The sequence below is a fragment of the Phyllostomus discolor genome, chromosome 3, assembly GCF_004126475.2.
Source record: "Phyllostomus discolor isolate MPI-MPIP mPhyDis1 chromosome 3, mPhyDis1.pri.v3, whole genome shotgun sequence".
In the NCBI taxonomy this organism is placed as follows: Eukaryota; Metazoa; Chordata; class Mammalia; order Chiroptera; family Phyllostomidae; genus Phyllostomus; species Phyllostomus discolor.
Genome location: NC_040905.2, coordinates 117,167,250 through 117,310,625, shown reverse-complemented (window position 1 = coordinate 117,310,625; position 143,376 = coordinate 117,167,250). Strand labels below are relative to the sequence as shown.

Sequence of the window (143,376 nt, the reverse complement as noted above, 5' to 3'; positions counted from 1 at the left end):
CTTGCTGTGTTGTGAGTCCTCTTCGTCCCTGCTGCCCATCTCCACCCCTCCTACCAATCTGGATGAATGTTTCTTCTTTAACTCCTTGGTTATTGGACTTCTGTACAGTTTGATTTTCTGGCAATTCTGTTTGTTTTTAAATTTGTTGTCCTTCTTTTGGTTGTATAAGGAGACAAAGTGTATGTACCTATGCCTTCATCTTGGCCAGTCAATGCTTCTAGTGAATCCCTTCAGAACATTTTCTCTGCACATTGACCTCATGTGTGTTTGAATACCTGTTTATTTCTTACAGATACAGCACGTGCACTGCATTGTTCTGTATCTTGCTATTTTTCACTCAACAATATCTTGGAGATTGTTCCACTTAAGTACATACCAATCTGCTTAATTTTTTTATAGGTTGCTTTTATATGCTATTACTGGATGCCTAGCATTGTAATGTATTTAACTACTCCCTGACTGATGGGAAATTTGGTTGTTTCCAGGCTTCTCCAGTTACAGATGATGATGTAATAGCATTATGTCACTGCAATACTGTGTAGAGTTAAGGGCACAGACCTGGACACACAATGCCTGGGATTATAAGCCCAGGGCCACTGCTAAGGCCAGTTTTTTCATCTTCGTGTGCATCAGTTTCTGCAGCTATAAAATGGAGATAAAAATAATAGTTAATGCTGAAGGTGGTTGGGTGGAATGTGTTCAAAAGATATTGAGCACCTACTATGTGCCAGGATTCAGTAATGAACAAAACATAAAAATTCCTGCTCTTGTGGAGCTCATATTGTGGTGGTGGGAGACAGATAGTAAACACGATAGAGTAATAAAATGACCTCACTGATAAAGTGACGCAGCCCTGAAGGAAATAAGTGGTGAGATACACTGTTACTTGAAGGGAAAGCATTCCAGGCAAAGGATCAAGGATGGGCAACTTACTACCTACACAGACAACTTCTGGCAATGGGAAGGGCCCCCATGCCTTCTCCTGCAGGTTCTACATCTGTCCGTGGGGACCCATACAAAAGAAGTAGGATCTTTCCCCGGTGAGCAGCAGCCCTTCCATCGGATAAGAGAGCTACAGTGCCACAGGATGCTGTCTTGTGATGGAACCACCCAAACAACTACGGTGGCACCACCACCACTGAAGAAACCTGGTTTCCTCAGTGCAAGGGGGCTGGATTCCCAGCCCAGCGGGATCAGTCCCTGGCACCAGGGGCCTCTGCCTCCAGGCCTAGGTCCTCCCTTCTAGTGGTGTAAGGTGGGGAGGGAGAACTGGAGCATGAGGGGTGGAGAATGCTGTCCCTGGGCCGATGCACCTGGGTGGGCAGCTTTGCAAAGAGAAATTTCATGGGTGGGTGAGCTATGTGCGGATGTCAGCCAGGCAGGTGCTGGATCTGGGAGGGCAGCCCCTTGGGTCTCATGATCTCTCTTTCTGAACCCAGGTAAGGTCAGCTCCAGAATTTCTCTGTAGGTACATTTGGGACAGCAACCTGACTGCAAGAGGAAGAGGAGTTTTCTTTGAGGCAGTGATGGAGATCAAGGGTACGCTTGTTTGGATGACTCTGGTGGGGGCTGATGAACTCCTGGTAGGGCTTAAGCCCCTCAGGGCACCCCTTAGCATCACCATAGCCCCAGGGTCCCAGGAGCATGTGTGTCTTTCTTACTCCTCCAGCCTCCAAGTCCACCTCTAGCTTCACCAATGGGCAGACTTGACCACCAGCACCAACCCAGCGGAAAGGTGTTTTTCAGAGCCCCCCTCTCCGCATTACAAAGTGGGGACAGGAGGGGTAGGTTTGAGCTTAATACCTGGCACCTGGGCATTTCAAATTCATGAGAAAAAGATGGGTAACTCGATAGTCTTTGAAAAATATAAATCTGGATTGTTACTCACTGGTTAAAGTATAAGAAGCAACAGATGGATCAAAGATTTCAAAGTTTAAAAAAGCTATAGAAGAATTAGAAGAAAATATGAATAAATAATTTAAAATCTCAAAGGGAGAGTGTTTCCCAGGTGAGAAATGAAGGTCAGAAATCATAACTTTACACAAAATTAAAAATGTTCTATACAGCAAAACTAACACAAACAAACCAATCCCCCCATAAAGGCCAACTATTTTTAAAGTGTGTAATACACGTGAAGGTAAAGGATAGTGTCCTTAACAGCAAATCAGCTCTTACAAATCATAAAGAAAAGACCACAAACCCAGCAGGACAAAGAGCAAAGACTGTGAATTGGCAGTTCCAAAATAAAGAAATAAAAACCACCAGTAAGTATGTGGGGCAAGATTTTCAACGTGTCTCGTTCCCGGAGGGTCTTTGTACTTCCTGTCCTTTGTCTGGCACACCCAGCTAGCGATACAGCTTGCCACCTAGTTCTTTCAGTTCTGTGTTACTCAAGTGGCACCACATAGTTCTGGGGCTACCAATGACAAGGAGCTTGAATGACAAACCGTCACAGGTGGAAAGACCCCTACAAGGTCATCTGGGCAGGGACCCCTCCGCCACAGTGTGATAACGCGGGTGGGGACCTGACCCTGCCTGCGCCGTAAGGGGTTTGATTTGACCTTCAGAGCAAGCAGAGGCCAGTGACAGCAGGACAGGGACGTGATCAGATGTGTGATGTGAAAAGCTCCCTCTGGGTGCTTGGGGCGAGGTGGTGGGGGGAGCCAGTGCAGAAGACAGTGCAGTCGTCCAAGATAAATGTGAGGGTGGCGGGGAGCAGGCTGGTGACCGTGGGAAAGAGAGAAGTTAATGAACTAGAGAGATGTTTTTGTTTTTTTTTAAATCCTCACCCAAGGAAATGTTTGATTGATTTGAGAGAGAGAGAGAGAGAGAGAGAGGGAGAGAGAGAGAGAGAGAGAGAGAGAGAGAGAGAGAGAGAGAGAGAGAGAGAGAGAGGGAGAGGGAGAGGGAGAGAAACATCAATGTGAGAGAGAAACATCAATTAGCTGCCACCCTCCCTGACTGGGGATTGATGGCAACCTAGCTACGTGCCCTGACCAGGACTCAAATCCACAGTGTTGGTGTACCAGACGACTTTCCAGTCAAATGAGCCACCTGGCCAGGACTAGAATGAGGTTTTGAGAGTACACCGCAGGCCATGGTGAGGCCTGAGGACCAGGGAGGTGCCGAGGGTGACTCCCAGCTCTGGCTGCACGTCTGGACTGGTGGTTCGCCAGTCACTGGGGCAGGGAACGCTGCAAGGGCTGGCACAGAGGGTCGTGGGGGCAAGCTCGGCCTGGAAGCCCCGGGAGCCTCGGAAACATCGGAGTGGCATCGTAGAGCTGGAAGCTGGGTGTACAGGACTGGAGCTCCAAGGTGAGGCTTGTGCAGACAGCGATTAAAGTCAAGGGGGTGGGTGATGTTATCTAGGGTTAGTGTGCAGTGAGAGGAAAAGAGGGTCTAGGACCCCACTTGGAGGAACCTACACGTTTAATTGCCACCTAGAGGGGAATGAGCCAGTGACGGGAATAGAGAAAAAAGGAAGCCAATGTCCCAGAAGTCAGCTTTTCAAGAAGGGTTGATCGTGCTGAATGCTGCTGATGAGGGGCCAAGATGGGCGAAGGAGAAGTCCACCGGGCTTACTGTTGATGTCAGAGGCAGCCTTAATGCACTGTCGACATTTGGGCCGGACAATTCCGTGCCGTGGGGCCGTCCTGTGTTGTGAAGGGTGTTCAGCAGCATCCCTGGCCTCTACTCACCAAAGGCTAGCAGCACACCCCCACCCCGGCTGTGATGACCGAAATGGTTGGCGGACGTTGTCTGCCGTCCCCTGGGGGACAGCACCGCCCTGGCTGAGGACCCCGCCTCAGCGGAGTGCTGTGAGTAGGTGTGCGAGTGGAGTCAAGTTTGTTCACGGAGGAGAGAAGAGGCACGAGGTGGGACCTGGAAAGGGCAAGGGAGAGTTACTCTGTCATTTTTCTAGGAGGGGAGAACTTTGAGGTGGTGGAAATAATGACACAGTGTCAAACATTTGAATTTTTTTTTTTTGCCGTTCTTTGATAGGTGAAAAATAGCCACTCAGTATGGTTTTGATGTGCATTTCTCTTATTATGAGTGAACCTGACATTTTTTCAGAGGTCTAGGAGAAAGTTGTCTTTAAAAACTATCTTTTTAATTTTTTAACCCATTTTTCAATTGATTCGCTGGTCTTTTATTGATTTTTAAAATAATATTATTTTTATTTTATTTGTTTAAAGTATATATTGTTGATTATCCTATTACAGTTATCCCAATTTTTCCCCCTTTGTCCCTCTCCACCTGGTTCCCCCCCTTCCATCCAGCAATACCCACCTTAGTTCATGTCTATGGGGGGTACATGTAAGTTCTTTGGCTTCTTCATTGCCTATACTGCTGTTTTTAAAAAGATTTTATTTCTTTATTTTTAGAGAAAGTGGAAGGGAGGGAGAAAGAGTGGGAGAGAACATCGATGTGTGGTTGCTCTCACACACACCCCTACTGGGGACCTGGCCTGCAACCCAGGCGTGTGCCCTGACTGGGAACTGAAGCAGTGACCCTTTGGTTTGCAGGCTGGCACTCAGTCCACTGAGTCACACCAGCCAGGGCTTTTTCTCATTCGTTTTATGAATTCTATGTATCATGCAGAAACACCCTTCTTTTACAATATGAGTTATAGATATTTTCCCTAGTTCGTCATTTTCTTTTCATTCTTGTGAGGCAAAAGAGACATAGGCCTTGTGTACATTTCAGATGGGTTATGCAAATCTGTATAATTCTTGTGAGTGACAATTTGTCATCCTCTATCAAAATTACAAATGCGTTTATTTTTTTGCTCACTTCTGGGAATTCATGCTGCAGAAGTGTTTGGCATGAATAAGAATGAGTGTATGCATGCACATGTGCATGTGTGTGTTGGTTATGGCTGCTGTTGGCTTTTTCTCACAAGGCTGGGAATAGCCCAAGAGGCCATCAATAGGAGACTGATTAAATAAACCACCGTGAATGCATAAAATGGAATATTTTGCTGCTATGAAAAATGAAAAAAGTTCCTAGTTACTATAATAGAAACATTGCTAGGGTATACTGTTAATGGGGAAAAAAGCAGGAGGAAGAATTATATATTCAATGTTCCATCTTTTGTGTAAGACATGGGGAAATGGGAAATATGAAAATGTATTTGCATTTACATTAAAAACCCTGGGGAAAAAGTAAAAAGTGGTTACCACAAAGAGGGTGGAGCACAGGGAGATTGGGGAACAGGAATGACAAATGTGAATTTATTTTTGTTTTTAGTTTTTTTTAACTGGTGAATTATTTGCTCTCTAAAAAGTTAGTGGGGTGGATTCCAGCTGAGAGAAAATATAGCAGAGAGAAGTTCTCAAGGAGGTGGGAGGGGTAAAATTCAAGGCCCAGGTTTAAGTGTAGTGCTTTGCCTCAGTTTCTCCAGCAGTTAAATGAGGGTTCTTGAGCTAGCCGTGGAAAGCACACCTAGCACTGACTTGTCCGGTGTGACCGTCAACCCTTCTAGGAGGCCCAGGGCAGGCTGGGTGAGGACGCCGGCCTGGGGAACGTACCTCATCCACCACTCTTATTTACAACTCCTCCAAGTGCACCCTGGGAGGACAGTCAGTGGTCGGTGGAGGCCTGAGCCAGCCTGGGGCGGCTCGGGAGAGGAGGCTACAGTCCCACAGCCAGCAGTTTGTAAGTCCACCCACACCCTTCTCCAGCTCCACCATGTCCTTCATGGGTATAGATTGGCCCTAAATTTAGGTGAAAAGCAGCCCCAGAGGGAGCTTTGAGAAGCCAAATGCACAACAGCAGCCACCAGCACATTAAGCCCCTTGCTTCACAAAAGGTAAAACTGAAGTTCAGAGAGGGCAGGGGGATATTTATCCACTGATGCTCTGCAAGGTAGTCCTGGCTCCCACTTAGCAAGCGTATGTCAGGAGTGCTGTCACCTCCCCAAGTCATACCCTCAGCATGCCATTGTACTTAAACATGGTGTCCTTTTGTTTTGTTTTTTTTTTAAATGACCTTTTATTATCTTCAACGACAGAGAAAAGTCAAGCCTGAAGCCTGTGGGAACTAAGCAGCCTCACTATGGAGGGTGACAAGACCTGAGGGGGCGTCCTCAGAGACTCTCAGTCCGACCACCTGACATTTCAAGGAAGCATAAGCCACAGTGATTGACAAGGAGGAGGACATGGAAAGGAGCTTCCTGCCTAAAATCAACCCTGTCCAGAGCTACCACCTTGAAGGCACAGCACACTCCCACATGCTGAGATCTCCACGGAAGGTGGGTGGGGATTCACTCGGGACCCTGAGTACCCCACTTCTTGGTGTCGCTCTCTCCGCCAGACCAGAGATGGTGCCTTCAAATATTCAATTCAGGTGAGATGAGTCATGAGGGCGAGCTTAGTCCAATAAGACTGGCGTCCTTATAAGAATAGGAGATCAGGACACAGAGATGTACAGAGGGAAGACCACGCGAGGACCGGGAGAAGACAACCATTTGTAAGCCAATGAGAGAGGCCTGTTGACGCCTTGTTCTCAGGCTTCTAGCCTCTAGAATTGTGAGAAAATACATTTTGTTGTTTAAGCCACCCAACCTGTGGCACGCTGTAATGGTACCCCAAGGAGACTGATAAAGGCACCCCAAGTAGTGCATTTCCCTTTCATGTCAAATAAGTCCGGAGTCAGGCCACCCAAGCTGATACGGCCACATCATGGAGACTGAGGCTCTGGTTTCTCTCCCACCTTCTGTTTCCAAGGTCACCTCTTGGACCAAGATGGCTGCTGGAGCTGTCTGGTTCCTGGCAGCAGCAAAGAAGAGGGGACAAACATGGGTTCTTCCCTTTTAAGAAAAGTTCCTGCAAGTCTCACAGAGCAGTTTAGCTGACATCTTATTGGCTACTGCTTAGTCACATGATTACACCTCGCTCAAGGGAGTCTGGGCAATTTGCTTAGGGAAAAGCAAAGGTTTGTTCCTAAAGAACAAGGGGAGAGTAGATGCTGGACAAGGCAACCAGCCATCTCTGCCACAGACCCCGACCTCAGTCCACACCCTGAAGGTGCAGCAATAACTATCTTTATTTACATTTTTCATAGCTCAGCATAATTTCTATTGCAAAGCAGATGCCCCCCACCTCCCCCTTTACTGTGTGTGTATCTAATTCCTGAATGGCTTTTGAAGTACCCAGCTATGGTGGGCAATGTCTGTCCTGAAGTCCTCTGCCCATGTAGGTGTGCCCAGGACATCAGCACTCAGCCACCTGCCCCTGACCTGCGGTGCCTTGTTTGTGTCTGTGCAGCTCTTGGGCCTCTTCTGGACCATCCTCAAGGCTCGGGGATTGATTTGTTGCTCCTGTGAGTGCTGGGGGCCAGGCAGTCTGCGAACAAGTCTTTCCATCTGCTCTTGGGCTCCTCAATCTCTCTCTAGTCTTGCTATAACATCCCCCGACAAGAAGTAGGGGTTCAGGGCCTTGCCTTCAGAGACTCCCCAAAGTCTTTCATTTTTCATTATCTTTCCTCTGCTTCTCTCTCTCAGCCTGTACCTCAGGAGAATATTACTATCTGAAGGGGACAAGCCCTATTTTTGGTCTTTGTATTTCTCCACTCAGGACGTAAGCTACTGGGACACAAAAGTCAGACTCATGGCTTTTTTCTGCTTTCCACCCTCTCATGTTCCTTTCTTGAGATGATGAGCACAGGTTTTGGCTTGACAGCAGGGAATCAAAAAGAAAATATCAGAAAATTGAAATAAGTTAATGTCTGAAAAATGTTATCCTGCTTTATTTATAATACACTTTCCTGTGGTTGACATTATTTGGCATTCCTTACCTACTTCTCTCTTGCTTCTGTCACTACCTAGTCTAGAAAAGCTACATATTTTCTTTCACACCCTCTCTTGCAGCTTAGGGAAGCTGTATTTCTCAGCTCTGGTCAATAAGATGGGAGCAGAAATCTGCTCAAGGTTTACAGGAAGACTTCCTTTTATCTTAAAAAGGAGCAAGGTGTAGCTGGCATTACTTTTTCCCTCCACTTCTTACTAAGAATGTGAACTCAATGCCTGGAGCTGCAGCAGCTCTTTTGCCACCATGAAGGCAATGCTACAAGACTCCTAGAGATGCCATGGCACCATTGAGCAGCTGCGTCTACACAGCATCATGTAGTTGCTATTAAGCAAGAAAAATGAATCCTCATTTTTTAAGTCTTAGTTACTTGCTTCTGAAAGCACTCCTAAACAAACATACACTTTATTTAGATTAGCAGAAGTGGGTTTCTCTTTATTATCACAAACTGTGCCCAAAGACTGTCTTGAATTCTGGATCATGTGTATGCGAGACATTTCCTAACCACCTCCATCCTGCTCAGCCCAGGCCCAACCACCAGTTCTGTCCTGGTGGTTCCCATGCCAGATTTCAGTTTTTATTTTTTAAATGTATTTTTTGTGTGTTTTTCCTTAAAAAAAAAGATTTTATTTATTTGTCTTTAGAGAGAGGGGAAAGGAGAGAGAAAGAGAGGGAGAGAAACATCAATGTGTGGTTGCCTCTTGAGCACCCCCTTCTGGGGACCTGGCCTGCAACTCAGGCATGTGCCCTGACTGAGAACTGGTGACCCTTTGGTTCACAGGCCAGAACTCAATCCACTGAGCCACACCAGTCAGGGACAGACTTTAGTTTTTAAAGTGAGTCACATGAATGAGATAATGCTGCTCAAGGGTACTCAGCAGAAAATCTTGGTCCCCAGCAGGCTGGAGGGTAGAGATAGTCTACCAACTATTGTCGACCTGGGGACCTACCATATTTTTTTGGCTCCCTTTCTGGGCAGCAGAGGCATCCATTCACTGAGTGTTTGAGAGAAGTCCAGACCTATCTATTAGAAGTCTTCTTTTTAAAAATTTTATTTTATTTTATTCTTTTTATTTTTAAGTATATTTCATTGATTATGCTGTTACAATTGTCCCATTTTCCCCCTCTATCCCCCTCCCCCCTCACACCAGCATTCTCCCACCTTAGCTCATGTCCATGGGTCGTACATGTAAGTTCTTTGGCTTCTCCATTTCTTATACTATTCTTAACCTCCCCCTGTCTATTTTGTGTCTACGAATTATGCTTCTTATTCCCTGTACCTTTTCCCCCATTCTCCCTCCTCCCCCTGTCCGCTCATAACCCTCCATGTGATCTTCATCTCTGTGAAACTTTCTGTTCTAGTTGTATGCTTAGGGCTTTTTTGTTTGTTTGTTTGTTTAGTTGTTGATAGTTGTGGGTTTGTTGTCATTTTACTGTTCATAGTTTTGATCTTCTTTTTCTTAGATAAGTCCCTTTAACATTTCATATAACAAGGGCTTGGTGAGGATGAACTCCTTGAAACTTGACCTTATCTGGGAAGCACTTTATCTGCCCTCCCATTCTAAATGAAAGCTTTGCTGGATAGAGCAATATTGGGTGTAGGTCCTTGCTTTTCATGACTTTGAATACTTCTTTCCAGCCCTTTCTTGCTTGAAGGTTTCATTTGAGAAATCAGTTGTTAGTCTTATGGGAACTCCTTTGTAGGTAACTGTCTCCTTGTCTCTTGCTGCTTTTAAGATTCTCTCCTTCTCTTTAGTCTTGGCTAATGTAATTATGATGTGCCTTTGTGTGTACTTCCTTGGTTCCAACTTCTTTGGGACTGTCTGGGCTTCCTGGACTTCCTGGGAGTCTATTTCCTTTGCCAGAATAGGGACGTTTTCCTTCATTATTTTTTCAATTAAGTTTTCAATTCTTACTCTTCCTCTTTTCCTTCTGGCATCTCTATGATTTGGATGTTGGAACATTTAAAATTGTCCCAGAGGCTCCTAAGCCTCTCCTCATATTTTTGAATTCTTGTTTCTTCTTTCTGTTTTGAGTGAATGTTTATTTCTTCCTTTTGTTCAAAATTATTGATTTGAGTCCTGGTTTCCTTCCCTTCACTGTTGGTTCCCTGTATATTTTTCTTTATTTCACTTTGCATAGTCTTCAGTTCTTCCTCTATTTTGCATCTGTGCTCAATCATTTCTGTGAGTATGCTGATTACCAGTGTTTTGAACTCAGCATCTGATAGTTTGGTTATCTCCTTATTGCTTAGTTCTTTTTCTGAGATTTTGATCTGTTCTTTCATTTGGGCCATTTTTTTTTTTTGGTCTCAGTGCACCTGTTACATTGTAACATTGTAAAGCGTGGAGCCTTAGGTATTCGCTGGGGTGGAGCAACTCCTTTCACTGCTTTGTGGCACTGTATGTGGAGGAGAGGTCAGAGAGGGAACAATGCTTCTTCCTCAGCTCTCACCCCACTTACAGTCACTTCTCCAGCTACCCACAAGCAAATTGGGCCCCTGATTCTTGGGTGGGAGCGTTTGTGTACATTCTAGGACCCTGCGGGCCTCTCCAACAAGCTCTCCTATGAGGCTGGGAGCTCCTCCTGTCACTGCAACCCCCACAGATTTTTACAGCCAGAAGTTTTCGGGCTTTAGTTTCCTGTGCTGGAACACTGGGTTGTGGGGTCTGTCTCTCTCTCCAGTTGTTTCTTCTGGCTTATCTGAATGCAAAGGTGGGACTGCCCAGTCTGCCAGCTACTGCCTCACCTGCCCATCCACCACTTTGCTGTGTGTCCTCTCTGCCCTGGCCACCCATCTCTGCTTCTCCTATCAGTCTGGATGAATGTTTCTTATTCATCTCCTTGGTTGTCAGACTTCCATACAGTTTGATTTTCTTGCAGTTCTGGTTGTTTTTTTATTTTTAAATTTGTTGTTCCTCTTCTTTTGCTTGTGCAAGGAAGCAAAGTATATATACCTATGTCTCTATCTTGGCCAGAAGTCCCTAAAGGTCTTCTATAGGATGTGTCATGATACATTGGGCAGGTTCCTGACTGCTCCAAGGGGAGGTGCCAGCCTGAGGTCTCCCTTTTTTTGAGAAGTCCCTCCCTTCTGCATCCTCCTTCACCTGACATGACCACAGCCTGGAAGTGGTGGGGGAAGAGGCAGGGCACAGTTACAGAGCACAGATATGGGTGGTGTGTGGAACACATACACCATCCAGATCTTCAAATCAGATTCCATCCAGCTCAAAACTGATTAAGCCATTCTGGTTGTAGAATAAATCCTAGCACTATTTATAGATAATTTATAAAGAAAACCTTTCTTTTTCCCTTTAGAGTTATTCTAGAGAGAATGATAGTCTGCAAAAGCCAGGGTCCACCACTAGGGGAGAGTTTGGCTAAGAGCAAAACAAAAACTAAGTCAGAGAGACTAAGTCTTAAGGATATGGTAGGAGTCCCTGGATCATGCTATACCTGAAGGCCTCCTACACCTACGTTTTTAATCTATGTGAATCAGAACACATCCTTGTTTTTTTAAAAGCCAATTTGAATTGCTTTTTCATCACACAAATGAAAACAGTCCCAAGAAGTTTAGCCCACGGCAAATAGTAGGCGGCTAGACTGAGACCTGAGGCCCAAATGGCCTGTTGTCTGATCCAATGCAATACACTGATTGACCAGAGCCTGAATCCAAAGTGTCCCTGGGAGAACTTGTGTACACATAGCTTCCCTGGATATTTGAGCTCTTCCTGGTCTCCGAGGATTTCCCAGACCATTGGGTTCAGACCAAAGTGCATCTCTCTGCTCTCCACGTTTGTCTGTGCAGGGCAGTTGGCACAAGGATGTGCCATCTCATTTGTTGTTGTCCTGAACTGCCCTTTAAGTCTTGGCAAACTTGGTCTGCTCTTCAGCTTTTTCCCTTTGATATGAACTCCAGGGAGGGCCTGGCTCTTATTGATTCATTTTTCCACACAGCTCAGGGCTGAGCACACAGATGGAATTCTGGGTGGCAGCATGGGACAATGGAAGGAGCACTGGCTTTGAATTTCGTCTCTGCCACTTACTAGCTGGATGACTTTCAGAAAGTTACTTAACTATTCTGAGCCTTGTGTGGGTTATTATGAAGACACTCTGTGTCAGGCCTGGGGCTAGGGGCTGACAAGACAGTGGTGAGTGTATTGGTCAAGATATATTTTCGATGGTGGCAAGCAATAGAGCCCAACCCTGTTTATTTTTCACTTTGGCACACAGTGAGACTGTATTTCTTAGTCTCCCTTGCAGTTGGGTGGGGCCATATGGCTAAGTTCTGGTCTATGGGATTTGGTAGAAGTGATATATGACACTTCCAGGCCTTTCTCCCAAAATGCCTCCTGCAGAATGCTTCTTTCTCTCTCTCTTACCTCTTTGCCACTGGAGGGAGGGACCTGACGACCTCAGAGACCTATAGGAAGGGTGTGTCACAAGAGGAAAAAGGCTGGGAACCTGAGTGACTTTGTGGAACGAGTTCCCTGCTGATCCCCTGCGACTGTGACATGAGTAAGAAATAAACTTCTAATGTGTTAAGCTGCTAAGATTTTAAGTAGTTTGTTATAGCAGCATAGCCTACCCTGAGGTCAACTGTGACCAAATAAAGCAAGAGTGAATTCCTTGGAAGGAAATGGGCTACTCATGGCATTAACAGGAGTCTTGAAGGTGGGCAGCCCTAGAGGCTAGGGAGGGGGACTTGCCGCGGAGGGTTACATTTATGCATTTGGCATATAGCCCAACGATTTTAATCCTCTTGTCTCAATATTCAAATTCCTGGCCCTGGCCAGTGTGGCTCAGTTGGCCGGACATTGTTCTGCAAACCAATAGGTCATGGGTTTGATTCCAGATCAGGTCACATGCCTGGGCGGCAGTTTCAGTCCCCAACTGGGATGCGTGCAAGAGGCAACTGATAGATGTTTCTCTCACACATCAATGTTTTTCTCTCTCTCTTCCACCCTTCCCCTCTCTGTAATCAATAAAATAAAATAAAATAAAATAAAATAAAATAAAATAAAATAAATTCAAATTCCTGGTGGCGGGTCCATCTGGTCTAGCTTTGGTCATATGCCCCTCCCCCTGGCTAGAGAAGAGAAAACTTTTGATTTTAGTTCCTACTTACTATACTTAAAGAAAGGAGGAAAATCTCAAAATGGAATCGAGGGGGAAATGGCTGTTGGGCAGGCTGAAAACAAGCGTTCCTCCAAATGAGCGCATCTCCTTCCCCTGTTGGAGCTCCAGGCTGGGGGAGGCCCGGACTAACCCCATTCTCCCACCATGCAGTCAAATGGTCTGGCTGACCTCTGTGGTGGGGAAGTACAGGCAAACAGCTTGGGCCGGGAAGTTGAGGAGAGCTTCCTAGAGGAAGTGGCATTTAATCGCAGGCTTGAAGAGTGATGGGGATCTACGGTAGTCAGTCCCCTCTTATCCATGGTTTTGCTTTCCAAGTTTTCAGTTATCCACAGTCGAACAGGGTCTGAAAATCTTAAGTGAAAAATTTCAGAAATAAACAATTCATAAGTTTTATTGCCCTGGCCTAATAGCTCATTTGGTTGGAGCATTTTCCCAATACGCCAAGGCTGTGGGTTTGATCCCTGGTCAGGGCACATAAAAGAAGCAACCAGTGAATGCATAACTAAGTGGAACAACAAAACGATGTTTCTATATCATCGTTATAATCAATCGTGAAAAATTTTTTTTAAAATTTTAAATTGCTCGCTATTCTGAGCAATGTGTTGAAATCTCCCACTGTCCTGCTGTGCCCTGCCCAGGTTGTGAGCTGTCCCTTTGTGCAGTGTGTCCACACTGCCGGTGCTCCATGCCCAGCAGTCGGTTAGTGGCCAGCTGTCAGGGTATCACAGCACTTGTGTTCCAGTCACCCTTATTTTGCTTACTGATGGCCCCAAAGTGCAAGTGCAGTGAGGCTGGCAATTCAGATATGCCAAAGACAAGCCACAATGTGCTTCCTTTATGTGGAAAAGTAGAAGTTTTCGACTTCATACAGGAAGAAAAATGTTGCATTCTGAGGTTACTAAGATCTACAATAAGAAGAAATGTTCTGTCTGTGAAATCGCCCAGCCTACAGGTTAAACTCTATAATGGGAGAGTGTGTATGAAACAAACATAGTATAGACAGGGTTCCTAGCACATGTGCCGAAGCTGCCTGCAGTTTCAGGCACCCACCAGGGGCCGTGGAATGTGTGCCCCACGCAGGAGGGGCTACTGTGCTCTGTTTGTAAAGGAAGGGGTGGCAGCAAAGGAAGGGGCATTGGTCCAGGCCATGAGGCCCTACAGCGGTTGCAAATTCCTCTCCTCTCCCTCCTCAGTGAACACACATGGCTAGAAATCAGGGGGAATGCCCTCCTTGATTTTCAGTCGCCTTTAGAAAATGGGAAAAGGGAGGTAAGATTAACATGATTTGCAGATAAAACAGTTTTATATCTGGAAAATCCAAGCGAATGTGTTGAAAAACAAATAATACAAACATTCAGCTGGTTGTCTGGGTCCAAAATTAAACTAAGGAAATCAATAGCTTCTTTATTTATACCAACAACCACTTAGAAGGTATAATGGAAGTGGTGACCCCATTTGCAGTAAAAACAAAAGATAAACAACCTAAGAATAGACTTAATAAGAAATGCATAAAATCTATATGAAGGAAAGTTCAAAATGCTGCTGAATGATGCAAACGAAGACTGAACTCCTGGAGTGGCAGGCTTATTCTCAAAAGAAAAGTCAACAGCATAAAGATGATCTATATAATTAATGTCATTGCAATAAAAATTAGCTCCATCTGTTAATAGCTCACTAATCCCTTAAAGCTCAGCTCAAATGCCATTACTTCCCACACAAAGCCCTCCTGCACTCAGAATTTATTGTTCAGTGTTTCTGACCTTTATCCTGCGACTCTCCCTCAAGAGTGAGAACTTGAGGACAAGGACTCCCTCCCACCTGTCACTCTGTGTCAGATGACTAGGGTTCAGGGTATGATGACCTTGAGTCCTCAGAGGCCTGGAGCCACAGGGTTTCCCAGAGATCAGGCCTTTGTCTGGATCAAGGAAGCAGCTTCGTAGGCCCTTCTGGTCTCCCTGCCCCTCCGCTGGCTGGAACTTTGGGCCTGCTATCAGGTTCCTCTTCGTGCCATCACTGCACCGTGACATGGCGCGACTTTAGCTGTCTTGAGTCTAAACTTGGCCAGTTCTGGGCACTCCTTTTGTTCCATGCATGAGGTGCTTGCCACAGGCCTGGCCTCTTCCTGGGAACTAAGTTGCCTTGGACTGTGCCTGGTTTGGGTTTGGTCCCTCCTATCTCAAACAATGGCTTGGATTTACATTTATTTATTGGATTTGAGAGAACAATCTCTGGCTATAATAAACCAGAAATATAGGATTCCACTGAAATTGGAACAGTTGACAGAACCTGGTCAAACTTAGAAACTTTCAAGGGAAATAAGACGTCAGACAAAGCCAATGCCCAAGATTAGTTTGGGATGAACATAAGAATTACATTCAGCATGGGTATCTTCTGACCCCCTCTCCAGCAGGTATCTGCCATAGTTCTCTCATCCTTTCCGAAGCAACTGCTTAACCAGATGGCTTTTCCCTCTCTATTGCAGGTATATGCCAACCCAGCAGCTCCCCCTCAGACATGATGCCAAGTCAAGAGGAAAATTTATAAACTTTATTCCAGGTTAGAAAGTACACACACACCCACACCAGCACAAGTGATGTGGTGTCAGCGCACATAGTAGCAACTTGAATCAAATCAGAGCTGCTACCATGTATATAACCTGTTAAGTGACCATGTAGCTAGGTTGATGTTTCTAATTTACCATGTTAAAATACCAACATGGCAGAATGCATTTTTGAACTCCAGATCTTCAAAAATTTCTAGGAGGCTATTAAAGTGATGTAGAACAGAACTGTATCTCAGAAACCTAGGAATTAGGGAGGAGCACTGATGGATTCTTTCCGGGACTCTTTCAGGGGATCCAGAGACGAACGGAGGGCATGTTAGAATGCGAGAGCATGTATGACAGGTGCGGGGGTCAGAGGTGGAAGGACAGCTGACGTATTCATGTTCCAAGAGAAGTCTGGGAGAGGGGAAATAAAACCCAAAACAGCAAAACAAAACCCAACCCAAGTAGGAAGGAAAAAAGGGTTTTATACAATACAATATCAAAACAGTAAAAGGAATGCACTAAAATGCACAGGCTGGTGGCAGATAAACCCATGGCCTATTGTGATAGACCCTCCCAGCCACAATCAGGTAGTTGTCTTCTCATCTGTTTGCTCAAGGTTATTTGTAGGTGCGATGCCTTCAACAAGAGTCTCCTGTATGAGGGCGGGCAGGCTTCAATCACGGGTTTCGAGATCTGTCTGTGCCACGCAGACACACAGCTTGGCATCCAGGTATCCTTTTGTTTTTGACGTGTACACATCCAAATTGGTTGTCCAGCTGCGCTTGGTCAGTACAGGGTGAGCAAGGGCACCTCTCTGTTGTCCATGGCCTCAGCCTCTCCCTCCAAAGCCCCCCCTTCCCCGACCTATCATACCTGACCTCTACCACCAATTCAGCCACGACCCACAGCTCCATGACCTAGGCTTCCTCTACCAGGACCTCCACAGGCTTGAATACCGCCTCTTTCTAAGCCTATTCAGGGAGCTACGGCTCATCCACCTTGGAGCAGGTTTTGACCCTAGAGCAATATCCCACCCATAAGTACAGTTCTTATGGCCCATCCCTCACGTAGTGCTCCTCTGGGCAAGCCTCTCTGGGTTATAGGCAGGCCTTGCCCCCTGACTGCTCCCCTGGCCAGGGCCCCTGTGGGCCAGCCTAACTGTGCCTGGATATTATCTTACCCAGGTGCTGCTTTAAACTTTGCTTAAGTTTTAATGCTGCCTGGACAGAGGATCTGTTCACCTGCTGGGCGAGCCTTCTGTTTCTGGCACTGGCTAGCTGCTGTCATTGCTGCATCGAAGCCCGAATACTCACTGGCATCAGCAGTTTGTTCTTCAGCATATGAGTAAAGCACTCCTTTAGAGACATCTTGGTGGTGCTTTTTAGCACAACTTTTTGGTGCTGACTGTGCAGCCACCTTCCAATCTGGAGGATGGAGGACTGAAGGAAAAGGATGCTAGTGCTCCTCTCGAGGCTGCCACGAAGCCTGTGGGATGCAGGTTCACTGGAACCTGCGCTGATGGTGGAGTGGCTTGGGTTCACTTGTTTGGCGGTGGGCTAGCTGTGTGAGCAATAGACTGCCAGGTGAGTGCGTTGTTGCTGGCTGGCCCTGGTCAGCCGGTCCACCTGCTCACCTCGCCCGCCCTTTCCTGCCTTTCGTCTGCGCCACCGTGGCTGCTGCCGCCAGCTCCTGCTCATTGTCCAAACAAAACGCCACTACCAAGAGCTTGATCAATACCTCACACTGTACACCAAAATAAACTCCAACTAGATCAAAGATATACTTGTTTTTTTTTCTTAAAAAAAAGTACTTGAAGAGAGCACAGGTAAATCCCTTTGAACGTTTGCACAGGAGTATCCTTCCTAAGTATGACTCAAAATCCAGAAACTGTAAAAGATGGACCCATTCAGCTCTAAAAACATAAATTAATAACTTATTCACAGAAAGTAAAATTATTGCAAAATTAAAAGGCAAACAGCAATTTGGGGAAATATAAGTTACCTTCAAACTACATGAAGAACTAGAAATGTAGACAAAGGAGCCCAACAACTCAGTGCCAGCGAGGGGCAACTGGATGAACAGGCAGTTCCCAAAAGCAGTGATGGCCCTGAGACACTGCCTCACACGTCTCAGATTGGCAAACATACAACAGAAGTTTGGTACTACACCCAGGGGGCCAGTCCATGTGGAAATAGATATTCTCTGTGTAGTTGGTAGGAATGTTTAGCTCCTTTGAGGGTGATTTGGCACAAAACATCAAAACCACAAAGACATCTACCCTCTGACCCAGCAATTCTACTTTTGTGAATTTATCTTACAGATACACGTGCATGCTTATGGATGTATGTGCATAAGATTATTTTTTACAGCATTGGTTTTGTTAGTAAAAGAACAGAAACCGTATTGTTTTGGGTCATATGCTTACTCAAAGTTTCAAGAACTGAGTGTGGAGGAGAGGTGGCCCTTCAGAGCAAGACTGGGGTTATCAGAAGAAGGGATGAGAAAAAAAGCCAGATGTCCCTGGCAATAGCAGTGCTCTCCCTGTGTAACAACGTGCAGACGACTTCGTCAGCAGAATGCCCCAGACCGAATACAGGCGATCGCACACTGGGGGTGAGATTTTAAGGTGTGTCCAGGCACCGGGAGGTGGTGACTAAACCGCGTCCGAGGACAGTGGGGTCTGTTAACGTGAAGGCCCCTCAGTCTGCTGGGCACACGTGACGACACGGCTGCGCGCACTTGGTGCAGCGTCTGGGGCAGCACTGAGTTCCCTCTGTATGTGACAGTGGGGGGAGAAGCTTGAGATTTGGAATGAAATTTCGGAGGGAGGAGAGATGAACTGGACAGTCAGGCATTCTGAGAGATGGGGGCCACAGAAAAGATGGTGTAGTAGCAGTCCTGCTGATGAGGGCTTCTAGAAAAACGCAGGGAGTGCAGATGACAGTTTCAGGTTGTTTGCCCTGGAATGTGAGACATCCTTATAAAACCTTCGGTAATGATGGGTCCCTGTTGCTCTGATGCGGGGTTTCTCTGTTGAGGGTGGTGCAGCCTCCAGCGGCACTGGAGGCACGTGGGCTGGTTTTACCTGCCAGAGTCTGCTCGGGGGTAGGGCAGTACCAAGTGGCATTACTGACTTGGTGGCCAAAATTGTGACAACAGGTGGATGTCTGTTGCACAAGGCCAGTGGCACTCCCGTTGGAAACACTGCTTTTGTGTGGCTGGATTGTTTTGTGAAACTTAAAGATGTTCCGGTTTTGCATCCAGGTCGATATTGGGCAACGAAATAAAGCATACAGGAGCCACGGGACAAAGGAACAGCTGACACCTGGGCTGCTCCTGTGTTTAAGGCTTGCATTGTAGCTACATCGCCTAATGAGTCTTCTTCTAGTTCCCTTTGTTAACAGCCCTCGGTTTATTTCCTCTTTGTCATCTGCTTCATAATAAATTGTCACTTAACATTCTGCATTTCACATTTCTGTTTTATTTTGTTCTAATCTGCATGTAAAGTAGAGGTACTTTGCACTTCATTTGTCTCATTTGTCCACTGACCAGGGCTCTTCTCTTTCGCTAGCACCATATTTTGGGATCTATTTGTGATCATTTATTCTTTCCCATTTTTATTTACTATTAAAAGCATAATTATTGTTGAATAGCACACTGGATTTCCTAAACTTAGATGTTGTTTGGGAAATAATTTAGCTAAACATAACTATTATGTACACTGTTCAGAATTGAGGCAATGAGGTTTCTATGGCATTTTTCTATTAATAATACACATGATCATTTCATAACCTCTCCCAAAGTTTGCCATTCCAACGGAAGTCCATCTCAGCAACTGGCTAACAGTGGTGGTGGGGACTTGGGCTCAGGCTGCAGGGTTTCTAATCTGAATGTTGCCTGGGGCTGCTGAAACTGGGAGGCCTGGCTGTGTCTCGGGTTGGATGGGGGCGGGGTGGTCTCTCAGTGTGAGTCACCGGCACTTCCTGTCTTTTAAGGGCACAGGCAACAGACATGGGCCAGATCTCAGGTCATGCGGTTGCGCGGGGGTTGACTGGGGTTGTGGACAACTTGTTTTCCATTGTCGTACGAGAAAGGAACAGTGATGGCTTCTTATTAGTTTCCTTCAGGGCAGACCTTTACTACAATGTTCTTATTATGCGTTGTTGCATGACAAACCACCCAAAATGTAATGACTTAAAACAACAACTTATTATTACCTCTTACAGTTCTGCAGCTTGACTGGGCGTAGCTGGGTGGCTCTCACTTGGGGTCGGTCCTGTGGTTGCAGTCACACAGTCACAGATGTGCAGGGGCTGGAGTCTTCGAAAATCACGACTGGCTCAGCCGTCCAAGGTGTTGTCTTCACTCACATGGCTGGCGTCTCTGCTGGGCTGTGGCGGGCAGAAGCTGGTCCGGCAACACTCTTTTCTTCATTTAGTCCTCCCATGTGGCCAGGCAGGGCTTCCTCGCAGCGTGGCATTCTCAGGCAGGCAGACTTCTCACACAGTGGCTGGCTTGCCCCAGAGGGAATATTCCAAGAAACCCATGCAAAAACTGTGAAGGTTTTTTAAGATGTAGCTTTGGGAGTCATGCTCCATTCCATCCCATTTCACTGGTCAGAAGTGAATTCACAGGGTCAGCCCCGACTTAAGGGCAGGGACCACATGAGGCCGTGAACGCTAACAGACCTGAGTCATGGGGCCCATGTTTGCAGACCAGCTACCACATGGGGTCATGTGTATCAGTCAGAAAAGGCCAGGTTATGCTGCAGGAAGACACTGTCTCCACATCTCAGTGCCTCAAAACAGAAAAGGTTATTTGTTGCTTGTTCTGCTGACTAGGTGGGGGTCATGCAGGGGTGCTGCCCCATGTAGTCAATCCATCTCACGATGCCACAACCTCAACATGACAGCTCGGGGTTCGCTGAGGCAGGGATGGCAGAGTCAGAGGGATTTGCACAGGTAAGGAAATACTCTGGCCCAGAAATGACATGAGTCACTTCCACCCAGTCAGCATGTCCTGCCGAAACGCCAGAAGCAGGGAGGTGTGATCCTCCCTTGTACTTGGAAGAGAGCAGAGGCAGAAGTGGCCAAACAGTGGAGGCCTCTCCCCCACTAGGCTGCCACCCATGGGTGACTCCTGCTGGACGTCACCATTAAGTGAGTTTTGGGCAAAATTTCTCCATTAATAACACTGACAGATGTTCATACACAGTCATTTATTCCACACAAGGGGGTTACTCAGTAAGACACATTTGATTTGGGCCTTTGGAATGAGTAGGAATTTGAAAGAAGGGAAAGAGGTGAGGAAAAGAACATTCCAGATGAAACAGCATAAGCATAGGCTCAGAGACATGAAGAGCCTGCCGTTTCCCTGGGGACACGAGGAGTCTAGCTTGGTGGGCTTGGAGAGGCGGAAGAGACAGGAAGGTGGGCTGGAGCTAGGGTGGAAAGAATAATTAATAGCTAAAATTTATTGAAAATCTTTTAACATGCCAGGCACAGTTCTACACACCCCACGTGCTTTACCACAGCCGTGACGCTCTGCCGGGTCTCTTCCATTCTCACCCGGCAGTGCCGTTCCCCCTTCTCTACCCAGCCCCGTGCCCAGGAGGTTGGCCTCTATGCACTACATCACCAGGCTCCCTTGCTCTCCGGCTTCCAGTCGGGTTTGTCCAGTCGGGAGTCCCAGTAGGAGACAGCAGGAGAGAAGACAGTACAGTCAGGATATTTATCCCATTGGCTCCCTCCCTGCTGGATGGCCTTAGCTGGCTGCGTCCCACAGCTGCTCTCACACGATTCCCCCTTCCCAGATCCTGGCAACTGTTCTTTCTCCTGCCCCTTCAAGTCTAGGGATACAAACTGTCTTCTAACTAGACCTGGGGTGTCCTGTTATCCTTTGTAGGGTTTAATGACACAATGCCCCTTTAAAATAGCCCCCTTGTCAATTCTTCAAATTCTAATTAGATTTTCCTGACAGAACCTGACTGATACAGGTACTTACCTGACCAGGCAGGTATCAGTATTGTTTCCATTTTAGGGGTGAGGAAATGAGAGTTTAGGTGATGTGCTCAAGGCCACACAGCTACATAAGAGGCAAAGACTCAGTCTAGGGAATCTGCTAACAGAGTTTCAAAGACCTTAAAAGACTGAATGCCAGGTTAAACAGAGTGTTTCCATCACCTATAGAGGGTGCCAAACACCCTTCTTTCACTAATTCATTTTTTTTTTTAAAGATTTTATTTATTTATTTTTAGAGAGGGAATGGAGGGAGAAAGAGAGAGAGAAACATCAATGTGCAGTTGCTGGGGGCTGTGGCCTGCAACTCAGGCATGTGCCCTGACTGGGAATCGAACCTGCGATGCTTTGGTTCGCAGCCCACGCTCAACCCACTGAGCTATGCCAGCCAGGGCACTAATCCATTTTTTAAAAAATATTTTACATATTTAGTTTTAGAAAATGGAGAAGGGAAGGAGAAAGAGGGAGAAATATCGATGTGCCAGAGAAACATCAATCAGTTGCCTCTTGCACGCCCAGACAGGGAACCTGACCCACAACCCAGACATGTGTCCCGACCGGGAATTAAACCAGTTACCTTTTGGTTTGTGGGATGATGCTCAACCCACTGAGACACACCAATCAGGGCTCATTAAATCCATTTTGAGTGACACTTATTTCTATGCTTGTTGAGGCATTAACGAGATTCCTCATCTGCAAAATGAGAGCCTTGCAGAATTGTGGTGGGACTTAGAGAGATGTTGGACACTTCAAGATCTAACTGGAGCTGGGGGTGGAGCATGTGACCAAGGTCCAGCCAACCAGAGCATTCTATTTCCCTTGGTTGCAGTGATTGGTTCAGGAGTGATCCAATCAAAGCCAATGGGATTATTTTCCTGGAATAGTTGTAGGACAGGCACTCCCTTCTCTACCAAGTTTTGACTGGGAGAAGCTGAAGCCTGGACATGCTAGGGGCCACCATGTGGATAAAGGACCCCCCAGTCAAGGAAGCAGAACCAAGAAATGGAGAGAAAGTGAGTTCCAGGATATCACTTGATCTCAGCAGTATCTTAAATCCACGGAATCCTTTGGATGATTTTCTTATCTGAGGCAATATAGTCCCTTTTTCCCTTATGATAGAGTCCCAACTGTGTCACGTGCAGTGGAAATGGTCCTGCCACAGTGGAAGAAGGCAGCTTGGAGTGGGAAGAGGAGTAGGGGTGGCAGCAGTCAGGTGAACTTCTATTCTTCCAGCAAGATCCACCTGAAATGTTACCACCGTCTTTGTTCAGCCTTGCAACTGCTTTCCCTGCCGTAGTTAGTTGCTCCCTCCACCCCCCTGTGCGCTTAGGTTTGTATACACTTCTGTATTTTTTAAACCACACTCAAGGATACGTTTTATCAATTTTAGAAAGAAAGGAAGGGAGGGAAGGGAGAGAGAGAATGCAAGAAAGAGAGAGAAAAACACTGATGTGAGAGAGAAACATCAATCAGTTGCCTCCCACAGGTGCTCTGACTGGGGATTGAACCCAAAACCTAGGTATGTGTACAGGACCACTCTCTAACCAACTGAGCCACCTGGCCAGGGATACAGACCTATATATTTTATTTATTTATTTATTTATTTATTTATTTTCAGAGAGGGATGGGAGGGGGGGAGAGAGAGAGAGAGAGAGAGAAACATCAATGTGTGGTTGCTGGGGGTCATGGCCTGCAACCCAGGGATGTACCCTGACTGGGAATCACAGACCTATATTATAGCACCACTTACATGTTTGGGCGGCTGTTATGAGGCAGTGCACAATTTGCCTGAATCTTATTCATTTGGAACTCTTAGTTTTTTTTTAAAGACTTTAATTATTTATTTTTAGAGAGAGGGGCAAGAGGAAGAAAAAGGAGAGAGAGGGAGAGAAATATCAATCAGTTGCCTCTCACAGGCCCCCACTCTGGGGCTGAGCCATGCCAGCTAGGGCTGGAACTCTTCGTTTTTGAAAAGTCATGGCCCAAAATTGATAGTAACTCACTGAAACTTTTTTGTACAAATAACTAAATGAATGAGACCAGGCAGTAGCAGCAGGAATGGGCAGGAGGAGATGGATGGGGGCCATCCCTGTGGCGCCAACAAAAAGTAATAGCCACCTTAAATCTTTTTTGGAATAGTTAGTTTCAAGATTAATATTAATAACAAAATGTTATTCAGTTGACTTGGACAAAATCCCTGAAGCAAAATTAATAATAGCAGTGATTTGTTGTATGACTCAATGTGCCACGTGTTTTGTATACATCAGACTTAATCTTCACTCCAGCCTGGCGACGGAAGGGTGGTGGCATGTTGTGGCTCCACTAAATCCACTTTACTTTGGGGAATTGAACTGACTCCAGGGAAGACTTTTTTTAAGCCAATCATAGCAATTCCATCCTCCTCCACAGTAGCTAGTTCAGGAATGGGCACTGGGTTAATTAGAACCAGCAGGATAAAGCTTATTGCTATGAGAAAGGATGTGAGGAAAAGCACTTTCTCTGTGCCCTAGCCTGGTGGCTAACTTTGTCGGAGGTCACCCTGTATACATACCTAGGTTATGAGTTTGATGCCCTGACTTGGTGGGTATAGGAGGTGACCAATATGATGTTTCTCACATTGATGTCTCTTTACCTTTCCCCCTTCCTCTCTCTCTAAAATCAACAAACGTATTCTCGGGTGAGGATTAAAAACAAAAAAGAATGAGGAAGTTTGTGACCTTGGTTGTTCTTGGCAGCCATCTTGAGGACAAGGAGGACAGCAGAGCGAAGAAGATCCTAGAGGAATGGATCCAGGGCTCTCATCATGTCCAGCTTGAAGCTGACCTATGGGAGTCACATGAGCCAAAGGCATACCTCTCAGTCTGAGCTGAGTTTCTGTTATTTCATCCAATTACACGGTGAGGAAACCAAGACTACAGTAACGTGCACAACAGACTTCAGCTTGTGCTAAGAGCTGGGACTCCAATCCCAGTCGTCGCTTCTGGAAGCCTTTGCTTATCCCACTGAACTGAGCCAAGAAAGGGCAAGTTACTTGGCCTCAGTCCTGATTTATCTGCTTACCTTTTGAGATGGCTTCTCTTGTACATGCAGTTTCTACTGTCTAGAATATTCTATGCCTCCTCTCTTTGACTAGCAAATTATAACATTTCTTTCAGGTTATAGCTTAGAAAAATGTCACTTCCTGATCACCTCCCCACTCCAACCCTGGAGATTAGCTTAGATCCCTATTAACTCTCATGGTGGTTTGTATTTTTCTTTCATCCTGTTATCACAATTATAACTGATTACTTATTGTATAATACTTTTAAAACCATTTCTCTGTCTGTTCCATAAGGGCACAAGTGTGTCTGCTTTGCTCAGCACTGAATCCTTGGAATAGTTGTTGTTACTTAGTGGGCAACAATAACTATTTGATGAAAGAGTAAGTGAAAGCTTTCTGGGGTCATGAGTTATATCAGTGGTTCTCCAAGCGTGGGCCTTGGACTTGCACCATGAGTATCACCTGGGAACTTGTTAGGACTGTAAATTATTAGGCTCTATCCCAGACCTACTGAATTAGAGATTCTGGGAGTGGGACTCAGATGGCAATTTGTTTTTTCAAAAGCATTTTAAAAACAATTTTATTTATTTCTTCGTAGAGAGAGGGGAAAGGAAGAAGAAATGGAGGGGAACATCAATATGGGAGGGAAGCATTAATGATGGGTTGTATCTCAGCCCTGACCATAATTGAACTATGACCTTTTGCTTTGCAGGACGATGCCCAACTGAATGAGCTCCACCAGGTCAGGACGGCAATGTTTTAACAGGCCTGCCAGATGACTCTGATTCACACTGGAGTTTGAAAGGCATTGAGTTATACAGATTTGTTCCAGGCTATGCAGTAGGCACATCTAGCAGCATCTCTGCTGCTACGGATTGTTTCCTGCTTCTATTTCTTAAAATCGACACTTTTACAAGTAACGTGGGTTGGAGAACAGAACAGGAACCAACACCTTCTTTGCTATTCCAGAACCCAGGATCTCTGCTGTTCTTTATGCTTGGGTCACGATTCCCACTACTGACTTTATTCTTCAGGTCTCAGTTTAAATTTCCTACTCTTCCCTTCCATTTTCTCTCAGCCCACTGCGTCTGTTGCGTTCACTTTCCTCACAGCGTTCCTCGTTCTTACAATCAAATCATTCATTTGCTCTTCACTTGTTGCTAATCCGCCTCCTGAGGGCAGGGTCTACAGCAGCCTCGCTTATTGCACTAGCCCTCGCACCTACAGAAGCTCCTGGGCCATAGCAGGGCTAACGTGTACGTGGGCTGACTGGATGTAAGCTGTACGAGGACAGAGGCTGCGTGTTGCTGACTTCTAGGCTGGTGCTTGGCATGCAAAAGATCTGCTCCCCAAAGATCTGAGGAATGAATGAGCGCATGAAGCGAAAGAGGAAGCAGCTCTTTAACGACATGGCCGCCGGCTCGCGAGGACTGGCGTCAGGCGCGGGGCGGGGCTGAGGGCGTGACCAGAGGGAACCGTCAGGTACGGCCCCGCCCTGCGTTCCCCTCCCCCTGCCCTCCGCCTGATTCCGGATTGGTCCGGTTCCAGCGCCGCAGCCCAGCGGCCGCGCCGTAGGGCCACGCCGGCCTCTCGCCACTTCCGGCGCGTTCGGGCTGTTAGTCGGGGGCGGCAGCACTGCACTAGCGGGCGGCACAGGAGTGGACTTGTGCAGGGATGCTTCCGAGGTCGGCGGTGGCTGCGGTAGGGGCTGAGGCGGCGAGGACAGCGCGGGCCCCCGGGCCTCTCCTCTAAGCCAGCCTCTCTCTAGACCGGCCCCTCCGACTGTGCTGCCGAGGCCCTTTCAGCCTCCGTCCCTTCAGCCTCTAGGCCGGGCCCGCCGCTGCTTCTGAACGCGGAGGCCGGGGAGCCCCTGCCTGGGCCCGGAACCTCCCCTCGGGGGTCGGGCCCGGGCGGGGGCCCCCGAGCTGCTGCCCTCCTTGCCAGCCTCCGATCCCCATTTCCTGCTTTTTTAGTTAACTTGGAGAGGAGAGGGTGGGTCTTGATGAATTGTTCTGGGAGTCCCCGATGAGGCGGGCCGGGGGGCTGCACTCTTTTTAGAGGGTCTCCGCGGGGGCCCGGGTGGGAAGCGGTTCTCTTTGCATGGGCGGGGGACTTCCCGAGTCTGCGGGATCATGACCTGAACTGTGAGAGCGGGACGAATCTGAAGCCCAGCTCACCTGAGCCGCCTCTTCCCCCGGCCAGCATGGTAAGTGGGGTCCTAGCCCTTTCTCTCTCTGGGTGCCCAGCCTGAGGGGTGCGACCGGGACCCCGGTACTGCTGAGCCATCGCTTCTCCCTGGGGAGGGGAGAGGCGCGTGCGGATCTGGGCAGTGACACTGGCGTGCAGGGTTTGCAGCCCCGGCTCTGTGCTCCCATCCCCCCATGGATGTCTCTTGGACTGGGAGGGAACTGGAAGCTCAGCAGGCACAATGCTTGCACTGATGTTTGCTTCTCTCACAGTGTAGCTCATGACAGCTACAGTCATTTTTTGAGGGCTTACTGTGGGCCGGCCTTGTGCTAAGTGATTGACATGTGTTGTCTAATTAGGACACCAGCCTTTTGAAGTGGGGAGACCGAGGCACAGAATCAGCTCAAGGTCACTGTTAAGTACCAGTGGCACGGTTTGGACCCAGGTGGTCTGCCTTCAGAGCTTCCGGTTAGATGCAACACACACAACTTGCTGGGGTCTTGTTGTAGGTTTGTATGTGGGGAAACGGGATTTGTGATTTGCAGAGGTCACTTACGTAGATAATAGCAAAGCAAAGTCAGGAAGATGCTTTCTTTTGAAACCCAGTCTGCTGTTCTTTCTGCTACATGTTCCAGCTTTTTCATTGGTGGTGCCTGGAAAACTCTTCATCTTTCCAGATCCAGCTCAGAGGTTGCCTCTGCTGAAGATACTTTCTACATTTTCCAGACCCATAGCCACTTTCACTACTCCCTGAGATTTGTTAAGTGTTTATCTTTTGTTGTTTAATTGTTCCTGATCCTCATCTGTCTACTGCCAAAGACTCAGCTTCCTCAAAGATGAAATCTGAACCTTTCTGTGTCCCAACTCTTGGCATGAAGTAAGCCATGGGGAGTGGGTGATGGCCCAGCCTGTGTTTGAGCACCTCCAGTGGCAACAGTGTTCTCAATGCTGCCTTGTTGACCCCTGCCAAGCTAGTGGTTTGGTTGAAAAAGGGATACAGTGACATCCTCTGAGATACAGATGTTCAGGCCACAGGGATTTTCAGAGCATTCAGGGAGGCTGTGGGTGGTGTGTTCAGGTTCTAGCAAAGAGGAGACCTAAGGCATGAAGATAAGACTCTTATCTTCATGGGGCCTACAGCCAGTCAGATACAATACACCATTAATGCCGGGCAGCACTGTATAGTAGATACCACATGTAGTACAGTGGTAGATCAGTTAAGCCGTCTGTCCCACTTTCTTCATCTACAAAATGTGGAGATTGGAATTCTCTAGTGAATAATCCAAAGGTACGAGAACATGTAGTCAGTGATGAAAGTAGTGCTGAGTATTTTTTGAGAAGATTCTGTTTATTTACTTTTAGAGAGAGGGGAAAGGAGTGAGAAAGAGACGGAGAGAAACATGTGAGAGATACATCAGTAGGTTGCCTCTCATGCGCCCGCACTGGGGGGACCTGGCCCATAGCCCAGGCACGTGCCCTGCCTGGGAATCGAACTTTTCTGTTCACAGGCTGGTGCTCAATCCACTGAGCTACACCAGCTAGGGAAGAATATTTATTTATTCATTCAGTGAGTTTGTAAACTAAAAACATAATATGAAATTTACCATTTTAACCATTTTAAGTACATTCACATTGTTGTGTATTCACCCCCAGAACTTTTCTCATCTTGCAAAATTGAAACTATACTCATTAAATACTAACTTCCATTTCCCTTTCCTCGGCCCCTGGTGACCACTATTCTGCTTTCTGTCTCTGTAAATTTGACTACTCTAGGTACCTCATATAAGGGGAGTTATACACTGTTTGTCTTTTTGTGACAGGCTTATTTCACTTAGCACGATGTCCTTGAGGTTCATCCATGTTGTAGCGTGTGTCAGAATTTCCTCCCTTTTTAAGTCTCAGTAATACTCCATTGTGTGGATATATACCACATTTTGTTTATATGTTCATCTTGTTGATTTCTTCCACCATTTTGCTATTGTAGGTAATACCACTGAGGACGTGGGTATACAAATCTTTCAAGGAATTTTAAATAGCCACTGTATGCCAGGCCCTAGGGAATGTCAGATGAACCAAGACAGACCAAGGAAGACACATTCCTCCCCTCAGGGAGCTTTGGGAGCAGGATTGGTTATTGACTAAGCTAGCAGAGCAATCTTGTATTCAGGTTTCGTTTTAATTGACAATCAGGAGAGCATTGTGAAATGACCACCTGTAAGTAATTAATTGGTAAAGTAGTTTATAGTCTGGTCTGAACTCATAATTCATGATTACCATGTGCATTTTTTCCTAAAGTAAGTTTTGAGTCACATATTTATTAAGCACAGGAGGGAGTGGCCCAGTGGACGTGAGGTGAACAGGACTCTTTGATTACTTCCTTTCTGCATCACTGACACCAGGAGTTCATCTGAGGCGTACCAGGGTCAAGGGTGTAGGTAAAGCAGGCCTTGTCCCCAAAATGCAAGGAAGCCGTTGCCTGGTTTGTGTACTATAGGAGGAGGGTCTTTTCCCTGGGGTCATAGCTCTTGATTTATTCCAGGAACTTTTTCCTCTCCATTTCCTACTGACAACATTTTTACTTTTAAGAGTATTGTCATATGTTTGAGCTTTTGTAAACTTCAGCTCTAATTAAGGTGAAAATGGTATATTTATATAGTATCTGCTCTAAGTTATTTTTTATTATTTTTTAAGATTTTATTTATTCATTTTTAGAAAGAGGGGAAGAGAAGGAGAAAGGGAGAGAAACATCAATGTGTGGTTGCCTCCTGCTCATCCTTTACTGGAGACCTGGCCCGCAACCCAGGCATATGCCCTGACTGAGAATCGAATCAGTGACCCTGTGGTTAGCAGCCTGCACTCGGTCCACTGAGCTACACCAGTCAGGCTAAGTTAGTTATTTTTCATGTATTCATTTTCTAAAAGTCATTCAGTATCGGTTAACCACACCCACCTGGCTAGGTTACATTATTGCCATTCCTACCAGAGGGGAAGGAGCAGACCTGCTCTCGGGGCACCTAACGAACATGTGGGCCCAAGGCGATCTGACTCCAGAGCCTGGGCTCTTCACAGTACGTGTGCCACCTCACGTGGAAGGGTGATTAGGAATGTCATCCAACTTTATTTTCTTTGGTTTTGAGATGGTAATGATTGGGGCGAGGGAGTATGGGATTTCCTTTAAACTAAGTGTTCCTCTAGGAGGAGGCATTTTGACATGCATATTTAGAGTTATTTTAAAAAGATTTGTAATTGCAGTACAAAATTACTAGCATAGCTATACTGCAGCTACATTTGATTAAATCATCCCTTTAGGTTGAATACTCATGAGTTCTTAAGTGATGTATTATAATCATAGAGGTTCCTGCTACTCTGCAGAGTTGTTAATTAGTATTAAATGCTTACTATGAAAATTTTGAGCAGAGTTGAATCCTTGCTTACATTTTTCAGTTTTCTTAAAAAATTGCTTTGGTTTCAAACACTTCTTGTCTTGGAATGTCACCTGTGAGTAGTCCCTGTAATGGAGGCAAAATCAGACCTTAAATTTGGCTACTCAAAGTTTTTACTAATAAATAGAGATGGACCATGTGCTGATACAATAAGGGATTTGGCTCTGTCTGTAGATAGGTGGGCAGATGCTGCTGTGGGTGAAGGTAACTGGCCTTGGTCATGAGAAGGAGCGCTGCGATCTTAGGTAGTTGGATTGTGGACATGTCTAGTCCAAGTCAAGGAACATGGGACAGCACAGCCTACCGTGAAGAGGGAGGGAATTCCTGAACATGTAGCCTCTGCTTTTTCAAACCTGTTCCCTTTCCCTGCCAAGGTTCGATCTAGTACCATTGCAGACCTACTATGTTTCAAGATCACTTACGACCTCTTTGTGCTGAATCCAATGTGAATAGTCTCTTTTCAGTCCTTCTGTCATCTGACTTTTCCTTTTGACCTTTAACAGCCACTGATTTCCTTTTTTTTTTTTTTTTTTTTCCTGAAACACTTTTTTTTCCTTGGCTTCCATGATGTTATTCTCATGGTTCAGTCTCCCTTGATTTTCTTTCTCATGGCTTTGGCTCTGACCTAGGTACTAATGAGAGCTCAGCCTTTCTCTCAAGCCTTGGATATCCACCTGAGTGTCCTGTAGACATTTTAATCAAACATCTAAACCAAACCCATCATCTTCCTCTCAGGTAGCACCTTCTCCCCTACATTCTAGTTTTCTTAATGATGTTGTTCACCCAACACTCAAATGATAAACCTGAGTCATTTTTAACTTCCCCTTCACTTTTAGTCCCCCCCCCCCCCCCCCCCCCCCGACTTTTAGTCCTCACCCTGTAGACCTGTTGATGCAGCTGCTAACTTTTTAGTGTGTTTACCCTGACCTTTCCTTCAATTCCCTCCACTTCAGTCAGGCTGTCATTGTCTCTTGCTTTCACTGTGTTGTCTTGACAGCTTCCAGGTTCTTTTTCTCCAAGCCTATCTTTTGTATTCCTGCCAGAGCTGCCTCATGGAACTCAGATGTGATCATGCACTTGACCCCCAAATCATTTAGAACAGAGAGTCCTCACTGTTGTCATCAGAGACCAAGTTTCTATATAGTGGGAAGCACATGAGTCCTGGATTTTCACAATTTCACTTACTTTTAGTCTTTTCAGTAAGGGGGAAGTGACTTACTAAGTGCTTAAAGTGATTTATTTGGAATATCTTCTAGACTTCCCAAATTGTATCCTGTTCTATAGCCACAACAAACCACTTTTCATTCCTAGAACACTGATGATGCTTTCATACTTCTCTGCTTTGGTCAGTTCTGTTCCCTCAGCTTGAATGTTCTTTTCTTCATTTTTGCAGGTGAGACCTCACCCACCATTTCCAGGTCACCATAAATACAACCCGTTTGAGGCTTTTCAGCCTCATTACTTTTACATTTATCATCTTCAATTATGGCTAGGTCTTTTTATTCAATTTTATTATTTTAGTTTGTTTTTATTATGTGTCAAACAATTCAGAAGTTTGGAGAGCAAAAATGTGAAAGGCTTCCATTCTTTCCCTCTCTCCCTTCCCCTCATTCCCACTGCAAGCCTGGGAGTGGGATTAGTTCTCTCTCTTTAAGAGTCCCCATCAGGATGAGTCTTAATGCCTCTTTGCATCTCCAGTGCCCAGTAAGCATTCAAGAGATATTTAGGTAATTGGGAGACAGGTGTGAAAATAAATCCAAGAGGGTCAAGGTGGACCCTTGAGGTTAGTAAATGATAGTAGCGGTATTTAAAGAGAGAGGTAAGATTGAAGTAGAGTATGAATATAGTTAAACACCCTGTTTTTCCAAAACCTATAGCAGCCAGCAAGCTCAGGTATTTTTCCTCTGGGTAGGTGGGAGTGGGGAGCATGTGAGCACAGGGAGTTGTTAGAACAAATGGCTGTGTATGTAGACAGTGTGCTTACTGGGATGCTCCAAAAGCTAATTGCTTCTGGAAAAAGTGCTGGGTAACAATTAGGAGTGGGGGCTGAGGGATGTGAGGGAGTTGTGGATACTGACTGAGGAAACCCACAAGGCACACAGGCGTGAGGGAGGTGAAAGGCTAATGGGAAGGGAAGAAAGCTGGGGTTTAGAGGGAGAAAAAAGGTCCGTGTGTGTTTCATCATTTCACTCTGTGCTGGCACTTGTCTGGGGGCCCTGGTATACCGCATACAGTATCTCAGTATCTTACGGTGATTCTGCAAGGTAGCTATTATCTGTCCCCATTTTATAGCTAAGAAAGATGAGGACACCAAGGCTCAGGGAGGATAATGTTAGTATCCTGTCCAAAATTACATAAGTTGATGGAGGTGAGGTCAGACCCAGAATTCTTACTCCACGGCCTATGTTTTCTTCTGTTACTAGGTTTCTTCTTAAGCTTGTGCACATTTACATAGGCATTTTTACTTGAAAGGTAGCATACTTGAAATGTTATTTCAGGAAAAACAGTATATCAAATCATCTAACCTTAAAACTTACAAAATTTACTTCATAATTAAAAGGGCAAGATGGTCAAAGTTTGTTGATAGCAAAAGAGAAAACATAATTTCTGCATATCCTCTAAAGTCTCTAATGTGATAGAGTAGAAAAAATATGACTATTGTGGGCATAGTGGTAGTTGGACCACCTTGCAGGTTATCAACAGAAAGCAAGTTTTCTTAATTTCTTATTTTCATCATAAAGAACTAGTCTTTTATTGATTTAAAATTTTCAGTCTGCCATGGGCCAGAACTTTGTGGAAGATAGATAAAAATGAATTACTAACAAAATGAAATGAAAAACATTCTTCAAAGTACAATCCCAGTGTTAGTGGATTTTTAAAAAAACTTTTATTATTTATTTTTAGAGAAAGGGGAAGGGAGGGCGAAAGACGGGGAGAGAGACATCAATCAGTTGCCTCCTGAGTGCACCCAACCAAGGACTGAATTGGCAACCCTGACACGTGTCCTGATTGGTAATTGAACCAGTGACCTTTTGCTTTGTTGGATGATGTCCAACTAACTGAGCCATACCAGTCAGGGCTGTTACTGAATTTGAGAGACATAAAGTTGGATGTTGTGACAATGCCAAATTGATACAGAAGTTTCTAAATGCTTTCAATTAATACATTTCCTTTGCCATGGACCAGGAATAGTGTGCAGACCACTTCTTGAGTAGCATTAGTTGACACCATCTTAGTTTTGATTTCTTCTGAAGTGGTGACGCCTCCTTTCTCCTCACCCTGATTTTGTGTATTCCTTACAGTGTAGTCCTGGGCTTTTTCTTCCTCATTTGCCCCTACTAAAAATTCATCCCTCCCGTAAACTCTTGAAGCAGCTACCACAGGCAGGTTACAGTGCTAGGGATACAAGGCCAATTATGATGTAGTACTTGCCTTAGACCAGGGTATAGTCTAGTGGAGGAGCTCAAGGGAGATACACAGATAACTCCATGAGGTGGCATTTTCATCAAAATAATACCCAGTGTTATGACTTCACCTTTTTACCTCACTCCTGGCCTTTTATCAGGTACTCGTCCAATATCTCCACTTGTAATAGTTATCTTCTCTGGGATGCCCCACTCTCACTTCACCTTCACTTTCTAAAACTGATAACCAGATGTTTGATTTCTTTCTGCACTTTGGTTCAGCCCATTGGGCTTAGCATATGCAGTAGTTCATTTACAATAGAGCAGCCTGCTGCGGTTTTATATGAAGGTTATAATGACAAGGAGCTCTGGTCTCAGATTCCCTGGAATGGTATAAAGGTATTTTATGAGCTAAATGAGGCTGAGAAAATTTTTTTTTCTAAATTAGCTAATAATCAGACCTGGGAAGATTTTCTTGTTTTAGAGTAACAACTGGATAAGTTTAATAAAAATGACTTGTGCTCATTAAAAAAATCAACCTGTATCAAAAGATACAAAGAACATGGCAAAAGAGAAATCATCCCAAATCCTGCTACCTTAGACTATGGTTAGCATTATCTAAATAGTCTCTATCTGTTCTTATCTTTCTATTTATTCACAGATAAGGGCAATGGATACCTAATCTAAGTAATTTTATTAAAAATTTGTGAAGATTTTTTGGGGGGTCATGCTAGTTTAGAAAAAAGATAAATTTACTATCACTTGCATTTAAAAAAAACCCCTACTTTTTGAGATATATAGACACAGGAAGTTGCACAATGAGTACAGGTCCTGTGTACCCTTACTGGGAATTGAACTGGTAACCTTTAGCTTTGCAGGATGATGCTCAACCAACTGAGCCACACTGGTCAGGGTCCACTGGAACTGTGTAGTCTTTTCATATCTGAATTTTTTGATTCCTCTCCCTGTTGGTTAGATTTTATTGTCCATTTCTAAAAAGGGTGCCTTATTTGGTGAATTAAGAAAGTCTACCTGCCTGCCTTACACTTGAAGGACATCCTGGCTAGGTGTCAAATTCTTGGGTTGCACTCTTTCCCTCAGAGCTTGTAGATATTGTTCCTCCATCTGAGGTTGAGTGTTCTGTTGACCCTTTTAATGCATTTAACGTTCATTAGCTGATCATTTTTTTTTCCAAAAGAGTTCATGGTTGCTGTATTCCTTGAATAATTTCATGTTTCAAAATGTCTGTCTGTTGTCCTTATTCATACATGAGAACCAGGCTGCCTGTAATACTCATGGTATACAGTCTTCCTAAGAAGTTTGTAGCTGTTTCTTACTGTTTTCTGTCTTTGAATGATGTTGTGTGGAAGAACTTGATTAGTCTAATTTATATAATGATCTCCCTTTACCTGAGAGATAACTTGGCTTTTTTGTATGGTTGCTAAAAGAAATCTATTTTGCTAAAGTTCAGTCACTTAGTTAAGATATCTCTTAGTATATGTCATTCTTTTATCATTTTGTCCCGGAACATGATATGCCTCTGCCTTAATGTATTTATCTAGTGCCTTTCTTTCTTTCTTTTTTCTTTAAGGTTTATTTATTTTTTAGAGAGGGGAAGGGAGAGGGAGAGAGAGACAGATCAATGTGTGGCTGCCTCTCATGTGGCCCCCACTGGGGACCTGGCCTACAACCCAGGCAAGTGCCATGACTGGGAATCGAACCTGTGACCCTTTGGTTCACAGCCCGTGCTCAATCAACTGAGCTACGCCAGCCAGGGCTATTTACCTAGTTTCTTAATGTTGTTTATTTCAGATTTCCAGTGTTTGCTGCTAATACCATTAATTATACAACAAACACATTGAATATGTATATGTTCACTTTATGAGATTGTAGTTATTGATAAAGTACTAAAAGTGGAATTTTGGGGTAAATGGTACATGCATTTCAAAATTCTTTTAGGTCACCCTGGCTGGTGTGGCTTAGTGGATTGGGTGCCGGCCTGTGAACCAAGGGGTTGTTGGTTGGGTTCTTGGCCAGGGCACATGCCTGGGTTGCAGGTCTGGTTCCCAGTTGGGGGTGTGTGAAAGGCAACCCATTGATGTTTCTCTCCTGTTTCTCTCTCCCTTCCTCCTCTCTAAAAATAGATAAATAAAATCTAAAAAAATAAAATAAAAATTCTGATAGGTAGTGCCATTTCTACAAAAGTATCTTATCAGTTTATACTGTCACTAATGGGATAGTTGCTGTTAACCTACCTTCTGGCAAACATCACTAAAATTTTTTAATGTGAGAGGTGAAATGGCACTTCAGGAATTACATGTATGGTCCTTTAGTTATGAGTGAAGTGAAATATGAGTTATTGCCACATGTATTTTTTCCTACATCAGCTGACCGTTCCTCCCATTCAGGCTTCCAAGATTGGACAAGATTGGACGTGTTCAGGGTGGTATGGCTGTAGACTAGGTGACCATTCCTGATCTCCTGATCTTTGTACATTTTTCTGTTGGGTCATACAACATTTTTTTAAATGTAATTTGTTTAAATAATGTTAGAATGTCAATTCAGGGAGGTTTGGAATAGCTTGCACATTTATTTGATGAATCTTATGCTGCTGATTTTAGTTGGAATAAGAACACTAACATTTCGTGTGTACTAACAGTGTCTGCTTGAATAAAATGATAGTCTCGGTGACAGAACTAAATAATCTGATAGTTTTCTAAATCATCATACATTTAATCACCTTCTGTGTGATGATCCTTGTGGTTAAGAAGTATGTTCCTCCCCATTTGCCTTCATATTTATTAGTCATAACATAATATAAGAACAGGTTTAACCATAGCAAAGCAATTACATTGTCAGAAAGTTATGGGGCTCACTTTGGTGAAATAATTTTTCTGGTAATCATTTGTTGCTGGGTCTGTTAGTTGGGTTTATGCACTAGAGTATGAATTTAGAATGTTAAAGGATGTATGAAGTAGCTTCATCGAGTTTACCGGTCATGCATAGGATTTCTCTAATTTTCCACTGAAATTCTCCCAGTGACAGACAGAGCTTACTACACCTGGTTAAAGGAAGGCAACTGTCCTGAGTCTGTAGGTCAGAGCAGCTATCTGTAAACCTGAGATTTCTTGAAAATTTTGCGTTGTACCTTAAACACTTATTGTTTAAAAATCAACACATAGCCCTGGCTGGGTGGCTTAGTTAGTTGGAACATTGTCCCATATGCTAAGATGTTATGGGTTTGATTCCTGGTAGGTGCATATACCTACGTTGAGGGTTTGATCCTTGGTTGGGGTGAGTATGGAAGGCAACTGATGGGTGTTTCTAGGCAACCAATCCATGTTTCTCCCTCTCTGTCTTCCTCTCTAAAATCAGTAAACATCCTTAGGTAAGGATTAAAAAATTAAATAAAAACATATTTTTTCCCTTCTTCCCTCTTCCATTCCTTCTCTTCATAGTTAATTAAAGATCCAGGCACATTGTGTTATCTTTGAGGAACACGATGGGGCCTTCATCTCATTTTACTGTGGAAGTGTCTGGTCCATGCCTCTTGAGCTCAGTGGAAAGGCATACTTTACTGAGAAGCATACTGTACTGAGAAATCACATACTGGTATAGATATAAAGAAGATTTTTTTTAAAAACACGTGAATATTTTAAAATATTTATTTATTTTTTTTAGACAAGAAGGGAGGGAGAAAGGGAGAGAAACATCAGTTGGTTGCCTCTTGTACGCTCCCTGACCAGGGACTGAACTCAAAACCTAGGCATGTGCCCTGACTAGGAATCAAACTGGTGACCTTTTGCTTTGAGGGATGACGTCCAAACAGTTGACTGACACCAGTCAGGGCTGGAGACTTCTTAAAAAAAGAAAAAAACTTGAAGGCTTTTGAAAAGATCTTGAAATATAAGAGAACTCTTGAGAAAAAGAAGCCCCCTTTATACCTCAGTAGTGAATAGATCAAAAATGAAAGAGAACTGTGACTGGCATATTCTGTAGACCCTTGGTACTGAACACTTGTGTTTTTGATTGTCAGTAAATGTCAGAGCCTTCAATAAATCATTTGCTGTTTTTAAGAGGTGTGACTTGCAGTCCCTTCAGATGTCTGGAGCAAGTCACTTAGCTGGCTAACGCGTAGGCCCAGCTGACCTCTGAGCTCAGTGCAGCCTGGAGGTTCTTTCCTCTTCAAGCTATGACTTGGGAGTTTTAAAAATCTTCATTACTTTGTGGAAGATAATCTCCCCAAAAATTCAACCAAGTGGTGATGCTCATGAAAAGATATGTGGCAGTTAAAGCTCTTAGTAGATAGAAGTTATGGATAAATTAGAAGAATGTTAACATTTAGTGTCTCGGATGTACTTACTTGAGGTGTAGGAAAGCAATTCCTAATATTGGGTGAGTGCTGTGCCATTGCAAACATTGCTCATTATTTGGAGAAAGTGGAAAACACACTTAACTCCTGGCGTGATTGCACCAGGAGTTAGAAGGGAGCATTGTGTGTGCATTTGGGGTTTACTTGGAACAGAGTTGCAAAATAATTGGGCGTTCTTCTGGCTTATAGCTATTGAATGTAAGCCTGGAAAAGAGTGAATAGAAGTTACAAACGTTTATAACTTTTGAAAGTTTCTAACCCTGTGTGAGAAGATGTGTGTCAGCAAATGAGTATAATGCTGGGGGAGTAAGTACAGAAATAAAACTTGTAGAGGTCCAACTGCACTTAGGAAAAGAAAAGCCTGGCCAGGTTGGGGATGAGAGGGCTGCATCAGGGACGGCTTTCCAAAGGAGGTGACAACTGACTTGGGGCTTGAAAGAGAAATTGGAAGTTACTAAAAGAGAGTTTGGGGCCGAGGTGAGGAAATAGAAGGGCCGTTTGTGGCAGATGGATAATACACGGAAAAGTGAGAAGCTCAGAAGCTCGTAGTGTTTAGGTCATTTCCTGGAGGTGATAGCTTTGAAATGTTGAAGACCAAGGCCTCTGCTGGGCAGCAGAGGTGGTTTCTGTGAAGGTGACTATTCCAGGAAAGACTCTGATGTAATCTGTGAGGAAAGGACCCAGGTCCTTTATTACTGCCTAGGAAACTGTTTATCTACATTCTGTTTTTAGTGAAAGATAAATTAAGTGACCTAGCAAGGATTTACTTATTTATTTAATTTAAATGTTTTATTTTGAGATAATTTTAGAATGTCAGAAGTACAGCACAGATAGTACAGGGAGCTTTTGTATACTCTTCTCCCATAGGAATTTATTTAAAAACAATAGGCAAACACAAACATTTACAACAAAAACAACAAACCACTGCAGTAGCCAAGTTTCCCAGGGTTTGCTGCCAGAAATTTAGTTCAGTTTCTGCACCTGCTTTGTTCTTGTACTGTTTGACCATTAAAGCGTAGGTAGTGATGCTATCAGAAAGTCTTCTCTGCCACCTCTTGATTTTGCTTGGTTATTATTTTCCTAATGTATAAAATATTTTGGACTCTGTGGAGTGAGTATAAGAAGACAATAATTACCACCATCTGATTCAACCTTTAATAACATTTTGGTTGTTTTCTTCTAGTCTTTATTTACTATTTAAATATGATTGATCACACTGTAAATGTAGTTTTCTTCTTCTGCCTTTTCCACTTAACATTATGGTATAAGTGATTTTCCAAATCATTAAATATTTTATACATATTTATAATGGCTGTGTAATACTGCATTGCATGGATTCTTGGGCATAGATTGTTCCATTTTTCTTTGCCACTGTAAATAATGTGATTAATGTTTTTGCAAAAAACTTTTTCTGTCGTTCAGAAAATTGCCTTAGGCTAGACTCCCAGAAGGACCCAAAGGTATGAAGATTTAAAAAAAAATGAACCTTTTATATTAAAATAGTTTTAGGTTTAGTATGAACACTTTTAAGGTACATCTTCAGATATTTTTCAGAAAGGTTCTGTGCCAGTTTATTCTTCCCACCAACTGGAGATAAATCTCCTCATCAGCACTGGGTGGTCTTAGGAAGAACATTGCAAATGTGATGGGTTACAAAATGGCTCACATTGTTGCTCAATATCTTTTTTTTTAGTAGGAAAAGTTAACAAAGTAGGTTTTATTTTTGTCTGTTTATAGGAGATAGATCCCTTATGCTTACTTTATTGCCATTAAAGTGTCCTTTATACTTTAATGTATTAGAAATGGTGGCATAACATTTATTTTCAGTCTTATGTTAGTTATTTTTTAAAAAATTGTAGTTTATAATACACATAGCATAAAGTTCACCATTTTAAAATGTACAGACCAGTGACATTCAAGTACATTCACCGTGATGTACAATCATTGCCATTCTCTATCTAGTTCTAGAGCTTTTTATCACTCCAGAGTAAACCTGTACCCAAAAAACCCATTTCCCCCTTCCTACCCCTGGCAACCACATATCTGCTTTCTTCCTGTCTCTGTGGATGTGCTTATTCTGGATATTTCATATAAATGGAAGCATACATAGTCTCTCAGTATCTTTTAAAGCAAAAAGAAAAGGTGAATTAGATTATATTAAGTTTGAATCAAATCTATGTATTATAGTTTGAAAATTAATAATCCAGCTGTGGCAACACTTTCGAATTTAGCATATTTAGTTGGTTCAGAAGCCCCATTCCTAGTTTATGGTTGTCAGTGGATAGAGGGCTACAGACCTTGGAGTAGGCTGGAACCTAAAACAGGGACCAGGATAGGAAAAGTCTCGTGATACTGGGGGAGTGAATGCCAGTTAAAGGACAGCACATTTCAAGGCTGGAAACACACGGGGAATTCCTAGAAGTTAACCTTTATAGCAGTGTGATTTGGAGAACTTTGAGGTAAGATGCTTCCCTGTGTTATGAAAAGAATAGCAACAACAGCAAATAGCAGCCTAAAAACTAATGAATAAGTTTTGTGAGAGTGTCTAATACATAATACCTGAGGAAAAGCCTGAAATTTTGCTTAAGAGTGGTATTGGGGACCAGAAGAAGGACAAGAAAGGGTCCAGGGGCGTCTCTTTCTTAGTGTTTGTGGTCTTCGCTGGCAGTTCTGGGCGGTGGGGAATTGTTGTGTTTCTGAGTAAGTGGTTTTCATTTTTCAGGTAGAATTTTTTCTTCAAAATTCCCATCGGTTAGACTAGGTAGCCACTGAGATGGAATGCTTGGTATAGATACAGGATTATACCAAGCATTTATTGAACCAAACATAGCTTCCATGGTAAATTCACAGGTGAGCAGGTCAGTGTCTTATTTTGATTAGTCTGTGGATCATTTTCCTAGAGCCTGATCCCCTTGGGGGTGGGCTGGGGTGGGATGAGGGTGCATGCGGATCAGAAAGCCAGGATCACAGCTTCCTCTGGGATTCCTCAGTCCCCACGTAGATGGTGGCCTAACTTACTTTATTTGAGCTGTTTCTATGATTAAGGAGTAAAAAGACAGATGATTTTTGTAGCAAGTGTTCAGTAAGGAGTGTACTTCAGGGTTCAGTGATTTCAATTCATTTCTAGGTATGTGAAAAATAGTATAACCTCACATTTAAGAGCAGGGGCTTGGCGTCAGTGTTTGAATCCTGGCTCTGCCACTTTCCCAGGTGTGTGACCCATGACAAGTTACTTAATCTCTCTGGGCCTCAGTTTCCTCATCTTGCTGCAATGGGATTGTTATAAGGATTAAAGGATTAATGATGTCAAGTACTTAGGATAGTGCCAGGTGTTACTAAGTGCTAAGTTAATGTTAACTTTTTAAGTTATCACCATTGAATAACTAGTTTATAGCCTCACAATATAAGGGAAAGAATTAAAGTAATTCCTGCAGCAAACATTTATTAAGTGCCTACTGTGCACTAGACCCTGACCATAGAGATGAATTGGAAGTAGCGTCTGCCTGATATACACTCCCAGGCTACTAGGAAAACTGGTGCTTTAGCAGGTAGGTTTTTTTCCTCTAGTTCTCTCTCATGGTTTTTTTCTTAAGCAAATGAATAGTGTACAAAATTTAAATGGTACAAGAGAGTGTACAGAGTATAAGCCTCTTTCTTTTCCCCTATCCCCAGAACTTCATTCTCTTCCCTAGAGGCAACTACCATTACCAATTTGGAAAAAAAAAAGTATGTCTATATGTGTGTATATGTAGTTTATATATATTCCTCACTCTGCATCAATAGGCAGCATACTATGCACACTGCCACACTGTTTTTGTACCTTTTAAGAACATTTAATTTATATTGGATGTAGTTTCCTCTCTGTGTGTGTGTGTCTGTGTGTGTATATTATTAGTGTTTTTCAGAGTCGCATAGTGTTCTGTGGTTTGGATGCACCTTCTTTAACCAGTCTTACTTTGCTGGAAATTTAGGTGATTTCCACTCTTTTGTTTTACAAACTGTGTTGACATGAAGATCCTTTTATACATAAACTTTTGAAGGAAAAAGTCATTAAAAGTGCACTTGCTAGGTGAAGTTGTCTGTGCATTATTTATTTTTCAGGTTTATTTTATTTTCATTTGACAGAGGGGGGTAGGAGAGAGAAACAGATGTGAAAGAGAAACATCGATCAGTTGCTTTCTGCATGCACCCCGACTAGGGATTGAACCCACAATCTAGGCATGTGCCGTGACTAGGAATTGAATCAGTGACCTTTCAGTTATGAGATGATGCTCCAACCAACAAGCCACACTGGCCAGGGCTGTCTGTGCATTTAAAATTTTAATTGATTCCCTCTCACACACCCCCAACTGGGGACCTGCCTGTAATCCAACCATGTGGCCTGACTGGGAATCGAACTGAAGACCTCTCGGTTTGCCAGATGACAGTCAACCCACTGAACCATGCTAGTCAGGGCTGCATTTAAAATTTTGATAGATATTGCTAATACACCTTCCATTGAGGTAACACTAGCTTATGCACTTGCCAACAGTGTTTGAGTGTGAAAGAGGTAAATTCAATTCACTATATGCAGTGAATTGACTGCAGTTAGGAAGCCCAGAAAGAGTGACCAGCCCTGCTAGGGGGGATAACAGTAAGCTTCACAGAGGTAGTGACACCTTCAAGGAGTCTTCCAGGTAGAGAAGAGCATTCTAGATAGAGGAAATGATTTGTGTGAAGACAAGGAAAAGTTCCGTAGAAGGAAAGTGACTAGTTGGGTCTGTCTGACTTCACAGGATGGGTGAGGAGACCAGGTGAGGGAATATAGGGACAGTGAAGTTCAAGGGCTAGGCTATGGCCAGACAGTGATTTGATCATCCTAGTGGTCAGGTGGCAAAGGCCCTGGGTAGTAGTGAGGGCCTTGCAGTTGAAAGATACTTGAGAGAATTTATAGGCCGTTTTTCAGCCACCGTTTGTTACCTGAAGAGAACTTTCTAGGCTTGGTAGAAAGTTCTCTTCAGGTAATAAACCTGGTAGAACCTGGATCATAAAGCTGCCAGAGGTATCACCACGCAGGGTTTTCTGTTCTCTGTAGGCCCGTAGGGTTTGGGGATAGGAATCATGGATCTAATTGTGTCGTATCGTTTTTGTATTCTTGGCAGTGCTGGTAGGTGATGTGAATAAAAATGAAAATCCTATTCTTGGGATTTTTTTTTTGTTTATTTGGTTTCTTTTTATTTTTTAAACATGTTGACTCACCAGTGAAATATATAGTAAAATGGTTTTGCTCACTTACGTTAAGGGTACCACGGTATTTACATATATTATGTGTACTTCTCACAATTATCTGGTGAGGAGAAGTGTTGTTTAAGTTTATTCTGCAAGTGAAAAACCTTGGGGCTCAGAGTTTAGAATAATTTGCTCAAGATCTTGAAAATCCTAAATGGTGAAGTCAGACATTAGATGCAGATGTGGGGCTGACTCTAGAGCTCACACCCTTCACACTTACACTGGGCAGATGGATAGGGAGTAGCCAGCCCTCTGTGCAGTGGAAGGGTGCAGGTGGAATGTGTGGAATTTCTAGTCCTTGGCTGTGGGCTGCTGCCCATTCCAAAAGAGCAGAGCTGGGTTTTGGAGTGAATCAAAACAGCGTTTGATTGCTCTCCCAGTCCTTTTCCCTGTGGTCGATCAGTGTCGGTTGAGGACAGCGGGAAGGGTGACATGTGCTCCCCTCCCAAGCTTGTTGTATGGGGGTTGGAGGCCAGTGGAAATCTCCATCTGGAGTCTCCCCTTCATTATGCAGGTCTGTGAGCAAGGCCAAGGTTCCTGGTTGGGCTGGGTAATTAGATGGGAGCCAGGTACCCAAATATTTCTTTTCTCCTGTGCACCTTCTCCCACAAACAAACTGCTGCCGTTTTGCCTTTGTAACCCAGTGAATCTCCAGTGAGGTGGAGTAAGGGACTCATGTATAGTTTCAGTAATATAATATAGTGTCTGTATTGTAGAAGTCAAAGCTTTTTAAAAGATCATATTTTTGATGACCAGGCATATTATTGAAAGTAAAACTTAAAACTGGATTGACTAGAAGTGCTGTGTAATTATAAAGCTTTTCTTTTTATGAGAGTATTTTAGTTTGTTGAGTGTATCAGACATACAGAAAAGATTTAATTTTTCTTTATATTTTAGAGACACCTATCTTAGAAACAAAGATACCTTTTTACAATAGCTGTGTATAATGTTTACTTATTAAATACCATCTTTCAGATCACAGAAATTCATTACAAAAATAAAATTATGATTTTTAATGTGCTCACCTTGGCTGGTGTGGCTGAATTCATTGCAGTATCCTCCTGTAGACCAAAAGGTGTGGCTTCCATTCGTCAGGGCACATACCCAGGTTGTGGGTTTGATCCCCGGTCAGGGCATATATGAGAAGGCAACCAATCGATGTTTCTCTCTCACATCAATGTCTGTTTGTCTCTCTCCCTCCTCTCCCATTCCTCTCTCCATAAAAGCAATGAAAAAATGTCCTCGGGTGAGGATTAAAAACAAAAAACGTGCTATGCAGACACAGAACACAGGAGAGGCCCTGTTGCAGGGTGTGGGGTGTTTTCCTCTGTTTGTGGCTGGTAGTCCTCTATGGTGGTGGGAGGGGCATTTAGAACCCCCTCAGCCAGGAAGAGTCACTTCCTACTAACCCAGATCTCTGCTTATGTGGCACCGGCGCACATTTTGCATAGTGTAACACCATTAAAGGTCCCCTGGCAGCTGCTCTCTCAGTTGTCATTGTTTATGTTGTATGGGATATGTAAGCACCCCTTGGCAGTTGGTACCGACACTCTGAGAGACTTCCAATAATGTGACTGATCGAAATGACAAAGTATTAAGGTGGTGCTGGGTGTATTGACAGGGACGTGATGGTGACAACTTAGGGGACTTTGCCTTTATAAAGGCACATCCAAACATGTAGTTTGGATATGAGAAACTCATAGTGTGCAAAGTATGACCAGAATAGTTGACATTTGCGTAGTGCTTTGTAGTAAACACGCAGTATACACACCTTATTGCATGTAATACCAGGGATGCTCTGTGGGCTTGCATGCTTTGCCTGGAGTCACAGGCTGTCCTCAGCGGAGCCAGGACTGGCTCTAAACTGCTTTTTTCTCTGCCTGCCATGCTGTGACCAAGTGCCTCTCAGTGGCAGCACTGATTCTCATGAAGCCTGTTGGTTTCTCATTGCTTGTACCAAGGGGGCCCTTTTTCTGGGCCCTCATTCCTGCCTTGGTGGGCATTCAGGGGGTTGCTGTCTGTGTCGCAGGTGGGAGCAGTATTGGAACACACTTTTCTGGGCTTTATCTTCCCTTCTCTCATTTTTTTCCTTCCCATGAGAGTGATTTGTCTCTGTTTTATTTGTGATGGGTACCGTGTGGGGAGCCTAACACCATTGGCAAACACTGTTGGCCCGGAGCAGCCAGGTAGGAGGTGGTGCACCAGATCACTGTCTGCCTTTGTGCTCCCACTCTGTCACCTGCTTACCCTCAGGAGAACTCGTTTTCCTCTGAGTTCTGTCTTCCTATTGTTGCTAGGCCTGGGGGGCAGTAAGGTCAGTTCAGTGTGGGAAGGAGGAGGCATTGCAGCTTTGTCAATCATGAAGAGGACATTAGACTTTGATCTGCACGTGGTTTCTGGACACTATGGCAGCTGGATAGGAAGGAAATGATTATTTCCTTTCCCCCCAGTCCCAGCAGCCTGTAATATAGTCTGGAGATTCTTGCAAAAATTAATGTTATTTTAATTTATTTAAAATTCCAGTTCTGTCGAAATAATTCAGGATGAAGGTGGTATGGCTTTTGCTCTTAAAGTTGCAGTTGGTAACAGCAGCTGACATGAAATGATTTACATATGAGCTGTAGGTAATTGTGATTTTAGATTTCCAACATGTGTTTACAGTGGTCCATCAGTTTCACATTCATTGATTACCTGATTTTTTTCCATTGCAAGGTAATCTTTGTCCTTACAACCTTTGAAGCAAAACTCCTCCAAACTGCTCTAAGAGGCAGAGGAGCTGTTGTGGGAAAGGGCACTGGAGGTCCTGCTCAGTGACTTTTGTTGACTGGTCCACTTTGGGCAAGATGTTCTCTCTGACCTTCATTTTCCTCATCTGTAAGATGAGGTTGGACTTCCTGTTATCCGGGGTTTGTTTATTTTGCTCTAAAGTTTCTATGATCCTATTTTAGGAATTCTTGGTTGCATACCTTGCGTTAATGTGCTCAGTTAAGTATTGGGTTGGCCAAAAAGTCTGCGTGTTTTTTCCCTATCTACCTGACCGTGGAACATTGTCCAGTGAGAAATCTCCAGCATGAAACTTTGTAAACCATGTTTGATGTTCTGTTAGTCACAGCATCTTCTCCATACACTACACAAATCTTTTTTTGCCTTTCAGTTGTGTTTTTAGCTTTCTTGAAATAATAAAGCATAATATGCTGAAAATGTTATGTACTTTCTTTCATCTTCAGTATTAAAATAGCTACATAAAAATTCACCAATTTTGCTGTTTTTTTTTTAATGCACACTGATATAACAGCTGTCACAATTCAATCTAACAGAATTGTTTTGAGTGAAGTTAAAGACAGCTAAGCGCTTCTGAAAGCCCCATCTTGCCGAAACAAACAAACTTTTTGCCTAACCCAGTATCTTTTCAGTCAACTGACTAGGCATGCAGATAAAAATGTTTCATCCCCTTGGGACATGTACCTGGGAAATAGAGCTAGGTGGGGTTGTGAAGAGAGGGCCTATTCTTAGCTAGAATACTCATTTATTTCAGACAGTTTCTTGGAGAAGAACTATTTTTCTCATTTGCTTTTTTTTTTTTTTTTTGCTGTATAATTAAAGCCTTCAGACTGGCATAGTGATAAATAAGTATGTAAATTAATATGTATTTTAGTTCCTAGTAGTATGTAGTTGATGCCCAACCAACAGATGCAAAATTTTTAATGTCTAGACTATTTAATATAATTTTTCAGAAACAAAGTGTGATGTTAAGCCTGAAGTCTGAAAGAAAAAGTAATCTTGTTCTACCCTACCTTCACTTTCTCTTTTCCGTTTGCCCAGCTGGTTTAGACAGTGAGGAGTGTGGCGGAGGGTACCAATCCAACAGATGACACTTTGAAACACTTTTTATTTGGAAATAATTTCAAGTTGATGGAAGGCTTGCAAGGAATGAGTAATACAAAGAACAGTCTTACACCCTTTAGCCAAACTTACCTGTTAACATTTTCCCATTTGCTTTGTTTGCGCTTTCTCTATGTATTTACCGTTGACCCTTGAACAATGTGGGTGTTACTGGTGCTGACCCCTATGCAGCTGAAAACGTGCATTTAACTTTTGATCTCTAAAGAGTCCCATTGTACTGGTAGGGTACTGGGGTCCTGGACCAGTTCCCTGCAGATACCAAAACCCACTGATGCCCAAGCCCTATGTATAAAACAGTGTAAGACAATGAACACAGCCAGCCCTCTGTAGCTTCGGTTGGTTGAAGTTACATATGTGAAACCTGGGGATATGGTGGGTTGACTGAAGAAAATCTGTGTGTAGGAGGACCTGCACAGTTTAAATCCCTGTTGTTGAGTCAACCGTATGTACACATGTATACATACATATGGTGATTGTTTTTAATCCTCATTCGAGGGTATATCCATCGATTCCTAACAGAATCGTTAAATTTTTAAAATCATTAAAAAATCCTAACGGATTTTTTAAATTTTATTTTAATCATTGTTCAAATACAGTTTTCTCCTTTTTACTCCCAATCCAGCCCTCCCTCCCATCCCTCCCCACTAGAGAGAAATATTGATGTGAGAGAAACATCTATCGGTTACCTCCTGAACACGCCCCAATAGGGGACCAAACCCACAACCTAGGCGAGTGCCCTGACTGGGAATACCTTTTAGTTTATGGGACAATGCTTCAGTCAACTGTGCCACACCAGCCAGAGCATACATACCATTTTTTTCTGAACTATTTGAAAGTAAGTTGCCTACATCATGGGCTGTTACTCCTATGTAGTGTGTTTCCTAATAGGGATATTCTCTTACATAATCACAGTGCAGTTTTTCAACTGCGGTTAATTGAATGGTTCAGATTTGGTGCTTTTATCTGATATACAATCTGTATTCTAATTTTGTCAGTTGGCCCAATTATGTTTTTTTTAAGCATTTTCCCCCTTTAGTACAGAATCTAGGCGAGAATCAGGTATAACATTAACTTGTTATGACTTCTTAGTCTTTTAATTTATGGTTTAAAATTTTTGAAACCAGTACACCTGTCCATCGGAAGCTAATTGGTGTTTTCTTGTTTTTATGTGCTCTCCAGTGGCGCATGGATAGGTTTTCCCAGCATAAAACACACTGTCCTCTGTGTGCTAGATACTGTCTCTAGTTGGTCCCCGTAGAGACAGAATATGCTGCTGCCACTTTATCACCAACACAGTGGGACCAGTTGGGTTTTCTGAGCCAGACTCCTGGCAGTCATCCTGCTTGTAACTCATGGTCATCAGCAGTAAACAGACCCTTTTGTTGATGGAAGAGACAGAAAATCGGAGTGGGCCCAGCCCCCACCTTGTTCAGGGGTCTACTGTACTATGTGTATCCCCGTCTCCTCTATGTTTACCTGCTTCCACCTCTTACAGACAGGCTGAGGGATGTCTTAACATGCGTGTGGATGGAACTGAGGTCAGGAGAGCTACCTCACCACCTACTAGCTGGGCACTTTGGAGTGAGCGTTCAGTGCCCTAGGGTTTCAGCGACTGCATTTCTGAGTGTTGGATTTCGGAAATTCAGCTGGTTTTACCAGTGTGCTTTTGGGAAATAAAGTGAGGTATTTGCTTCATCATAATGTGTTTAGGTATTTTTTTAAAAGACAGTATCTGTAGTCTGAGATACGAGTAGTGACAAGAAAGATGGAAAGACTTGTTCTGAGTGTCATTCTTCTGACTGGGGCTTCCATGGTGAGCTTTCCTGCTTTCTAGTGTTTTGAGTTCACTTGAGGAGGGGATGGGTAGATGTCACATTGACTCCCAGTGTGCAGTACTTTAGACTTAGTATTTCATCCATACTTCATATGCAGACCAAAGGCTGAAGAGATTCCGCCCCCCCTCATCTGTTTTCTTTGTGGTGGTGAAGAGTAGGGAAGAATGAGAATGTTCTTTTGTGAGTTTACACATCCGCGATAATCCTGTTAGCTTCCAGAGAAAATGACACAAGATGGAATTTCTTAGCTAGTGGCACCTGTTGTCACACAGGAGGTGTGTTTGGAATGCTATTATGGGATCACTTTTCTCAGGAACCATTATGTACAAGCAGATAGAGTAATAAAGTTCAGATATGCTGCAAGAATATTTGAATGGGACTCTGGGATGTTATCTTCATATTTTTTTAGGTTTTGTATCAAGGAGGCCATGAACCTGAATACAGGAGGCCATGTGATTCACCTCCTTGTAGGATATACAAAATATGCCTCTTAGAAAAGTTTAATTTAAAAAAGTTTAATTCCAAAAAGTTTAATTTAAAGCTTCTTCTAAGAAGAATCATTCCCCCTGCAATACCAGTTTTGTAAAAGGTTATTCTTTAGAGAGGAGTGTTGTAGAGACAATTAGGTAAAAATATTACACATTCAATCAGGGTCTGACAAAACTGTCATCCAGGTATCTTATTTTAAGGAATAAAGTGCTGTACTATCCACCTGCTGTCTCAGTATTGTTTTTAGATAAATTACTATTAGCAGCCTCCTGTTTTTCAGAACATGTTCATTGAGTGCTTCTGAGCAAAGGTCATTATGATAAGAGTCTTTACGGGGGAAATTTAAAAAGACTCATGTACCGGCATGCCTGAGAAACTAAAAGTGGTACTAATAGTCTTCTTGTTCCTTTTACTCTTGAATTTGGTCTGAAGTATTTGAGCACAAGTTCATAATGGATGGTGTAGAAAATGCAGAGATAAAAGCAGTCTTTTTGCAGACAGTTTATGTTCTAGTATCAATGAAATATTAACAGTTGCAGGTAGGACTTTTAGCTCCTACTTTCTGGCATTTTTTACTATGCACTTTACATCAATTATTTTATTTAATCATCAGAACAATCCCATGTGTTAGGTTCTTTTATTATTCCCCATTGTGCACAGGAGGGAAAAGTGCCAGCCAGGCCAAGGTTGAGGTACATTCTGATTTGAACCCAAGAAAGTGATCACCAGAGCTTGTGCTCTTTTAATTGTACCATTCTGAGATGAGCAGAGATCAGTGTCACGGGCAGAATTCTGTAGTACTGGTCAGAGGACAAAGACAAAAGATGAAAACAGGAGGGAGCCTTAGTAAGATATTGCATCAAGGTTGAACTATGCATTGCACACCCAGGAACAAATGCATGATGAGAATTTGCTTATGAGACCTGCTGTGAATGTTCAGACTGAGTGATGGCTTCCTGTGGTGAGTAATGGTGAATCAGACATGCTTTTCTTCTTCCATCCTCCTAGTGAACTTCTCTGCATTCTTCAAAATCCAAAATAAATTATCACCTCTTGATGTTTTGCTGTTTCCCTCAGAGTTAGTTCTTCTTGGGCTCCTTATATGTATGTCACCACTGCAGGGTGTACAGCCTCAGTTCTACTTTCCTAGGCCTGGGTCTGCCTTCTCCCTCCGACACCTGCAGTTCTTTGACAGTATCAGTTACTCAGTGAGTGTTGAGTTTATTTGTGAATGAATAGCTCACCTCAGTCTTAGAGATTTTAAGGCTCTTTAAAGCTAGGTATAAAATAATTGTGGCAAAAAATGTATATTTATGAGAATTTATGTGGTGGGGAAATACATATTGGATTAGAACTGGGGAAGCTGACATCAAGGTGACCAGGTTAAAAAGAAAATTATAGTCATCTAGGCAGGAGGTGGTTAGGGCCTGGTAGAAGTAGTAGTAAGGGAAAGCTGCAAATTTAAGAGATAGTGCCAAACAAGCAGTCAGACCTGATGACATTGTGGGCATAGAGGGTTTGGAAAGTGTCAAAGAAGATTTCAAATTATGTGACTCTGTCCTTCTTTCAAATTTTTCTCCTAATTACATGATTATGGGTCTTGGTTGACTTAGTAATTTCATAATAAATGAGTCAGTAGTATAGTTTCATAATAAACTGAGCCATGAACAGTGCAATAAAAGGAGCGGATAAATTAAGGCAGGCACAGTTGAGACCTCCACTTTGCAGATTTTAACTCTTTCTGGAACAGAAAAATTTGGTTATTTTAGGTATTTCATGGCTCTCCAAGAGTATATTCTGAGCCAAGTTTAACTCATCATCCTGCCCAAAGATTTTAATTTACTATTGAGGTAAGCCAGGTAACTCTTGCGGAAGCAGAGGCTGATGGGATTGTAATAATTTGTATTGCTACCCTGGCATCTCTGAAGAAGAACAGGTGATGGTCCCTCGGAATCCAGGAGTTTCATGTTTAGACTTCACCTGCAGGCTAGCCGCAGGCACCCAGATTGTTCTTAGTAGTTGTGCTAATACAGGAAAAACACAATTTCTAAGTTCACTAACTCAGCTATTAAAAATAGGAATACTGTTAAATTTTTTTTTTTAGATTTTATTTATTTATTTTTTAGGGAGGGAAGGAAGGGGGTGGAGAGAGAGAGAGAGAGAGAGAGAGAGAGGGAGAGAGAGGGAGAGGGAGAAACAGAAACATCCATGTGCGGTTGCTGGGGGTTATGGCCTACAACCCAGGCATGTACCCTGGCTGGGAATTGAACCTGGGACACTTTGGTTCCCAGCCCATGCTCAATCCACTGAGCTACACCAGCCAGGGCTGGAATACTGTTAAATTTTGAAAAATTGTGTATATATACTTACAGAAGAGGACACAAATCATAATGTAAAGTGATCATTCTTGTGTAACTAACACTAAGATATTCAGCATCTCAGAATCCGTCCTTCTCAAAGGTAACTACTATTCTGATTATACCACCATAGATTCGTTTTGCTTGTTTTTGAAGATTATTAAAGGAATAATGATGTTTTGTCTTTTTTTCACTCAACATTGTGTTTGAGAGATTCATTCATTTGCATGTAGCAGTATTTATATTCATTCTCGTTTTACAGTATTCTGATGAATAAGCCACAATTTATCCATTTCACTGGTCACTGTTCACGGACATTTAGGTTCTTTTGACTTTTTTGGATATTATGAATAATGGTGCCTGCTGTGAGTATTTGTGTACTTTTTTCCCCTTTTTTTTCTGGGGTGGGGGTGCGGTGTACAAATTTCTTTTGGATGTATTAACAAGGAGTAGAATTGCAGGATCATAAAGCACTTATGGGCTCAGCTGCAAAGTGGTTTTCCAGAGTGGTTACACACGTGTGCACTCCCGCCAGCAGCAGTGTGTATGCACATTCCAGTTGCTTCCCGTCCTCACTAATACTTATGACCGTCTTTTGAATTTTAGCCATTTTGGTGGATGTGTACACTGTCTTGTTTTTAATTTGCATTTACTGATGACTAGTGAGGTTGAGCACTTATTTTATGTATTGGCCTTTTGAATACCCTCTTATTATTTGCCTGTCAAAAGTATTGTTTGTCTTTTCCTTACTGATTTGAAGTCCTCACTTGACCTCCACAGGCTCTGTGACTTCAAGCGAAACAATGTATATATAAAGAAACCAATTTTACCACAGGCTAATTGATAACAAGAGTAAACTACTACATCATCTCATCAATGGTGAACAAAACCATGTTACTCCTAGACCTGCTGTACTCTGATGCGAGTTCTCTGTTGTCTATATTAAAAATATCTTCTCCCGTTTTGTGGCTTTCTCTTTATACTCTTCATTGTTCCAGCTATCGAATATTTTGATTTATCAATCTTTTCCTTTATGTTTTGTGCTAGTGCTTTTATGTGTCCTGTCCAAGAAATTTTACTATCCCAAGATCATGAAGATGTCCTATATTCTCTTCTGGAAGCTTTGTTGTTTTACCTCTCACGTTTTCTATGTATAAGTCAACTGGAATTTTTTGGTCTCACTTGGTTTGAAGTTTATCTTACCTGCTCCTAGTTCTTCAAGTTCTGGGCCTTAAATCCCAAGCCTAACGTGGGAAGCAGTTGGGTGTACCTGACTCCTCAGTGTTTCTCATAAGTTAGGGCAGTGTTTGAGTAGCCTGTGGGAGTTAAAGCCTCTTCTTCTTCCTCCTATATCATGACTCTTGTTCTTTGTTTTATGTTCTTTGTCCCCTTATTACTTTAAAGTGTAGTCTGTCGGGAATATTACCACATCTTTTACTTACCATTAATTCTTGAACCCACTGAATGTGGATTTTCGCTTCACCACCGGCATGAAACAGCCTTGTTGCCAAATGGGGGGCATTTTCTAGTACCCTTTAACCAGTTGTAGGTCTTGAACATGTTTTTTTGTCTTTGCATCTCTATTGTGATTGTTGACCTTGACAAAGTCTCAGTCTCCTTTCCTTACATAGTTTCATTTTGAAATCCTGTTGGAAAGCTCTTCAGCCTGAGGGTATGAATCTCTAGTTTTGAAGTAGGTCTGACCCCTTCTGTTGTTTTGTTGTGGTCTGTGTTCATTTGGTATCTAAGATACCAGATGATACCAAATAAAAATGATAGCAGCAATAACTAGGGATTAGATAATTTAGAGCTTTCATAGGTCATTTCATTTGATCCTCATAAGGCCCTAGTGAGGTAGGTATTAGTATTACAATTATAGAAATGATTGAAATGCAAACAGCACATTATAATTTGTTTTACGTGAAAAACACCAGATTTGGTTATAGAGTTTCTTTTTTCATGAACCATCATTTGGTGGAAGCATCCATCCTGTGACCCTTGTGGATTCCCTTTTCTTTCCACTTTCTGTTGGAGTGTTAGCTTTTGGGGGTGGAGCAGGGAGGCAGGGTGAATGGGACTGAGAGTGGAGATACAGTTGGATTCTTTGGGGAGATCGTTGGGAGCTTGCCCCAACAGCCTTTAATGCAGGGCCAGTGGTTGTCAGGGTCACAAACTTCTGCCCTAAGAACCAACATGAAGTAACTCTTGGTGGTTGACTGCCTGAATGTGGGGAGCTCAGGTTTTTTCCCAGGATCTACTCTAAAGTGATTTACGACAAGAAGAGAGCACGTGCCGCTTGGAGATACGTCCTTCGTTTTCAGGACTCCCTTTTGGCTCCAGGAGAACTATTGATTTATTTTAACCAAATAACTGACTTGAGTTCAACAAATACCTGTTACATTTATTTTTATTTTTTGTCAGTAAGTTGTTTTACCATGTGAGATTTACCTTTGATTCTTTTAAATCTTCCTATAAACGTTTTTTAAACAGCAAATTCTTTTTTTTCAAATGAAATGATATACCAATCAATTCATGAAATAGACCAAAACATTCTTTTTTAATATAAATTTATTTTAGAAATTTGAATTTATAGCATTTACTTTGAAAGTCAACGAATGAGAACAGTGAGGCTGGTTTGAGCAACGCAGAAACCTGAAATGGGTTGAAAAGATTTCAGTCTTACTTTAGTCTCACATTCTAGTTATTTCTACATTTGAAAAAATTGTATAGTTTTAAATTAAACAGTTTAACTTGCAATCCAAGGATATTTTTCAGTTGAAATGATGTATTGGTTTGAAAAGGATGTAGAGGGCTAATTTTTATCATAAATTCAAAATTTGGTTAAGAAAATTCCTCATATTCACAAGTGTTAAGACTGTTGTTGTTTATCACCCAGCGTATCAGAGTTCAGTTGTCATTGCACAGCCATCAGACTGTGACCATGGCAGGGGAGGGACAGCGTGCTGACAGTGCTTGGGCACCGCGGCCCTGGTGTGCTGAGCAGTGTGCCGGCCTGCGCTAGTTGGTGTGTTTATGGATGGCTGATGCGGGCCTGACTTAGCTTCAGTAGTTGGCAGTCGTGCTGGGTTTATCCACAGAGATGGCCCCTCTTCAGTTTTTTTAAAAGTCATTTACCAAGTGGAGGCCTCCAGTAATATTCTTGTTTGTTACATAACACATTTGAATAGGGACTTGCTGCTTTAAAACAGTTTTTTATAAGTTAACTCTCCCTCCAGGGGCGATGGAGAGGATGGGTGGGAAGATGGGAATTAAGAGGTAATTAAGCAGCCAACTGCTGTTGGCTCTTAATTATCTCTGGGTAGATTAATGCCAATGAGGAATCAGAAATGGTCTAGGAATGCTCACTTTTTGCAGGTGGGTTGTGTGAAGGAGTGTTGACTGAAACTCTGCTGCAACTGATGGTCCCATACTTCAATGAGAGAAGAGGAAGTGGGTTTGGGGCTCCATATGAAAGAGAGGCGGGTGGCGAGCACTGGGGTCTTGGGCCCCTCTCCTCTCATTCTCCACCTGAGCTGTTCTGCTGAGAGTCCGGCTGCCCCTGTGGGTCTGTGATTGGAGGTGCTGTCTGATTTTGAGTTCCTGCTCAGTGTGGCTCTTAGCTGCACCTTAAGCTCTGCTGACTGCTCATGTGAATCAATCACATTGAGAGTCGACTGGACAGATGACTGGTGAAGCACCTGGAAAAACCCCAGGAATCCATGCAGCAGTTTAACTACAGTTGCTCTGAATCAAAATTATTCAGACATGTGGCAAATGTATTGTTGACAGACAGTCAATAGGGAACCCTAATCTTTTCCCTGAATGTCTTCATGCTGCCTATTCAGTCAGGGTTATGGGCTGTTAGTTTGCTTTCAGTGTTTCCAGAATTAAATTTTGAATTGTTTGCTCCTTTTTTTAAAGCCTAAATAATTGAAAATCAATTGCACAGTAGCATGAATATATAGAGTATACTAAGACTTTGGGTTTTGAACCAGTTGGAAAATGCCCTTCAATTTTTATGGCTTATATCATGTATTTGAAGAATGTTGAACCAGGGTGTTTTCAGGAAGTAAATTACTATTGCTGTTGACCAACGTGGAAGGAACTGGGGAACAGTAGAACTAAAGATACAATTTATTGATTTTTTTTTTCTCAAATTTCTTTGTTAGGCATCTGAAGAAGCCTCCCTAAGGGCATTGGAAAGTCTGATGACAGAGTTTTTTCATGACTGTACAACCAATGAAAGAAAACGTGAGATAGGTAAGTGAAGTGTTGAGTTGTAAAGAGTCATTTATGATGGGAAGGACCCCGTGGGCAGGAAGGAGTTGGTAGCCTTGGCTGGGCAAGCCTGCATGTTTCTCTTTGAGTTCTTGCTCTCTCTGCTCTGGTCCTGCTGGGTGGTGGCTGGTGAGGTCTGCAAATCTAGCTACAAGGGTGATAGTGTGGTCCATAGAGCCCCCTGTGATCTGTAGTGGTGGATTTTCTTTCTTTCGGTGAAGTGTGGGAAACCCTTCCTGCTGCTTTGGTCTTAACTCAGCACTGTTGAACTTTATAAGAAGTCTGTGACTATTAATTTTAAAAAGCTCATTAAAGTATCAAACGGGTATGTTTTTGTTGTGTAGATATCTAACCTGAACCTCATCTAGCACTCAGAAATCCTTTAACTGGTATTGCCTTTGGGGGCTTCTTGCTTCTTTTTCCTTACCATTTCCTTATCTTGGATTTTTTACCCATTCTGCAAGTTTTGATAAATGAAGACTTCAAACAACAGAGAGATGTAGGTGTATTTACTTCAGGTCTTCTGGGAACCTCAGCACCTTTTAGAACTTCTTTGAATTTTATAGTCATTGACATGAACAATATTCTTTAAAGTATACTTTAAACTAGGAAGTATATTCAGGTTACCAAATATCTGCCGGAGGGACATGTTGCACTCTGGTCCCAGAATAACCCTTTATCCTCCCAGTCCTCATTTAACCCCTGAACTTGAAAATGAAACATTTTTCTCTATTCAGACCTAAAGGTTTTTCCCTTAGATGTCTGTATCAACCTTACATTCATTGCTTTTGGCCGTCTCCTTGGCCGTCTTTTTCTATGTGGAAATCTGTGGAGGCCTGTTTCTCTGTCCCACTTGGCTTCTCTACCACTTGACAAGTTAGGTGTTATAGTTGACTTCTGCCCTTGGTCCAAAGCTTGATTAGGCTTTGCATTTTTAGGTGGCCAGTATGCCTTTGACTACAGTCCATTTTCCCTTGCATCCTTTGAGGAGCACATCAGCTCCTGCTTGATGCCTACTTCTTATTTATTCTAATTTTATGCCTGGTAGTCTCTTGTGGGCTTGCCCTGTACATGCCTTTCTTTTCTGAGGGGGTTCCCTGTGGAGAACCAGAGCATTTATAAACAAGGGGTACTGACAGCTGAGCCTAGTAGGTGAACGGGCATTTGGCTTAGAGGATTTTCTCTGCTTCCCTAGACCTTCTCTTAATACATAGCCCAATCCTTCTCTTGCTCCCAGGGTGATCCCTGTTAATTTTATGCTACCCAAGTACTTTATTGTGAAAACATCACTGGTGATTTTTACCAAAGAAGCTAAAGGGTCTTTCCCTTACATCAGTTCTACTATGGTTGAACACTTAATTTCTCTGAAGTCCTGTTTTTCACTTATACTTGAATGGTTTTTGGTTTTTATCTTAAGTTTTTGTTTACAAAGCAAATATTGTTCACCTTCAGCATTTACAAATTAAAAGTGGAACATTCTGAACATGTTTGTATTCATCTGATTTAAAAATATCTTTAATCAGATGCTACAAATGTCTAATTTAAATGAAGGCTAAGGGGAAGCTGGGATTTGGTTCTATGTAGGGGGCATGTCTTAGTTCACCTTTATTCCAGTGTGTGGGCTGGAACCACTTCTTGTTTCATTTTTGATGTCATAGGATAAACTAAGGCCATCCTAGCTAGGCGGGAGAAGGGAGAGAGGCTCCATGTGTTCTCCACCAAAGATGTGTTATTACTGCTCTAGAGGTAAGAGCTGTTAGCAGGAAACCTCAAGAGACAACCTAGTCGTTTTAACAATGTTCTGAGGAAGCTGAAGCATCGACGAAGAGCAGTGATTTGCTTGGGATCAGGCTCAGTGAATTGGTGGCAAGGTCTAGAACAGGACCCCGAGTTCCTCATTTCCAGCCAGAGCTCATTCTCTCTGGTTTGACGTCACCTCTGGGATTTCTAGAAACTCTTACTTAATTATAAGAGTAGACCATCAGCTTCCTTTTATGGAATATATATATTTTTAATCCTCACCCAAGGACATTTTTTTCCATTGTTTTTTTCTTTTTTTAAGATTTCATTTATTTAGTTTTAGAGAGAGGGGAAGGAAGGGAGAAAAAGAGGGAGAGAAACGTTAATATGTGGTTGCCTCTCACCCACTCTGAGCTGGGTACCTGGCCTGCAACCCAGGCATGTGCCCTGACTGGGAAATCAAACCAGCGACCCCTTGGTTCACAGGCTGGCACTCAATCCATCGAGTCACACGATTCAGGGCTTTTTTTTTTTTTCCATTGCTTTTAGAGAGAGGAAGGGAGACAGAGAAAAACATTGATGCGAGAGAGAAGCATCGATTGGTTGACTCCTGTATCTGCCAAGGCTGGGGATCTTTTGTGTACAGAGATGGGGGTCTTGTGTGTCTGCACCCGGCCTGGGGAGTGGCCCTGACTGGCCATTGTCTTTCGGTTATGGGATGACGCTCCACCCAACTGAGCCACACCAGCTAGGGCCTTCTATGGAATTTTTAGTGAGGCTATCTTGGTGCCTTTAGCTTAAGTTATAGGGTCAGAGCAGTGACTTTAGGATTAGAGTGGGCTGCTACACTTCCTGCTTTTCCAAGGGCTTTCTAGAATCTCTGAGGTTTGTTGCTTTTGTATTTTTACCCCTTTTCTGTTACATTTCATGGCCAGTACAGCAGGTTAAGATGGCAAAGGGCAGCATGTCCAGACTCTTAATGCTTACTTTCTTTGGTTCTGGCTGAGGTTACCAGCAGCCTAAAGAGGAGGAAAACCATTTCTAACTGATTTGATGTGGACAGGGTTGTGCCTGGCATCTCCCATAATTGCTATTCTTATTTACTTTTTTTGGGTGGTAGTTAAAAATAAAACTGAACCAAATGAAGAGAATTAGCTATGTTGAATTCACTTGCATTTTTGTCTGTTCTTCATTTACAAGGTTAGTTTTAATCTTTTCCTGCTTCTCTAGCCGTCACTGTGCATGCTTGCACAGTGTGAGTGAATTGGGGGAGAGATGTGTACAGGGTCCCGCAGAGTGCCTGCTTCAGTGCAGTTGGTAGGGTAATAATATGGGTGCAATAACTTACAGTTTTATTTTGAACATTTCACCTAAAATCTCATATGGTGTGCCTGAGTGTGATATTGTTATGTTACAGAATTACATGCTTATGATTTTGAAATAAAATATTTTGTAATAAAAAAGTGGTGTTATTTGTGCCAGACTCTGTATATCTCCTACCCCAGAGGAAACAAGTTAACAATAACCATCATTTATAAGGTGAAATGATAATCTTAAAACTGTTTATCCACACCTAAGGTTAAGTAAGAACTTTAACAATGAAAGTTTCCCTGCCTAAAAAACGTGTACATTAGCAAACGCACTGACTTTAAAATGGTTGAGCACACCGTCGGTGCTCATGGTCACCCCAGAGTTGGAAAAATATTGTTTGGCCTGTCATTTCTATGTTTAAAAATCAGCTGGATTTTATAGTTGGTTTTGACAGCATTAACAGTATGGAGGGAAGCACGTTTAAAAAATTATAAGACAGCCCAGACTTATATTAATTTCATGTATTTTCAAAGCCTTCTTTTGTTGCTATTTTAACTTTTCCAGAGGCGCTTCTTAATAACTTTGCCCAGCAAATAGGAGCCTGGAGATTCTGCCTATATTTTCTCTCCAGCACCAGGAATGACTATGTAATGATGTATAGTTTGACAGTATTTGAGGTAAGTTGTCAGATAATTTTACCCTGTTCTGAAAAGTATTTTGTAGTCATGTCACCATGTCACTGGCACTAGGTTTTAGCTTTGACGTACACATGGCAGGAAAACAGTAGTAATTCAGCTCAGGGCTTCTCCACATGCTGCCTTTATCCAGGTGTCTGGGGTTCCTGGGCACTTTTTCATCTTCAACTCAAAGGTAAAGTGGGGTTAGGTAGGTAGGTCATTTGTGGTAGCATGTAATTTTCCCTCCACATTGTCATTTTAAAAAGAAAGATAAAAGTTTGGGAGGAGGGATGGTATCTAGAATACTCTCATTCTAACCACAAAAATTTTCACTTTTATTGCTCCTCTTCCTATTTTTGTACACACTTTTAAAATTATTTGTTTGTTTTTAATGCTAACCTGAGGATATGTTTATGATTTGTTTTTTAGAGAGAGAAGAAGGGGCGGGGAGAGAGAGAAAGAGGGAGGGAAAGAGAAACATAAACATTGATGTGAGAGAGAAACATCACTTGGTTGCACCCTGTATTCGCCCTTATGGGGGATTGAGCTTGCAACCTTTTGATGTATGAGATGATGCTCCAACCAGCTGAGCCACCCAGCCAGGGTCTATGCACACTTTTAAAAGACCTAATTATAATAATCATATTGCTCATGCCATTTTGTATTCTGCTTCCCCCCACTTTATATTATATTTCTGTAAGTGGTTATATCATTATTCACCAAGCCATTCTCCTATTTTTGAACATTAACATTTCTGTCATTATTTTTTGATGGCTGTTAGAGACAGTGACATAATGGAAAATTTTTACATATACAGTTTTTTGTTTCCATTAAATTATTTAGCAGCTCTTTCTAGAAATGGGATCATTGTATTACAGATCTGAATATTTTTATTACTCTTGTTACCAAATTGCCCCAAACTTTTGTTTAAAATCAGGGTTTCTTAATTGAGGTGCTATAGCTAACCATTGAATGTAAACCAGTTATTTTTATGTATAGATTGCTAACTTTAAGATGTATGTTTGTTTTTCAGAATCTGATCAATAAAATGTGGCTTGGAGTCCCATCTCAGGATAAGATGGAAATCCGTAGCTGCCTACCCAAACTCCTTTTGGCTCACCACAAAACCTTACCTTACTTTATCCGGAACAAGCTCTGCAAAGTTATTGTTGACATTGGCCGTCAAGATTGGCCCATGTTCTACCATGACTTTTTTACTAACATTTTACAGGTAAGGCTATACCTGAGGAAACTTTATCTTGTACATAGCTTGTTTGTAGAAGTGATTATTTCCTTTTCTTGAGGAAGAGTTTTAAGATCAGCATTTTGTATCTGCAGTAGTGAGGTCAGTGTAGGACAGATTCACTTAATTTTGTATTCTTGAGACATGTACATACCTTTGAGCAGTGGGGAAAGGGCAGGGGAAACCCAGTTGCTTTGTTCACTCTTGTGAAATTTTGTTCAGCAAATATTTGAAAGTCTGTTAGGTACTGTGTCAGGTGTCGGAGTAAGAGGATGAGGCCTTCAGTAGTCATAATGTGGCCGTAGTGGAAGCATGTGCAGAGTGCGGTGGTGGCATAGCAGTTAGGCTCAAGGAGCTGAGGGAGTTTCTGTGTGGTGGGTGACGAGATGAGGTGTGGTGCAGAGGTGCAGAGTAAGAGGCTAGATTGATGGGCAGGGGCCAGACGGGATGGTCCTGGCTCAGTGGCAAGTTTGGATAAGGGAGAAAACATGTCACATCTTTGTGTTGGAATGACAACGTTAGCAGTAGTGTGGAGTCAGGGTTGCAGAGGGGCGAAGCTGGAGTGAGGGCAATCAGTATGGCTGCTGTTGGCAAAGCTGAGTGAGACAAGGAGGACCCGAGCCCAGCAGAGGCCTGCCTGCTGGGTGGCGGTGAGGCACTCAGGGACTGAGTCAAGAGGCTTTGGTCGGTGGATGGTCAGGGTCAAGGAAGGGAGGAATCGAGGATGTTTTCCAGGTTTTTGGCTTAGACAGCAGATTGTCTAGGCCAGAGGTAAAGAAAGAAGGAATGAATTTTGATAGACGGTGAATTCAGTTTGACAGAAAATGTATTTAAAATTGTGCGTTTCTTCTGTATGTATCTAGTGAGACATTAGGAAATGTGGATCTGGAATTCAGGAAAGAGGTCTGACTACATACAGGTCAGGCTTGGAAGTCATCAGGGAATAAGTAGGTGGGACCTAAGAGGGAGATGGTGTTCCTTCAAATCATGTGATACAACTGGAAACATTTTTGTATTATTGAGACAGTCTTTTAGTGTGCATGAAATGTGTATTAATGTACAGTTTATAAAAATAAATTTTCCACAAAATTGATTATAATCTCAGTGATTCAGGATTTTCTAGAACAGTACCATTTTCTAACATTTTGCCTGTTCTTACAATCCATTTGAATGATGCAGCAATTAAAAAAAATTCAACATCAGTATTGCTTTTTTCAAATTGCATGTCAAAATGTCACACAAATTCTTCATTCAATTTTGTTTTGTTTGTTTGCTAATTTAGAGTTCTGCTGAATTGATAGTGTACATTGATGCATTTACCATATTTTGCCGTGTATGGTGAGCTCCTATGTATAATGCGCACCCACGGTTTTGGCTCAAACTTTCTTTTTTTTAAATATATTTTATTGATTATGCTATTACAGTTGTCCCATTCCCCAACCCCCGTATTCCCCTCCACCCTGCACACCCTCTCCCACCCACATTCCCCGCCTTTAGTTCATGTCCATGTGTCATAAGTTCTTTAGCTTCTACATTTCCCATTCTATTCTTGCCCTCCCCCGTCTATTATCTACCTACCATCTATGCTACTTATTCTCCATACGTTTTCCCCCTCCCACTCCCCTGTTGCTAACCCTCCGTGTGATCTCCCTTCCTGTGGTTCTGTTCCTGTTCTAGTTGTTTGCTAAGTTTCTTTTGGTTTTGCCTTAGGTAGGGTTGTTAATTGTGAGTTTGCTGTCCTTTTACTATACATGTTTTTTTATCTTCTTTTTCTTAGATAAGTCCCTTTAACATTTCATATAATAAGGGCTTGGTGATGATGAACTCCTTTAACTTGACCTTATCTGAGAAGCACTTTATCTGCCCTTCCATTCTAAATGAAAGCTTTGCTGGATAGAACAATCTTGGATGTAGGTCCTTGCCTTTCATGACTTGGAATACTTCTTTCCAGCCCCTTCTTGCCTGGAAGGTCTTTTTTGAGAAATCATCTGACAGTCTGATGGGAACTCCTTTGTAGGTTACTGTCTCCTTATCCCTTGCTGCTTTTAAGATTCTCTGCTTCATTTTTACCTTGGCTAATGTAATTATGATGTGCCTTGGTGTATTCCTTCTTGGGTTCAACTTCTTTGGGACTCTCTGAAATTCTTGGACTTCCTGGAAGTCTATTTCCTTTGCCAGATTAGGGAAGTTCTCCTTTATTATTTGTTCAAATAAATTTTCCACTTGTTGCTCTTCCTCTTCTCTTTCTGGTACCCCTATAATTCAGATGTTGGAATATTTAAAGCTGTCCTGGAGGTTCCTAAGCCTCTCCTCATTTTTTCGAATTCTTATTTCTTCATTCTTTTCTGATTGTATGTTTTTTTCTTCCTTCTGGTCCACTCCATTGATGTGAGACCCAGTTTTCATTCCATCACTGTTGGTTCCCTGTGCATTTTTCTTCATTTCACTTAGTGTAGCCTTCAGTTTTTCATCTAATTTGCGACCAAAATCAACCAATTCTGTGAGCATCCTGATCCACCAGTGCTTTGAACTGTGCATATGATAGGTTGGCTATCTCTTGGTCGCTTAAAAGAACTGGTTGCAGGGCTTTCAAATTCTGTTTGAGCCATCTTTTTTTTTTCCACTTTTGGCTTGGTTGCGCCTGTTACGTATGAGGGGCAGAGCCTTAGGTGTTCACCAGGGCAGGTCACCCTAGTTGCTGGGTTGTGATGTTGTATGTGGGGGCGGGGTCCGAGAGGAAACAATGGTGCTTGCTTCGTTCTCCTGGACCTCAGTCCCTTCCACTGCTTCCCTGGAGCAAACTGGGCCCCTTCGGTGCCAGTTCCTTTGTGGGTGGGCTTGTGCACCTTGTGGGACTTTCCAAGGACCTCTCCTGTGAGGCTGGGAGTCTCTCCCTGCACCTCAACCCCCAGAGGTGTTTTCAATCAGTGCCCCAAGGCTCTATTTCCTGGCACTGTGATCCTGGGTTTCACGCACTGCCTTGCTTCACAATCACTGCCTTGCTGGGTCTGCTGGTTGCCACCCCTTGGCCGGGGTCTGCCAGCTGCCGCTCGCACGCTCAGGGTCCAATGGTCTTGTGTGCCCCAGATGCCTTACGCACCCGGTCCCAATGCTCTCTGCTCTCTGTGCCGTGACCTGTGCCCGGCTGCCCGATTCCGCCCCTTCTACTGGTCTGGATGAACAGGTCTATTTTAACTTTTTTGGTTGTCTGACTTCCATTCCAATCAATTTTCTGTCAGTTCTGGTTGTTATTCTGTTTCTAAATTGTTGTTGTTCTTATCTTGATTGTGGAGGAGGCACAGTGTGTCTACCTATGCCTCCATCTTGGCTGGAAGTCCCCATTTCAAACTTTCAGGAAAAAAAATCTTTCAAGTTTTTAATCCAACTATTTATTTATTTATTTATTTATATTTAGACTTGTTTTTGTATTACAAAGGAATTTTAGCATTTGTTTTTGAATATACTATGGTACAAGAAATTTTATGTAACAAATAATTACAAAACACAAGAATAGATACAAAGTATTTTAGGTACTACCCTTGTATAATGCTCACCCTTATTTTTCCCCTCAAAAATTTGGGCAAAGTGTGTGCATTGTATATGGCAAAATACGGTGTTCACAACTATTTGTTGTATCCTAGGCATGTGCTAAGTATATGGTAAGGACAAATAACTAAGTATATGGTAAGGACAAATAACTATTTCCTTTTTTTTCTACTATATTTTATTGATTATGCTATTAGAGTTGTCCCATTTTTTTCTCCCTTTATTTCCCTCCTCCCTTAACCCCCCTCCCACCAGCATCCCCCCCCCATTAGTTCATGTCCATGGGTCATACATGTAAGTGCTTTGGCTTTTCCATTTCTCATACTATTCTTCACCTCCCTCTATTTTGTACCTACCATTTATGCTTCTTATTCCCTGTGCCTTTTCCCCTATTCCCCCTCCCCCACCCATAACCCTCTGTGTGATCTCCATTTCTGTGAATCTGTTCCTGTTCTAGTTGTTTGCTTAGTTTGTTTTTGTTTTTGTTTTTTTAGGTTCGGTGGTTGATAGTTGTGAGTTTGTTGTCATTTTACTGTTCATAGTTTTGATCTTCTTTTTCTTAGATATGTTCCTTTAACATTTCATATAGTAAGGGCTTGGTGAGGATGAACTCCTTTAAACTTTACCTTATCTGGGAAGCACTTTACCTGCCCTTCCATTCTAAATGATAGTTTTGCTGGATAGAGCAATCTTGGATGTAAGTCCTTGCCTTTCATGACTTGGAATACTTCTTTTCCAGCCCCTTCTTGCCTGCAAGGTTTCTGTTGAGAAATCAGCTGATAGTCTTACGGGAACTCCTTTGTACGTAACTCTTCTTTCCTCTTACTGCTTTTAAGATTCTCTCCTTATCTTGGGTGATGTAATTATGATGTGCCTTGGTGTGTGCTTCCTTGGGTCCAACTTCTTTGGGCCTCTCTGAGCTTCCTGGACTTCCTGGAAGTCTGTTTCCTTTGCCAGATTGGGGAAGTTCTCCTGCATTATGTTTTCAAATAAGTTTTCCATTTCTTGTTCCTCTTCTTCTCCTTCTGGCACCTCTATGATTTGGATGTTGGAACATTTGAAGTTGTCCTGGAGGTTCCTAAGCCTCTCCTCACTTTTTTGAATTCTTGTTTCTTCATTCAGTTCTCAATGAATGTTTATTTCTTCCTTCTTGTCTAAACCATTGATTTGAGTCCCAGTTTCCTTCACTTCACTGTTGGTTCCCTGTACATCTTCCTTTATTTCACTTTTCATAGCCTTCACTTTTTCCTTTATTTTACAACAATACTCAACCATTTCTGTGAGCATGCTGATTACGAGTTTTTTGAACTCAGCATCTGATAGATTGGCTATCTCTTCATCACTCACTTGTATTTTTTCTGGAGCTTTGATCTGTTCTTTCATTTGGGTCATATTTTTTGTCTCTCTACACCTGTTACATAGTAAGGGGTAGAGCCTTAGGTGTTCACCAGGGAGGGGCCACCCACGCTGCTATGTTGTGGCCCTGTCTGTGGGGGAGGGGTCCAAGAGGGAACAGTGCCGCTTGCTCTGCTCTCTGCTGGTTTTTAGTTACTTCCCCCGCTACCCACAAACAAATTGGGCCCTTCTGGTGCTGATTCCCAGGTGGGTGGGTAGGTGGGTGGGTGGGTTTGTATATGGTATAGGACCCTGTGGGTCTATTCCATGAACTCTCCTGTGAGGCTGGGAGTTTCTCTTTCTGCCTCAACCCCCACCGGTATTTTCAACGAGAGGCTTTGAGGCTTTATTTCCCCATGCTGGAACCCTGGGCTGCACAGTCTGTCTCGCTCCTCAGTTTTTCCTCCTGGTTTTTCTGCACACAAATGTGGGACTGCCTGGTCCTCCAGCTCCTGCCTTGAGGCGAGTCCTCACAGCCCCGGCTGACAGTCCCCTCCTATGAATTTGAATGAATGTTTCTTCTTTAACTCCTTGGTTGTTGGACTTCCATACAGTTTGATTTTCTGGCAGTCGTGTTTATTTTTTGTTTTTAAATTTGTTATCCTTCTTTTGGTTGTGTGAGGAGGCAACGTGTGTCTAAGTACACCTCCATCTTACATATCCTGTCTTTAGGGGGCTTATAAATCTCGGGGGAGGCATCAGTAGATGATAAGCAAATCAGTACTTTTAGGTAATTAAAGAATTATGATGAAAATTAAATTCAGGGTAAGGAGAAGGGGAATATCAGGGCATGTTATTTAGATGGAATGATCATGTAAGGCTTTTCTGACAAACAGATATTTTGAGCAGAAACCTGAGTGGAAGTGATGGAGTGGCACATGGGTATCCAAGGGAACATCGTGTTAGTCAGAGGGAACAGCAGGGCACAGAACCTGGGGAATGGCACAGAAGCTGAGGTGCCTGGAGCAGTAGGATATGAGGTGAGAGGCCTTGCTGGCTCTCTCTGATTCACTTGCCTTCGCTCCAAGTTGAGGGCAGTGTGGGAGCTCTCCATGGCTCTCTGAGGTTGCTGGGAAGTCCATTGTAGATGGAAAAGACCAAGAAGGCTGGCGTTCATCCTTGGGTGGGTTACTGGCATGTGCGGTGAGAAGGAGCAGTGGAGTGTGAGTCAGCCACAACCCTGCCGGTAGCAGGTCAGGAAGGTCCATGTTTTCACCCAGCTGGGACCGGTTCCTGTGATGAAGAGTAGACATTTCCTGTCCATCCTTGAAGTATAATTAATGATGATAAGTGAAAATATGGAAGAGTGTTTTTAGGTGAAGTGCTCATGGAAATTTAATTTAAAAGGCTAGTTTTGCCCTTTTTTGCCCTCTGATGGTTCCCTTTTTCTGCCCCTTCAAAAATGACTCTGATCTCATGCAGCCTTCATGACTTTGAAACACTGCATAGTGGATAGGGCACTGGAGTGGGAGGCAGTAGGCTTGGGGTCTGTGTCCACTTTTGTCAGAAATCATTTCTGGTTTTGGTAACTTAATGTGAACCTCCATTTCCTCTGTAAAATGAGAGGATTGGACTAAGTGATCTTTAAAATCTTTTTCATTTGTATTATCCTCAGCTGCTTATTTGTCCATGACAACCAGTCAGTGGCATGAAAACCATGTTAAGAGTGATTAGTACTCAGTTGCTGGCATCTCTGATAATGATAATAAAGTGAACCTTTTCTTCAGGTATTGGTAAACAAGACCAATCCGGTTCTGGAGTCAGCTTCATAGTCAGACGATGCCTTGATTAGCCATCCATCTAAAAGATGTTTTGGGGTCAGTTCCATCATGGTTTGCTTGCAGCCTGGGGTGCAAAGTTTTTAAGTTTAAAACATTTTAAACTGTGACAGCTGAGACATCTATGCACCAGGCAGAGAGGAGTTGATTCAGGGCCCCAGAAAGATACTTGCAGTTCTCTGTGTTTTTCTACCCTTTCTGGGCCACTGGAGAAGGAAGTAGTTGAAATCAAAACGTCCTCCTCCACCCCTCCCTTCCCACATACACTAGAACACACACCACACCTTCCTGGAGAATGTGTTCATGTGTTCTTCAGATTCCTGAAATCTGCTGAGCTGGATCTGTGGTCACACTGCGCCTTGGCCAGGTAATTAAGGAGCAAGCCTAAAGCGGTGTAGGAAAGAATGGCATTTTCTCCTCTGATTGGTGGTGTAATAAAAATTGTTGAACCTTTTCAGATGCTCACACCGAGAACCTGAACTTGATCTTCAACTTAAAGGTGCTTATTCTCTGTTAAAATAAATTTCAGAGATTCCTTAATGTTGTGAGCTTAAATTATGTATATGAAGACAGTAAAGGAAAACATTATTTTAATAAAACCTCCTGGACACAAAACTAGTGGGAAGTAAAATTAAACATTTTATCAAGCTGTTCTTTCAAAGAATAACTCATTTTTAGCATGTTTCTTCCCTGTTTCCCTTCTCTCAAATGATCATAAAAAAGAGGGCTTTAAGATACATTTTTCCATATTGTTGGAATTTATTTATGGGAAGCACAGAAGCATTTCATATCTATAGGAAAGTGTATTGTCAAATGTAATATTCGGTAGTAGGAGTCATTCCCAGCTGAGAGAGTAAGATTGAGGGCTTGGGGGAAAATAGAGACATGGCAGAAAAGAAAGAAGTAAACAGAAATCTTGTAAAATATGGATGGATAACCCAAAAGTCTCCAAATGAAATAAAGGGTGCTCATGAAGGGTCAGTTCTGCTCTATTATGGAAGGAACATTGTTAGGTGAGGGTTTTCTGTTCCTTCCCTCCTGCATTATCTGAATGTAAGTCAGTGTTAGAAATAGTTCAAACTTGTAGAAAATGAAGAGAAAACTTTTGGAGGCTGTATTTGAAGTTTTATTGTTCAAGAGAACTGATTTAATAGAGAACGTTTTTAAAAAATGAGGTAACATTCACATGATAGATTTCAGGTGGACAACATGGTAACTTGATATCTGTATACTCTGCTGCGGGCTCACCACCAAAAGTCTGTTTTCTGCCTGTCACCCATAAATACCATTTTTAATGCGCCATTGAGTGCTACTGTGTTTATACAATGCTGCTTCTGAGGGCAGTTGAATTTATCAAAGTCCCCATGATTGAGTACTTTTCCTACTCCTTGGGGATGAACTTTTCCTTGGTATGCAGTGGGAAGAGTTTTCAAGGCAAAATAAAGCACCTGCATTTCTTTTTTTTTTTTTAATTTAAATCTTTTTATTTTTCAATTACAGCTGACATACAATATTATATTAGTTTAAGGTGGTAAGACATATAACTTAGTAAGAGATCATCTCAATAAAGTTGTACCCATCTGACACCACACATAGTTATTAGAATATTATTGGCTATATTCCCTATGCTGTGCTTTATATCCCCATGACTGTTGTGTGACAACCAATTAATACTTCTTAATCTTGTCCCCTTTTTCACCCGCCCTGCCAATCTCCTCTCCCATCTGGCAACTGTCAAAATGGTCTCTGTATCTATGAGTCTGTTTCTGTTCTGCTTTTTTGTTTTTTGTTTTTGTTTTTTTTAGATTCATTTGTTGATAGATATGTATTTATTGCCATTTTATTCATATTTTTTATCTTTTTTCTTTCACCTTTTTTTAATTCTCGTCTGAGGACATGCTTATTGATTTTAGAGAGAGGGGGAAGGGGCAGAGAGAGAGAGAAGGAGAGAAACATCAGTGTGAGAAAGAAACATTGATCAGCTGCCTCTCATACATCCCAACCGGGGACCAAACTTGCAACCTAGGCATGTGCCCTGTCTGGGAATTGAACCTGTGACTTTTTGGTTTATGGGACGACACTCCAACCAACTGGGCTACACAGCCAGGGCTTAAAGAAGACCTTTTAATATTTCACGTAACACTGATTTGGTGGTGATGAACTCATTTAACTTTTCCTTGTCTGGGAAGCTCTCTATATGTCCTTTGATTCTAAATTACAGCTTTGCTGGGTAGAATAATCTTGGTTGTAGGTTTTTGCTTTTCATCACTTTGAATATTTCTTGCCACTCCCTTTTGGTTTGCAAAGTTTCTGTTGAGAAATCAGCTGACAGTCTTATGAGAGCTCCCTCGTAGGTAACTAACTGCTTTTTTCTTGCTGTTTTTAATATTCTCTCTTTGTATTTAATCTTTTGCATTTTAATTGTGATGTGTTTGGTGTGAGCCTCTTTGGGTTCATCTTGTTTGGAACTCTGCACTTCCTGGACTTATATGTCTATTTCCTTTACCAGTTTTCTGGCATTTTTTTCAAGTAGAGTTTTAATTTTTTGCTCTCTCTTTTCTCCTTCCAGAACCCCCATGATGTGATGGTATGCTTGAACTTGTCTCAGAGGCTCCTTATACTGTCTTCATTTTGGGGGATTCTTTTTTTCTTCTTGTTGTTCTGATTGGGTGTTTTTTTCTTTTCTTATATTTTAAATTGCTGGTTTGATTCTCAGCTTCATGCACTCTACTGCTGATTCCCTGTAATTCTTCATTTCAGTTAGTGTGTCTTTCATTACTGACTGGTTCTTTTTTATGGTTTCCATGTCTTTTTTTAAAAAATGTGGAATAGTTAATCTTGAGCCTGCAGGAAGCAAGCTGCCCCAGACTTTTCCAAGTCCACATTTCTTTGCCTCCAGTTCTTACGTGCCCAAAGACTGGGAATCACAGACACGCCTTTGTAGGTGGGTTCTGTGTCATTCTCGATGCTGTTAAAGTTCTGTCTTAGTTCAACTACTTTTGCCCTAAGTTCACTGAGTATCCATATAACTGGTGTTTTGAACTTTTCATCTAGTATTTTGCTTGTCTCTGTTTTCCTGGAGTTTTGTTCTGTTCTTTCATTTGGGGCATATTTCTTTGTCTCCTTATTTTGGCACCCTCCCTGTGTTTGTGTCTATGTATTAGGTAGAACTACTATGTCCCCTGTCCTTGGTAGAGTGGCTTAATGTAGTAGGTGTCTTGTAGGGTCCAGTGGCACAGCCTCCCCTATCACCCAAGCTTGGCATTCCACCCCTTTGTGGGCTGTGTCCACCCTCCTGTTGTATTTGAGCCATGATTGCTATTCTCTTGTCAGTGGGAGGGATTTACCCCTAGGCCAGCTGATTCAACTGCAAGGACTGGCTTTGACTACCAACAGCTGTGGAGGATCAGCTGTGCAGGGGCCCATTTCCCCCAGAGCAGGACTTAATTCATCCGGGCTTTGGTGCCCGCTTAGTCTGCCCCTTGAGTGTGTCTCTGAGGAGGTGGTTGGGTGGTAGTTTAACATGGTCTAAAGCTGTCCACCAGGTGTGCTGGCTCTGGGGCCTCCCAGGAGGTGTAGGTCAAAGTCAGCTACTGCCTGTGTTCTGCTTGGGACCACCCTGCATGAGCTACAAAGCTGTCTGTGGATGGATGCTGTTTGTGCTGGGCTTGGAGGTGCCCAGAAGAGGGCTGGCTGCAAACCACAGCTGGCTGCTGCTAATGCTGGGCCTGGGGCCACTGAGTGAGAGGTGTGGGGCATGTTCAGGCCAGATGTTGCTTGTTTGAGAGATTTTAGGAAAGTCTGAAGCAGGAGCCAAGACAGGCCATTTATATGGAAACGGCACTGGAAACAGCTTGGGCAGGCTTGCAAGTTTGGTGGGGTGGGGCCTTAGGGAATCAACAGGGTGGGACAAACAGTGATAGCTGGGTTGTTGGAGACTCAGATGTGGCACCCAACTGCCAGTACCTGTGAGGGGAAGGGCTCGTCAGAGGAACAGTGGCCTCTGCCACCACTTTTGTCTGGGAGAAAGCGGTCCCTCGGCTCTCATCTGTATGTCCCTGGTGTCTTTCCAGCTGCCATGCCAATACTGGAGATCAGAAAGAGTGAGTCAAGAGTGACTTTGTTTGCAAGCCCTTTCAGAGGAACTGCCTGGGACTCCAGAAGCCCTTTGTCTTACTCAGTCTAAATTACTGCTGATTTTTACAGTCAGAAGTTACAGGAATATGGGAACTTCTCTTCCCAGCACTGGAACCCTGGGCTTAGGGGCCTGGTGTGGGACTGGGATTCCTCACTCCTTCGGCGGCAGGGGGGGGGGAGTACCTCTGCAGCTGAAGTATCCCTCCCCATTTTTATATGCCACACATAGGTGTGGGACTAGCCCATTCTGTGTCTCCACCCCTCCTACCAGTCTTGATGTGGCTTTTTTAAATCCTTAGTTGTAGGACTTCTATTCAGGTCAATTTCAGAAAGTTTTGAATGATGGTAGTTCTGCAGTTTACCTGTTATTTTGATATGGTTGTGGGAGGATGTGAGTACTACGTTTACCTATGCCACCATCTTGACCAGAAGTCTGCCCTATATTTCTTGAAGTGGGGAATATACATTGTATTTGGGTGTAGTTCCTGGTGTCCTCTTTCCTTAGTTTGTAGACTAAGAAAATAAAAAATTTATTTGTATCAATGAATGAACTACATTTAAAGTTAATTATGATTTAAGAAAATAATTGTGTTCCTTAAATTGTTCTCTTACAGATTTTAGCATATAACTCAACAGAGAATTTTAGTGGCAACTCATTTCCATTTACCATTTCTGGAAACCAGAAAATAAATACAATAGTAATGTTTTGAATTTTGTGAAATTGATTAGAAAGATATAAGTAGTGTTATACTATTTAAGGTGTACTTTTTTTCTGTTTTGTGTTTAAGGAAACTTTCTTATGGTGTAGTGAAGGGGTGTCAAACTCATTTTCACCAGGGGCCACATCAGCCTCAAGGTTGCCTTCAAAGGGCCGATGTAACTTTAGGACTGTGTAAATGTAACTACTCCTTAGCCAGGGGCAAGGAGCTCGGCGCTGCGGCCAGGTAGAAACAAGGTGCTGGGCCGGATAAAACAAGGTGGAGGGCGGATTCGGCCCACGGGCCTTGTGTTTGCCACCTGTGGTGTAGTGGATATTGTAGGTGCTACCAAAAATAATTTAATTTGCTGTATAGTATTTGCAAAATTATAGCTGTAGTTACAGTTTAATAATGTGCATACTGCAGTGTTTCTGCTTGCCACATGTTTAATCTTGAACTTGCATGAAGCATACAGAGCTTAGAAATGTACACTTGATTTAATACCTGAATGTTGAAAAGATACCACAGATTGGTTTACACACAACTAATACATTAACCTGGGCAAAGTAACCAAAGCAGTGTTTAGAATTTGGACGTGTATAAAAGTCCTATTTTAGGTGTAACAGAGCATTGTTGTAATTTTTAAGTTTATGATATTAGCATTTTGTCTTTAAAATAAGATGAGAATATATTTTGAGTGGTTAAAAGAGGTATATAAATATACTGTCTAAGTCATTTTTTCTAAAGTGTTGATTTATGTAACCTGTTCATGTAAGATCAAACACGCAGGTGTACTTCACAGGTTTAATGTTACTCAGTTCTCTTTGAACCTTAATGGCTAAAACAATTTGCTCAGAACTTACTTTTTCCCGGCAGTTGATCCAGTCCCCTGTGACAACCCCCCTCGGGCTGATCATGTTAAAAACAACTTCAGAAGAGCTGGCTTGTCCCCGTGAAGACCTCAGTGTGGCTCGGAAGGAGGAGTTGCGGAAGCTGCTGCTAGACCAGGTGCAGACAGTGCTTGGCCTCCTGACAGGTGAGCAGAGGTGATGCCAAAAGACAGAGGCCTGCGTGCAGACACCCAGGGCTCAGGCCTTGCCCTCAGTATTTTTGAGCAGTTGTTTTAGCTGTTACTGGACCAAGCATAAAAACAGAAAGGATGTGGAGCTATATTCTCAGCACCAGCCCAGTGCCTGGCATATGGTAGGATCTCAAAAATGTTTGTAACTTACTTTACTTAAACTCTTCCATTAATTAGTCCTCACTCTTACTGTGATTAATGAGGTATAGACTAGGTCATAGAAATGTGATTGAAAAATGTTGATTTCTGCAGTTCAAGTAAGGTGGGTGGCAAGCACTTTATTTAAAATAATTTGTATTTAAGATCAGAAGAAATTGAAGAAGTAGGAAAATATAAAAATTTCAAATTACATGTGGGGGAACTGAGACAAGGTGTGTGATCAGTGCCCTATGTGTTAGGATGTAGTTGTATGTAGCATTTTCTTTGCCATCTTGTCTGTTTTTTTTTTTTTTTAATCCTACCTGTGAACTGCTTATGTAGAGAGAGGAAAAGGAAAAGGAGGGAGGGAGGGAGAGAAACATCGGTTGATTGCCTTTCATATGCACCCCAACTGGGGACCAGACCTGCAACCTAAGCATGTGCACTGACTGGGAATCGAACCCATGACCTTTCAATTTATGGGACTATGCTCCAGCTGAGCCACACCAGCCAGGGCTTATCTTGTCTGTTTTATTAGAGCCACGTGACAGTGTGTGAAGAGTAAGAGTAAATAGAAAGCAAACCGAAGAATGAGACAGGAGGTAGGAAGAGAGTGGAGCACCCTGAGTTGTCAGGGCAGTGACCATGGTGCTGCCAGCACAGCCCGCTCGTTAGGCGGTGCAAGTACAGCTTGGTGAGGTGTCAGGTGCCTGGGCTTGCTTGGACATGTTCTAGTACAAAGGAGTGTTCTGATTTTCAGCTCCCCTACCCAGTTTGTTTTGGATGTCTAGGAACTTTTTTTTTTTATGTGTTACAAAAGTGCTTGTCATGTAGTGGGCACTTATCCATTGGTTACAACAGTGCTTGATCAAAATTAATCTAGTTATTTGCCACCATCCTTGTCCAGATCCTTAGGCGGAAACCCAACCCTCAGCATTCACTCAAAGCATCTATCGACACCCTTGACTAGATAAGAAATTTCTCCTGTGAGGGACCAGGTCTGATATCTCTACTTTAGGCATTTACAATGCCCCCACCCTACTCCACCCCACCCCACCCCACTGTCTGTCTTTCTGGATTTTTCTTTTTCTTGACATTTTTATCATGTTTTATTTTGAATATTCTATATTGTGTATTATATGGCAATTCAATAAACACCTCTTCACAATAGTACTCTCTAATGCTTTCCTGCCCAGTAGGGGGAATCCATAGAACCAAATCAGTGGGAGCCACTAACTAAACGTTTTTGGCTATCACAATCACTGATTGGGTGGGGCCTTTTTCAGAACTGCAATTTGATATATTAAGATAGATGAGAGTTAATCTGCTGTAATTTTCCCCTTGTTTAGTCTATGGGTTTTTCTATTTGGACTTTTTGTAAAAATGGAATCATGATATGTGACCTTTTGTGTCTGGCTTCTGTTACTTAGTATGATGTTTTCGAGGTCATCCATCCCATAATATTAAATATTTTGAGAACAAAGTATTTTCAAAAGCTTTTATGATCATCATAGGTGCCAGGTTCTGTAAGGAGAAACAAAGAAGAATAAAACACACAGTCCCTGCCCTCTGGTAATATTTACGCTAGTGGGGGGAAGATAATGAAAACTGTGTTAATAGTTACAGTAGAGGTATGTTTTATGTGCAGGCAAAAACCTAACAGACAGGAAGACTTCCTGGAGGAGATGACAGCTGAGCAGAATTCTGAGGACTAGAGAGGTAGTAGTTAGTCTGGTGTAAAGGTCAAGTTGGGATTCTGGGGGAGGAGAGCAGGTCAGAAATTGAGAAAGGGAAGGACACATGTGGAAGGAACAGCAAACAGTTCAGTCAGCATGATGAAGTCTTGTGTGTGGGGGTGGGGTGAGGCAAGATGGGAAGAGCAGGGGCCAGTTGCTGAGATGATATGGAATGGTGCTATTTCCTGGGTGAGGAAAATAAGAGGATTAGTGGCAGGTTTGTGGGGGGAAGGTAAATTGAGTTTGAAATATCCAAGTGGTGCTCTGGAAGAAGCAGTAAGAGCCTTGGCCAAGTTGCTCAGTTGGTTGAAATGTCGTCCCCGTACAAAATGTTGCAGGTTCAATTCCTGGTCAGGGCACATACGTAGGTTGTGGGTTTGATCCCAGGTCGGGGTGTGTATGGGAGGCAACCAAATGAAGTTTCTCACATCAATGTGTTTTTTTTTTAAATTTTATTTATTTATTTTTAAAGATTTTATTTATTTGGAGAGAGGGAAAGGGAGGGAAAAAGGGAGAGAAACATCAGTGTGTGGTTGTTTCTCACGTGGACCCCACTGGGGACCTGGCCCGCAACCCAGGCATGTGCCCTGATTGCAAATCGAACTGGTAACCCTTTGGTTTGTAGCCTGCGCTCAGTCCACTGAGCTACACCAGCCAGGGTCACATCAGTGTTTCTTTGTGCCCCTCCTCTCTCTAAAATCAAACATATCCTCGGGTGAGAATTTTTGAAAAAGGCAGTTAGACATATGGTTGACAGAGGGATGTTTAGATACTGATGTTTGATCAAAGATATCAATAAATTGCTTTTCTGAATCTGATTTGCATATGTTGGACTTTATTTTTCTCTTAAACTCGTTTGTTTCTCCTCTCTTGGTACATAGGTATCTTGGAGACTGTCTGGGACAAACACAGTGTTACAGCTGCCACCCCACCACCGTCCCCAACCTCAGGAGAAAGTGGTATGGTCTCCCCACCACACATGGTCTTTCTCTTTTTATGTGCAGTTGAGGGTGTCAGCAGGATAGCAATTGCTTATTTATGCCTGATAAAGATGCTGGTGCTTCCTTAATCTATTTTTGGCCTTTTTGCCCATGTTTTCTGAGTAGCTAGCTTTCTTAGTTCCCCATAAGTACTCATACTTTCTAATATAATACTTTGCCCATCATATTTTGTTTCCTCCTTGCCCATCAGGAAGGTGGCACCTTTGATATGTCTGTCACCTTCCATCCCCTTCAGCACAAAACTGCTTATTCTCCTGATTTGTTTTTCTTTCTCTCTCAATTTTCATGGCTTTATCGCTCCTGCTGAGATTGGTAGGGGCCTGTGGGCTTGACAGCTCTGCTTTGTAGTTATGCAGGGGTCGCTACAGCCTGAAGGACGGGATGGGGGGCACGGAGTGCCTTCTTCCCTACCGGTCTCAGAGAAAAGTTGGCCTGGGCGGATTGAAGACCGGTGTACAGTAATCAGCTTTGACTTTGCATCAGTTCAGAGTAATTTGATAAAGCCTGGGCATATTTGCAGTAGTCATTAAATAGTTTACTGTGGTTAGTTATTGTCCACAGTTATATTAATATCTGTTTCAAAAGTTAGGATGCAGTTCACCTAAAAATGGCTACTTTCAAGAATGGATGGAAAGAGGAAATTGTGTCTGAGCAGCAACTTTTAGTTTCTAAATGCTTCTGTTTACACTAAATGATCTCAGATGCTTTTCAAGTAGAGTACATCCTGTGAATTGGCACATCTTTCTTCCTCTACTGTAAAGGTTGATGTGGCTAATGAGAAATATTTCCACATCTTTCTCTTCTACCCCAAGGAAGTAGGCTGTTGAAATCAGACATCTCTGAGCCCGTGCTATTTCATGTAGCCTGTTATATATGTGGAATTGAAATTCTCGCAGTTACTGGAGAATTGAAAATATTATCTTGAGGTTTTGGGGACTGCTTATAGTGTACTAATTTATTCCAAATTCCATTTATCATACTTGGATTAAAAACATTTAGAATCATTTGTCATGCTTCTTACATTAAAATTACAGAGGTTTAGAGTATATTAAAAACCCAAAGGAAATTGAACTTTATTTGTACTTGGTGGCAAACCTTCACTTTCAAAATAGATATTTGAGGTGACTTAGCAGATTTTTATTTTGCAATATTTGACTAAAGAATAAAATTGCAAATGATGCAGAAATTTGATTTTATGAGAGTACCCCTTGGAATCTCCTGCAATTTAGCTGATCTTAAAATGTGTCATTTCATTTAAGTAATAGTTTGCAAAGATTAGTTCTTTTTTTTTTTTTAATTCTTTGGAGTCTTCAGTTTTTTGGCCTTTTTTTAGATTTTATTTATTTATTTTTAGAGAGGGAAGGGAGGGAGGGAGGGAAGGAGGGAGGGAGAGAGAGAGAGAGAAAGAGAGAGAGAGAGAGAAACATCGATCAATGTGTGGTTGCTGGGGGCTGTGGCCCAGGCATGTGCCCTGACTGGGAATCAAGCCTGTGATGCTTTGGTTCGCAGCCTGCCCTCAATCCACTGAGCTATGCCAGCCAGAGCAAAGATTAGTTCTTTTGAATTAGATTTGTTTTTAGGTAGTTGAATCCTGAATTAGTATCCAGTTACAGTTAGCAGTAGCAGTATACTCCAGTAAAACTTGCTTCTCTGGGATGGTTTTCCACTACCAAAATCTGTGTGTTTTAGTTGACTTTGTTTGGGTACATGTTTTAAGCTAATAACTCAGTATATGCTTTGATAGACTTATTTTCCTGGAGGCCAGGTTGGGGAATATAAAAAAAATACCAATTAAAAGTAATGCTTGCTCTTTCATGTGTCACATAGGTTTTGTTTATGAGATTAGGTAAAATAAAATAGGAACTAATTTGACATTTCCATATAAACAAAACCTAAACTACGTTGTGTACTCCTTGACTGTTGCCTCTTGGACACTATTAAAAATTTTTTGAAGTCTTGAATTTTATATTTGAGAAAAAGCAAAATAAATTGAGACTGTGGGGAGGCCTGGGGAGTTAAGTAAACTCTTAAGCTGGTATGTTCACTTGTTACCCTTTTTTCTCTGTAAGAGTTGCAAGTCAGGTCACCAGAATTTGCCTTATTTGGACAGTGCTGATGATACAATCAGTGTTTGTTTTGATGCTTTTACTCAACTGCCTTTGTGTACTTATGACACCAAGTTAAGCAGTAAAACTTCTAGAAATTGTTTAACTTTCTTGACCATAAGCTTAGTTTTATGGAGGAAATTCATTCTGAGAAATGTCAGGGCCCAGTGCATGATTGAATAATTTTCAAACGCACCCCGTCAGTAGCCCCGGATGGGCCCTCCCTGCCCTGCCCAAATCCCCTGCAGCTCCTTCGGTCTCTTTCTCATACACTGTCCTGTAAAGTTGTTTTCTGTCTGATCACTTTCAAAGAACAAAGCCCAGGGACTAGTTCCTGCAGCAACAGTCATGATACAGAAAATGTCTTAAAGGCTGTTTGTGGTTTATTTCTCAGAATAGTTCCCCAAATTGCTGCCTTATCTCCTAAACTTCTTCGACTAGACCAGGTGTAGATATGAAGTATATGATGATTTTATGTTTGGTTTATGAACAAGGAAGCTGGGGCTAAGCAGATGATAATTTTATGGTTCGTTTGCAAATAAGGAAGTGGGGGCTCATGGAGGGGTAACTTGCCAGAGGTCCCGTCACCAGTAAGTGGTGGGACAGGAATGGGAATCCATCATTCCTAGTCTAGGTGCGCTGTCTTTGTCCTGAGTTTACTCTCCTACTCCTCACCACCTCCCACAGCCTCCTCCTCCTGGCTTAGAGCCCTGGCTCTGCCTCTGCACGCCCTCTGACCACCGATGTCTGCAGCTGTAAAAGGAGGGTCGCTGTTTTCTGAGGATGCAGTGAGGCACGATGTGGATGTGTCCTCTGCAGGCCGTTATTCCTTCTGCCCGTGTGCAGCCTTGGCCCTCATAGTCTTCTCTTGTCTTCTTTTTGCTTGAACAAATGGGAAAAAAGTGAACAAAATAATGTTAGACAAATACTGTGATTCTGAATTAGCTCTAATTGTTCTGCAATAAAAATTTCTCATTCACATGGTATATATTTTCATAGTTCTGTACATACATTGGTGATGGAAAGTGTTTCAGCGAGTTTGATTTGATTGAGGCCAGTTTATACTTTCCTATTTTTTCCCCCAAACTCTTTCCAAATTGCACATCTTTGTGCACTTGTGAATCTTCCCACGTATTCCCTTATAAGCTACTTATAGAAAGATGGGACTTGGAAGAGTCGTTCACAACTCCTGTGATCTCATCTTCTCCTTCTAGGGCTCCCTGAGTAAAGTTGCTCGCCAGTTTACTGCACTGAGGCTGCAGTTAGGTCAGTGGTTCTCAGTTGGGGTGATTTTGCTCTGTAGGGAATTATTTGGCAGTGTGGAGGAATTTTTTGGTTACCATAACTGGATGAAAGAGTACTGCTGGCACCTGGCAACTGGAGGCTAGGGATGCTGTTCAAATATCCTACAGTGCACAGAACAGCAAAGAATGACCCAGTCCAAATTTCAGTAGTGCTGAGGTTGGGAGACTCTGAGTTAGTAATACAGAATGCAGTAGAAAACTTATGAAACTTTAATAATTAAAAAAGTAGAAAAGCTGAGGGGGGTCTTTGCATGAAGGCTGGTTATAGGTGTTCCAGCCATGTCTTGGCTTCCAAGTCAGTAAATGCACTGGAGTCATCCGCACATTTCTTGGTGCTCGGGTGCATATTGCTGCCAGAGCCTGGCCCGGTTCAGGGAAGGTGAAGTTTCCCGTAGGGTTTATACTCAAGGTTCCCTCTTACACAGGTAGCTTGTTAAAGCTCTCTCAGGTTTGCATTGGAAATGCTGCAGCATGATGCAGAGTCTTTGTTCTGTGGTAATTCCTTCCACTTTGATTAAAATACAATTTTTGAAAAACTCTTCCATACTCTGCCAAGTAAAATCACTTTCCTTGAGAAACAATGTTAAAAGATTCTTGTTTTTACCTTTCCTGTTCAGTCCTTGTTCTTGACATTTTTCTGTAGTTGCAGTCATAGTGTACACAGTGTATATGACTTCGAAGTCCTAAATCTTTTTCTATGTTTGAATGTTGTTAGCTTTCTTACTGATCATTTTTCCCAGTTACATAATTTTCCCGGGTGACCCACCTTCTGGGAAGGAGCATAGGATTTGGGGTTTCAGTTTCAACTGTGCCTTTCAGTAGCTGAAGAACATGGGGAAATGCTGAATCTGTCTGTCTCAATTATCCTAACAGTCTGTAAATGCAGTAATAATACCTACCTCAGAGTATGTGAACATTCAGTGAGAATATGTATGGTAAATGCTCTGTGCGGTGCCAAGAGAATAATAATAGCAGATCAAATGGTAGCTGCTCTGAAGATCATTATTGTCATCAGTGTTTTAATTCAGCATTCCCATTCTAGAAAAAAACTTCAGAGCTAAAGAGTGGGGACAACTTTTCCTTTTTTTTTTTTTTTAAGCCAGAATTTAGTCCTACTTAAAAATGTTCAAGAGACTTTAAAAGGCTTAAAGACCCAAAGATGTGCAGATTTAATTGAAGATCATACTTAGGTGGTGTCTGTTGGTTCTTCATCGTTAAAGCCTCATTTTGATCCTGGCTAAGGATCAAACTGTGCCCCAGGAATTCTAGTCGGGTAGTGGTGGTCTGGCAGAAAGATCTGGCATCTTTCGTAAACAGCCATTGGCCCATGAATGATGAACAAAATGATACCAGAAACAGTATCTTTGGCCGAGAGCTGTATGACTCAAGTGCAAAGTCACCACAGCAGTTTCAAAATCAAGATTTTATTATCAGTCCTATAACAAACTGAACATTTTCAGATTCTGCTTGGATTGAACACCCTTTTAGCATTATTCTTTGAAACCAGGTCCTGTGATTTATCAGCTTGGGCAGTTGAGATTATGATGAGTGCATCTGGTATTCAATACAGCTCTTTAGGGGCAACTTTTTAATCTATTTTTAACAATAGAAATTAATGCGTTTATTAATAACTACTCATCAAATTTTAATGTTACATTAAGGAATAGCTACAGTTATGTTTTTTCTTTTTTAGTCATATATCTATATGTGCAGCTGGGTTTTCTTAATACAAGTGAAAACAACAAATTGCAGTAGATTTAATGCAGAAGCAGATGAGAGAATCAGGTTATCTTCTTTTAAGCCAGATATTAAAGAGATTTCCAAAAATTGTAAAAAACAGTGCTATTCTTCTCACTATTTTGGGGGAAGCAAATTGTAGTTTTTTTCATTTGAAAAGGTCTTATTTATGCTAACATGTAATGGGTTTATTGTTATTAAATATTTGAAAAGTTTTCCGTTTTAATTCCTAATATGACAAATATCAGTATAAATGGCCTATATAAACAAAAGCTTTTTGGTGTCCTTAATATTATTTTTAAGAAAAAACCCAAATATTTTTAAGAGCATTAAAGGGCTTCTGAGACTAAAACCTTCAAAAACTGCTAAGGTTAAGGTACAAAATAAAATGTAAAAATTTACCGAGTATTCGACCATACAGAAATAACCTCATTCCAGACATCTGTCTGTACCAGGGGCGTCAAACTCATTTTCACCAGGGGCCACATCAGCCTCACGGTTGCCTTCAAAGGGCCGATGTAATTTTAGGACTGTGTAAATGTAACCACTCCTTAACCAGGGGCAAGGAGCTCAGCGCTGCTGCCGGCTAGAAACAGGGCGCTGGGCTGGATGAAACAAGGTGGAGGGCGGATTTGGCTCACGGGCCTTGTGTTTGCCACCTGTGGCCTATACATTGATAAAGAGAGATACAACTGAATAAAAAGGCAAAAGGGCATTGTATCATAAATTTTTATTTTTTAATCAAAACAATTGCATTTTGGTTTTATTTCAATTTAACAGAAGTATTAGATGGAAGGAATTGCTGACCCTGAGATGCATTTTCCACAAGCAATATTTGTTTGTAAAAGATATCTCTAAGGTTAAAAAAAAAGATTATGAAAGCCAGTTTCTTACTCCATGTTTTAATTTTAGACCATATGTCTATAGAGACTTTTTGCTTGTGAAAGTTGAGAAAGCACACCCTTCTATATTTAATTCAGTGCTTGCCCAGTCCCTTTGCCACAGCTTCTCCATTCCTTAATTCTTTACTTTTATTTATCACTTCATTCGCATGATTTTATGGTTCAGTATCCTCCTCAAGAGGAACCTGTGGGCAATGTACTATGTAGCATTGCATGTTTGAGAAAATGTCACCTTTCTTTATACTCAAAGGAGAGCTGTGGGTTAAGTTACTCTTTGCCCCAGAACTTGGAGACACTGCGTCACTGTTTTCTTGCTTTGAATGTTGCAGTGGAGGAATCTGAATTCAGTGTTTTCTTCTTTGTATGTGTGTTTTTCCTGCCTACATTTCTTTCTTAAACCTGAAGTTTTTAGTATTGAGTGCACTTTATCATTTTTGGGAGGGGCAGAATAAGTTCTTTTATTTTGTATAGTCACAACTTCAGGGAAATTTTCTTCTTGTTATGGTTTTGAATATTTTTTCTTTTGTCTTTTCTAAAACCATTTTATACCTTCCCCCCATTTCATTTTACATGATTATCTTTAGTCCAGTGCTTCTCAAAAATTAAGCATAAGAATCACCCTGGAGACCTTCTAGAAACTGAGATCCCTGGGCCCTCTCTCTTCTGGTTCTACTACATAGGCGTGTGTAGGATGGGGCCTGATGGTTCGTATTTTCTGACAAGCTCCCAGAGATGCTGATGGTGCAGGTCCACAGACCTCTCTTGAGTAGCCCAGTAGTTTTGAAATTTTTGGTCTCTGGGTCCCATTCCTTTTTTTTTTTTTTTTTTAATTGAGGTGTCCTTGGCATATATCACTGTTAGTTTAAGGTGTACAACACAACAATTTGATAATATGTATATATCGTGAAATGATCACCATAATAGGTTAACATCCATCACCTTGCCTAGTTTACATATTTTTTTCTTGAGATGAGCTCTTTAATAAGACATCTCTCGGCAACTGAAAACAGTGTGTCCAGTACCGTTAGCTACAGTAGCAGTGCTGCATGTTACTTCCCAGGGCTTGTTTGTCATCACTGGGAGTTCGGACCCTTTGACTTCTCTTACCCATGTTGTCAACCCTCACCCAGAACTCCTTGATTCTTAAAAATGTTGAGGTGCTCAAAGATAGTAAAGCAGAAAATTTACAAATATGTATTAATTAATTTTAAAATAACTGATGAATCTTTTATATAAACATAATATATTTTAATGAAAAAGAACTTTTCCAAAGCAAACAGAGACATTTACTGAGAAGAGTAACATTATTTTACATCTTTGCAAGTTTCTTTACTGTGTGGCACTATTTTTTATTTTTAATTTTTTAAAATTATATTTTATTGATTGTTATTACAGTTGCCCCAACTTTGCCCCCTTTGTGCCCCTCCACCAAACAACCCTCACTCCTTCAAGCAATCCCCACACCATTGTTCATGTCCATGGGTCATGCATGTAAGTTCTTTACTCCATTCTCTGTACTGTGCCATATATCCCACCGAGTATTTGGTAACTACCCATTTGTATTTCTTAATCCCTTCACCTCTTCACCCATTCCCCTATACCTCCCTCCCATCTGGCAGTCATCGAAATGCTCTCTGTAGCCCTGGCTGGTGTGGTTCAGTGGATTGAGTGCTGGCCTGTGAACCAAAGGGTCACTGGTTCAATTCCCAGTCAGGGCACATGCCTGGGTTTCTGGCTAGGTCCCCAGGAAGGGGCATGTGAGAAGAAAGCATACATCGATGTTTCTCTCCCTCTCTTTCTTCTTTCTTTCCCCTCTCTCTAAAAACAAACAAACAAACAAACAACCTATTAAAAAAATGCTGTCTGTATCCATGACTCTGTTCTTCTTATTTGCTTAGTTGTTTTTTTAGATTCAGTTGTTACGTATTTATTGCCATTTTATTGTTCATAGTTTTGATCTTCTTTTTCTTAAATAAGTCCCTTTAGTATTTCATATGATAATGGTTTGGTGATGATGAACTCCTTAGTTTTTTCTTATCTGAGGAAGCGCTTTATCTGCCCTTCCATTCTAAATGATAGCTTTGTAAAGCAGTCTTGGCTGTAGGTCCTTGCTTTTCATTACTTTGAATATTTCTTGTGAGTCCCTTCTAGCCTGTAAAGTTTCTTTTGAGAAATTAGCTGACAGTCTCATAGGAACTTCCCTGTAGGTAACTAACTGCTTTTCTCTCGCTGCTTTTAAGATTCTCTCTTTATCTTTAACCTTTGGCATTTTGATTATGATGTGTCTTGGAGTGGGCCTCTTGGCATCCATCTTGTTTGGGACTCTCTGTGCTTCCTGGATTTGCACGTCTATTTTCTTCATCAAATTAGGGAAGTTTTCTTTCACTATATTTTCAAATAGAGTTCCAATTTCTTGCTCTTTCTCTTCTCCTTCTGGCTGCCCCTATGAGGTGAACATTGGATCTCTTAAAGTTGTCCCACAGGCTGTTTACAGTATCCTCACTTTTTGGATTCTTTTTTCTTCTTGTTCTGATTGGTTGTTATTTGCTTTCTTATGTTCCAAATCATTGATTTGATTCTCAGCTTCATCCACTCAACTGTTGTTCCCCTGTAAATTGTTTTATATTTCAATTACTGTATCCTTCATTTCTGATTGGATCTTTTTTATGCTGTTGAGGTCCTCACTAAGTTTCTTGAGCATCCGTATAACCAGTGTTTTGAACTTTTCAGTGTTTTAAATGGAGAAAGATTGCTTATCTCCATTTTGTCTAGTTCTTTTCTGGAATTTTGATCTGTTTTTTCATTCAGTCTCTTTGTCTCCTCATTTTGGCAACCTCCCTATGTTTGTTTCTATGTATTAGATAGAGCTGCCACGACTCTGTCTTGGTAGTGTGGCCTGATGTAGTTGATGTCCTGAAGGGTCCAGTGACACAGCCTCCCCTATCACCCAAGCTAGGTATTGAGTATACTCTCCTCTTGTAGTTGAGTCTTGATTGCTATTGGCAGGTCAATGGGAGGGATTTACGTAGGCTAGTCAGCTGCAAGGATTGGCTGTGACCACTGACCACCAACCTCTGCCCTCCGTGGAGGATCAGCTGTGCAGGGGCAGGGTGGTGGTGCTCCAGCATGATCTGATATTGTCCACTAGGTGCACAGGCTTTTGTGGTTTCCTGTGTGGTGCAGGCCAAGGTCAGCCCCCACCTGTGTTTTGCTTGGGGCCATCCTACCTGGGCTCTAAAGCAGTCTAAGATGACTGCTGCTTTTGCTTGGAGATTCCCAGGTGAAGCCAAGCTGTGAATCTAGGCTAGCTGCTGCTAGTGCCATGCCTAGGGCCACTAAGCAAGAGCTAGGGGGACTGTTGCTTGTTTGAGAGGGTTTAGAAAGTTGTGAAGCATGAGCCAAGATGAGTCATTCATATGGAAAAGTCTCTTAATAGCTTGGGTGGGCACTAAGTTAGGTGTAGGACTCTAGGTAGGACTGGAGTCTCAGGGGATCTCTAGGCTGGGGCAAACAGTCTTAACCAGGTTGATGGAGTCTCAGACATGGCACTAGCCTGCAGCTCTGTGGCTCTATGGGTGGAGGATCCATAAAAGGGACAGTGGCCTTTCTGTCTGGGAAAAAGCTGTTCCCCGACTCTCACTTTGATGCCAGATCCTTCTCGTCTTCCCTGTATGCCACTGGTGCCTTGCAAGCTGCAACCCCGGTGCTGGAGTTGAGAGGGAATGAGTCTGAGTAGGTGAGTCTGTGTGTGGGTTCTTTAAGAGGAACTTGGGACTCCAGAAGTTTCTTCTACCATATGAGTCCCTGCTGGCTTTTGCAGCCAGAAGTTACGGGGACTTATCTGCCTGTCAGTAGAAGCCTGATGTGGGGCTGGGAATCCTCGCTCCTGAGATATCCCTTCCAAATTTTTATCTACCATATGTGGGTGTGGTACCAGCCCATTCCACGTCTCTGTCCTTCCTACCACTCTAGGTGGATTGGTTTCTTTAATTTCATAGTTGTCAGACTTCCATTCAACTCAATTTCTGACAGTTCTGAGTGATGGTGGTTCTGTATTTTAGTTGTAGTTTTGATGTGGTTGTGTGAAGAGGCGAGCCATGTCTGCCTACACTGTCATCTTGACTGGAAGTACAGTTGTCCAAATATTCATTTAATAAATATTGACTGAATTTCAACTACTACTAAGATTGGTTTTGAGGATTGTAAGAGACTGGATCAACAAAATATTCAAGAATGTTTATAAATGAGATTAAAAAGGGCAAATGAAAGGTGTAAATTGTAAAAAGTAGTACACAATTTAAAAGCATTCAACTTGATTTCTGATGGTTCTCAGTGGTGGTGGTTCTATAAGTTAGTTGTAACTTTGATGAGGTTGTGTGAGGTGAGCTATGCTGCCGTCTTGACTGGAAATCCACTATGCGGCTTAGTGAAAGAGAGCTTTTGCTTCCCCTCTGTTGGCTATCACAAGTGATATAGCCTCTGTAAAGCTCTGTTGTACACTTGTGAGATAGTAAAAGTGAGAAAGCAGAATAACTTATAGGATTCTTTTGTGAGCTCCCTTAAGGGTCTTGGGGACTCCCCTCAGGGGTTCCTGGACCAAACTTTGAGAACCATTGTTTTATAGTAATGTTTATTTTTGTTTGTTTGTTTGTTTGTTTGAAGGAGAGTTATTTTTTTAACTATTTTTTAAAAGTTTTTATTTATTTATTTTTAGAGAGAGAAGGGAGGGAGAGAGAGAGAGAAACATCAATGTGTGGTTGCTGGGGGTTATGGCCTGCAACCCAGGAATGTATCCTGGCTGGGAATCGAACCTGTGACACTTCGGTTCGCAGCCCGCGCTCAATCCACTGAGCTATGCCAGCCAGGGCCCTGAAGGAGAGTTATTTAAATTGGGTTGTAAGAGATTTGATAGTGTAGATTTTAAAAGCCTTTTGTATTTTCAGGTGACTTACTGAGTAACCTGTTGCAAAGTCCTAGTTCAGCCAAACTGTTGAATCAGCCAATCCCCATCCTCGATGCGGAGAGTGAGTATATCTGTTCCCTGGCCTTGGAGTGCCTGGCCCATCTCTTCAGTTGGATTCCTCTGTCTGCCAGCATCACCCCGTCCCTTCTTACCACCATCTTCCACTTTGCGCGCTTTGGCTGTGACATCCGGGCCAGAAAGATGGCATCAGTTAACGGCAACAGCCAGAACTGTGTGTTGGGTCAGGAACGCGGCCGGCTTGGGGTCCTGGCCATGTCCTGCATCAATGAACTCATGTCCAAGAACTGTGTGCCTATGGAATTTGAGGAGTATTTACTGCGTATGTTCCAGCAGACTTTCTACCTCCTGCAGAAAATCACCAAGGATAACAATGCCCACACGGTGAAGAGCAGGCTAGAAGAACTGGATGAGAGGTAATAAAAACAGGTGTGAAGCTGGCTGTGCCCTGAAAAGGGGCCTTGATTAGTTATCAAGAGTATTCTGCATGGTGTCTGTAGTCCTCTTGGGTTTCAAAATTTGGGGCTTCTGGTGAGGAACAGAAAGGTAGGTGTGTACCAATAAGTCTAAGCTCAGCTGGATGGGCTAGGGTGGTTAAGGGAAATGAGGTGAGTTTGAAAAGTGCTTGTGAATTGTGTAGGTTTGTTGTCTTTTTTCCCCATCCATCTCCTGTCCTCCCTTCCCCCCGTCTTCCCCCTTCTCCTCACTATTTGCCTGCAGGTCTGAGGTGTTGCAGGAACTGAGACTGCTGCTCATGCGTAGCCAAGAACAGGAGAGGAGGTCCATGGAGGTACAGGAGTTACAATCACCCTTTCTCACTTGGTGTGGCTTGTCAGTTTTTACTGTTTGACTTCCCAAGTGAACATCAGGCAGCATATAGGAATGTTACTCTACTGTAAGCTTCACACACATGGCAAGTGTTCATGAAAACAAAGGAGAGCTGTTCATGTGTGCACGGGCTGACATGGCACACACTTGTGTGTGTGGGGGGGGGGGTTGTCCTTTTGAATGGAGTCTAAAATTACCTAACTTTTCTTTCTTAAGTGCCCTACAAGATGCCTCCCTCACAGTACCTACCCTGAGGCATGGTCTCATTTATTTCTCCTGTAGATGATGTCATTCATCTGTCTCACAGCTTCCACTAATGTATGCTACTGCAGGGCAGAAGCAAGAGGGGAAATTGAAACCTCTATTAACACCGTCATGTTGATTCTTCTGACACTTCCAAGCAGACAAATTATGTTGAAATAGTAAATATGTATAGATTGCCTGGCAGCCAAAGTTAATATTCTGATCAGTTTTCCTTGCCTTGTTTTCTGTTATTAAGCTATACACAGTTAATCCATTTCCTTTTCCTTAGACTAAATAACAATATAAAGCACCTAAAGTTAAGATGGTTTTAGTGCTTTTTAAATTTAGCAATTTTAATGTTTTTCTAAAGTTAAAAAATTGGTATATAAGGTTATTTTGGTTTGTTTCATTGTAAGCAAGCTTTGTATAAAATTTATCTGTATAACAACAAAAAACTCATAATCTGGTGTGGTAGTATGTTTTGTTTTTTTTTATCATTTGGTAATAGCTTTGTATATAAATTTGGAGACATCAGTATTCAAACACAATTTTATATTTTTTTCCAGCATGGGTTAAGAAAGGCTGTATTTTCATATGTTAAAGAGAAAATCTCCCTGCCTATATCGAGTGTTAAGTGTCAGCCCTTCTGATTTTTACTTGTAGCATAGTGTTTGGGACTGCTCACCTTCAGGTGGTATAGAAATGTCATTATGGATTATCTGTCTTTGCACTGATTTTGTTATGTGTAACTTTTATGCTCTTGGTTTTATATTTTAATTCTATGCTTCCTATTGCCCTGTGAAAGCTGAGAGGTGCCTGGAAGCAGAAAGGTGACATAAACGATAGTGTGTGCTTGCTTCCTGGCTCTCGGGTCCCCCACCTCTAATTCTAAACAGCTAAGTCCGTTCTCAGTTGTTTAGGAGCTACTTAACCAGGTTCTCTGCTTCTCGTCTCCACCACTGCCTTTTTCCTAACTCTCCACTGCTCATGAGCACCTGTACCAGAAGGTGGGCAAGGGAAAGAAAATGAGGTGAAATAAAATTTGTAGCTACTGCACAGCCTTGTGTGCATTCTCTAAAAAATTGAGTTGGAGATTAAAATAAAAGTGAGATTGCGGGATATTTTACCCATGACATCTCTTTATTTTTTATGGGTGGTAGGGAATTGAGTGCGTCTTCCTAAAGAGGGGTAAATGGATTGGTGAATTTGAAAATCCATATAAAAATACACTGTAATAAGCAGAGTGAGGAATGAGGAGTCCCTGCTCATTTAGTATTGGTGATTTAAAGGCATCAGAGAGAAGTGTCTTTTTACTTTTCTAAAAAGTCGATTCCAGTGCCTTACTGCTCTTCAAGTATTTGGCCCCAAGATCCTTATCACATAAATCACTGTTATTTTAGCTGCAAAGAAGTTTACATATGTGTGGAGGTCAGACCATTGGGCCACTCACAGGGTGATAGGTCCCAGGAACAACATGGAACATTGTATTTATGGTCTAATTTTGCTCCTCTGAACTATAGTCTTCTTCCTCCCCTTTATTATTTCATATGTCTGTGCTTTAAAAATGGTTGTTTTTGTAGTTATGAGCTTCAGAATTGGTTTTAACCATTATTTAATTTCTGGCTAGGGCCTATTATGTCTGTATCTTTTTTTTAATTGGTCTTTGAAATGTGATTTATGGAGATACATCCATCTCATTTTCTAATCACCTTTTGGTATTTAGGGGCTTAAAATGACAGTTCTGAAATGTGAGAGTGGTGACGTGCTGTGTGTTTAATAACAAAGTCTCTTATCCTTGCAGCTGTGACCCACACTCTTCTGGGAAATGACTGGGGATTCACTGATGTGAAAAGAGAGCACTGAGTTGGGAGCGGATGGTAGTTCCCTTCTGCCGTGAGCTGGCTGAGTGACCTTGGGCCGATCAAGGCCTTTCTCTCTCTGGGCCTCTCTGTAAAATAAAGCATCAGATTCATTGTTCCAAGGCTTTTCCAGCTCTGCCAGCCTTCTTCGCTTATTTTTGAAATCACTTTGGAGTGGATTGGGATGTGCTGTGTTTAATTACCACTGGGAGCTAATTAAACACGGGGCAGGCTTGAATATGTCTTACCTGGATGCCATGCCTTTTGTATAGCTTTGCTTTGTTTTGTGCGTGTGTGTGTGTGTGTTTAGCATATTCATTTTTAATATTTTGGCCTCCTAGCAAAGAAAACCAGCCTTCCAGACCTGTTACATTAAAATGGCACACGTGATTTGCCCATTGACTTTTAGTACCATTTCTTTCCACTTTAATCGCGCCATACCACTAATGAATTAGAAAATATAAGAGCACTAGTTTATAAGATGCTTTAGTAGATGGTATTTGAGGATTAAAGTTGCTTTTCTGCTATGTTTCAGGTGGTAATGGGATGAAAGGTTGCCTGACCTGTAGGTAATTGTCACAGGCCTTTATATTTTTAACTGAAAATATAAATTTGTATAGTTCTTTACTGAAAGAAATTTGGACTGAATTTGAGTTTTCTTCTAAGGAGGTGGCTGTGTGTCTTATTGTCACCTTTTGTCTTCTTGTCGTACTTAGCTACATCGAGAAGTTTACTGACTTTCTGCGGCTCTTTGTGAGTGTTCACCTAAGAAGAATTGAGTCCTACTCCCAGTTTCCTGTGGTGGAGTTCTTGACACTTTTGTTTAAGTACACATTTCATCAGGTAATGCACTGGAACTGCCCATCCCTGCCTTCCAAAAGTCTACTTTGTTATTTTCAGGAGAAAGAACTACTTTATTTCCCAAACATTATATAGTGCTTACTATGTGAAGAATAACACATTTATCCTTCATAGCAGCCTTGTGAGGTAGGTATTATTATAATCTTCAGCTGCACTTTACAGATAAATAAACTGAGGCACAGAGAACTTGCCCAGGATCATAAAGGAAGTGATGGAGCCAGGATTTGAACCCATACGGTCTGTGCTCTCTTAACTATGATGTTGGAGAAGCAAAATATAGAAAAACTCTGAAATTAGGGCCTTGGTTCTAAAGCTGTCACTTAAACTTCTCACAAGGAGATTGTAAAGAGGGAAGCTCTCAAGAATTAAGTTTTGGTGGATCTAGTTCCCCTCTTCCCAACAAATTTTCAGGAACTAGGCATGTAACCTTCAAAGTTCTTCCCTATATTGAATTTACATTTTAGTGACCCAGTACTTTTTTGTTTGTATATATTTTAACAGCATTATTGAGGTAAGATGTATATACTACTAAATCCACCCATTGTAATTGTACAGTGTGTAGTGTTCTCTCAATTTATGGACTTGCACAGTCATCGCCACCGTCCGGTTGTAGACATTTCGTTCATGCCCTGTCCCTTGTGCCCATTGTGTTTTAAAATCAGCTTTTTATTGAAATATAACAAATACAACACACAGAAAAGTTCATAAATCGCACATGCACGGCTTGATGCATTTTTCCAAAATGAACAAGCCATGTAACCACCATTTAAGTCAAGAAACGGCATATTACCAGCACCCCCCAGAAGTCCCCTCCTGTCCTTTTCTAATTACTTCCCTCTCATTTTTCTCCAGAAGTAACCCCAATCTTGACTTTTAATATCCCAGGTTAGTTTCGCCTGTTTTAGAACTTCTCTAAATGGAAACATACAAGGTTTATTTGTTTTGTCTGGCTTTTTTCATTCAGTATTATGTTTGTGAAATTCATCTGTGTTGTTTGGCAGTAGTTTGTTGTTTTTCATTGCTTTATATAATAAGTCGTTATCTGAAAATTTATCCCACTGCTGATTTGGGCTGCTTTCAGTTTTGGTGACCAGGAACCATGTTGCAGGGAATGTATTTGCACACATTTTTGGGTGTGCATATGTAGCTCTTTCTTTTGGTATATATTAGGGATGAAATCGCCAGTGAGGGCATTTGATTTTGTAAGGAGCTTATCTGGTTGTTTAAACCATTAATGTTGTAGCTTAATGAGGCTAGAGGAGAGGCAAGGGTCTAGGCTGGGAGGAGTGTGTGTGTATGATGGGGGGCTTGGAGGAAGGATTTAGTGTATGAGCCAGCCTTTCTTCAGAGGCACTTGGTGCATAAGTCAGAGCACCTACTGTTAAGGGTGAACCTTCTTGGGAACGGGGAAGGGTGCAGGGGGAGGAGGATGGCCACAGTCCGACAGAGGGGCAGTGAGTGCAGAGCACCAGGAGGAGGTGATGACATGTGGGAGCGTGAGGCTGGGGACGAGAAAGAGGCATCAGCGGTGGGAAGGTTTTGAGATGGGTACAGAGAAATTTTAAAGGGAACAGGAAGAAAGGAGGATTTGACAGATGCTTAGGATAAATAAGTATAGCAGGTATAAAAGAGAGAAAAGCCAGTACTGATGTCAGAAAGGATGGGTCTGTTTGGGGACAATGGAATGAAAATGTCTTACGTTTTTTTTTTTTCTTTCTATGAAAAAAGGGTTCTTTTAGTGTATGTGGTATGGAAGAAAGCTAAAAAAATGTGTTAGTATGCATGTCTTAGGGCTACTTCTTTGGATTTGGACTCAAAAGTTTCGTGTTGACCTCTGGTTATTTCTGTTAGGTCTGTGTCCTTGGAAGAGTTTCTTGAATTTCATTTGATTTCATTTCCTCACCTGAGGGAGAGAGACTGCAGTGGGCCTCTTCAGGGTCTTTCCCAGTGTTCATCTTTTATGATTCTTTCACTAAAATCCTACATGTTAGTTTTCCACTGAACTGAAAGTGGTGGTTTTATATACTTATATATACTATATTTATATACTGGGAAAAGAAATAGTATGGTAATGAAGCAAACCACAAGCTTCTTTCTTCCTCCTTTACCTGCAGGTCTGTCAGCTGAGCTCCCTTCTCTCCTGGCCTCCTGTGTGAGGACCGACCTTTCTGGTGCAGGCTCTTGGACTGTGGTGTCCTTTGGTCCGGGCAGAGGCAGATTCTGAACATTGAGCAGAGGGGCAGGAAACTGGAAGCTGTTTTGTATGGTTCACTGTAGGGTAGGCAGCCCTTTGCCAGAGAGGCAGAGTGGAGAAAAGATGGCAGGCCACACTGTAGGGTCAGAAGCTGGTAGTTGGAGAGTGTTTTGGGATAAGATTTAAGAATTAGAAATTAAGTGCTCTCTAGAGAAAAGCTTTAAGTTCTCATGTACTCATAGTGAGGACTTGCTTTATCACAGTTTACCATACTTTGCTGTGTATAATGTGCACTTATTGCCCAGATTTGTGAGGGAAAAATAAGGATGTGCATTATACATGGGTGTAATGGCATAATAATCCATGAATAATGCGCACAAAACCGTGGGTGTGCATCATGCACAGGAAGTGCGTTGTACATGGCAAAATATGGTAAAGTGGGAAAATGTGTCTCTCCTCTTGTCTAGAGGGTTATTATGGGTGTACTCAATATTTTTTGTGTTTTGTTTCTAAATTTCATAAAAAGTTTATTGGTAAATATTTTGAAAGAATAGCAATAAGATAAAAATGGTATTGGTATCTTTCGTTTACCATTTTTCTCTTCTCTTTCTTTTCCTACATTGTTTCTTTCCTTAAGTGTCTTGCTGCAGTCCCTCCAGCCACTAGTGGTCACCAGGCGTTTGCCTCCACTGTCACTTTCCTTGCTTGTTGATGTCCTGGGGTGTCTATAAGCGAATGATTGCTGTCTTCCTGTTCCTTCCATTACTGTAACATTACCAATTCCTTCTCGGTCTTGCATTTTTCATTTTGCTCCTTCTTCCTAAAACTCTCTGAAATAGTATGGTAGAGGGGGTGGGGGAGGGCTCTGGCCCAGAGTCTTACAATCCACATTCTATTTGTGTTTCTGTTCCTTATCCTGTCACCTTGGGCAGGTAACTTCTGAGCCTTGGCTTCTTTGTCTGTAAAATGGGAAGAATAAAAATAATATCTGCCCCGTTTCCAGGACTATTGTGAATATCATATAGGCCAATGCAAATGATAACTAACCACTGCAAACCACTTGGAGATAAGAGTGGTGTCATTAGTTTCTTAAGGAAATGTGTCAGGATTTTTAGTGGTTAATCTTCCCTGGATCAGTATGGGTCTGGGAGAGTTCTGAAAAGTTGGATGACTTTCAAAGTGTGGTTAGCCTGTCATCGTTATGACCTCAACCATGTGTACACACAGCAGCTGTCCAAGGCCAGGTCGTGGGCAGTGAACAAGGTCTCCCAGTGGGGCCTGCCTGTGCAGATGTGGATGGCAGTGTTGTAGGTTTTACAGAGGTTTATCTGCCTCCGGCCTTGAGGCACATAGTAAATCTTCAATTCAAAGGCATGTGTAATTACAAAGTACTTTGACATAGCCAAAAGTCCTGGATTTATGTGTGGAGGGGGCTGGTGAGTATTTTCAAACCAAGGAAGGAGAACTGGATGACTGATTTGAGGGGAGCTCAGGAAGCCAAAGCCAGGGTGAGACAACATCCCCTGGCTGTGCAAGTCAAGTGGCTGCCCACCGGCTTCCCGTCTTATTTCCACGTGGCTTATCAGTTCTTTTCCTGCCTATTTTATGTCATGTCAGGGACATCCTGGGTTTTGTGAAGTATGAGGTGGAGACAGGAAGTGTCTTTCTCTTTTCTGAGGATGGGCCTGTTGGCAGTCCTGATTGAACTGCAGCCATCTCGTTCCAGGGCCACCCACTGGGGTTGTGAGCTTGAGGTCTGCTGTTTTTTAAGTTACACTTTCCCATCTTAGGCTCATCCAGGTACAGAACTCCCACGGCATGCTACCACCCAATATTAGTTACTTCTTGAGCAAATTCCATACATGCCCATGTAAACTTCTGGATTTTCTTGTGCATCAGAAATGGAAGGAAAACCGATCCAATATGATGGTGTTATTTCTTCCTACACCTGATCCTGCTGCCAGTTATGTGGTTCAGTCAAGCAGTCACAAGTGAAACCAGAGTCCTCGTAGGTGGGAAGTATTTGAGTGCATATGTAAGGGATTGGGGGACCACAAGTTGAAACTAAATATGTATGAGAAGGATTAGATACTAGATAGTAGAATGCCTACATTTTAAATGAAATAGGAGCTCAAAGCTCTTGAGAGAGTCACTGCAGTCACGCAAATGGCCCAGCACTAGGATCCTACAAAGACTGTCTCTCCTCTTCTCACTTTGTCCTTATCGACACCAGGTGAGAGGTTGCTGTGAGCCTGCTGGGCACTCCTACTTTTGCAGATGAGATAATACCTGAGAGTTGGACTTAACAAGCTCGTTTTCGGTCTGTTATATAGGAAGATTGCAAATGGTCTTTCCTAATATTCAAGTGTGTAAACTCGGCACCTTTGGAGCCTCTGAAACTTGCGTTCGGTTTTGTAATAGTATGTAGTGGGAAGAGCATTTGACGGGGGTAAAGGGACCTGCTCCTTTCCCTGACGTTGAATAAATCATATCTCTGGTTCTCAGTTTCTTTCTCTATGAAACAGAAATGAATTGGAAGATCTGTAAGAGTCTTCCTCATCACAGTCTCAGGTTTTAAGATAGGTGTTTGCTTGGCTTATTTTGTAACTCAGTTTGTCCCATGTAGTATCTCCCTAATGATGTGTTCCATGCTGCCCTTGGCTTGTTAGGTTCACCAGGTTCTAATGGCGAAGACTGACTAAAAGACCACCAGTGTGGTTACCGGGAGGTTGAGGGAATCTAGGCTTATGATGTAACATTCTGGTAATAGTAAACTGGTAGATGTGCTTCTGAGGAGTATTCGCATTAAGTAACTTCATTATCTGGATTTCTTTTGCACCATAGCCTACTCATGAAGGTTACTTCTCTTGTTTGGATATCTGGACACTCTTTTTGGACTATCTGACAAGTAAAATTAAAAGTCGTCTGGGAGACAAAGAAGCAGTTCTCAACAGGTAAACCCCAGAAATGTTGATATCTAGAACTAGTCATTTTTGCCATTTGTTTTTTATGGCCTAAATGGTCAACCATGCAGCCAGAGCTCTTTGGTGAAACTGAGTCACGTAAGCTGTTTAGATAGTAATGCCATTGAATATTTTCTTCTTTCTTCCCCTTAATATCTCATTTTCTGAAAAGTTTTTTCTGATTAAAAAAGTAATATGTATTGTTAATTTTTTAGGCATGATAATTGTCTTTGTTATTTTCTCTTTAATAGCATTACTGAAGTATTTTATTGTATAAAACAACATGACATCTAGGATTTGCTTTAAAATAATCCACTGGGAATAGAGGGGGACCTGGGTTGGCTATGTGTTGATAGTCAATATTGAACTTAGTTGGTTGGAACTTAGGGTTCATTATATTCTTACTCCTTTTGTGTTTGAAAATTTCCTAAAGGTGTAATGAATACTTGCCATGAAAAAGGGTATTTATTTTAGAAACCAGGAATAGAAAAATGTAAAGAAGATAAGTTATCTGTAATTCCACAATCCAGAAATAATTGATTGCTTTCATACATTTTTTATTGTATTTTTTGAAAATAGAAAATAGGGGACATATTTTTTCCCCCATGTTCCTTAAGCTCATTTTTCTTTCTTGTGGGCAGAAAGTGTTTCCTGCACACTGTGGTCACTATTTTATTTCAGGAATGAAACACTAAGCTGATGTCTCTAGAATGCCTGGCGTATTATATGTGCTCAGTACATGGCATCAGTGGTTGGTGGTGGTCACAAACACGCCTTCCCCCCGAAATGTGCCAAAAGGAGGTGGTGAGGAGAATCCCCGCCTGGGAAGAGGTTGGGTAGAACCTCCAAAGCCCTTTCTATTGCTGAGGTTTTATGAGCTTTTAAAATTATAAACAGAATACTTGCATTTCAAGTTTAAACATTTGTACTTTTGTTCCCAGATACTATTTTTGTGATTGCAAAATAGCTTCCAAGTTGCTCTGGGGCCAGGTGTAGTATATTCATGTATCAGAAACCTTATTACACAACAGTAGATCCTGGTTTGGTGAATTTGCCAACTGTAAGTAATTGTGTTATTGAATGAGATTCTTCAAAGCAAAGGTACTTGTGCCAAATTCTCCTTCTTGGATGCTCAACTACTGCATCCTTTGGTCCTGAGACTATGCCTAATTTTGCTGTATTTAGTGGTAGATATTCTTTCATATCTCTTGGACTCATTGGAAGAATAAACTGGAGAAATTAATAAACTGCAGATGATTTTTAAAGCACAGTACAAATGTGTGGAAAATATGGTCTTATTGAGAAAATGTACACTAGCAGATTATTAAATGCACACTGCAGATTGTTGTACAATTGGAAGGAGCAGTGTGGCAGAGTTTAAATTCTTTTTCTGCTTCATGGTAGTAGAGTTACTTTTGGTCAGGTTATATGCTGACCACATTTCCTCTTGCAGAATTAGCATTCTAATACTTGTCTTGAAGGATGGCTAGGCTTCCATAAAATCATGTATACAGAATACCTGGCATAGCACCTAGCGTGTATCAGACCCTCAGTACATGGTCACAGTGATGACCCCAACCCTGATAACATTGTGGAGTGAAGTGACAGGGCCCCCGGAGAGCCTGAAGGCTTTTGGCCTTTCTGCTGATATTGACCTGTCTGCCCAGGTGTCTGTCATCTGATAATCATCTGATACCACGGTTGTCAGTGGTTCTGGCTGACCACTTTTAACACTAGGGATTTTTCTCATTGATCATTCAATTATCATAAAATGAGGCTTTCTAATTTTTCATGACTTTTTAAAGAAATACAATTATAACACTTTTATGCCTTTAAAGAATAAAAATACCCACACTCAAAACCTCCAAAGCTGGTCTGCGGTTTATGCTGTTAAGGAGGGACGGTCATCTGAAGGCCCGCTTGTCTTACCAGACAGCCCCAGCGGTCCAGGGTGGCAGACCGCCCTGGAATTGTGCATGAGGTAGTCCACGGGGCCACACAAAGAAAACAGTTGAACTATAACTGATGCATTTTATCTTTCCTCTTCTACACTATACATTTATATGAGTGTGTTCTCAAAAGGTTTTAAATGAAAGTTTTGAAAGTTGGACAGCCACTGTTCTAGGTTATAAAAGACCCTATTATATCAGAGCGCTCTGTTTTGCAGAAGCGGCCGATACTGGTAATTACCACATTCATTTTATCTAGAGCTTATAAATGTGATCAAATGTTTTTCAACTGATAAAATATGTCTGAAAGAAGTTGGGGTGCTTTTGGAATCACTTCTGGTTTGAGCCAGAATTTCAGAAGCAACCAATCTTGCAGGAAGTAGTCAAGAATGTTTTCTCAGTGTCTTAAGTGGGAAATGAAGGTGTGGTTAAGTCACAGAGGCAGCACTGAGTTCCTGTCCCTTGTGGTTTAAAGGTTTTGCATCATTCATCACAACAATGTGGTAGACATTGGTAGGCTACAAATTTAGAAGCACAAATGTGCATGGATTTATTTTTGGTTTTAAGAGCTTGGAAACTGGAGCTGTGCATGTTCCTTGCTCAGTAAGATTGCTCAAGAGCTTCTTGATCAGAGCTGGTGGGTACTCTAAGAGCAGAGGTCCCCAACCTCTGGGCCGCTGACCAGTGTGGGTCCAGGCATGTAAGGAACTGGGCTGCACAGCAGGAGGTGAGCCTGCATGTAATGCTCTAGAATCATCCCGCCTGCTCTGTGGAGTAAATCATCTCTCCTGCCCCCTCCTGGTCTGTGGAAAAGTTGCCTTCCATGCAGCTGGTCCCTGGTGCCAAAAGGTCGGGGGCTGCTGCTTTAGAGAACTTGACTCCCAGTGTTAGTGTCCGTAGCATACCCAGCTGCACAGAGTTGCGGGCCGTCCTCATTGTTCAGATTTGCCATTTTGAGATGGTGTGGAGAGACCCGAGTTTCTGTCTCCTTTTCCTCATTTGTGCTTTGTGGATGGTTGTACCTACCTGATAAGTTGTTGAGAAAATTAAATGAACCAGTGTGTGTAAAGTGCCTTTGCTGGCAGGAAGTGTTCAGTCAGTTTGTGTTGGTTTTCTTCCCCTTTCTCTCTCTCTCTTTTCTTTGTGCTTGTCAATGTGAAAGGGGCCACCGGTGTAGAAACTTATTTTTACAGGAAGATGAGGAAACCTGAAGTGAGTTAAGCAACCTAAAGTTATTGAGTCATGACTCGTGAACCTGTTGTCATGAGAACGCGGACAGGAGCTGGCCACAGAGCAGCCAGGGATTGCGGGTGACATTAGTTTGGATTGTAAACAAAAGTAGGTGAGCGTGAGAAAAATGGCTGCCCTTTTCTTCCCGAGTGGCCTTTCTGCTTTAATAAAGAGGAAGTGCCATTATGACATACGACATTTTGATACAATTAATAGATACGTGTTAATCAAGGCTCCAGTAGCTTTCTAGCTTCTGCCAAGAGAAATTCATGCTGTTGACTTCCTCAGAGAGCAAGTGACAGGGGTCTTAGTTATTTACTTCCGTATAGAGATGAAAAAGCTATCGAGGATTCTGCTTCAGTCCTTTGTAGTTATCTGACATGCGGTTTTGTCTCTTTATTGCCTCCGTGTTTATTTCTTTCTTTGTTCATTTGTTCTTTCATTCCTCATATTTACTGAGCTCCTACTATGTAGTTGCCTTAACATGTAGAATTTTATTTAACTTCAGAAGAAGTTGGGATGCTTTTGGAATTGCATCTGTGGCTTGAGCCATACACATCTGTAGGTTTATCTCTATTTTATATTATACATTTAATGCTATAAATTTCCATCAGAGCAGTGCTTTAGCTTTATCCACTAAATTTTAGCATGTTCTATTTTTTTTTCATTGTTTAGAGTATTTTTAAATTTCTCTTGAGATTTCTTCTTTGTTTAATTTCCCAATATTTAGAGATTTTCTATACATCATATTATTATTTTCTAGTTTATATTATCTGTAAGCATAGTTTGTGTGATTTCTGTTCTTTTCAATTTGTTAAGGTTTGTTTGTTTTATTAACTAGTTTTCTTGGTGATTATTCATCGTGTACTTGAAGAGTACATTCTTCTGCTGTTGTGTGAAGTGTTTTATGAAGGTCAGGGCAGGTTGGTTGATTGTATTCGGCATGTTGTCTTTATCCTGTCAGTTACCGAGAAAGGTAAATTCTCCAGGCGTAATTGTGGGTTTATCTGTCTCTTTTCAGTTCTATCAGTTTGGCTTCCTTTGAGACTATGTTAGTTGCACACACATTTAGTTTTCTTTTCCAGTGTATCTGTGGAGTGACTGGGTCTCGTTACATGAGGTTTTTTTAGTGGCTGCTCTGGTATTGCAGTGTGTATACTTAACATTGCACACGTCACTTACACTGTAATGTGGAAACCTTAGCAACATACAGGTCCTTTTACGTTCTCTTTTTTATATTGAGGTTGTCATATGTTTAACATCTATGTACATTGAAAACCTCATTGGATAATTTTCAGTTTTTGCTTTCATTCATCATATTTTAAAGATCTTAACAGGAGAGAGAGAGTCTATTGTCTATTGTATTTACCCAGACATTTGCCACTTCTCTTGCTTTCCCTTCATTTTTGAATTTCCAGGTTCCTTTCTCTTATTGTCATTACCTTCTGTATTAATTAGCTTTGTCTGCCATAACAAACACTATCGACTGGTTGGCTTAAATAGCAGAAGTTTATTTTCTCACAGCTCTGGAGACTGGAATCCTAGATCAGGGTGCTGGCAGATGCGTTTTCTGGTGAGGACCCCTTCCTGGCTCTCTCTGTTCTCTCACGGCCTGTCTTCTGTGCTTGGGGGAGTGGGGGGCAGGCGTGTTCTCTCTTGCCATTCCCTCTTCATAGAAAGGCACTGGTCCTATTGGATTCAGGGCCCACCCTTAGGACTCTACTTAACTTTTACTACCTTTTTGTAAGTCTTATATTCAGATACTTTCAGAGTCTTTAAATTTTCTTTTAGCTGAATAAGACAATTTACAGATGACAGATTTTATCTGTCCTCTAGTCTGAAGTGGATTTTCTTTCCTAGCAAAATTCTGAGGTCACACTTTGGTTTAGGAGTTCAACATAATTCAGTTCAAAACACCTTCCATCTGAAGAACCTCATGGAGGATGGTTATAATACCTGCTTTAAAAGTCGAACATGGATGTGATTGTGAGGTTGGCATTTTCTGATTGCTTTTTCCTTGATAAATGGTCAGTGTCGCCTCATTCTTTGAATGTTGACTAATATTTTGGATCCTTTTACCTGTGTGCTCTACTAGCTTTAGGTATGTTTTCCATGTCCACAGTCACCTTGTGGTTAACAATGGGTGCTGAATCGACAGACATCAGAAGGGGGAGAGGTTGGATGAAAGAAACTTTCTCAGGGGCCCCACCCAATGACTTCTTTTAATAAGGCCTTGACCCTCTGCAAGTGAGGCTAGGAAATGCAGTCCTTCAGATGGCTTTAGTGCCCAGCGCTCCTTCCCTTCCTAAGGAGGGAGGGAAGGGAGGAGTGGGCAGTGGGTAGACAGCCGGAGCCTGCCACAACTGTGTAGGCCCCCACCTTGTACCAAACCCTTCAGGAGACGAGTTGCCTGAGTGAGCTTTGGCCTGGTTCCAAGAAGGCCTCAATTTTCTAAGTGATTTTTTTTTTCCAGCCTAAGTTGCGGTTAGTGACTCTGGTTGCTAAGGATTCCAGGTCTAATTTAGGGTTACCCTCTGCTTACAAAGTCTTTAAATTCTGTTTTAGCTTAACAAGGCGGTTTACAGATGACAGATTTTTATCTGTCCTATGGTCTGAAGTGGATTTTTTTTCCTAGCAAAATTGTGAAAATGTTTTGGTTTGTCATAAGAAATTATAGTGTGAAATTTGTATACCTTTAGGAATTTATGTCCTGAGCAAATGGCAAATGTAAGCTCCAGGCTTGAGTGTTTGATCTTACTTTTCTCTGAAGTATATTGAACTGGGATTTTGATTTTCTTGGCAATTTTTCCCACAGATGTTGCCTATTTTATTAGTGATTTTCTCTGTCAGTATCCCTTCCAGGGCCGTGCTGAGTTGCCAGTGTAATCTAGGTTGTTAAGTCATTTATAAGCACTGAGGGGGCAGATTGTTACGGGGAAGGCTGGGTCTCGTTTCTGCCCCTAGTGAGTGAGCTCCTGTGCCCACCGAGCTCTGCAGTGTGTCAGTTCAGGAGGATTTTTAAGTGGTCTTTAGACTCTCTCTCTGCAGAGTCTCATCACATGAGTTGTGTAACTTTTTTTTTTAAGATTTTATTTATTTTCAGAGAGAAGGGAAGGGAGGGAGAAAGAGAGGGACAGAAACATTGATGTGGGAGAGAAACACTGATAGGTTGCCTCATGCCTACCGGGGACTGGACCCGCAACCTAGGAGTGTGCCCTGACCAGGAATTGAACTAGTGACCTTTTGCTTTGTGGTGGACTCCCAACCAACTGAGCCACACCAGTTGGGACAAGTTGTATAACTCTTAGACTAAATGGGCTATATTTGATCTTGGCACTGGTGAACTTCTGGCTTTGGTTATATTGTTGCCCTACTACTGACCTAGATACACTGGATGGTTTATTAGGCTCCTGTCTGGAAAACAGAAACTACACTTAATTATTTTAAGAATTCAGTCTAGGAAGTCAAGTAAATGATTTTAGAGGGCTGGAAAAGCAAAAGGGGAACACTGAGATTCCAGATGACAACTACAGGTCTAGGGCTACAAAGGAAAGAGGTTGGGATTATTAAAAACGAGAGCATCAGAGGGCTGGACCCCAGGCAGCTAAACTCACGTCTCTGCGGAGAGAAGCACCCCGCTGCCACAGAAGCTCCAGCAGGGGCTGCGTGCAACCGGGACTCAGTCCTCTGAGGAGAGGGAATAACCTGGCTGCCGCTGGCATGTCTGGGAGTGCGTGGTGAGGCTGGTTCTGGGAGAGTGCAAGCCGGAACCTGGAGCCAGTTATTACTGCCAGGTGACCGTTGTTGGGGTGACACTGCTGGGACAAGCAGCCCATAGGGAGGATGCAGTCCCCTCCACTGCCTTCCTGTCTCCCTGCTGCAACCCTGTCGACAGAGCCTAAAAGGGCCAAGGACAGATGTGCTTTGCATAGTGTCAGCTCCAGCGTCACACAGCACGGAGAGGAAATTGGCACTGAGAGCTGAATAAGCAGCACGGACGGTTTGCTCTGTGAGTGGGAGCAATCCCTGAACTTATCTGAGAGACATTTCAGGACAGGCAAGCGTTTAGGCAACAGGATTTGTTCTTGCAAATTAGCGGTTTGTTGGCCCTTGTGTTAGCAGCTGTTGCGTGTAAGTTTTTGTCTTCTGAGTTAAGTTCTTATCACATGTGAGCAATATCCAAGCCTTGGGCTTCAAGTGTTTCTGTGAGAAATTAATCTTAGACATAGATCAAAGTGCCAGGGTTTCCCCAGGCTTTTTTACATTTCTTCATTTAGGGTGTAAGTGTTCTTAAAACTGACTAAAGAGTAGCTTTGGGGGAGTGGGTTCAGCAGGCTCAAAGCCCATTGGTGGTCTGTGTATAGAGAAAATGGGGTGTTGAGTTAGGGAGCCCTGGGTTCAAATCAGCTAGCAGTGAGCTGCAGTTCTCTCATCAGAAAAAATACCATTAATACCATTTACCTCTCGTAGTTGTTAAAAAATCATTGGATTAATCCATATTTAATACATGTACCTGTAATTCCCCGGCAACCACTGAGAAATAACCCAAAAATATATGGTAAAAGAAATGCCAAGATATTTAAAATGGCACACTAGATAACTACTTAACACAAAATGAAGAAATTGAGGAAAAGATATAGAGAAAATAAATAGCAAAATGGCAGAAGTCGTTCCTTATCAGTGATTACATTAAATATAAAGGATTAACTTCTAGTTAAAGACCAGAAATCAACAGAATGGATTAAAAGCCAGTGGTCCAACTGTCGTCTACAAGAGACTCACTTCAGTTTAAAAGACACAGATAGGTTGAAATTAGAGGAATAGAAAAAGATATTCTATGCAAACAATAACCAAAAGAGGTCTGGGTTAGTTATGCTAATATCAGACAAAATTACTTAAAGGCAAAAATTGCTACAGAGACAAGGAAGGACATTATGTAATGATACAGGGGTCAGTCCATCAAGAATGTGCCAGAACGCAGTTAAATGAAGGCATATCCACGCTGCTGTTCTGCTCCCACACACACACTTGCCCACCTGTAAACCAAGTTCAGTTTCGGTGCTCCTTTTGTATGGTAATTCAGTACGTGACGCGATTCCTTTCATAGTGCAGGAAGCCTTTTTGAAATCCTGGGCTAAAGGTTTGCTTTCACCTGATGTTGAATTTCTCCCTGCCACGTAGGTACGAAGATGCCCTAGTCCTCTTGCTCACGGAGGTGTTGAATCGAATCCAGTTCAGATACAACCAGGCCCAGCTGGAGGAGTTAGATGACGAGACTCTGGATGACGATGTAAGCAGCGCCCCCTAACGGGCCTTCAGTCCCGGCCACGATGCACTGTGCGTCAGGGTGGGCGCGTGGGACCTGTCAGCCCTCTGCTCTGGAGACTATTTTTAAGCCAGCATAGTCTTAATGGTTTGAGTTGTTCATTTGAAATTTATATCGTCCCAGTCTCCTTGGATTTATTAACTGTAAACAAAGTTTTACAGGCGTTTTTACCAATATGGACTAGAGATGTAAGTACATGCATACAGTGAAAAGTGGTTTAACAAGAACTGTGTGTCCCTCTGTCTGGCACCCATACCTCCACTTCCCACTCTGGGCAACAAGTAAAAGTTGGATGCTAGTGGAAGTACTTAAAGCGATACTAAAATGATAAAGCTAGAATGAAAGGAAATTTCCTTTGTACACTTTATAAACTGATACATTTTAAAATAAATTTTGAATTTATTGATGCTGATGTGCCCACATTGATGAGGAAAATGCCTGTAAGGACACAGCTCCAGTGTTCTCTTTTACTGTTTCTTTAAATTGACTTTAGAGAGAGAGAGGAAGGGAGAAAGAAACATTATTTTGTTGTTTCACGTATTTTTGCATTCACTGATGGTTTCTCGGGTGTGCCCTGACCTGGGATCAAGCCCGCAACCTGGGTGTATCAGGATGACGCTTTAACCAACTGAGCTACCCAGCCAGGGCCCCAGTGTTGTTTTTTCTTAACCACCACGTAGTTCAAAATTTTCAAGTCACTGATGTGGCTTAAGAATATGCCACAGTGCCTGTGGCATAATCAAGACATTGAGGGTAACCATGTTTGGGTCAGAAAGAACCCTGTACTTGGAACTAGGTGGCCTGGATTTGAATCTCTGCGGCCTTGGGCATGAAGGAGATAGAGGGCTGGGCACTGAATTTCTCTGAGCCTTAGTTTTCTCATCTCCCAAAACGAGGATGGTGTGTCTGTGTTGATAGTTACATGAGGGTAATACATGGGGAAGGACTGGCTACATGCCTGGTACCTGCTAACTGCTTGGTAAACTTCAGGGTCACTTCTTGTTAGCTGTGTGATTTAGGCCAGCCCTTCTTATATTTTAACGTGGATAAGAATTCACTAACACAGGTGTTAAACAGATTGGACTTAGGAGGTTTGGATGGGAGCCACAGCATTTGCATTTCCAACAAGTCCTCAGGAGATGCCGATGCTGCCTGTCTGTAGACTGTTCTTCAAGTGGCACTGATTTGGTCAGTTACAGAACATGGCACTGGACGGTCTCGGGAGGCATGAGTGACTGGCTCTTATAGCTGCGATGATGGAAGGGGGGCTGGAGCATTTCCCAGGGGCTTTTAATTTATGTTTCTATGACTGTTGGGGGGAAAGTAGGTCAGTCTGCATGGATCATCTGCTTTCTTATGAAAAAGCTTTTAATGACATTAATCTATTGGATGTAAAAATATATATTTAGCTTGGCCTTTTTAAAGTTCCAATTAACCTGGTTCCCTCATTTGCCATTTCTTCAAACTGGTATGTCAAAGAGTGGACTTGAGGCTGAGAACAGACTGGCAGGGAGAATGATGAGACTGCCTGTTTGGAGAACTGACCCTTCTGTGTTTTCCCTGCAGCAGCAGACAGAGTGGCAGCGGTACTTACGCCAGAGCCTGGAGGTAGTGGCCAAAGTGATGGAGCTCCTTCCCACACACGCCTTCTCAACACTGGTAACTCACCATTTGGAGGGGGATGAAGAGCCTGGTGATTTCCCTGCCCACATAGTATGAGTAGCAAGGCTTTTTTGCTCTCTGGTATTATAAAATATGTATATATATTCTAAACAGAATTATTACTGTAACTGGCCCTCAAATGGATCAAATGTTAATATTTTTCCAAAATATTTTAGATCTAAGTTTTGGAAGCCCCGTTTTTCTTTCCTGAACTCTTGTATGAAATAGAACTTTACTAATGCCTTCATCAGTAGCTCAAAAGTGGCCAGGCCAAATAGAAGATTTATTTATATGAATTACATTGCTGAAAAGCTAGCCATTGTAAAGCTCACTCTTAGCGAATTGCTGGCACTCTGCCTGTGTTTACATGCTGTAATCTTTAGTCATAGGACTGATTTCATTGACTAAGTGGTACTTGTGTTTTGAGGAGATTTCATTAAGCATATCTCTTCTTCAAAGGCAAGGTAATTTATTGGGGTCAGCTTTGCATTGCACAGCCCAGCTGTATCTTGTGTTCTCTTACGGAGTGTGCCACTTCATCATTTACTGTTCTCAGGGAATCTGTCCTGTTAAAGTTTTGTCTTTATCTTAATGGGGAATTACCAGGTTAGAAAAAAAAGATACAGCCCTGGTTATGAGCATCCTGCCTGCTAAGTAAGTAAGGGAGAGCGAGTTCCAAATGGTTTGGCCTGTCTTTTCACTTCGCCGTACACTGTAACGAAGGCACACCTGTGTTTGTCTTGGGGCTAGGGTTTGCCTTGGATTTGAAAGGAGATAGCCTGTTTCAGAACTCTAAAAGGATCAGATCATTTTGGGGCTTGATGTCCTCTTCTAGGAACATAATAGTCATACCAAGCATCTATTGCTTTGTTTAAAAAAAAGTATCAAACTGATGTTATTTTCTTTTTTAGTCCAAATATTGATTGGTGGTTTCAGTTGTAGAAATTGTTGGGGGTGGGGACACTGAAGGAAGCCATCTTTTCTTAGTGGCACATAAAGGTTCCCAGAGAAAAGTTTTTATCTCTCACTCCCCCCATGGGTACTTATACTGTTCTAATGATAAAATGCTGTTAAAACTTACATTTATGGTTTTTTTTTTAAATCATTGTTTCTTTGTTTTCAGTTCCCAGTTCTTCAGGACAATTTAGACGTTTATCTGGGGTTACAGCAGTTTATAGTTACTTCGGGGTCAGGTAAACTGGTTTTTATTTTCTAATTTAACCAATGTTAAAAAATGGACTAATATTTCATTACTGCGTTCTTTGCTGTCAGAACATGGTTTTTCCACTGCCACTTCCCTGGTGCTCTGTCTCCCCCCACGTGTAAACAGGAAGGGATCATGTGTAGGAGCGGGGGAGGGGAAAGATGAGGCTGACAGTGTATTCCAGAGAGGTGTTTCAGTGGGGAGGGAGGGGGGGTAATTTGGAACAAAAGGTAGAGCTTTTTAAAAACCCTAGCAATAAAGATTCCTTTATGTCCTTTATTTAGTTAGTTAGTTAATTGGTTCACGTGTTTTATTAACCCAAATACAATGATTTATCTTTTGGTTTGTTGAGGCAACAGGTCAGACAGCATTTGCCATGGTACTGTCTGGCAAAGTGGCCATACAATCTCCGGCACCACAGTCATCTGAAGGGCACTCCCGACGAAGGCGACCGGTTTTGCCGTTCGCATCCACTCTGTAGTGTTTCAGCACAGCCAGCTTAGCCTTTCACTGAGGCTTACACTTTACTTGTGCTCACACCACTCTGGCGAGTGGGTTGAGACTTCCTCCTTTCTTAGCGCCACCACGAAGTCTCAATGCGAAGTGATGCGTGGGCTCCTTTGGAATGTTGCAGTAGACACAGCGCGCCCGTCTGTGTGTGGCTGGCCAGCGGAGATCAGTCTTAGCTGGTCGGGGAACTCCTTCCTTATCCCGGGTCTTGGCCTTTACATTTTTCTATTGTATCTGAGGGTTCAACCTTGAACTCCTAAGGTTGCAAATGCAAACGGTCTTTCCCATAAGGCAGGGCTGTTAAACTCATTTTCACCGGGGGCCACATCAGCCTTGTGGTTGCCTTCAAAGGGCCGAATAAAATTTTAACTCGTAATAGTTAAGGAGTAGCTACATTTATAGAGTCCTAAAATTACATTTGGCCCTTTGAAGGCAACCTCAAGGCTGACGTGCCCCTGGTGAAAATGAGTTTGACACTCTTGCCATAAGGGTTGTCACAAAAATCTGCATGTTGGCAGCAATTTCACCACAGATGGTAGATCAGAAAGGAAGTTTATGTCCTTTAAACCATCAAATGTGTTAGGAAAAAACAACCTTGGACTTTGCTGTGATGTGCTCGTTCTTCTCTGGTTTTTAGAATCCAGTGGGACATAAGAGCAACCCCAAGCAAGCCGAGGCAAGGTGGGGCGTGCGATAGCTAGTCAGCAACACCTTTCCTGTTGTGAGTGGCCTGAGGGCGCCTCTGGTCAAAGCCAGTTGGAAAGGCTCTGGGCTGCCATCTACAGGTTTCACCTGCTGGGGGTTTAGGGTTAGCTTTCTTTTTTGTTACTGTATTAATAGTAATAATAATAACCTCCATTTGTGAAACTCTCATTACATACCAGGCATTATATTACTTGCTTGTTACCTTATTTAATTCTTTCATGCCCTGTGAGGTGTAAAGCACTAATATTAGTAACGCCTGTTTTACAAAGAAGGAAGTTGATGTTCAGAGATGTTAATTTACGGAAAGTCACATAGCTTGTTAGTGCTACTCCCTGGATAGTATAATGGGGAATTGTGAAAAGTTGAATTAACTAAAATCTGGCATTCATTGTATCAGCTAAAAACAGCAGACACTTAATACCGTACTTGCAAATATACCTGTGCCCCCCACTCTCCCATCTTCTATAGACATTTTACAGGGTTTTCCTTACAGGAGTTGTGCCTGGCCCCAGCCTGTGGCCCCTCTGTTGTGTAACTGCTGTGTCGGCCTGGCACAGAGCTGCCCAAGGTGCAGCCCAGCTTCTGGATAAACTTGTTATTCATGGCAGAGCTTCCCTGGGAAGCTCTTTATGAGACTGCCCTTCTCGGTGGCTGTGACGGCTTGTTTCCATGGCTATTTTAGCTTCTAAATAATTCACTGGGCCCCAGGAGGTTGATGGGACTTGGCACGTTCCAAGTATAGGCCCTGCTTTTGTAGATAGGATGAGGGCAGCTTATACAGAACTTTGAAAAAGACCACTTTTCAAAGCAAACATGCCTGTAAAGTATGCTGTTAATATTAATGAAAATCATTTGACTGTATACATATGCTACAGATTTTTCCACAGTCCATTTTCTGGGAAAAACTGTGCCCTGGTGGTCTCTCCTAGAATGTATTCAGTGCCCTAAAGACAGTATTCTTGAGGGCACTGGATAAATGATCTTAAAAAGAAACTGGAACATGTATTCCCTCGCACTCAAAAATTGATCCCTGGGTTTCCTTTTTAGTGTTACAGCTGACTTTACATTACATTGGGTTTGTCTCCTGGTGAAAACCTGCAGTGATTCTTAAGTTGTTTTTCTGAGACACAGCTGATGACTTAGAGCTTCTTATCCAGTGATAATGTGATCTATTTTTCTCTAAGTAAAATATCATATACCTGCTCTCATTGAAGTCCATTTACTGGCAAATTTCACAGTGCATTTGGCTCTTCTAGGTCATTTATAAATTTCATCCCCAGCCCGATCCATAGTGCATAATCCAATGACAAAACCTCTTAGGCCGGAGAAATACTTAATGTATTGTCTTAAAATGAGCTCTTTTATCCATGACGAAGCATTCCCCATTCCTAGGCAGCTCAAAAGCCAAGTTTCCAATGCAAGGCTATTAAAAAGTGGAACTCTGAGTACATTCTGTCTCTGGTTCCCATGGACATTCACCCTCTCAAGTAATGTCCATGCTGTGTTAGTCAGCCTTACTGCCTCATAACAGAAACCATGTTATCCTTTCTTTGAGGAGTATGGCCTACTTCTGTTATTCACATTTCTCTAGCCAGCCTTTAATTCTGGGGGTCTCCTCTGGAGTGTGTGGATGAGAGTCTCACACATACTCTGCTACTGGTCTTCCTGCTTCCACTCCCTTAGTAAGATCCACGGCAGAGTGCAGTGCTGCCACGTGCCAGTTGCTATGTGCTCTCTCACCCCCCGAGGTGCCTCATGTTCACTGTGTCTTTCCCACCAGGTGTGTTTTGAGAAATCCTCTCATTGGGGATTGTGCTTCTGGTACTGCATTTGTGTGCTTACATGGCCCTAGAGTATCCCTTTTGTTTGTAGGTGGTCATGCCATTGCTCACTGAGCTCTTCCTTTGTTGGGGCAGTGGTTCTGCGCTAAGTAACTTAATGAAGTTTTCTGTTTAGCCATGTAGACTTTCCTGCCTAAGAGAGTGCTTCATCTACAGTATGTATGATTTTTGGAGTTCTTTGTTCTGCTGGGGACCATTTGTGACTTGTTCTCTTAGGGCAGGATACTGCAAGTGCTGATTTTCATAGCTTTGCCTCCTCAAAAAGAGAAGACGGAATTACATTAACGTTAATACGTTTTTATCCAAGGCAGTGATTTCCAGGGAGCTGTTCTTTGGATGTGGCTTAGAGCGCATCTGGGTAACTTCAGGAGGGCTTGGTTTGTGGCTGTGATGTTTTCTCTCTCTCAGATCTATGTGTAGCAGTGTTCTCTTCTAAAGATTCCACTTTGCAGGTGTTCTGTGCTATTGGGGAGAAATCTAACCTTAGCCAAATAGAAGAAAATGCGGGTGAATCTGAATAGCTTTTTGCAGTGGGAGCTCTAGCCTCCCTTCTCGAGCTGAGGTGGTGCCTTGTGCAGTTCGGTGGCGGCGGTGGTGGTAGTATGGGGTTTCTAGGCGAGGGGGGCAGCTGGGGGGCACTTGGGTTAGTGGTGCTTAATGCCTGTGTTTGTCTGCCATGCAGGCAGAGCAGGAAGGAACCAGCTGCAGTTTTGATTAATATACACCTTAGATGGCACATATGTGTTAAGTTGAATTATATGGAATTGCAGTTTTGTTAGGTCAGAAATGGTCCAATACCAGCAATTTCATATGGTTCAAATGAATAGTTTAATAAAACACACACACAGCAATTCTGGGGTGTTTTTCTTTGTAGGTGCTGCTCTCTTTTGGACAGATTAAGGCAGCTTTGAAGGGGAATGTCCAGGATGGCAAGGATTCTCAGAAGGAGGGTAACATGGGTGATAGTGGAAGGGACACCCAGGGATGTATTTCAGTCAGGAGACTTGCAGGGATGGTACCCCTGTCTTCACATCTGTCCAAGGTTGCCATGTGTCATCAGGCTTAGGCTTGTTGTGTATCCTGCCCTTTGGGAGAGGGACAAGGGGTAATAAGGAGGAATTTATAGGGAGACAAATTTCCCATGTTGTTGACCAAGCTGTTCAGAGATGGAAGGCTCCCTCAAAGAGGCACTGGGCTCTCTGGCCGGTGTCCAGGAAGAAGCTGAAGGGCAGGGGGGGAGGGCATGCGTCAGGTGCATTTGTGTGGACGCAGTGGCAGAGGGGCAGGCCTGGGCAGGACAACTTTTAAGCTGCCTAATGACTGTTAGGGACTGGACTCAAATGGGAACTTGATTTAGGATACTGTTTTGGTTTTTAAAAGGGAAACAGAATGTTTCCCTCCATGCTTAAAATATTTAAAAACCTAGTTCTTAGGTATACCTAAGGGTACCTAGTTCTAGGTGTTAAGCACCACGAATAAGTTGAAACCTAGTGATCAGGGTAGGGCTGCGTGGAAGATGAAGATGGGCACACACATGAGTGTGAGGGGCTACAGATGCTAATTCCAAACCCGCCCACGTGGCTCTTTGAAAGTCGAGCTGGCTTCATGTCTTTGGGCCCGTACCACTACATCCAGTCTCCCAGGGTTTATTTCCTGCAGAGCTCTAAGGCTTGGCTGGCATGCAGAGGAACAAGGGGTTTTAGAAATTTACCCTGGGAGTTGGTTACCTAGTTGTAACCCTGAAAATCTGAACATTGAGAAGGTGCATAATTGTGCTCTTTTTGTCAACCTGGAGATGAGGAGAAAGGCAGTGTTCCCTTTCGTGTGACCCAGCGTGACCAGAGGTATTTCTCGGTTCGGTGTGTTCTGTGGGCTCATTGGGCTGGCAGCCTGGGGTGGTCCTTCTCGTGCTCTGACTGTGGGATCTGGCTCACTCTTCTGGACACCCATTCTGGTGGCCTCACGGGGCTGCCTGTGGGCTGACGGTCCTGTCTTCTGCACTGAGGCACATGTGGAGTGTAGGAGGGAGGATCGAGCAATTGGGGGGTAGTCAGAGCTGTCCTTTGTCACTGGCTCTCTCCTTGTGAGGTCCTTCCTTGAGCTGCCCCTTCCTTTTGTTCTTCTGCTCCTTGGGATGTGACCCACTGTAGCAACGCCTGGCCAAAGTGTCCCCCTTTCCAGTCTTCTGTCATCCCTTGGAGGCTGTCAAAGGCTCTGTTCCCAGACTTGTCACTTGGAAGTCGGTATAGGATCTGAGGTATCAAACTCGCTGCTTTATCCACCACTTTTTTCATAGGTGTTCAGCCTTGCTGGCTTTCTCCCTTTAGATACTACTTAATCCATATTCACCTTTTAATACTAAAGTGAACATTTCCCAAGGGCAATGTGAGGGAATTAAGCTCCTGAGATTCCTCCTTCTGCTCTATCTAGTTTTCTCTCTGTTCTGTTGTATTAAATTCATTTATACATTTATACATTTGTGGTCACTTGTGTTTCATCAGACACTGTATGGGTGTGTGGCCCCTCACCATGAAGGACTTGATAGTCAGTGAGGAGACCTGTAAATCATTAGTTTATGTCCGTCTATGCACGAGGTGCCCTGGAGGAATGCAGGAAGGGGCTCTCAGTCTGGAAAAGGGCAGGAAGGTCTCCCAGAAGACATAATGCTTATGTGGGTCTGCAGGGTATGTAAGGGTGTGCAAGACAGGGGCTGCAGTGGGAAGAGGATGAAATGGGCAGTCCAGGCAGAGATACCAAGGTGTCTGGGCGACTGTCAGTGGGTCCAGATGATAAAACGAATGGTAGGAGGAGGTGCGGTCAGGAGAGACCTGGAGTTGGAGTTGGGAGTTCACGCCCTCCCCCTTCAGCTGGAGAGAGCCCCAGGAGGGTTGATGCCTTATCTTAGAAGAGTTGTGTGCTTTGATCAGGGTTCTAGGAAGATGTTTGTGGAGTGTCCCAGGAGGAGGATTGGTGATAACCGCTTTGAGGTTCTTGCCTCCTAACAAAGTAAAAACCTATAGTGGCAGTGGAGGGAGCAGGCTTGAAAAGTGTCTGAGGAGTCGTGGGATTGCAGGCGACTGTGGGCAGTGATCTGAGTGTTACTGCCCCTCCTGCTGGGTAAGGGAGGGCTGTGTCAGACTTAAGAGCCCTTTCCTCCAGCTTACGGACCCTTGTGGGTAGAGGGGCCCAGGGGGCAAAAGAGGTTGCTGAATTGAGGATGTTTTTTTCCTTCATCTTTGCATCCTCCTTGCTTAGCCTGAAGAAATTATGTTGAAAAGTAAGAGTTTCAGGCCTTAGAAAATCAATAGCTCTTTGTTTTCCACATTACTGTCAACTTTAAAAATGGTTTATATAGTTTACAAGGTTTTTAAAATGCATTCTTATTCCTTGTAATAGTCAGATAGTAGCTTTTTTTTCTTTCTTCATTTTGAAGATGGGGAAACTGAGACTTAGAGGGGCTCGCTGAGGCACAGAGCTAGCAAGTGGCAGGGAATCTGTGTCTTCTGAATCCTGGTCCCATGCTCTGTTTCATGTTGTGCTCCTACAATCATTCTGGGTTTCAGTGCTGAGTGCACCCTGTTCTTGGGGCAGGGACGCATCCTACCTTTCAGCCCATGGAGATGTCATTCTGTGGCAGGGCCATGTGCCGAAGGCAAGCTGGTTTGGGGTTGATTGCACTGAGCTTAGGACACCAGCTCTGCTCTGGAAATATGACCCATATTGGGCAAGTCACTGGACCTGCCTGGGGATGTATGTAAAATTGGTGGCGTCATTCCTTCCCGGGGTCAGGAGGAATCAGATAGATGCTTGGTCCATGATAGCACTCTCCAGGCTGTCTGTCCCTCTTGCTCTGCTGTCCATCTCTCCCTCTGGCTCCAGAGTACGTGTGGGTATGGTGTTAGGTGGAGACTGTGCCCACTTTCCCTGCTCGATCCGGGGAAGCAGCCTGTGGGTTGCTATGTTTCAAGGATTAGTTTTGCTAAATGTAGATTGCCTGGATGAGCTGTTATTTATCGTCGTAACCAAAGTGTGCTCTTCCTGTGAAAAACTGTCTGAGGTGTTTTGTTCCAGGACACAGGTTGAACATCACAGCAGAGAATGACTGCCGGCGATTGCACTGTTCCCTGAGAGACTTGAGCTCCCTGCTGCAGGCCGTGGGCCGGTTGGCTGAGTACTTTATTGGAGACGTGTTTGCCGCGCGGTTCAGCGATGCACTCACAGTCGTGGAGAGGTAGGCTGGCACTTACAGCATGAAGCCATTCCCTCTTCAGAGCTCAGTTGTACCTGGTGTCAGGGGCAGCATATGGCTAGCTAGCTTCTGCGCTAGCGCTAGGTAAACCAAGGCTCTGCGCATATATGGTGAATGTGGAGCGCTTACTTGACCTCTCTGAACTTCAAATTCCTCATCTGTAAAATGGAGTAGACAGTATTTTTAGGTTTATTGGGAAAATTGAACGAGATAAGGCACTTAGCACCAGGCCTAGCATGTAGCAGACAATGAATATAGTTTTTCATTTCATTGAAGATCTTGTAATAGGTATAAAGACAGGATTTGCCTCAGAAGAAACCAGGTGAGGTAATCTTCATGTCTTTCCTCATAGGATAAAGAGGCGTTAGAACGCCCTAGTAATTAACAAAAGGCAGGCAGGAGACACTGTCCAAGTAGGCTGCCAGCTCTCAGAAGTGGAATTTTCCTCAGTCATGTTACAGTAGGACTGTTTTTTCTAGTCCTGTTAGGGTCCTAAGGAGTTAAACCGGGGCAGCCTCCAAGCCTGACCTGAGAGGTGGGTCCCAACCTTTTTACCACCACGCTCCTTCCTTTACTCTCTTTAGGTCCTCATCTGTGTTTGTTGAGAACCATTTTATATTACCTGGTCCTCCCCACCTCCCCACTGACAAACCCCTACACTTAAAAAGTCCTACCCTTAAAATGTATGTGATAGGTGGCTCTGGTTTTTTCACTGTCACTGGTGAGTGGATTAGATCAAAGCTGGGTAGGGGTGGGTCCAGCCCAAAGTCAAGACACCTGAGGCTTTACTGGCCTGGTAGCCACATCATCGGAAACGCCCTGAGCGGGAAATTGAGCCCCATGCCATGTTACTTGCATACCAGATTTTAACTGTTACTCTCACCTTAAAAGCAGAGATAACTAAGAATTTCAAATAAATCTTTAAAAGCTAGATTAATAGTAATAATAAAAGCAGCATACAGTAGGAAATTTTCAGAAGTGGTTTTTCACATTTTATTTCTTTCTGTACTTTGAGGGACAGATGTCACTTTATCTGTGAGTGAAGTGTGACCCAGAGAGGGTGGGTGACTTGCTTCAGGTCGTGCAGTTCATGAGAGGGAGGAGCACATGGACTTGAACCAGTTTCCTGAGTCAAAAACCATCCTCTTTCTACACCACAGAGCTGCTACTTCCAGAATCCTCTTTCCTCTTCTTGCATCAGGCCCATTTCCAGCGATGGTTAGCATAGATAGAACATGTCTTACTGTCTGAAATCCGTATTTTTAAAATTTATACTTGAGCAATAATACACACACACACACACACACACACCAGTCATCTCAACTTCGTAGTGAGATGATTAGTCATAGATCCTGAATGGTATTTTAGCAGTCCTCTCATACATTTTTCTGCACTGATTAGGTTTGTAGGCTCAGTACTAAAGATACTCAAGCTATTTTTTTCTTTAATTTAAAATGAAGTGTGAGAGGAGGCTCTTTGTTATGCCTACATGATCTTAATAGCCAGTGTGATTATTAGCAGTGTTTCAACTTGTAGTTTACAGAAAACAAACCTAATAATAAAACTGCTGAACATAGAAATATTAAGACACATTTAGAAGTCCATTTTCAGTGATGAACATCATTAACGTTGTATGATGTAAAAACAGAATGTAAAGTCAAATACTACATGATTCTACCTGTATGAGACATTTAGAGCAGTAAAACCCCTAGAGATGGAAAAAGAACGATGGTAGCCCAGGGCTGCGGGCAGGGAGTGTGGAGAGTGAATATTTAGTGGGTAGAGTTTCAGTTTGGGAAGACTAAAAAAGTTCTGGAGATGGACCCTGGTGATGACTGTGCAGTGTAAATGTGTAGAATGCCCTCGAACTGCACCTGCTGTGTGAGTGTAAAGAAGGAAGGACAGAATTAGGTACCAGGTTTGCATTGGTGTGTTGCTTACTGACAGCAACTGCTGTGATTCCCAGTGATCCCCCCCTTTGCCCCCTTCCTGGAACTGCATTTGGCAACCATTGGCTCTTTTACCCTCATTTTCTTGACTGACTGGAAATGCCCTTTTCTGTCTGCTCCCCAGCCCTAAATTTGTGACTCAAACTTAGGGTTTTCTAATAAAGTCCTGTTTTTCTTCACATCAGAGAGGAACATTTTTCAGAGTATGGTCCACATGCATTAGGGCCTCAGGTGCTTTTCAGAGAACTGCATAGTTGGTCTGTGGTGTAGCACCAGGGAGTGTGCATCTGTAACAGGTTCCCCGGCAGGTTCTTAGGCTCAGTGAAGTTTGAGACCCTCGGCACCACTGTGTTGGGGGAGAAAAGCACATGCTGTCTTCCCCAGCATCCGTCTCAGTTTTCTTACAGAGGAGGCACAGAGGGAACTTAGGTGGGTCTCCAGTTTTCCCCCTTGACTCATAAAGGAGTGTCCGGCTCCAGTGAAAGAGGCATTCTCCATTTCCCAGTAGAGTGTGCTGTTGCTCACTGTGTTTAATGCTCGGTTGTGTACAGTGAGCCCTTGGGGAACAGTGGGTTCAGTGGTTTGCTCCTGAAATAATTGTGCTTGAAATTAAAGATACCTCAGTTTAATTCTAGATATTTTTGCCCCCTTCACCTCAGTGTTTAATCATGAACATTTTCAGAGAAGTTGAAAAATTATACAGGTAATACATATAAAGCCATTATTCTACAGTGCTGTATTTTCTTTGAAACATTTACTTTTTTCTCCCTAATTTTATTGAAGAACATGTAGCAAAAATTTTCATTGTAATAATTTTTACTGTTTATAGCATATTATAGTATATTCTCTATGTTGGATATTTATATTTTCAAAACTTTTTGTTACTATATGTAATGGTTTAATTAGTATCTTTGTATATAAATCTTTATACAACATGTCAGATCATGTCTTTGGGATAAGACTGAAGGTTTGGTCTCTGTTCTTGGGACCTTTGTTGGTACCTTGTCTATTTTGTCTGTCTTTAGTCCATAACTGAATGTTTTTTCTTACCTGCTTCTTTGCCAACAGGTTAGTCAAGGTCACTCTGTATGGATCTCAGATAAAATTGTACAACATTGAAACTGCTGTGCCATCAGTGTTGAAACCTGATCTCATTGATGTGTAAGTATAGAGTTACATGTTTGTGTGTTCTCAAGAAAGACCTGTCCTCCAACTCCAAATAACTTTATAGATAAAAAGGCACAGTAGTGGCTGCCATGAAGAGTAAAACTCCCGCCACCAAATGTAGAAAAAGAGGAAGATTGTTTGACTGTATACACAGGGGCAGGGTGGCTGGAGTGGGTGGAACTCACCAGGCCGACAGGAGCTGAGAGGGTGTGTGGGTAGGTATTTCAGGAGAAAAGAACAGCAGGAGCCAAGACAGAGTTGCAGAGTCGCTCAGTCGGGAAGGTGGTGCCCAGTTCGCATGGAGGAAGGTGAGGCCGATAGGTGTGCTGGGACTTAAGGGGAAACACTTTCAGTGCCGTGAATCTTGTCCTGTGGGACAGAGGCTGAAACTCTAGTGAATAGAAGAACTCCATGGGGAACACATGCCCCCAGCGGTTCTGATGATAGAGGATGGTGTGAGGCTGTGGTATTGCATGTTAAACAGGAGCCTCAGGTGATTTTTGAAGCAGGACATCCAGCGATCACACTTAGAGAAACTTTTTAGACAGTGGGAAGCCATTAGGAAAGTGACACATAGAAGTGATAGAGCAGCGATTTTCAGCCTTTTCAATCGCATGGCACACATAAACTAATTACTAAAATTTTGCTGATCACATTCGGCAGCTGCTGTTATGTTGGTTGTCATTTTTTTAGTTTGACAGTCTAGGGAAGAGAGATCAGTGCCTCTGACTAAATAGTCAGGTACTGCATGTTTTAAAGATTCTTACAGCACACCAGTTGAAAATCACTGGGATAGAGGAATGGGGATCAGAGATGGGACCATAACCTAGAGATCACCCTGCCTAGGAGGCATACTCTAGACTAGAGCAGGGGCTGGCAAATGATGTCCTGTGCTAAATCCGGCCCACTGCCAGCTTTTGTAAATAAAGTTTTATTGGAACATAGCCATGCCCATTCATTTACTTTTTGTCTGTGGCTGTTTTAGCACTACAGTGGCAGAGCTAAATAGTTGTGACAGGGTATATTATCTGCAAAGCCTAAAATATTTATATTGGTTTTTACGGAAAACAGTTGCTGGCCCCTGTTCTAGAGCAATCTTGAGCTGTAAATTAGATAAATGATAGAGACTGTTTTCGACTACGATAGTTTACATTTTACAAATATTGCTTCCCTTTTTGAGAATTCAAAGAAAGCCGTGAAGCTTCTCCTGAGAAAAATGCTAATTTGCTCATAAACACAATACCTTACCTACAATTTCGGGAAGTTGTAGAGCCCCTCCCTCTAGCCTTGAAGAGCTCTATAAATTTGATAGATGAACCGAGATTCTTAGACTCTAAAGGCAGACTTTGATGTCCTTCCTCCTTTTGGTACTCAGAACTTAAAGGGATCAATGGATTCCAAATAGAAAATACAAAATAACTTCCTGGTCACTATGAATTTTAGACTTTCAGTACCTGTATTTGTTTACTTTAAATACCTTTTCTTAGCTAACCTCTTACTTTGAAAAAGTTCAAAGCTGTAGCAAAGGGGGAAAATACAATGAACACTCTTACACGCTTAAGCTAGCCCCATCCATCATAAATGTTTGTCACATTTGCTCTTGTTGTGCTTTCTCTTTGTGTATACACATACATTTTTTATGTGATCCATTTGAAAATAAATTACAGACAGTATGTCACTTCACCAATAAGCCCTTTAGCATGTGTCTCTTAGCAACAAGGTCAGTCACTCTTTCATGGAACCGTAATACCATTGTCAGCACTCCAGCCGGTCGTGGGTGCAGCAGTGTCATCCAGTATTGGATTGGCCAAAAAGCCCATTTATTTTTTTCCATAAAATAAAGACACATTTTCATTTTTACCAATAACTTTATTGATTTAGCTATTTTGAGTATGTCAACTATCCTCGCATGGTATGATGTTGATTGTTCTCAGTTAATGTCTTGATTTGATCGTTGCCAACTTCAACTGGCCTACCTGACCATGGAGCATCGTCCAGTGAGAAATCTCCAGCACAAAACTGTGCAAAACACTGTTGACACGTTCAGTCGGTCACAGCGCCTTCTCCATACACAGCACAGATCTTTTTTTGTATGTTTCAGTTGTGTTTTTACCTTTTTTGAAATAAAAAAGCATAATATGCCAAAAATGTTGCCTATCTTCTTCCATCTTCAATCTTAAAATGGCTACACGAAAATTTACCAATTTTGATAAGTTTTTTTTTAACGCATGCTAATATGACAGCTGTCACAATGCAGTCTAACAACATTGTTTCGAATGAAGTTAACCACTACTAGGACCATTTTATGGACAAAAACAAACAAACTTAAACGAACTTTTTGGCCAACCCAATATTTTTGCGAGAGAAGGGCTACACACACACACACACACACACACACACGTATGTATGTATGTATATCCCATATTCGTGTTCTTCCAGTTGTCCCAGGAATGTCCTTTATATCTTTTTTTAATTCAAAACCTAATTATGAATCACAAATTAAGTTTTCTCTTATAATCCAGAACAGTTCTGCCAGTTGTGCATGTTGCAGGGAGGAGGAATGGAAATAGGGAGGGAAGGACGGACAGAGAGAGACTGACTGTTTGGAGATTCAGCTCTTAAATTTGTTTTAAAACAAATCTTAAAAATCTGGATTTGTCCGGTTATTTCTTTCTACTGTGGTATTAGATCAAGGTTAAACATTTTTAGCAAGAACACCATGCAGGTGGTGGTGTGTCCTTCCTCTCGCATCATGTCTGGAGGCGTTGAGGTCAGTTTGCCTTCTGCTTACTGATGCTGAGTTTGATTTTACAGTGGCGTCTGCCTCTGTTCTAGTGCCGTTCACTGAAGGGCCCTAGGAGTGATGACCTCTAGTAGCAGTGCTACCCCTAATACCCGGGCCCTTGGTTTCTAAAGCACAGTCTCCACTAAAAGGAACCAGAGTTCCTTGGAGAAATACTCCAGGTTTGGAGCAGGGTGATCCTGGAAAACCTCACGGAGTCGGTTAGGAGGGAAGTGCTCTGACTGTTAGGCACATGGGGAAAGGACGTCGGGGCAAGCTTAACAGGGCTTGTCCCAGCCAGACTCCATGATTTGATCATCAAGAAAGAATAAGGAGGATAATGGATTATAATATTGAATGTAAGAATTTGTGTATCCGTAGTGGTTTAAACAAAGAAGGGGGAGGGAAAGCTCTTTTTATTGAAGAGTGCCAGCTAATGAACAGAAAAGGAAAGATAGAAGTCACCTGTTCACAATCACCAGGGTAATGACTTAGGCAGGAGTTCTCAGTGGGTGACAAAACCATGGGTGTTGGTTGGGGACCAGTATATTTCCATCGTGTCATAGTGTCACCTCACAGAGGACTTACCATAGGAAAGGGAGAAATTACATTTAGGGTTATTAGGAAGGTGTGGCATTTGTGTGCTCTGAGACAGCTGCCTCACTTGGTTTAGATGTGTTACCTTTGATGAATCCTGAGCTTTTATGATATATATTTCGTTGCCTGTATAATGCAGTACAAAATTGGTAGAAACCAAATAGTCTTTGTCACCTCCACAGTTGCCCCTTAGCCAGATATAATGTATGGTGTGACGGAAGCTTAAACTGGAGAATCTTACATCAAAGCGTGTTTATAAAGCTGTAACACCTGGTAGTTGTCTCCGCCTTGGTCTGCAGCTATGGATGTTAACATTTTTACTAGTTGTATCTTTGGTTTTTTGGTTCTGTTTTTTTATTGATCATCCTCTCAGGGATGCTTACGTCTGTCACAGAAAGATTGAATAAGAGCTGATAGACATTTCACTAACTCCCTTTTGTGTTCTGGGCAGTGGTGGCAATATGTCGTTGACAAGTTTCAATTTTAAGGTCTAACATGAGCAAGTAAATGGTTCCTATGCTGTTGGATGGATCCTGGAACAGTAAATGCAGTGGATGGAATTTTTACCTCTTATGGAAACACATTTGATTCTAATATACTTTGATCTTAACCTTTAAAATCGCATCTTCTCTCCTTTTTGCAGGCATGCTCAGTCCCTGGCCGCTCTGCAGGCTTACTCGCACTGGTTAGCACAGTATTGCAGTGAAGCGCATCGGCAGAACACGCAGCAGTTTTTCACGCTCATCTCCACTACCATGGATGCAGTCACACCTCTAATCAGCACCAAGGTCTTGAAACAGCAGAGGCTACACCTTTTATCTAACTGTGTCTGTCCTTCTGTCCATATACCCATTTATTATCAAATCAGAATATTACATAGCATTAGATCCACTACCACCGTAATACAGCTACATCCCATTTCAAGTTCTTTTTAGTTGTAGTCCACATAAATGCAAATATAACTTTATATTTTTAGTTCTTTAAGTTCCACATGATACATGGCTTATTGTGAAAAAGTAAAATAGGGTTCAGTTTTATAGACTGAAAAGTATTTGTACTCTTTAATCCCTTCCTCCAAAACATTTTCCTTTTCCACAGCAAGCACTGTCAGCACTTGGTTGTCTGTCCTTCAGACGCAGCTCTCCTGTTACGTACATGAGTAGGAGTGTGTAGATAGCTGGAGGTACCGCTCCTTTTGCTTAACGATAAGCTCTCGAAACCTTTACAAGTGCAGAGCAGCTTCAGCTTTTCAGACTGCCCGATGTTACTCTGTAGGGGGATATATTGTGATTTTCTTATTGATGGAAATTAGATCCTTGCAGGATGGATTGCTGGAAGTGGAATTGCTGGGTTGAAGGTCATATCCACATAAACTTCGATGGTTTCCTCCCAGAAGACCAGTGTGTATTAATAGAGCATATAAATGCTTGTTTTTCTTTTTTATGATTTTAATTACCATAGTATTCTGTAACACTATTGACAGGATAGTGTCTTATTTTCCATAAATTTATGTTGCATTTAAAATTGTAATTTATAAATAATATCCTATGGAGAGGGGATTGTGTTTCATAATACACATAGCCATTGCTGGACCTTTCGTAACTGCCCTTCAAAATAAGTCCTTACAAATACTTCTGAAAAGCATGTATTTACGAATGTAACTTTATCCTTTTAGGTAATTTCCTTAGAATAAGTGGGGTTATAGAGTCAAAGTACAGAGATATTTTGTGTTTCTAGGGAATTACAGTAATATTTCTTTCCTAAACAACTCTTGTGTGTGTGCTGTTTTCATCATAATCTTACCAGCATTAGGTCCTCTCTGTAAAAAGTTCTCTCTTTTGCCTGTTTGAAAAGGACATAATGATACTTGAATCCAGTTTTTGAGTGGCATGTCGAGGCAAAGAAAGTAGGAGAGCCTGGCGTGGTAGAAGGAGTGCAAAGGTGGGGGCTGAGAGAGAGAGGGATCTTAGCTTGGTTGGAGCAAGAGGGGTGAGATGCACGGTCCCCAGTTGTTCGGATGACAGGCGAAGGAGTTTGCCATAAAGTCTGTGAGCTGATAGGGAGCCACTGTAGATTCTTGAGCTGAAAAGTGAGTTCAGAGATATTGGTGACTATGAACAGAAACTGGAGGTGGCGATCCTGGCTGGACAGCAGGAGCTGTGGACATGACAAAGGAGATGCTTGCTGGGGGGCGTCATCATAGGGAAACTTTGAGATAGCGGCTGCGTGGTATGCTTTGGCAGCCAAGAACCATATTCAGCTTGTGGCTGCCTCCTCAGAGTTCTTCTAATACCGGGGGCTGCAGTGAGTTGACTTGTCTGTGTTCTTCCCTCGTCAGGTCCAAGATAAGCTGCTGCTATCTGCCTGCCACCTACTGGTTTCTCTGGCCACCACTGTGAGGCCTGTCTTTCTGATCAGCATCCCTGCAGTGCAGAAAATATTCAACAGAATCACCGATGCCTCTGCCCAGCGACTTGTTGATAAGGTGAGGCCCCGGTGTTACCCTGGAGTCACCAGAGTGGTGTGGCTCAGCCTCAGGGGAGAAGAGCCTGGCTCTGGTTTTTCCCCGCAGAGCTTGCAGGCCTGGCCAGCACAGAAGGCTTTCTTACATGTGCAGCACTGACACAGCCTCAGTGCTCTCTTGTAAACGTCCTTCCCAGCGTGGCCAGTCAGTGTGTGGATCCAGACATAAACAGTTCCTCCTCAGACAAAATACCCAGAGAGAGCTTGTGCTGCTTTTATTTTAATTGACTGTATTCTGTTTATTGAGGTGATGCTTGTGCTGCTTTGAGAGCTGGTGATTTGGCTGGTGTGAGAGTCTTTGCATTCTTTTGGTTTAAAAGTCTTTTTATTGTTATATGTTTGTTTTCTTGGGGTTGAGATGGTTTCAGATAAGTATGTTCTCTTAAATTCCTCCTAGGAAGGTCAGGTTAGAAGTTTAGAAATAAAATAGGGCTGGAGTTAGAGGCGTAGTCAAAGCAATTTCTTAAGAGCACCTAGATCAGAATGTATTACTTCTGAGCTGGTGTCAAGGGCACATTAATTATGAGGCATTCTCTTAACAGCCCTGTTCTGAGTAGCTTCTCAGAGAGCATAAGAAGCCAGCAGCAGAGAGACTAGTTAGACCCGGTGTCTGCAGTGTCTGTGATTTCTCCCTCTGTGATGCTCCAGGTACCAGATTAGAGGGAAAGTGATGGCACCAGCAGTAATTATTGAGGCTGGCTCTGGGTTGTGCTAGACGCAGACGTGGTGTTACTGCTTCAATATCTCTTTGTCTCCTGGGGTTGCCTTCGAGGTGGACCAAAGCCAGGTTATAATATATAAGAAAGGAGCCTGGAGGCCTGAACTCATTGTGTGCAGTGGGTGCTAAAGCCTTTGTGAGGTGTGACTGCTCTGCTGTCTGTTGCTCTTGAATTTTTACAATAGATGCCTCTGGGGTCTCTTCCAGGCTCAGGTATTGGTGTGCCGAGCAGTCTCTAACATTCTGCTGCTGCCATGGCCAAACCTCCCGGAGAATGAGCAGCAGTGGCCTGTGCGCTCCATCAACCATGCTAGCCTCATCTCTGCGCTTTCCCGGGACTATCGCAACCTGAAATCCAGTGCCGTTGCCCCACAGAGGAAGATGCCACTGGATGACAGTAAGTGGCCCTGGGAAGGGACATCTCAGAGAGATAGGTAGGGCCGGCGTTGTTCTTCCTTTGTGGAGGATGAGATTTGCACCTGAGGCTCACGTGGTGAATTAATATGTCCATAGTCACACAGCTGCTAAGGGGAAGAGTCAGATTGGGGCCGAGGGGGAGACCCCACTTACCTGTGGATTTCAGTGAGTACATCAGCTAGACCTATTTTCTGAATGCAGGATGCCCCATCTCTAATTGAGAATGTAAAAAATAAAAAAGTGTTTATTGAAGGCACTGTTGATGGTGCTTTCTATGGATTAAAAAATCCCTGCAGTGATTATTGATCTGTTTCTGATATTTACATAAGCAGGCAAGGAAGTTCACCTATACACACTGAAAAAAAAATTAAAAATTATCTTTTGAAACTGTTTTTAAGCTTTCTCCAAATAACAGATATTTCAGAGGCTTTGAAAGAGCTTGAAATCTTCACATATGGCACTTTAAGTTTGATTGTTTATATTAAAGAGGAGAAAAAAATGAATCAAAGAAAATTCAGTAGTTCAAGGAGAAGGTATCAGATTTCTCTGAAAAATCTTCCTGAAATAATTATTATAGGTATATTTTTTAAATACACTCAATTGCCCTGGCTGGTATGGCTAAGTTGGTTCGCCATCCCACAGATCAAGAGGGTGTGGGTTCGATTCCGGTCAGGGCACACGATTAGGGTGCAGGTTCAGTCTCTGGGCTGGAAGTGTGCAAAAGGCAGCCAGTCGATGTTTCTCTCTCACATCAGTATCTTATTGCTCTTGCTCTCTTTTCCTTCCTTCTCTCTAAAATAAAATTCAGTCTGTTTTCACAATAAGGAAACAATGGGACATTACTGGCTGATATTATTTCTAGAATGTCAACAAAAATGCTTTTGAGATGTTAGAAATGGTAATAAATACTCACCATTTAAAAAACATTGCTTTTATAATTAGAAACATTAACATATGCTCATTATACAAAAATACTAGAATAGTATAAAGAAGAAAAGAGAAACTTAAATCTCACCAACTTTAGTATTTTATGAAGTAACCATTTTAACTTTCTTTTTCTATTCTTAAATATATTTTATAGTTCTATAGTTGAGTAAGAATGGTTGGCTTACTGAGGGCGCACCGTGTGAGGGCAAGCACTGGTGATCTTCTGTCATCCAGTCCCTGGGGACACCTGCATCCACCGTCAGGGTCTGGTATCTGGTCCTGAGTGTTTTACATTCAGTAATTGGTTTGGTTCTCATATCAGCCTATGAGTTAGGTACTGTAAATTATCTTGATTTTATCCATGAGGAAACTAAGGTATGGGAAGGTTAAGTAACTTGCCCGGGGGTGACATAATAGTTATTATATAACCATGTTTTATAAAGTTTAATGGTCTTCTTTACTCACTTTACATGTACTGTATTAGTCAGCATAAGCTAGGTTATGCTATGTGTGACAAATAATCCCAAAAGCCTAGTGGCTTAGTGCAGGAAAACATTTATTTCTTATTAGTACCACATGTCTAGCTTGGGTCAGTGTTTGGGTAGATCCTGCTCATTCTAGCCACTCAAGGACCCAGGCTTATGAAGGGTCCTTTTCAGTCTGTGCTTACACTGGAAAGTATCTTGCCTAGAAGTAACCATTCCCACACATATTTTGTTAGCCAGAGCATGTGGTTACATGGCTATGGTGTAACTTCAGCAGGGATGGAAAGTATGATGTCACCATGTTCTGGAAAGATTTGCTGAATAACATTAATGATTTCCACAGTGAACGTAATTAAAAACACTGTTAACTGCCCTGGCTGGTGTGGCTTAGTGGATTGAGTGCTGGCCTGTGAACCAGAAGGTTGCAGGTTCGATTCCCAGTCAGGGTGAAGCTGGAAAAGACACCAGAGCTCGTGCTGCCTGTCACTTGTCAAACCCAATAAGCAGACACACAGATTGAGTCTTTATGGGCGCTTTATTCAGATGGCCAGTGATCTGAGAAGGTGGCAGGTTTGCACCCTAACAGACTGTCTTACATTTTCTTTCTAGGCCAACTTTTTTATAACAGGGAATAAACAAGATGTGGTGAGGGGTTTTGATATTCAGGGAGAATCAGGTGAAAAAAACTGCAACGTTCTTGTCCTGGGCAGTTAGCTGTTCCCAGGATTGGGTGGGTGGTTGTCTGTCTCTCCTGGGAATGCAGTGGCCTGGATCCCTCCACTTGTCTCCAGGCGGTGGTCTTGAGCAGTGCATCAGGAGGTCGGTTGTTTCTCCCAGGACAAACCTTATCTGTAGGATCTGAAACAAAAGCTTTAACCTATGCATTACTTACTAGGCTTATAACTACCTTAAACTAAAAATTTCCAACTCTTGAGTCCCCTAGCAAGGGCACATGCCTGGGGTGTGGATGAGGTCCCCAGTGTGGGGGGGCTCAAGAGACAACCACACATTGATGTTTCTTTTCCTCTCTTTTTCCTTCCCTTTTCTTCTATCTCAATGTAAATAAATAAAATCTTTTAAAAATAAAGTAAAACACTTAAAAAACATAGTTAACATTTGTTGACTGTTTACTGTGTGCCTGGCACTGGGCTGAGAATTTTATGTACATTATTTCATTTAGTTTTCCCTAAGTTCTGTGAGATATGTCTTAGTATCCTATTTCTTGAAGTGATATGATGAAGGTCTGGGAAGTTTTTCCTAGCCCAACTTTATACTTGGAAAATGTTTTCAAACCTACAGAATAGTTGAAAGAATAAGAAAATGAGCAACTGTATGTCTTTCACCAGTTGTTAATATTTTGCCACATTTGTGTTCTTTCCCACTCACAGATACTTTTCAGCTGAGTGTTTAAAGTTGCAGTTTATTCCTGAATATTTAACTTTTGTCTTTAAGGACAAGATATTCTTTCGTATAACCAAGACACCATTAACATAAACAAGCTGTGGAACATTGTTATGATAATGTCATTTAACATACTGGCCACGTCTAGATTTTCCCTAGTCATTACCAAAATGTCCCGTTTTGCTTTATAAAAGTCCAGAATACAGTCAAGGATCATGTGTTACATTTGGTTGCCACATCTCTTTGATCTCCTATAGTACAGAAAAGCATTCCTCTTTTTTTCTTCTTCACGACATGGATGTTTTTGAAGAGTCCAGGCCCAGACCCCTTTTTCATGATGGAATGTCCTATAATCTTGTTCTGATTGCTTCCAGCAATTAATTTGGGGCAGGGATACAATCTTGGTAGTGATATGTACTTCCTATTGAATTGCTTCAGGCCATCTGTCTATTGTAAAGGTACACCCACCCCCAAAGAGAGAGCGTTGGGGGAAGAAGTCAGTGGGCTGAATGGCTCCAGATCCTTGCTTTTTTGCCACATTGCCCCTTTCTTCTTTAAAGTGTTGTTTTTAATTGTTCTATAATATCCTAGCCTATGGAAGTACCACCATACACATACCTATTCTATTTCTACATATTTAATGGTACTTTCAGTGTTTTACTTATACATAATGTTTGAATAAATCTTGGTCTTGTTTTAATTTCTGTACACATCAGAGGTCACATTTTGGTTTCTCAGCTCTTGGCCTTTCCTGCTAAATGGCTTCCCTATGCCCTGTGTATTCTTGGGGAAATGCCTGGCCCAGTGCAGTTACCTGGCTCTGTAAAAGTGTCTGTGCTTATAGTAGTTACGAGCGAGTGGCTCCTTGATCAGCAGTATGGGTGTGCCCTTCGTTCACTTTCCCACAGCCCCGTGACCGGCCTTTAGTGGATGAGGCCTGTTGTGGGCCATTATCTTCTTTCACGCTCAGTCCTAGGAGGGAGGAGGAAAGTGGTGGTATCTATCTGCATCTTCAGGTGAGAAAACCAAGACTCAGAGTATAGCAAGTCAGGAGTCAAACCTGATTCCATCCACTTCCAAAGCATGGGCTCTTTCTTCTGCTGTACACTCCCTGGAAGCCTCCTCAGGCCCCAGAGACCAGTGGGCTTGGAGGTGAGGGCGATCCAGAGAGCACGGCCAGGCGGCGGTCCGCTGTGGTAGCTCAGCTCTTGAAGCTTTGCCAGGCTGAGGCTGCCAAGCTCTGGCTGGGCTGTGTAGGCTTCTTTGGGAAGCAGTGTCTAAGGGGAAGAGACCCCACCAGAGCTGGGGGAGGATGATGCCTTTTCTTCTCTCCTGGACCTCCTGATATACAAGACACTTTGTTAGAATTACTCTGAACCTTGTCTCTGATCTTAGCAGCAACCTACAAAGGCGGGGCTGTTGGCTGCCCACAGTGTACTGACGAGGACCCTGCCACCTGCTGTTCACATTCAGGCTCCTCTGATCCGGGCCCTTGCTGTTTCTTCTGAGCTCCTGCCTGTTTTCTAGCCACCGCCTCTCTTTTCCCTGTGTGCTGTGTGGGGTCATCCAGTGAGCTCATACATTAGGGTATTGTTGGGAGCATATGGGACCTGTTCGGAAAGTATCCAGCCACATAACATGAAAAATAGAGATATTTATTGAAGAAGATACAAGAAACACTGTACACGGGACAATGACACCTCAGTTCCCTTCAAAGTAGGCACCTTGGGACCTCACACAGTTCCCATTTGCCATCAGCTGCCCCTTTGTATTTTTCTGAATCTCATTGATGGTCTGAAATCTCTTAGCTTTCAAAGGTGATTTTAGTTTTGGGAAAAGCCAGAAGTTACAGGGTGCCAAATTTGGGCTGTAGGGGGCCTGAGTCACCTGGGTGATTTGATGTTTCACCAAAAAACCTGCAGAAGATGTGATGCATGAGCAAGCATGTTGTTGTGATGAAGCTGCCAATCACCAGTTGCCCACAGCTGTGGCCTTCTGAATCATCCAAATAGTTTTCACGGAGAAATGTTCAAGCTTAGCACAAAATCTGATGCCATTTTGTTGCTCTACTCAGTCATTTTGAATGTGATGGTCACACAGTACACATGCTCACCCAACAGCATCTACCGCCCCCACTGACTAGTACAGTGAAGTTGTCTTGTTCATGCATGTGCAGTCCAGTCCACTCTCCTTGGCTGCCAGGTTACATCAACATTGTGTGAACCATTTTTGTTACATTAACAGTGGTTGGACTTCTTCTGGACAGACTTCGTATATTGTCAACAACATATAATACAGTACGGTATAATAACAATAATTATACATATTATCACAGGCCCAGTACACCAAGGATTAATTAGGCAGCTAATTCCTGAACACATTATCAGATACTGTCACCCTCAAAAATAAAATAGCCATTTTTTTTACCAGCAATATGGGTTTATTCAGAAACAGCAGAGAATTACATGTGGGGAGAAGCAAATGTGGTTGCTTGTTGAAATGCCAATCTCTGTTCACCACATAAAATCCCTTTCTCAAGATTTCTTTTCCATTAACCTTCTGTAACTTTTTATATCCAATTAGGTTATGACCTGTCTTTTTAATTATTTTGGAACAAACATTTTACTTTAGGACAGAAATTTTTCCCTTTCAGAAAACTATCTCCATTTCTTATGCCTTCTTTATTGAAAATACACATCCTGCCCTGGCTGGCGTAGCTCAGCGGATTTAGCGCGGGCTGCGGACCACAGCATCGCAGGTTCGATTCCCAGTCAGGGCACATGCCTGGGTTGCAGGCCACGGCCCCCAGCAACCACACACTGATGTTTCTCTCTCTCTCTCTCTCTTTCTCTCTCCCTTCCCTCTCTAAAAATAAATTTTAAAAATCTTTAAAAAGAAAAAAGAAAATACACATCCTACTTTTCATATACAGTCATTTTTTATCCCTATTACTTTTTAGTAGTTTTGTAAGAAACCTTTTTTTTCTGACAATTTCAAGGGATTTTTTTTAGTTTAAATGTTATTTTCTCAATTTCAGACAGTGACAAAGCTTACCTAGAAAAGAACTGATGTGAGGCAGTCGGTACAGAGTAATTACAGATTTAGGGCAGATAGGACAATTGCCTGTGCTTACGTTAGGTGATCATAAACTCCTTCTGCGTAACACAGTTAAAGTAAGCCACGTGCTTTGTAGAATTACAGTATGAAATTCATTCATGTCTTTGCGAGACTGGGAATGATTACAACACACAAGGGCAATAGGAGCCCCACATTACTGCTGAAGAGCATTGCTCTTTGTTAAGTAGGCAGAATAAAGATTTGAAAGGTGGGACAACTTCTGAACTGATGACAGCATTATAAATATCTGGGAAGCCACCACCAGAATTCCCAGCCTTGCAAATAGTTATAATAAATGGAAAAGTTCTTTTAAGAAGTGTGGCTTCAGGGAAACTTGGAAAGAAAAAAGTGGTGATCCATCCCTTCCACCGAGAATGTACTTTCTTCTAGGGAACCGCAGTTGTGTGGATGTGGGTAGACTTTTTACTCTGGGATGAGTTACTCCAGCATTTCTACCTGCACGTTCTGAGTCAGTCGGGCACATCAGTCCTTTCAGCACAACCTGCCTTAGGCACTTAACCTTTCATGGCTCAGGTGTACCAAGACAAAAAAAAATGGCCCAAGTGGAAGAACAGATCAAAGCTCTAGAACAAATACAACTAAGCGACGAAGAGATAGCCAACCTATCAGATGCACAGTTAAAACATTGGTAATCAGGATGCTCACAGAACTGGTTGAATTTGGTCACAAATTAGATGAAAAAGAGAAGGCTACACTAAGTGAAATGAAGGAAAATGCACAGGGAACCAACAGTGATGGTAAGGAAACAGGGACTCAAATCAATGGTATGTGTGGACCAGAAGGAAGAAAGGAACATCCAACCAGAAAAGAATGAAGAAACAAGAATTCAAAAAAATGAGGAGAGCTTAGGAACCTCCAGGACATCTTTAAGCATTCCAACATCTGAATCATAGAGGTACCAGAAGGAGAAGAGGAAGAGCAAAAAATGGAAAACTTATTTGAAAAAACAATGAAGGAGAACTTTCCCAGTCTGGCAAAGGACAGAGACTTCCAGGAAGTCCAGGAAGCTCAGAGAGTCCCAAAGAAGGTGGACTCAAGGAGGAACACACCAAGACACATCATAATTACATTAGCCAAGATTAAAATGAAGGAGAGAATCCTAGAAGCAGCAAGAGAAAAGGAGACAGTAACCTACAAAGGAGTTCCCATTAGACTGTCAGCTGATTTCTCAAAAGAGATCTTGCAGGCGAGAAGGGGCTGGAAAGAAGTATTCTAAGTCACGAAAGGCAAAGACCTACATCCAAGATTGCTCTGTATCCAGCAAAGCTTTCATTTAGAATGGAAGGGCAGATAAAGTGCTTCTCAGATAAGGTCAAGTTAAAGGAGTTCATCATCACCAAGCCCTTATTTTATGAAATGTTAAAGGGACTTATCTAAGAAAAAAAAGATAAAAGTATGAACAGTAAAATGACAACAAACTCACAGTTATTAACAACCACATCTAAAACAAAAAGAAACTAAGCAAACAACTAGAACAGAAACAGAACCACAGAAATGGAGATCACATGGAGAGTTATCAGCAGGGGAGTGGGAGGGAGAGAGATGGGGGAAAGGTACAGAGAATAAGTAGCATAGATGGTAGGTAGAAAATAGATAGGGAGAGGTTAAAAATAGTATAGGAAATGCAGAAGCCAAAGAACTTATAAGTATGACCCATGGACATGAACTAAAGTGGGGGGGATGTGGGTGGGAGGGGCTCTGCAGGGCAGAGGGGAATAAAGGGGGGGAATGGGCCAATTGTAATAGCATAATCAATAAAATATATTATTTTTAAAAAAAGAAATGTGGCTACAAATCTGAAAGGTCAGGGCAACAAACAACATACACACCTATTGAAGAGTGGCTGAGGCCTGGCCTTGAGTCGGCACCCATGTGTAAGCAGGACAGGGGAGCGCTTGTTCTGGGCTCGGCCTTTTCAGCTGGCTGCACAGGTGCTCTTCTCTGCTCGAGTCACTGTGGCGTGAGAGCAGAGGCTTGCACACCTGTTGGATCATTTCATAGCATGAAATACAATGTATGTTTTGGCCCAGTGTATACATATAAAACCATATCAATGACAGATAAAAGTGTCATAAACAAGCCCTGGCTGGCGTAGCTCAGTGGATTGAGCACAGGCTGCAAACCAAAGTGTCGCAGGTTCGATTCCCAGCCAGGGTACATGCCTGGGTTACAGGCCATGACCCCCAGCAACTGCACATTGATGTTTCTCTCTCCCTCTCTCTCTCCCCCTCCCTTCCCTCTCTAAAAATAAATAAATAAAATCTTTAAAAAGAAAGTGTCATAAACAGACATGTTTTTCCTGTTTTCAGTATATGCCATGCATGCACTCCACTTCTGTCTTGATAAAAATGGAAAGGATGAAACCTTTACATAGGTCCCAGATAAAGTCAGAGAGCTGAACTAAAGGGAGTGAGCTTGGCACCTGACAGATTTACCTAATTGGAAGGGAAGAGATCACTCACGGAAGTGGGGAGCACGAAAGGCTCAAGTAGGTACCTCACACGGTCCCAGGGCTTTGTCTCCTTTGGATCCCAATTCTGACACCAAATAATGTCACCTCAAAAATAAAATAGGTTATTTTACCAGGAAAATGGGTTTATTCAGGAATAGCAGAGAGTTGCGATTTGGGACAAGCAAAATGCAGCAAGCCATAGTCAAGTCTGGAGAGACAAAGGGCCGCTTTATTAGGTTTTCAAAGGAAACTGGGGAGGGCTGCTTTGAACTGGAGTTCGCTGCAGGAGAACCAGAGGTCCAGGCCCTGGCAGTTTCTCATTTGCTGCAAGTGGTGGTTAGTGCATTGTTACTGGGGCAGCAGGGGATCTTCCTTCTTTTTTTAAAAAACAGGAAATTCCTGTGTGAAAAGTAACCTCCCTTGTCAACTCTTAACTTCTCTCTGCCACTTATGCAGGCTGCAACTAGTGGTATGTGTGTGAAAGTTTCCTCTTCAGGGCTTCCCAGTACCATTCTGATGTGAACTTCTTACTTATTTTCCTGGTGTGCGTGGCAGGCACTGTGTGGGGTTCTAGGCTAGAGTCACATTTGGAGTTGAAGGAGACCATTTGATCTGCATGTGTGCATTCTGGCCTGCAGTAATTATCTGTGACACTTAATTTCTCACCAGTCGTTCACCGTTTTCAAGTCTTGAGACCAAGGCAGCTAACCTGAGGGTACATTTGATCTCTCTAGACTTGTTTCTGATGGATAGAAGCTGAATAGAGGGGGGAAAACTTAGCAGGCAACTGGAGTTCTGACAGTAAAATGGAAAAATAAAAAGGAAAGGAAGAAAAGGAGAGAGAACTCAATCAAGAGAAACTATTTCTTTAGCAAGATGTCTGTGTTACAGTCCTCTGAATACCTTTGAGGATTTCTTCCCCTTCCTTTGTGTTCCCGCTTATTCTTGTTTATCCTCAGACAAGTCTTAACATGCAACCTAATCTTGATTTGCAGCCAAAGTGATTATCCACCGGACACTTAGTGTCTTAGAAGATATTGTGGAGAATATCTCTGGGGAATCCACCAAGTCCCGGCAGATCTGCTACCATTCGCTGCAGGAATCTGTGCAGGTCTCCCTGGCCCTCTTTCCGGCTTTTATTCATCAGTCAGGTAGGAGCTGGCCACAGGCCTCACTGATGAACAGTGCTGACAAGGACGAGAATCACTTCTTAGTTGTGTAACAGCAGTCCCCAACGTTTTTTGGCACCAGGGACGCTTTTGTGGAAGATGGGGGTGGTGGGGGGCTGGGGAACATGACAGGAGGTGGAGCTTAACTCCAGCTGTGGATGGATGAGGCGGAGCTCAGATGAGCGTTGTTTGCTCCCCCTCTGTGGAAGGGGCGTGGAGACCTCACAGGAACTGTGCTCATGGACGAAGACTGTCTGTGGCCTGGGGGTTGGGAACCCTGCTCTGTGGAGCACAGCAGTCAGGACCAGCACAGGCCTCACACTGAAGGCAAAGGGCAGTGAGGTTCATTTGGAGAGTCCAGGGCTCAGGCCCCATGGACCCTTCATGCGGGCCTCACACCTGTGTCAGGTGGCACTGAGTCACTTGCCTCGTTTTCATTTTTAAAGCTTCGCCTTCTTCCAGTATGGGACATAAATGGCTGAGAGTAATGGGGGCATTATACAGGAGAAGAAAGAGAGCTTTTTCCCTAAGTGCTTCTTATTTACTTACATGACAAGATGGGTTTTGACATGGTACCCCTCACCCTGCTGTGTCACTGTCACCGATAGAGGCTCTCGCTAGCTCTGTGGATATATGTGAGCATTTATACTAGTCTTGTCAGTTTTATGAGATAAATATTGGAGGCTTCTTATCAAAGTTTCACTGATTGCCTCTTATAAGCAGAGTTTGTGTAATTAGAGCCAAAACACACTGTATAAGATGATTGTTTAGATCTGGAAGTGGGACCACATTAAATGTAACCATTATTTTATGAAATTAATGCATTTAATGGGCCATTGCCGTGCAACCCAAATACACCCTCATTATCCACTTTTAGCAACTTAACCCCCGACCTAATCCAGTCCCAACTGCAGGGATTGTTGGTCATAGACAGAAGTCTCTAAAGCACTCAGGTATCGACCCAATTGAATAGTTGCATCAGTGTGTGCAAAACAATCTATCTGCAGGGAAAACTCTGAACGTTGCTGAGGCGGGGCCGTGAGGGAGGCTTCATTTCCTACAGTGAGCCATCAAGCAGAGGGGTTCACTGTACTAGAGCTGTTTTCTCAGCATGTCCTTAATCATTTTCCACTTTCCATCGCTGGCTCTGATGGTGTTGGGGAAATTTCTTCCAGCAGGCAGCCTTAGAGATGATAATGCAGATTGCAAGAGGAAGTCTGTCAAGCCAAGGGCTTCCGTTTATCCCTGTGTGCATGCCTCTGATCATTTGCTTTGTCCCTTTGTTTAGATGTGACTGATGAGATGCTGAGCTTTTTCCTCACTTTGTTTCGAGGCCTTAGAGTACAGATGGGTGTGCCTTTCACTGAACAGATCATACAGACTTTCCTCAATATGTTTACCAGGTAACCACACACCTGCTGTCCATGGCTTTCAGATTTCAAGTGAGAAGTAGCGGGACCTGGCTACAAAGTGTGGGATATTTTTGCTCCTCTTCTTCACTTGCCACGGTGTTGGTTTTCATCCTGGTCCCAGCGAAATGTTGCCTTGGCTACCATGTGGTTTCTTTTGTCTGCAGAGAACAGTTAGCTGAGAGCATCCTCCATGAAGGCAGCACTGGCTGCCGGGTGGTTGAGAAGTTCCTAAAGATCCTGCAGGTGGTGGTCCAGGAGCCTGGCCAGGTGTTCAAGCCCTTCCTCCCTAGCATCATCTCCCTGTGCATGGAGCAGGTGTACCCCATCATTGCTGAGGTATGAGGGGCTGGAGCTGTCCCTTGTGCCACTTCCTGTCCATTTGGGGAGGGAATGAAATATCCAGAAAAATGCATTGTGTTTTAAAGCTAATTTGTTAGCTATTTTATTTTTTTATTATTTTTTGTACAATAGTTTTTTCCAAGAAAGAATGTTGTTAGCTTGGTACACTATTTTTATATTGTCTGAGTTAATTGGAACTAGCCTAGTGTAAACAAGGTTGCTTGGTAAATAAGATCAGCCTCCCATGGCAAACAGTATAAACTTTAGGTGAATATGTAGGTTTTTACGGCAAACATTGTAACAGACATACTGCCTATCAAGAACACTCATGATCTCAAGGATACGAAGCAAGTTCTCCAAATGGTTCAAACCTTCCCTTCTTATAGTTCCCCTTTGTTCTTAGAAAACAGACATTCCACATGTCAAGATCCAGAATAAGTACAGCTGTAACTAAATTTTATGTAATAGTTATGCAAATAAGAGCTGATCTTTTTAACTGCCCAAATTAAGGCCTAAGCGAGCCCAGTTGCTTTGCATCATTAAACACACGCAGGCGCTGTAAGGATTCCTGCCATGGAAGCTCTTGCCTTCTAGTCTCAGTTTCATCTTAATCGGGCTGAATTACTCGTGTTTTGTCATGTTTAATGAACACCCACATTTTTGTGTGTATTATACATGGGATTATTATACCCCATGGTATGTAAGCATTTGCATGGCAAAATACGCTAACTGTATTTCGGCCTTATCATTTTGAATTCTATAGAGACATCTGAAATAACATGGCCTGTCATGCTCTCTAGTGACTTGGAGATTTTTGCTCAAATTAGAAAATATTGGTGAGCCTTCCTCCCCTTCCTCATCCCAGAATTCTAGCTGCCGGTGAAAGAGGAAACAGGCCCAGAGAGCAGTCGACCCTGCACGCTACCTCCCCCACGAGGTCCTCTGACTCTTCTTTCTGTGGTTCCTTGAACCCCTTTTCTACGGAGGGCAGATCTGCTTTAAGCCTTCTTATTCGTCTTTAGCTTCCGAGGTTGCGTAAGATCAGGTTAGCTAGACAGCGTTGTTGGTCCTGGAAAAAGGGACAGCATAGCCAGGACGACATGACAGATCAAATCAGGTGCTTTCTAAACAGAAAATCTGTATTTTTTAAAAAAGATTTTACTTATTTATTTTAGATGGAGGGAAGGGAAGGAGAAAGAGAGGGAGAGAAGCGTCAATGTGTAGTTGCCTCTCGTACAGTCCCCCCTGGGGACCTGACCTGGCCTGCAACCCAGGCACGTGCCCTGACTGGGAATCCAGCCGGTGACCCTTTGATTCTCAGGCCAGCACTCAATCCACTGAGCCACACCAGCCAGGGCAGAACATCCATATTTCTAATTGTTGTTCCTTTTAGTGGCCTTTCTCTAGCTTGAAAAGCTGAGTGCTTCCATCAGAAAAAAGTCCCCTTGGCACTAACGTAGGCATTCTGTCTCAGGTGTGGCCCTGTTTCTGCCGAAGTACTCCTGGTTTGAACTGCTGACTCGGCGCTTGATGGGACAGAAGGGTGGGTGGGAAGCTGATGCTCCGCTTGCTGTTGCCAGGCCTCTCATAGGCCGCTGTTGCTCTGGGTCTGGGCTGTGGGTGGCTCCGTGGGCCACAGGGAGGGAAGGTTTGAGGACCTGTGTGTGTCTCCACAGCGCCCCTCCCCTGATGTGAAGGCTGAGCTGTTTGAGCTCCTTTTCCGGACGCTCCATCACAACTGGAGGTACTTCTTCAAGTCCTCTGTCCTGGCCAGTGTCCAGAGGGGGGTTGCCGAGGAGCAGATGGAGAATGAGCCTCAGTTCAGTGCCATCATGCAGGTAACGTGGAAGAGCTCCCGAGTCTGCCCAGCAACTCAAGAACAGCTGGGACTCATTCAGGACACCACCTGAGTCCACTGGCTGGCTGTCCCTTGGTCTGCTTCTCTGACACATACTCCACTTTCTCTAACGTGGCCACTGCAACAAGTACTGTCTCTGAATCCCTGTCTTCTGGGTCTGAAGTTCAGCTCTACCTTTCAGTGCCTATGAAGTTAGTTAACTTGGAACCTCGGCCTTTTCATCTGTAGAGAGGGTAGCTTAGATAGTGCAAGTGGTTTGCGTGAGGGGGTGCTAAGGTATTTGACAGTCATTAGCTTCTTGCTTCAAAGATAGGTCTCATGAATGAGTCCAAAGGTTTATTACAAAAGATGTAGGAAGATACCAGAAGAAGTCAGGCCCCGTGGGGAGAACTTAGAGCTAAGACTACATGGGAAAGTTCCTAAGATCTGACCAGACAGGCTGCAAGACTGGAGATGATAGATTCTCTGGCCCTGCCTTTGGCATAAGGAGCTGCTTGCGGGGTGCAGGTTCTTCTGGCCTGGGGGGTGGGGGTGCCCAGAAGGGTTTGGTCTCAGGATGTTTTAATGCTGCTTAGAGAATGGGGTATTTCCTTCCACAGGCCTTTGGACAGTCCTTTCTCCAGCCTGATATCCACCTATTTAAACAAAATCTCTTCTACTTGGAGACACTCAACACCAAACAGAAGCTGTACCACAAGGTAGGTGCCTGTCTCTCAGAAAGGATTCTTCATTGAAGGCATCAGGGCCCTGGTTGAGTCCCACCCTTCTCAGGTCGACAGCAAGAGTGTGACGGGAAGTAGACTGGGACCCGGAGAGGCCCCAGGGACCCCAGGCCAGCCCTGTAGCCATCACTCCCTCTGGGCTCTCTGTCTGCAGAAGATCTTCCGGACCACCATGCTGTTCCAGTTTGTGAACGTGCTGCTGCAGGTCCTGGTCCACAAGTCCCACGACCTTCTGCAGGAGGAGATCGGCATCGCCATTTACAACATGGCCTCCGTGGACTTCGATGGCTTCTTTGCAGCTTTCCTCCCTGAGTTCCTGAGCAGCTGTGATGGCGTGGATGCCAACCAGAAAAATGTGCTGGGGCGAAATTTCAAGATGGATCGGGTGAGGAGAGAGAGGCCAGGCCAGGCTGAAGGGAGGGCAGGTGTGGGCTCTTGTGCCTGGTGCCTGTGACGCAAGGCGGGGCAGGCTGCTGTCGTGCACACTTTGCACCCCTGTGGGCTCCGAGGCAGCCTGTGTGGTTCTGGGTGACTCGCTGCTGTGCCTGCATTGATGGGTACATGCGTTCCCAGTTTTGGCTTTAGCAGCACTTGGGTTCTCCTTCTCATTAGCCATTGGGCCCCAGCCATTGAGCCCCAGTGTTGGCTCTGCCAGTCCAGCTGCTTTGTTTCAGCTTCTCGGTACTCCCTGTATCCTGTGACCAGCCGCTGGTTCCTCATGGGTCACTACAGCCTGCACTTGCAGACTTGCAGACAGGCTGAGAAGATTGGTCTTCTGGAGCTGCTTCTGTGGGCCCCAGTCTTAAAGATGAGACCCCGGCTCTTCCCAGGTCTTTCCACCCCCGGCCTGGCTCTGTGTGGCCTGACCTGCTACCAGGTCCTGGGAGGAGCCCCCCAAGACTCACCCTCTTGCTGCCTGTCCAGGGAAGGTCTGTCTGGTGGGCTGTCCTCACCTGGCAGCACCTTGGGCGGCAGCTGGGCTGGTGACAGCTCTGGATGCACACAGAGCCATCACTGCTGCTGTGTCTGGGTCCCTTGGGGCCCAGCTTTTCCGGTCCTGGGGCCTCCTTTCTGGGCACTAGCTTGCCCTCCTCCTCCCTGTTTTAGCTGTTTATTAAGTCTGCTGCTTGCTCGTCAGCTCTGCCTGGAACTTTTCTTTAGGAGTAAGTCATGTTCCTCTTTCATCACCTCACATTTGATGAAATGGAATCTCTTTTGTCCATGTCCTGTTGGTGTCCCTGGCTTGACTCCTGTGCTTGCCGACTTCTGGTCTTCAGACTGACAGGTCGCTCTTGTTGGAGCAAACTACATCTTCCTTGCTGGTCTCGTAGTGACGTGCATCGGGACAGTTTCTTAGACTCTGCTCCTGTTTGTCTTGGAATCTTTCCTTCTCTGGCATTTAACTGGTTCTCTCTTGAGCTTCTTAAAGTTCACTTCAGCCACTTGGATTTTTTTTTTCCTTTTCTAGAGGCCAAATCCTAATATTTAATGATCAGTTTCTACTGATGTCGTTACTAGTCAACTTCTTGATCTAAAGCAGTGGTTCTCAAACTCAGTCATGCATCAGAGCTCCTGGGGTGCTTATTAAAGATACAAAAATGCTGCCATGTGTTCTACCAGGAAACTCAGATTTAGCATTTGGGAGCCACTGTTTTAAAAGACACCTCTCAGTGTATTTTCTTGAGGATGAAATAAAGGAATCAGTGCATTCATTCATTCACTCACTATTGGGAGCTGGCTACCTCTCAGGCCCTGCGCCAGGTACTAGGGCACTAGTCTCTGCCTCTGAAGAACTGTGTTGGGAAGACGGGCAGGAACACCTGCTGTAGACCTCACTGTGCTTTCTGATGTGTACCTTTTGTCAACGCCATTCCCCGGGTGAACCTAGGCTCAGGAAGGTCAGCGGTCAGTCAACAGTTACAGAACTCGGGAATGGTAGAGCCGGGAACACGAGGCAGGCCTGGTGCTCTGGCTGTGGAGCCCGCGTGCCCTGCCTACCAGCAGGGTGAGGCCGGGCGCTTTGGGCTCTCAGAGCGGAGGTGCTGCCTGCTGCCTGGAGCTGGGAAATAGGAGGTGTCTGGGGGGCCTTTTTGGCCAAGGCGGGCTTTGTCCTGCAATTTGAAGAGGAGGGGAAGTTAGTCGTGTAAGTGGTTGGGATGGAGGAGAGCTGGAAGTGCCTTTAGCTAGTTTTTGAGCCTTGTCATGTCACCTGGGGTTTCAGAAGGGATCGGTCGCCTTGGTGCCACCAGCCCCGCAGGGAGCCAGCCCACAGTGTGACAGGGAACCATTGATGTTGCTCCACATTTTGCCGTACAGTCCAGCATTCAGTAGTCACAGTCTAAACACGGGGACTTGAACTTTGGTTGGTCTTGTAGTGCTGTGTGGCAGTGTTTGGGGTGTCAGCTGCGAGGGGCCCTCTCCATTTGCAGTCTGCTGTGCAGCCCAGCAGGCGGCAGCCAGCAGGGGAGGTGGTGGGTGCCTGCGGGCCCCTGCCAGTGTCACTCTTGAGTGGTAGGGCCTGCTTGGAGCCCTGGGAGGAGTCTGCAGACAAGGGCTTGTTGGAGGAGAGACACGCCGTCAGCAGTACCAGTGTTCCCCTTCCCTTCCTGTCTCGTGACTGCAGCAGGTTTCCTTTCTGTTTTTCAGTTTCTCTCCATAAAATATTCATTCATTTATTTATTTATTTATTTATTTATTTAAGAGATCGGGGCAAGGGGAAAGGAAGAGAGAGAAACATCGATCTGTTGTTCCACTGATTTATGCCATCATTGGTTGATTCTTGTGTGTGCCCTGACCTGGGATCAAACCCACAACCTTGACATAGTGGGATGATGCTCTAACCAAGTGAGCTAGCCAGCCAGGGCGCAGCAGGTTTCTTCACCTCTCTGTGCTTCACTTCTTCATCCTTAAACTGGTGGTGCTGATAGCACCCGCACCACAGGCCTGTGGCAAGGACGACAGGAGCAGTTGCATGCGCGGGCCAGGCCCAGGTGTGCATGGGGGCGGCACTCACTGCTGTCCCTCCCCCGGCTGCCTTGGCTCACGTGTGGTACGAGAAGCAGTAGGAGTGGTGCGCTGTGTAGTGTTGGAGGAGCTCTGGAGCGCACTCTGGGAGGGAGGTGCCAGGGCGGGGGTAACACAGGGTGCTGTGTGTGGCTAAGCTGCAGCTGTGCCCCTGCCTTCCAGGACCTGCCCTCGTTCACCCAGAATGTGCACAGGCTGGTCAACGACCTGCGATACTATAGACTCTGCAACGACAGCCTGCCCCCCGGCACAGTGAAGCTCTAGGCACGGCCTGCTTTCCGCCCGAGGGACGCGAACTGCTGCTGCTGCCACTGCGCCACCACACCCTCCGCCACAGTTGTCTCCCAGACGAGTCTCGGTCACTCCTCGGATTCATATACCCTGAGCAGCGTCGCCTGCCCTGTGCCCCTTCTCTACAACCCTCACCTGCCGCCCACCCAGCAGAACTGGCCTCAGGGTGTGTCTTAGCACTGGTGGGAGTGCCCAGGACATTTGGGGCAGGTGGAGGGTTAGGGCTAGGGACAGGAGGCACCAGGAAATCCTGTGCGGTGCTCCGTGTGGATCTTGCATCTGTCAGTCATGAGACTGAAACGCCAAGGACAGCTTATGACAGTGCCACCTTCTCACCATTCCACCTCCCTACCCTACTCTCTGGCTGTCAGCTAAGGGGAGACGTGACCGGCCACGACACTGGAACTGTTTTGGCACTTCTGTCACTCGCCCCTCCCCCCAGTTACCTTGAAGTCTCAGCTCTGTGTTAAGAGATTTGCAGACTCATGGTTTTTTTGTTCTTGTTTTCTCATCATTCCATTGTGATACTAAGAAACTAAGAAGCTTAATTAAAAAATAAAATGCTTATGTTGTTGTTATATAAACTCTGGTTAGGGAGCTTCTTCACAGTCAGAGCCCCCCCAGAGCCGGCATCTGAGGGTGGGGCACCGCTTGGCGGGGGAGTGGGGCAGCGAGGGAGGAGGCTCGTGTGAGCCCTAGGAGAGGGAAGGAGGAGGACCGGCTCTTGCAGGCGCTGGCTGCATTCCACCCTTGTGAAGACACAGGGTCCCTGTTGCCCGTATT

At 43.0% G+C, this 143,376-nt stretch overlaps 1 protein-coding gene, 2 long non-coding RNA genes, 1 other non-coding gene and 1 pseudogene across 9 annotated transcripts; 2 read left to right on the top strand and 3 right to left on the bottom strand.

Annotated features, from left to right (window-relative positions):
* Positions 1-16,168: 16,168 nt before the first annotated feature.
* Positions 16,169-17,192, bottom strand: LOC114507551 (annotated as a pseudogene).
* Positions 17,193-26,111: 8,919 nt separating this feature from the next.
* On the top strand, positions 26,112-143,160 carry XPO6 (exportin 6). Of its 6 annotated transcripts, none has more exons than XM_036021189.1 (27): positions 26,113-26,758; positions 55,980-56,070; positions 59,704-59,816; positions 60,850-61,047; positions 73,490-73,649; positions 76,450-76,527; positions 87,561-88,014; positions 88,319-88,388; positions 89,475-89,499; positions 91,064-91,097; positions 91,245-91,371; positions 96,428-96,537; positions 104,907-105,015; positions 106,621-106,710; positions 107,837-107,906; positions 115,045-115,204; positions 118,240-118,332; positions 122,361-122,505; positions 124,056-124,202; positions 125,166-125,355; positions 134,774-134,929; positions 136,236-136,350; positions 136,524-136,695; positions 138,375-138,536; positions 139,156-139,254; positions 139,433-139,663; positions 142,465-143,160. In XM_036021189.1, the coding sequence occupies exons 1-27, from the start codon at positions 26,756-26,758 to the stop codon at positions 142,564-142,566; spliced, it is 3,504 nt and encodes a 1,167-aa protein (XP_035877082.1). In that variant the 5' UTR covers positions 26,113-26,755; the 3' UTR covers positions 142,567-143,160. The 6 variants fall into 6 exon arrangements, with proteins under 6 accessions (XP_035877084.1, XP_035877082.1, XP_035877081.1 ...); XM_036021188.1 differs by having other exon boundaries at positions 106,618-106,710; XM_036021191.1 differs by lacking the exon at positions 134,774-134,929 and having other exon boundaries at positions 26,112-26,758; positions 106,618-106,710.
* LOC118499610 lies at positions 57,431-64,726 on the bottom strand. The gene is made up of 3 exons (XR_004902110.1): positions 64,524-64,726; positions 57,564-57,566; positions 57,431-57,442 (listed from the first exon to the last, which is right to left on the bottom strand). It is a non-coding gene; the product is annotated as an uncharacterized LOC118499610 (long non-coding RNA).
* LOC114514547 lies at positions 70,598-70,727 on the bottom strand. The gene has a single exon (XR_003686077.1). It is a non-coding gene; the product is annotated as a small nucleolar RNA SNORA38 (small nucleolar RNA).
* LOC118499609 lies at positions 131,104-133,374 on the top strand. Its single transcript, XR_004902109.1, has 2 exons — positions 131,104-131,621; positions 133,107-133,374. It is a non-coding gene; the product is annotated as an uncharacterized LOC118499609 (long non-coding RNA).
* Positions 143,161-143,376: the final 216 nt, after the last annotated feature.

What these genes read in the sequence shown, in the direction of transcription:
- XPO6 (XM_036021188.1), top strand. An exon ending in ACGAGACTCTGGATGACGAT is followed by an intron (nt 105,016 to 106,617) that starts GTAAGCAGCGCC and finishes TTTTCCCTGCAG; the next exon opens with CAGCAGACAGAGTGGCAGCG. An exon ending in GAAATTTCAAGATGGATCGG is followed by an intron (nt 139,664 to 142,464) that starts GTGAGGAGAGAG and finishes CCTGCCTTCCAG; the next exon opens with GACCTGCCCTCGTTCACCCA.